The sequence below is a fragment of the Bactrocera tryoni genome, unplaced genomic scaffold (assembly GCF_016617805.1).
Source record: "Bactrocera tryoni isolate S06 unplaced genomic scaffold, CSIRO_BtryS06_freeze2 scaffold_25, whole genome shotgun sequence".
In the NCBI taxonomy this organism is placed as follows: domain Eukaryota; kingdom Metazoa; phylum Arthropoda; class Insecta; order Diptera; family Tephritidae; genus Bactrocera; species Bactrocera tryoni.
In genome coordinates this window covers 9,620,145-9,764,323 of record NW_024395977.1, presented here as the reverse complement: position 1 = coordinate 9,764,323, position 144,179 = coordinate 9,620,145, and the positions used below count along the sequence as shown (strand labels likewise).

The 144,179-nt window shown below is 37.7% G+C and overlaps 2 protein-coding genes across 3 annotated transcripts; one reads left to right on the top strand and one right to left on the bottom strand.

Annotated features, from left to right (window-relative positions):
* The first annotated feature begins 26,680 nt into the window (after positions 1 to 26,680).
* Positions 26,681 to 116,580, top strand: LOC120780329 (tubulin polyglutamylase TTLL5). 2 transcript variants are annotated; one of them, XM_040112623.1, is made up of 5 exons: positions 26,681 to 26,747; positions 39,937 to 39,983; positions 112,634 to 113,302; positions 113,875 to 114,088; positions 114,531 to 116,580. In XM_040112623.1, exons 2-5 carry the CDS (start codon positions 39,943 to 39,945, stop codon positions 116,265 to 116,267), a joined length of 2,661 nt encoding a protein of 886 aa, XP_039968557.1. In that variant the 5' UTR covers positions 26,681 to 26,747; positions 39,937 to 39,942; the 3' UTR covers positions 116,268 to 116,580. The 2 variants fall into 2 exon arrangements, with proteins under 2 accessions (XP_039968557.1, XP_039968556.1); XM_040112622.1 differs by having other exon boundaries at positions 26,682 to 26,779; positions 114,531 to 116,579.
* A 26,817-nt stretch (positions 116,581 to 143,397) lies between these two features.
* Positions 143,398 to 144,173, bottom strand: LOC120780693. Its single transcript, XM_040112958.1, has 4 exons — positions 144,118 to 144,173; positions 143,836 to 144,049; positions 143,519 to 143,775; positions 143,398 to 143,433 (listed from the first exon to the last, which is right to left on the bottom strand). The coding sequence occupies exons 1-4, from the start codon at positions 144,142 to 144,144 to the stop codon at positions 143,398 to 143,400; spliced, it is 534 nt and encodes a 177-aa protein (XP_039968892.1). The 5' UTR covers positions 144,145 to 144,173.
* Between the last annotated feature and the right edge of the window lie 6 nt (positions 144,174 to 144,179).

Below are 144,179 nucleotides of genomic sequence, written 5' to 3'. Positions count from 1 at the left end.
GGACTGAGTAGGCAATTGAGAAGCAAAGTCCTCTCTCGACGAACAAAAACCAAACTCTATAAGTCGCTCATAATTCCCGTCCTGCTATATGGTGCAAAGGCTTGGGCGATGACAACAACCGATGAGTCGACGTTACGAGTTTTCGAGAGAAAAATTCTGCGAAAGATTTATGGTCCTTTGCGTATTGGCCACGGCGAATATCGCATTCGATGGAACGATGAGCTGTACGAGATATACGACGACATTGACATAGTTCAGGGAATTAAAACACAGCGGCTACCCTGGCTAGGTCATGTTGTCCGGATGGATGAAAACACTCCAGCTCTGAAAGTATTCGATGCAGTACCCGCCGGGGGAAGCAGAGGAAGAGGAAGACCTCCACTCCGTTGGAAGGACCAAGTAGAGAAGGACCTGGCTTCGCTTGGAATATCCAATTGGCGCCATGTAGCGAAAAGAAGAAACGACTGGCGCGCTGTTGTTAACTCGGCTATAATCGCGTAAGCGGTGTCTACGCCAATTAAGAAGAAGAAGAAGAAGAATGTCATATCGTCACTGTACACGATTATCTGTATCTCTTTAAGTAGTGGAAGACGTAACACTCCTAGTATTGACGACGACTGTTTGTTTGATGGCAGGAGATATTTCGTCTTGCTCTCCTTCAATACCATACCCATTTGCTTCATTCATGCATTATCCCTTCTAGAGAAAGTATAACTAACGCGCGGTTGTTGAGGCCAATGATATCGAGCAGCGGTTGTACACTCTTATAAAATATTGTACCTTCCCTATTTAGTTCTGCAGCTCCGAATATTTTCTCCGAGAAGTCGCGCGAAAGAGAGTCACTTTGTCCTTCCCGATGCTGACGAAGCTTTTGGGATTGCTCAACGTTAGTTTACAGAGCCGTATTAGTTTTGCGGGGATACCAAATTGAGACATCGCGGCATAAAGGCAGCTCCTTTTCGTGCTGTCAAAAGCAGCTTCGAAATCGACGAAGAGGTGGTGAGGCTTTTTCCAAGATTTGGCGCATGGTGAATGGTGAATATCTGCTCAGTTTGTTGACGGTGGGCTTTAGTATTTCACACAATACGCTCGATAGATCCTTATATGCCATTTAGAAGAAAATTATCCCAGGGTAGTTGGCGCAGCTAGTGCGGTCTCCCTTTTTGTGGATTAGGCAGAGCACACTTCAATTCGAACCGTTGGGCAAGCTTTCGTACGACCATATTCTACAGTTCGTCTCCGCCGTGTTTGGATATCTTCCTTAGGATATCACTGTATATAATTTTCCTGGTCCGTGCAATGAGTATTGCATCAGGCCTAGGTCGATACCTGAATGCTGCCTTTTTTTCTTTTAATTTCTGTTCAGTCATCTTGTTATTTTTCACTTGTTAACAGAGGTCAACCTATCAACTTATTTTTAACTTCTTTGGTTCCCCCCCATTGGTAGTTATGTTCTTTTTTGGAGGAGTCTGCCTTTTCGACTGTTTTTCTTTGCGAGGTCTTTTAGGCCTTATTCAGTTGTCGCGGTCATGTTTAATATATTCCATCTTATTTCTTTGTTCTTTTGGTGTTCTTCTAAGGCCTTATCGTACTTCTTTATTATATTGCCAACGAGGTCTCTAAAATTATTGTTGATAGTTCGCTGTGATAGACGTATACTTTCTATCAGCGTCTTGATTTCATCGCCAAGCTCAATCATGATCTTGTTCGCGTTGGGTTTTCTATGCTTTATATGGTGAATAGAAGTTGACCGCCGCCCAATATGGGTGTGACGCGTCTGGATTTTGTACACACACATTTTTATGAGACAGTGTCTTTATGCCACAGTCACAGCAACATCAACGGATCTGTTTGCTTTTATACCGCATCCTTCGTTTCTGCCGCTCATCGTCCGCGTTGAATCATATTTAAAGAGGATATTCTGCTTCTTCTGAACATTTGCCCTTAATCGTTTTGTGACTCTTTTAGGTAATGTTCAATATATTTACCTATGTATATTCTACATACATTCATAATACCTGTATCTAATTACAACGTGTGACCGAACATGTTTTTTTCATATTTTTTTGATTTCATTAAGATTTCTTACATACTGATGAATGCTGTATAAAGTCAAACGAACGTTCGAAAATATAGTTATAACGTAAATGGGGGTTGAGGGAAGTGTTCCTCCGATTTAAACCATTTTTGACACAAAAGCATGGTGTCATTGTCCCCAAATTTTAATACCAGACGACACGGATTGACCATTATTTTCGGTTTGGTTCGATATGTTTGTGTTCCTTGAAAAGTTAGGCTCCGATTTCGACAATTTTTGGGCGTGAGCTGAAATACTTTGAGTGCATTATTTGTGCAAAGTTTTATAACAAGATGTTTAATTTAAAGTGTAGTTGTAACGTAGTTCGGACATTTCCCCCCAACACCCCTTGGGTGCCAGGGAATACGTATTCCAAGTTTCATCCAGATTCCTCAATTTTTACCTCAAGTTAACACTTGCACGGACAGCTATAAATAATCGTTATGGTCCTTGGACTATTAAGACACTGAGTTTGAACACTTCTCCTCGATGTTCGATAGAGACGACTGCTGTGGGTAGTAGTACCCTATTTTGAATTTCGCTATGTAGCGTTTAAGATTTTTGTGCCTCTACATGCATGGTCTTGGGAATTTTTATGATCTTGTGTTTGGGAGTGGCCGGTGGCTCGTTTTGTATAAACGGTGAAATGCGATATGTGGTGTAAATAAGGCACTAAGTGTTGTTTTGTTTTTACAATATAAGCAATGGAATTTGCTTTTTCAATTTTTATATACTATATATGCGCATACTCGTATGACAAGCAATTTGTAAAAAGTCTTTGTAATCTGACAAAACATATGTTTTCTCCGTTCGGATATGAACGATTGTGTTTTGTAAAAGTTTCTGATTAATTGTTTTTTGGAAGGTCAAAAAATCTTCATAACAGCTATTAAGTATTTCTGTGTCTCATGCGGGCACCTCGGGTTAGGTACCTGAATTCCTCTTGACTTATTTATGTATGTGCTTGTGACAACTTTGTTGTTGCTGTCTTGAATCGGTGAAGATAAAAATCGAGCGCAGTATCTATCGCTCTCAGAAATGAATTTATTTGGTGGCAAAAGAATCTTTGCCTTTCATTTGCTTTGTAGCGACCTGTCTTACGCGTGTAGCTTTAGCTGGGGTATATTGGGTTAAAATATACATATGTTAAAAATAATTTAATTTTTCTCAGTGTAAACTGATTTATATGCATCGATAAATGGTAATTAATACCGTATACTCTTTATAGTAAATAAGGGTTTTTAATGTATCGGATTTCTCGATAAATCATTAACCCTTTAACTCACTCTTGAGTTTGATCACTGGATGGTTAACTAAAAGTCCCAATTTAATGGCTATACACTTATCTGTATTTATTATTCTATCAACTTAACGTTTATTACTCGTTATTGAAGTTTACAACTTCTTACTAATGGTTCCTAAATAAGCAATACTTTAATTAAAACTGCGTCTGCTGCACTATCCTAACCCTCTGTCAACTGCGAATTTCGGAGTCTGGTTGATTTCGGCAATTTATCATCAATTCTCTTTTGTTCTATGTCCTCCGTATTGCTTTCCACATTAGTCTAATTGTCCCGATTACACATTCCATATGAACTGCCTTCATTTTATTCAAAGGTCTTCCAATGGTCTGTATACGATACATTACATCGTTGGGTCGTTTAATAACCTGGTATGGCCTTTCCCAACTACGCTGTAATTTGGGAGACAGCCCTTTTTTTCATTGTGCGTTATATAACAATTCTCTAAACCTCTCAGAGTTTATTACCTTGCCATACTTTGCTTTCGCTGATAATTTTATAAATGATATCCCTCATATCGTCTTTTAGGATGCTGTTGACTTCGTTAGCATTCCTTCTTGTGGTGGAGTTAATTCTAAACTTCAAATCAATCAAACTTCAAATCAATCGAAGAGCATTGCCAAAAATTACGGGTCCAAAAAAATAGGGATATCCCAATCATTTTGAAACTTGTCAAGAACTTCCCTTCATCTTCACCTGAATTAAGACTGATTCAAAATTCCTCCCTTGGTGAGAATGTAATTCTAATGGAACACCATATCTCGATACCCAATTGTTGACGACAACATCTGCTACTATTTTGCCTCATGGCCATTTGATGTAATAGTCATAACTGCCAAAAAATATTTGTTTCTTAATTTACTGGTGGAAAATGGGCCAGCTATGTCCATGTTAATTCACTCAAACGGCGCACCCGAATTTTACTACTTCATCTGACCATGACTTGGCACAATTGGTGCTACACTCAGTAACTGATTGACGACAACCAACCAAAAAAAATCTTAGTTTTAAGTTCTCCAAGGTTTTGGAGACTCCTATGTGTACTCTACATGGACCCTTGTGTTGCTCGTTGAGAATTCTTTCGTAGCAGTCACCAGATCTCTGGAGCTTTCCCCATCTTCTCCCATACGCGATGCAAGCATCCAGACACCAAGTTTAAACTATTCCATTTCACCCAATATGACATATTGCTCACCTCACATATTGCTCACCTATCACATATGTATTTAAAATCTGGATCTTCTTGCTGACATTGTATGTCAACATTGCAATGCATTGTACAAACTACAAGGTTACGCTACTACAAGGTACATGACTACTACCATTGCGATGTTCTATAGAGAAGTCGCAACTTTGCAGTTTCTCAATTCACCGTAACAACTGTCCTTCATGGTACTTGAGTTGTAGAAGCCATGTCCTTACTTGAAAACGATGGCCATATGCCACCACTTTCTCGTAGCCGGCAATGACTTGTATACCCACTACTATTCGTATAGTATAAAATTAAAAAAGAAAATTGGCAATAACTCCCAAAACACTGCACATTTTATGTAAATTTTTAGCTATGCAAATACCCTACCCTGTGTCCTTCGGCCGCGGCTTTAAAAAATAACCCTGGTCGAGCGAATACCCGAAGTGACTGAAGTACTAATAGTACTCCTTTCTGCGTTAAAATAAAAAAATATATTGAGCTTCGTTATGAAGTGGTTATATTTTTTGGTTATCTTGCACTGATATTGAAACAAAATTTTAGTTTTCGTTATAAAATGGTTAAATTTTGGTTATTATATCTGTCAGCGCTTTCCATTTATTTTTGATAATACGTTGTTTTGTATGTATATTATTATTATAATATTACTTGTTTGTTTATTAAAATAAATAAAGAACATATTCATATGATTGGATAGAGAATTTTTGGGAACAAAGGAATTTCAGCGAATTTCCGTATTATCACATGGCAGCGCTCCATTTCATCGTAATTTTTAACACACACACATGATGTTCACTACGAGTGCAAAATGTAATTTTTAAATAAAGATTTCTTCGGTAAAAAAAACTGTTAAAAGTGTAAAATGTGGATTTATTTAAAAGTTTATAGTTTAATTTAATTAATTTGAAATGAAAAATGTGAGTAAAGTGTATTTAATGTGGTAAAATAGCTTGTTGAAATGTTCGAATTTTGGAAATTTTTGACCTTTAAGGTCGAATATATATTTTTTAATCAGGAGGACTTCCTCTTTTCAACGGTACATTCAAATCGCGGTGCCAAAGAAATCGGAATTTTGGATAAATCGATTACCTTATATACGTATATCACACTTGAATTCGATCTCTGAATTGTTAAATAAAAGTCCCAATTTAATGGCTGTACATTTATCTTTATTTATTATTCTAACAACGAACGTAACGTGAACTCGAATTATTCGAATCAACGGTAAATTGCAAGACTAATCCAGGCAGCCAAATTCATAGTTGCCAGAATGTTGGAGTGGCGAAGTTTTGTTAAAGAGCAGTCCTAATTAGAATGCTGCCGTGTAAAAAGCAATGAAGATATAAGAAAGAAGTTGTAAACTAAGATAATGAGTAATAAAGCGTGAAGTTTTGAAACTTTAAATAAAGATAAGTGTATAACCATTAAATTGAAAGTTTTATTTAACAATCCAGTGATCGAACTCAAGACTGAGTTACAAGGTAGACAATATATTAAGAAATCCGTTTCAATATAGATTATTTGGACTTGTATTGTTAATGAATACAACTGAATTGTACCAATTTTCAACTGTGTTTTGACTAATATTGTTAATTTTGTTAATACGTATACTCATTTTGTTTAAATTAACATATTGAAAGTAGATTGACTTCGGACTGTATATGTTATATAAGTGAGAATAGCCCAACAAATATCGGGCAGCTGTATAAAATTCGTGGAATTCATCTGATTCGTTTGTTACTTGTAGATTTATAACAGGTGGCGCAAAAATTACCTTCCGATGTTTTTTGGAAAATGAAAAACTTTTTTAAAAAATGAAAAATTTTGATTCTGCTTGTGGATTATTTTTATTTGGTCTTTTAACTTTTTTTACATCAAGTCAAGAATATGATATCATATAAATGGCCGTCGCCAGAGTTGATTGTCATTTGAGCCCTTTTTATGGCATTTTCGATCACTTTGGTCAGAACTTCCGGCGATAGGTCCTCACATTCTTGACGGATATTGTCTTTAAGAGCTGCAAGAGTCTGAGGCTTGTTGACATAAACCTGCGACTTCAAAACGCCCCTCAATAAGAAGTCTGGAACGGTCAAATCAGGCGATCTTGCTGGCCAGTGCAAATCGCCAAAACGGGAGATTAGGCGCCCGGGAAATGCATCCTTCAGCATATCAGTTGTGGCACGCAATGTATTATTGTTTATTTACATGTATTTAGCATGTGTTGACTACACAAATGTCAAAATAGAACTGACATTAGAGGTCAATTGCAAAATTTGTAGCATCTTCCGATCATCTTCTGAATTTTGCGCCACCCTGTACAATGGTGTAGAATCAGCGGTTGACTGAACGGGTTAGAGCTTCATATTTTGCGTATGTAAAATAATTTCAACATGCTGAAATATAATATATATTCTTTTTTAAATCTCAAATTCTCGATTTATAATCTAATTGTCACTCAACCAGAAATTTAGATACATTCGCTTGCACGTGTTAGCAATGTTCTTCTGTATGCATTTGATTTCCTGAAACAATCATTCTCTAAATAACGTCGGGTAGGTAGGTTCGAGCTGATATAGCGAATTTTTGAGACTTTGACTCGTTTAAAATTTTATGAGGATGACAACGTTGATGCGACTCTAGGAATGTACTTTTTTCTACAAATAACTATTTTGGAAACAAATATTTAATATTTTAAGACTTAAATAATTGTTGTATAATGTTTATTAAAGTTATTTATTAAATATGAGCAATGATATTTGCATATGCTAACAAATATCATTTAAATATTAACCATTCATATGTATGTATTTAATTACTATTAACATTTAAATATTTTGCTAAATTGCAGTTTAAGCAACTTAACTAAAAAACTGTGGTATTGGTATTTCATGTTGATGTTGTTGTTGTTTGCTAAATTACAATTTCCTCAACTTAACAAAAAACCTGGGGAATTGGCATTTTTTGCTGTTGTTGTTATCTAGCTCCAGTAGGGTGGTACGGTTCAGATAAGTTCGAGGTCGAGGTCATCAAACGGTTGGCCCAGGAAACGTGCTGTTTCGTCGGAGTCGACCCTACCGAGAGGGGGGTCAGATGTGTAGGGTTAGCTGGAGATGCAAGAGGTAGTTTCTACGAAACATCCTAACAGAAATTTGTTGGAGAGGTGTTCGTTATGCTCCTTGCCTCATTGTGTATAATCTATCGGATATATCAAGAGGCATCCCGTTATAGCCCGAACGACAGTGTTTAAACATGTCTCACCATATTGGTGGGACGTAGTTAAGTACCGGCCGATTGCCTTTAATGTTGCCAACAACATTTCTTGTCGAGTGTCACACCTAAAATCTTAAGGTTATTAACAGTTTTAACGCAATCGAGTACAATATTATAGTAAAGTCTATACTCCTTCGTCCAGTCTTTGAATATGGTGCCTGTGAATTTGGTGGGGGAGAGTGCTAGGTTTCGTGCAGCCAGGAAACGAGAAAGGTCGTAGAGATAGCCATTTACTTTTGAGCACATGTAATCGATTCCATTGCCCGACATCATTATCGTGCGAACATCAGTGTACAAGGCGATAGAAATTCTCTCTGGTGGTTGAGGAAGTTAAACGAAAAATGGAAGAAAAACCCACGCTGCGGAACCCCTCTTTTAATTTTTCTTACTTTAGAGTTTTTACCTTGAAACAGTAGAATGATTGTCGACCGCTCAGGTAGTTCATAGTCCACCTCGTCAACTCTAGATTTTTCGATGATCTCAAGTAGCGTTGTGTGGTTGACTGTTTCAAGGCTTTTGACAAGTCCAATGCTACGAGGAGAGTAGATTTTGGTTGAGGCCATAAACTAGAAGAGCTATCGAACGATAGTCATCGGTGGAAGTAAGTAAAAGTACGCAATATTTTGGCATTTTGCGCAGCAGGCGGGTAAAACATCGTTTTGTTTCCTTTACCGAAGGGTGTAAATCGTCGACTAAAAAAGCTCGCGCATTTCTTCGGGTGCAAAGAGGTTGGCAGTTGAACTGAATTTCAACTCGATGTTATGCTAATTAGCTAAAACATTTGCTACCGTTCGCTTCATACCGGCTGGGAAATCGGGGCGGAGTTCCGCGATCACCTTGCGGAATTGACGTTCGTAAACGACTACGTACGTAAAAATGGGTTAACGAAGGTACGGTTGCCCACAGAAATAAAGTTAGGAGTGTTTTCGATCAAAATAATTATGAGCTGGTCGTTTGATACGAGAGTTAGCATAGGTCTCCAGGTTATGTAATTTATCACACCACCACACTATGGTCGGAAATTTCATTTCGTTGGCTAAAATATTTGCAGTCCCGAAATATGTTGTTGTTTCTGAAATCTAGTTGTCAACGCTCCAAAATAACCAAAAATGAATTTTGTTGTTGTAATATGCAATACACCATTATTCGGCGAGTCATCGAAGTTGAATTTGTTTGCTTCATTTGTAAACATAATTGCGTTCGCTGTTTTATAGTGCTTACTTCAATTGCTTGTTAAAGCTGAAAACAAAGCGTGTTAAATAAAAGTTTAAATGGAACACGAAGGTGATGGTAAGTTTATTAATTTTGTAAAATATAATACTCAAAAGTTGGATACTCTAAAAAATAAAATAACTTTTTCCAAAAGTCTTTAACATTTTGGAATTTATTTTATTTTTTAAGTTTGAGTAAGCTTAACAATTTTGTTTAGGAGTGTTAAGCATAAGATTAAAAACCAAATTACTTTGAAATGTTTAGTTTTTGAAAATGTTTATCTCGATTTGCGGTTTTTTACGGTTTTTGAGTAAATTTTTTTTCAGTCGTCATTTGTTTACAGAATTCAGCAGTTTTTGATATTTGGTTGACCAAGCAGAAGAAAGGAAAAAATAAGGACGCACTAATAAATTATTTTATACAAAAATGTGGAGCCGATAACATTTCAGATGAATGCTATAAGTATTTAACAAAAAAAACACGCATGCTTAACAATAATTTGTCTGCAAAGTGGGAAAAGTGTCATAGAAGATTAGATGATTTTAACATTAAATATTCTGGCTGGCTTTGTTCAGAAACTGTAATAAACAGCCAAATAAATTTAGAAAACACTTCCACAGAGACTCAATGCACAGTAGGACTAAACCCAGATGAAAAAATTGTATCACTAACTGGACGCCCGCAACTTAAGTACTCTGAGAAATCTAAACGAAGTAAGAGAAGACAAGCAGCAAACCTCTCGATGTCAGAACACAACGAAACAAATCTGTTAGTTCAAGCAGCATCAATTTCGGCTCGAAAAGAAGGACAAGTAGATTTGGCAGTTGTTTTAAAAGAAACCATCGAAAGTCCATCAAGACCATCCAAGATTAGGAAGCTATATGTCGATGATGTAAAAGCACCTATTGTAATGTCTGATGAGGAAGCGTTAGCATTTCTTCTCGAAAACAATTTTTCGAAGAGGCAATACTGTTCCATCCGTACTTCTAGCAAGGAACGTTACGCTAATATTTATCCACCCTATGATAATATATTAGCAATAAAAAGTAAGTGCAGACCCGATGGTGTACTTGTAGATGACAAATGTGCAAAGGTTCCTTTACAAATGCTTTTAAACCATACGGCTAAAAGAATTATAGAGATGTAAAAGGAAGTATTTGCGACAATTACGTGTAACTTCATATCAACGGAAATGATATTTAGCTCCGGTTTTGACACAGCTCTGGTCAATATCAATATAAGCAATCTTTCCTTGATCAAAGTACATCACGAAATGCTGATTCATGTCTTTTGGCCACAACAGTGATTCCCTTGAGACTCTTGAGTAGCGCGGGAGCCCCGATTTGGAATAATTGTTTTTCGCAGTCCAAAATTAGAATACACGATTGAAACTAAGGAAGTGATAACAAGAGAAGCTTTCTTAAACTTACCTGTTGAAATCGAAGCTAGTAAGGTAATCGAAATAACGTTCAGAGTTTTTTTAACTGTTATAGATGGAAAAGTTTTGAATGTTTTAACCGATAAAAAATCAAATCAAAAATGTTCAATATGCCATGGAACCCAAACTGACTTTTTTAAAGTCACAGATTATAACAGCGTAAAATTCCATCCTATCGATGGAAATCTAAAGTACGGAATTAGTCCACTGCACTCCTGGATTAGATTTTTTGAGTTCGTACTACATTTAGGATACAAGATGGATGTAAAGAAATGGCAAATTAGATCGGAGGAAGATAAAGATGCAATTAAGATAAGAAAAGAGTATATCCGTAATGAGTTGTGGAAAGAACTAAGTCTTCATGTTGATGTTCCGAAAGCAGGTGGTTGTGGTTCCACAAATGACGGCAACACATCGCGAAGAGCATTTACGGAATATGATAAATTTTCGAAAATTTTAGGAGTAGACACTGAATTAATATTTCGAATGAGAATAATATTAATATGTTTATCTTTTCAATTTTCCCTAAATTTGGATAAATTTGAAGAGTATTGCTTTCAAACTGGTCAATTATATCAAAGCAAATACCCCTGGTTGCCAATGACTCCCACAGTACATAAAGTTATAGTTCACTCAAAGCAAATAATGCAGAATACACCACTTCCTGTTGGTTACTTCGGAGAGGATGCAGCTGAGTCACGAAACAAAATATATAAAAGCGACAGACTGCACCATGCACGTAAGACTAGTCGCATTGATAATCTCTTCTTGCAAGACTACCCACAGCAAACGTAAAGCAGCAGTTTACTGGTGGACTGAAAACATCGCCGAACTCAGACGCACGTGCCTCCGCCTTCGCAGATCTTACACGAGATCCAGGCGCAGAGGAGCCGCACCCCAAAAAGCCGAGCAATACAAAGCAGCAAAAAAGGAGCTGAAGCACGCCATCGACGACAGTAAAAAGAAAAAATAGGAGGAACTACGGGAGGGTATAAACAGAAACCCCTGGGGGCTAGGGTACAAAATAGTGATGAAAAAACTCGGCGCTCGGGCAAAGCCACCTGACGTAACCGCTGCCAAAATGGAACACATCGTGAACGCACTATTCCCCACACACGAAACAAGAGCCAGTGATCCAGAACAAACTCTAAGCACTGCGGAAATACCTCAGTTCACCCTTGAAGAGCTGCAAGTAGCCACCGGCAAGCTCAAGGCGAACAAATCACCCGGCCCGGACGGGATCCCAGCAGAAATCCTCAAAATAATCGCTGCAGAGCGCCCGGGAGTACTACTGAATATGTACAACGCCTGCCTTGAAGCCGGAATATTCCCTGAACCCTGGAAAAAGCAACGGCTGGTGCTAATCAGTAAGGGAACAGGAGACCCCAATTCGCCATCAGCATACCGGCCATTATGCATGCTTGACACAGCGGGAAAGCTGTACGAAAGCCTACTTAAACCCAGACTCGAAGCGGCTATCAGCGAAGCTGGAGGACTGTCGCCTAGACAACACGGCTTTAGACCCGGCAGATCAACCATAGGAGCCATAAAATGCGTCATAGAAAGCGTAGTAGTGTTGCTGGCGACCCTAGATGTACGAAACGCCTTCAACAGCGCTAGGTGGGTAGATATGATCGACGCCCTCGAAAATAGCTTCAATATACCTGACTACCTAAGGGCTGTGGTGCGGAGCTACCTAAGTAACAGGAAACTGCTGTACGAAACTAAAGAGGGATCACGACAAAAAGCAGTGACGTCAGGGGCAACACAAGGATCCATTCTAGGCCCAGACCTGTGGAACATCAGTTATGACGAAATATTAAAACTAGAAATGCCAGATGAATCGTATCTAATTGGCTATGCGGACGACATTGCAGCAGTAATCACAGCGAGGGATACAGAAGAAGCGAGAAGAAAACTGAACCAGGTCATGATACGGACGCAAGCATGGCTCGACACACACAGCCTCCAGCTCGCTACGGAGAAAACTGAGCTACTGCTGCTAACAAACAAGCACATACCTCTGGAGATAAGCATGCACACGACTGCGGATATTCTTAGGACAAAAAGGCAGTTAACTACCTAGGCGTAAGACTGGACCCCAGACTAACCTTCTGGGCACAAATCCAGCACGCCGCAGGTAAGGCAGCGAAGATCACGTCCCAACTGAGCCGATTAATGGCTAACATAGGAGGCCCCAGCCAAGGAAAGAGAAAGCTCCTAATGTCGACGACAATCAGCGTCCTATTATACGGAGCCGAAATCTGGGCAGACGCGCTTAAAAGGAAAACCGGCGTAAGGCAGTGGCCAGAGTGTACCGCACCGCAGCCTCAGAGTTGCATCAGCCTACAGAACAGTATCAGGCGACGCAATATTAGTTATAAGCGGCAATGCTCCAATCGACCTACTGGCATATGAAAGGAAAAAAGCTGTGGGAGCTAAAGAAATCACCCGGCAATAACATGGGCGTAATTCAACAAATAAGGAAAGATACGATAACATCATGGCAACAAAGATGGGAGAATGAAAGTCGCGGCAGATGGACGGCCAGGCTGATAAAAGACCTAGATTTATGGACAAGTCGTAAATTCGGAGAAGTAGACTTTACACAACTCAGCTGTTATCCGGCCACGGATACTTCAAAAGTACCTCTACAGAATGGGAAAAGTCGAAGAGCCGTCATGCCCATACAACGACGCGACAGAGGACGACGCTGAACACACATTCTTTGAATGTGAGCGCTGGCAAGGGAACGCACCGTCGTAGAAGGCCTGGTCGGCCAATAAACGCTGACAATGTAATCAGCGTCATGTTGGAGAGCGAAACAAACTGGGGATTATCCAGAAATACGCAGCAACCGTGCTACGCATCAAAAAGCGGGACCTGGCCGCAGGTGCGCCGATGCACATCTCTCAATGAGAAAAATGGAACGCCACCCTGAAGTAATGCAAACGCGGTCCCAGGGTGGGCGACGGTTCCTTAGAGGGGGGGTTTTTAGTGACCTGCAAGTGGCACATACCGCTGCTGTGACGATAGCACCGATGATGCGGAAGGCATTTTCCACCCCCTCGCCCGCAAAAAAAAAAAAAAAAAAAAAAAAAAACTGCTATGAGCAAAAAATAATAAGACTTTGTTCATAATTTTGAAATACATAATTTATTCTTCAAAATCCGTGTCGTCCCCCTCAAAGATATTCTCCATGGCCCCAATTCACCTTTAATGTCTTCGAGTGATTCAAAAAGTTTCCCGGACATTTCGTTTGAGTGTGTTGAATAGCCAAAAGTCATATAGTGCTGAATCAGATGATTACGGTGGTTACGGCACGAAAATGGTTGAAAATTTGGGGAAAATCTCACGAAAAGACTCAACACCAGTAATGATACGATTCTTGACATCCTAATAGTCGGAAAACATTGTTTCATAGACGTTAACTTCTCGCTGTTTTTGGAAAAAAGTTTGTGATTTTGGAACTTCTTTCTTGCATAATTTTACTCAACGTAAAAATCCCCGAATGCACTTTATGAACATCAGAAAGACACGCGTATACTAAACACTAATTATTATTTTGTTGTAACATTTAGCACAGATGTCACTGACAGTCATACCGATCTAGATAAAAATATTTCGACGAAAAATTCCAAAATATGTATACTTTTTGCTTATATTAAGTAAGAAATCTATATTTTAAAAATTACTTTTTACACTCGTAATGGACATCATTTAAGTGCTAACAATTATGAGGAAATGGAACGCTGCCATATGATAATAAGGCAATCTTTTTCGCCAAAATTTCTCTTTCTTTATTAAGCTATCGACAGGCAAAAATTTATTGTGTACTAACTGTATTACTGTACGCATTGCAATATATGACATACTAATTGCATGTAATGTACTGTCACTTTAGCAGTGTGACAGATAAGTTTTCCTTTCTATGAAAATTTCAAGGAGGCAACAAAGCTAATTTACATACATATGTATATACCGACGGCAGTTTCATTTCGGTAGTTTTAAATTTAGTAGCGCGAGACGGTTGTGTTAAATAATAAAAAATATAAAGTACGAAATAATAAGTACATTTTCTAAATAATTCAATATATTTTTCCAAAGAACTAATATTTAGTTTAATATTATTAATTTGCAGAAAAAGTATAAATTTAGTCTTAAATTTAATAAAATTATACAAGCTTAAATCAAAATATGATACAATTATTATAGACCGAATATATGAAACCTTGAAAAAATTATATTTCTACTTTTTTTATTTTCCACAAACATTTTGTTCATCCATATAAAAATTTAAACGGCTCAAGAGCTCAAAACATGTGATATATCAGCTCGAACCTATCTACCCGACGCCATTTCGCAAATGATTATGTTATACTTGTAGAATAGATAGGCAATAGATTTGACAGTTAACCTGTCGAGATGTGGGGTTAAAACAGCAAATTAAGCTACACTTGTTTATTTGCGTATGTTTACGAATTACATATATGTACACTGTAATATTTTAAAGAAACCTTTGCTAAATATTGTTTTTTAATTTTTATTAAAAATTTAAAACGTATGGTATTCAGTAGTTTAAGTTTATAAAAATTCTCGGCACGATTCCGATTACTTCGGCGGAGGGGTAAAAAAACCGAATTTCCATATAAATGGGGTATGTGTGGATAGGGGAGCTTCTCCAGAGAAGAAATATCCAAAAATGATATAGAAATAACTTTTATTTTTTAAAATATTCACGATTAAAAGTTCAAAAATTTGCACTAATAACACATGGTATTTCTCTATGTTTTACTAAATTTTTTCACGTTTTTCACTCTGTATATTTAAATATACACTCTAAACATTAAAATAAGTTCACATTTCACTATTATTTTGGTATATTTTACCTAAATTTATTAATTTAAAAATCACTTAGCCCACTCATCGTTGAAAAGGTTAGATTGTTTACAATTATGAGGAAAACAAGCCTTGCAACATCTTAAACAGCAAATATGTAGGATTTTTAACAATTTTTCTTTGTTTGTTTTTTCGCGTGATTCTTTTTTTTATATTAACTATAATTCTACATATGTATATGTGTAATATGTGATTTATGTATGTGACTGAAGTACTTTCGCGTAGTACTCTTTCGGCGTTGGCGGCCTTCGGCCGCGCTTAAAAAAAATAACCCTGGTCGAGCGAATACCAGGGGTGACTGTAGAACTTTCGCGTCGTACTCCTTTCTGCGTTAAAATAAAAAAAAACATATTGAGTTTCGTTATAAAGTGGTTATATTTTTTGGTTATCTTGCACTGATATTGAAACAAAATTTGAGATTTCGTTATAAAATGGTTAAATTTTGGTTATTATATCTGTCAGCGGTTTCCATTTATTTTTGATAATACGTTATTTTCTATATTAGGTGACAATATATATAATATTATTATATAATATAATTTTATAATATTATTATATAATATTACCATAAAATATTACTTATTTCTTAATTAAATTAAGTAAAGAACATGAATGAATAGAGGAATTTTTGGGAACAAAGGATTTTCAGCGAATTTTCGTATTATCACATGGCAGCGCTCCATTTCGTCGTAATTTTTAGCACACACATGATGTTCACTGCGAGTGTAAAATGTAATTTTTAAAATAAAGATTTCTTCGGTAAAAAGACTGTTAAAAGTGTAAAATGTGGATTTTTTTAAAAGTTTATAGTTTAATTTAATTAATTTGAAATGAAAAATGTCTCGCAATTAAGCGTTTGCGGTACCTATAGCCCTATATATTTTTTAATCAGGAGGACTTCCTCTTTCCAACGGTACTTTCAAATCGCGGCGCCAAAGAAATCGGAATTGTGCCAAATTCTCTAATACAAAGTAAAACAAAATGTTTTCTAGTTAAATTTTAGTAAAACAGAACTTATACTATATCAATTTTAGTTAGTTTTTAAAAAACGCAATATTATTTTTCTAGGCTTTGTAAATTTTATTCAAGCTGTTAGGTTTTATTCTGTTTCTTTGCTTGCTCATTGTCTGACTAGCTTTCCAAAATGAACGTTCGGATGGAACTGATGTAGCAACAGTTGTTAAGTATTTGAAAGCTAATTTATAGTATATAATGAAGAAAATTGCCATCAGAACTATAAGAACTATCTGAAGAGTCCATGTTTAAACCTTCGGCTTCTGCAATTGCATTGACTAGGATCTAAAAAGGTGGCTATGGCAAGTACTACACTCAAAGTACATTGCTTGTATTTTGCAGTTGAGACAATGAATTAAAGGAATGATGTACTACTTGAGGTCCAGAGACCTCCATTGTAGCAGCTTCTAATGGACGGATAACGGAAATAATGTCACCAACTGTACTTAAATCATATGCGGTAGGAATATCTGGAGCAGTTACGTGTTTATTTACTATTGTAGGAATCAAAGTACGCATTTCCATAAATCTTTCTTGCATTTATTTTTAATTCTTGGTCTCTGCCCGCAATTCATCACTTGTCACACAACTTTGTTTGAACTATCTAACAAGGGCTTTATTTTAAAAAGTCTTTATAATTGTTGGAATTATGCTGATTTTGTCACTAAATGCAACGTGTGTGCAAAATATGGTATGTGTTATTTGTTTCCAAAAGCTAATTAATATCACTGCTTTTTTCACAGTGGCAGCATTATCAGTCACAACTGCTGATATTTTAGTTTCATTATTAACCCAATCTTCGCATGTCTTCAACATTTGCTCTCTTATATGTATATTCAGATGTATGCCTTTGAACAAATTTAAATACACCTGGGTAAAAATTGCAGTTTTATACCCTCACCAAAATGAACAGAGATTCCTAGAAAACTCTGCTGTTGAGTATCGGACCATATAACCGTTATTAATGTGAATTGCTCTTTTTTGAACTTTCCTCTTTAACAATGTTGGATAAGCCATCATATTTCTGATCCAACCATCGAGTGAAAGTCTGACATATAAAACCTATCAAATAGAACAATAACAATAGAGTTCAAAATGGAAGTAATATAATATAGTATTACCTCCGTATTCCACGATACTCATGGGTTGATTGTCTTTGCAAATCATATGCAGAATAAAATTGCCAATTTTGTTTTTATAGAAGGTAACTTGTAAAGCGGTGGGAGTTCTATATGTAGACATTTAAAACCTATTAAATAGAACAATTAACAATAAAGTACAAAATGGTAACATTATAGTATTACCTTTGTCTTCCACGATACACATGGGTGGATTGTCATGAAAATTATATGCAGAATACAATTGCTATTTTATTATTTTCTACCTGTAGAATCGTATTTGTATTGATCGCATTGTCGTTTCGGTGGAACGACGTCATCGATATCATCGCTATTTGGTTTTTTGGAAACATTCTCACCAGGACTGCGTTGAGCTGCGTTCTTTTATGTAGATGGCGCGAAATCTAACTCTCTTTGGCTAGAGTCAGTCAATTCGCCACTGTTTGCAATCAATTGCGCCTTATACAAGTTGCGCAAATATCCCATCAAATTTGTCGTATTATCAGTGTTTTTATATAATACTTTAACGTATGTTACACGTTGCACTTTTTTCATCGTGTTTTGTAAATAAACTCTAAACAAAACTTTTCTTTTTTGGTCCCATTTTCATAAAATTCTCACACAAAATCTTTTTTAACTTACTACTAACTTTCGCAAACGCATAAATAATAATTACCGATATCAAGGATAACGGATTCTTAGCTTTTTCCAGTGTGAGAGCGCCTCAAAATGACTGTTTTTCAAACCATTTTCCTTTGTTGCCAGATCGGACAAAATGATAATTTTTGGGCATTTAAATGAAAACACTCAATATTTATTATGAATAAAAATTACTACATATTGGAATTTTAGTTTATGGAGGAAGTATTTAAATCGTTTATTATGATTTTATGGTATATTAAAACAATTCATTTTTTTCTCTACTTAATGAAGTGAACTAAGCCTGTAAGCTCTCAACTAATAAATGCTTTTAACCATTTTGAATTGAAAATTAATACAATGTTAACATTGTTTTGATTTTATCAGAAGGGAATCTGCAGAATTACAACTTTGGTAACATTATCAAATATAAGTAGATATGTTTAGAGTTCCGCATATCTTGATTTCTTTGACTTGTTTGGCCCAATTAACAAGTTTCGACAGTTACGAAAATATCAAAAAAGTTGGTAATATTAAAATATAATATAAAAAATATAATAAAAGAAAAATATAATATAAAATTTTTTTAAATTCTTTTTCAACTCCTACCCGATCAATGTTAGTGATTGACAAAACAAACTCCTCCCTCAAGCCAGGCGCTGTAGCTTAACCCTAAGGGGTTACTTTTTTTTTAGTTTCCTATTCATTTAAAGTTTTTTCATTCAATCTAAAATTTCACCAATTAATTTTCGTTTCTCAAAAATAACCATCATTTATTCAGAAAGAGGGACGATTTTTTTGTTTTGTCCATCACTAACATTTGAGGGGTTAAGAGTTGAAAAAAAAAATTTAAAAATTTTTTTGAAGCACCCTATTACACACATAAGTTTATTTTCTTTGTTTGTTTTTTCTTGCTCTTCTAATAAGGTTAATTCACAATGCGTACCCAGCTGTCAAAATTATTTGACTTCAGCTCAAGACTTGTTAGGAGGATTGTCTTGCTCTTGCAAGATTGCACGATGACGCAAAATGCAAAAATCCTATACCGAAATATGCAATGCCTAAAGAGCACCCATTGCAGAATCCAGTGATATATGAACGGCTGATTCGGTCAATTTATTGAGAATGACTATTGTGCATGACTATCGCGAATTGGCGCACATTCTGTATTCATTCTTAACAAAAAAAACTGTAACTTATCGTTTTAATTTAAGTTGAATTTATAAAATCTATTAAAAACTTACCATCCTCAACAATATATCGGCGTAATACATATGTCTTGATATGAAATGACAGCTAAAACCGGGTTGCAATTATATTTTTACATGTCATTGCACGAAAATAAACATGGGTTTTGGTCTGACATATTTCACAGCCATTGAAAATATTTTTCTGCGTGTGTTTGTTGTTGTGCCGTTGCATTAGGTGGAAAAATCAGCAATTCGTGCACCGTGCAAGGGTTTTGCAAGAGCAAGAGAAGACCCTTATTGACTTGTGATGATTATGCTATCTGAGACGATTGTTGTTTTTCGTAGAACAATGTTTACATTTTTTGTTGGTGACATATTCACAGGTGTACGCATATGAATGTTTGTATGCTTATGCATTATTTGTTTGGCAATATAAACAAATATACATATGTATAAGTATATATGAATGTATGAACAAGCGGATCAATGCGCGAGTTATGGAACGTATTCCTTATTATAGTAACAAACTTCAAAACAACCATTTGTTTCAGTAAACAGAATGCATCAAAACAACAATTAAAATGCAATATCACTACAACAAACAATCCTAATTGAATAAGTATCAAAACAACATTGAGTTTGATTACCACAACAACCTTATTTTAATACAAAGTAAATTTATCTAAGCAAACAATATATACAAGGTCTGTCGCAAAAGAAACAGAACTTTTTAAATATAACTGTTTCTGGTTGCGCCACCTATTGGTGGGTATATGAAATAAAAAGTTTGATTTCTTGTTGACATTTCGTAAAAATTTTAAGACAATTGGATAACACCATCGATGTTATCGATCAAAAAGTGACAGCAGCTTTTGGTCATCGGTCGTAAAATGCAAAGAGCAAACATTAAATTTTGTTTTAAACTTGGGAAAAAGTTTACTGAAACAATTCAAATGATGAAAAAAGTTTATGGTGATCAGTGCCTATCCCGTAGTAATGTGCATGAGTGGTTTAAGCGATTCCAATAAGGTCGTGAGGACCTCTGTGATGATCAGAAGTCGGTCGTCTTCAGAAGTCAAAAATAAAGACAATGCTGATTGTTTTTACGATTCCGAGGGTATTGTACACAGAGAGTTCGTCCCACCTGGCTAAACGATTAATGCTGTGTATTACCTTGGTGTTATGAAGTGTCTTTTGTCATGCATTCGTCGTGCTCGACAACAATACCGTGGGGCAGGGTCCTGGCGCCCATTAATCACTCACCCTACTCATCTGATCTGGCACCCTGTGATTTTTACCTATTTGGAAAACTTCATTTGTCCATGAAAGGACACTGGTTTCAGGACAATTCAGCTATCCAAAAGGCGACGACCGATACTCTCAAAAGCATTCCGAAAAATGACCTTAAACACTCATTTGAAATGCAAATTGACCGGGCTAAACGCTGTCTCGAAGCACAAGGAAACTACTACTACTTAATTTTTTTTTTTTTTTAACAGTCCTGTTTCTTTTGCGACAGACCTTGTATGTAAACAAACCTAAACAAATCTGTATCTAAATAAACCATCAACTAGTAATAAGTAAACATACTAGTTAGTATAAATAGAAGTAAGAACCATGTAATAAGTCAGTCTTAAGAGTACATATTAATAAAGAGTACACAATTCGGTCAGCTCAAAAGTATATTCTTTTGACTAATTTTTACTTCTGGTAACAATTAACTCGCGCATATGTTCTATATTGATATCCAAAATGACTATAAATATTACGTTGCATATATGCATACTAGGGTGTCCGTTATTTCCCTAATTTATTTTTGAGTCTGCAGTGCCCTAAAAAAATTTTTAGTAAATGCCCTAAAAAAATTATGAAACCCATATGAGCTCTTAATATTGATAATAACCCGTGCCGCAACGACGATTTATTTCCCATTTAAATAACATGGATTTTTAGTACTTTTTGCAATTAATTTTTTCTTTGCGAAACCAATTGATACATTGATGCGGCACCGAATTATTTTTGTAGGAAATTGAAAGTTATACAAAGTTTCTCTGAAATTTTTCAAGATATGTCCGATCTCTTCCATTGTTCTAATTTATGCCAATTGCTTTAGAGATATCAGAAGATACTTAGCGTAAATTGAGAAAAACTTTCAAACGGCAAGAATACAGAACGACGACCGGCTACTTACGTTATACACTAGACACTAGACTTTGATCCCCGTGACGAATAGACAAAGGACGATGTCGAAATAAATGTCTCTGACGGTGACAAAACATGACTCGGATGGACCTGGTTTTGGTGGTACCACAGCAAAAAACGTTGTCGACATGCTGTTAGTAGACGCTAATCAACGACCGCAGCGAACACCGGGAAAAGTCGAGAAGAAGAAACATCTACGAGTGTATTACATGCAAAAGGAAATAATTATAATTAAATCTGTAAGAGCTAAGGTTAAAAAAACTTATCATACATCTACAGTTCACTAATTCAATTTTTTTCCCTTGTTCAAATATCTTATTTTCTACATATAAATGTAAACATACATATTTTTGTCTAATCTAGAAGTAAACAATACAGGATTTGACCGGAGAGTAATAGGACTGTGTCGATTTAAATAAATTTATTGAACCAATCGTTACAATTCACTGTAGCCGGTTTTCCTGAAAAACTGGTCAAAACCCAACAATTTTTTTTTTTGAAATTATCAAATTAAAGCTTTAAAGCTTCAAGGGGGTACCGCTGTGAACTGTCAAGAAAACTGAATGAGTTTTCATGTGTATTTTTCTGTCAAATCATTTGACTGTCAAAATCATACGACAAACAAGAGCATGTACAACCAAATTTTATCGTTGGTATTTTACCTTTACCGACGTTAAAAATTATGAGATTAATTGAGATGGCTGGTCAACCAATGTTTTTCGTGGCGGCTACAGTAGCATTTATTGATATTTCGCAAAACCTCGTGCCACGAGGTACCACTGCATTTTTAATGTCCGTTTTCATTTCGAGTTGCGTTGGAGCTGAGAGCAAGCTGCAGTCGCATCGAGTTTTTGGTCTCTTAAAGACTTTCTATCAAATACATAGGAAGTTTCTTAAGAAAATGACTTTGATAGTATATTAAATGTCTATATAATATATTAGATGCTAAATAAGTAGGGAAGTGCTTTTTCTGGACCCGGGCGAAAATAAAATTGTAGATTGCCTTAAAAAAACTATTGAAAAGTTTAATGTTTCATCTGATTCTTATAATAGGTACTTAAATTTGATTATATTCTTCTTCATTCTAAATTACATTCGTGTAAATCTTGAAAGTAAAAATTGATGTGTGCAATTGAATTGTATATGAAAGAATCTTCCTGTTCTTTGTAAATGATTTGATTAAACTACTAAATTCTACGACGGGTTTGAGTGCAGAGTCGATTAACCGCAGCTAAAAAGGTCATGAACAATTTGTTCCTTTGCATAATCGTGGTTGATTTATATTTCGAAGCATAATAATGGGAGCACCCACTTTCAATTGTAAACGATGAGGTGGAAATCCGGGTAAATCCAATGAATTCAAAAATTCTGTCGGATAATTAACATCGTCGTCTTGATTCGTAACCGTGTCAACTGATTGATATGTTACAACCTCGCCAGGAACATGGGTTAAAATGTCTGCTTTCATTTGACCAACGCCTTTATTTTTAGCGGCCAGTATAGCTCTTTCAGCTAACCAATTATGATTGCTATAATTTTCTGCAATATTTGGAAAAACACTTGACACCAATTCTTCTTTTATCGGTGCAATATTACAAAAGTTATCTGGTAAAGTGATTAAGCCAGCTTCACGATCAACAGCCAGTTGACCATTGCCTATTGCCAACAGTTGCCTTGAAAATGTGTCGGCCGATGGATCGTTTTGAATTTGTACACGCACATTTTTAGTTAAATTGAGTATTTGTACATGTCTCCATAAATAAGCAGACTTTAAACATGCTTTTAATTCATCTGTTGGTGTTGAGTGGGGAATCGCAAGCAACGTCTGACGAAAATCACCAGCCAACAGAATTAAAGCGCCACCAAATATCTGTTGATCATTACTACGCAAGTCTTGTATTGTGTTATTTCATCATTTCGGTTCTCTGCAAGACCAAACACAGCCATGTCGCTGCCTTTATTTACATACTTGCTGATACATTTAATCGATTTAACAGAATTGCAATATTCTTCATTGGTATGAGCTTTGAATGCTTTTGATAGTATTGGCGAATAGGGGACAACCCACTTATTATCAACCGTAATATCTTGTTTATTGACTCGTAGATTGATTGATTTGCCATTATCATCTGTTGAGCGTCGGCGATACAATGGGTAACCATCATTTCCATTAATTGTCTCGGAAATCAAATCTATGGGATACCGCTTCCTGCATTTCCCATCTTTCATACATGGCGAATTAATATTTAGAACACCACATGGTCCATGAATCATATTTTTTGTAACAACATCAAATAAACCTGGATCGATTTCCTGATCAGGAATTTCTGCTGAGATGATGTCATCTATTTGATCGCTTATTATTTTGTTGACTAACCATACCAAAATATGGGCATGTGGTAATCCTCTCTTTTTCCATTCCACCGAATACATCCAACATCGAACTTCGCCGAAAACCTGATGTTTAATAATAAAATCCATCAATGACTTCAGCTTCTGTCTAAATACTCGTGCAGTTATGTCGTGATGGTCTGTAGAAGATTGCCCTTCATATAAATATTGCTTGATTTCGGCCCATTGTGGATTACATGTAAATGTAATAAACAAATCTGGTCGACCATACAAACGAACAGAGCAAATGGCATCTTGTGCATATTCATGCATATGCCTTCGACTGCCTGTGCTTGCTGGTAAAATAACAACTTGTCCAACATTGTCAACATTTCCATCATTATGTAGATGTATATACCCTTCTGATCGCAACTTCCGTTGATTGAATCGAATAAAGTTCAAACGCTCTGTTGCTATCTTTGCATACATGTCTACGACATATTGATGAAAGAGTCTTCGACATTTCAAAATATGATTTTCCTGATTTTGTCGTATCATAATCCTATGTGCATAATAGTTCATAGCGCTGACATTTTTATTGACTTCACGTTCTGAAGAGAAAAAAAAACAAATGGAAATTTAAATCAGTTCATACTAATTCTTGTTAAACAAAATTGGAAGAGTATATTAAACACAACAAACACTCACGTTGGTTTGCGGGATCTACCATTTTTAAATTAATAGAGTATCCATCTTCACCCCGACAAAACAAAATTTTGTACTGTAGGGCATCGTAAGAGCGATGTGTTTCACAAATACGTTGTAATTGATTATTTCTTCTACGCAATACAATGTCACATGATTGAAACTCATCGCCGACAATCACCACAGCAACTTCATTATTTATAGGTGCATTAAATCTTCGTTCGTGTTCTCCGATTGGTCTTCTATCAGCACGAATCACGATTTTATGATCATCAGACGGCATCTGATCAAGTGCTGTCCGAAAAGTAATAATCAAATCATTATATTCATGAAGCTCTTGCTCTTCGTGGCATTTTTAGAAGAAACTAAACTAAAGATAATAAAGAACTTCAGTAATAAATTGGTGAAATCCAGTAAATTCTGGACTCGAAAAGCACCAAAAAGTCACGAAAAGATACGAAAATTGTTAAAAATATGCTGAAAATGTGTCAAAATTCAATTAAAAATTGGCCAAAAAATCGAAATAATTTTTGTCTTACCGTTCGGAAGCGCAAATGAAACGTTCGAGATCGTCTGCACTCGAAAAGCACCAAAAAGTGACGAAAAGACACGAAAATCTGCTGGAAATGTGACAAAATTCAATTAAAAATTGGCCAAAAAATCCAAGTAATTTTTAGCTCACTAATATAAAACAAAAAAAAAATCACTCAATTTTTTAATTTTTTTCACAAAATCCAATCCATTTTTGGCCAAAAAATCCAAGTAATTTTTAGCTCACTATATATAAAACAAAAACAAATCACTCAATTTTTTAATTTTTTTCACAAAATATCGAATTTGAGATTATGTCACAAAATCATATGATGCACTTCTAACTATCAGAACACTTGTTTGGCAAAACAATCGATTTTTATCTCATTAATCATTGTTTTTTTTTAATTTTTTTTTAACAAAATATTCAAATTAAAACGATGATTAGAACGAAAATTAATTTCTTTTTATCAAAATACTCACCAAAAAATGCGAAGAAATTAATATTTTCAAAAATCGATTATGATAAGATCAATCACTAATGACGTCCAAAGAGAAAAGAAAAATGATAACAAATTGCTATTTGCATCACTCCGTGCAATGCACTCCAATACACAAACGAACAAAATGTATTCAGTACTAATGAATGCTGTGTGCGGTACAAAAAATGCCTGCAACAAAAACACACTCACTTCACATAAGCACCGCACACACATGCGTTATCGGATTTCAACCAAACTTCATATAAACCATATAAGTAAATGCTGCCCACCAATAATATCAACACGCACCTTTGCTGCTGGCAAAAATTGAACTCTCTTTATTCAAAAAATTTGCTTAGTTTTTATAATCAAATTTTGCTTACTTACTAAAAACTTACATATGTACGAGTTCTTACTTGCTAGAACTTATTTCTATACATCAAATAATCATAACGTAAGCTAAAACCAGTGCGAACCTCAGTTTGGTTGTGAAACGGCTCACATTGCGGCGGCACGGTTTCCGCTTCGGTTTCCGCTTGTTATAGTGCCGACAAAATGTGTTTTTGTTATTGTAATTTTTGGAAATTAATTTTATTTGATTTAATTTTACTTGAGCAATGCAAAATATTGCTGAACTAGATTTACTTACAAAATTGTCTTTATATTTTGTATATGTGCTAACTTTAATTTTATTTGATTTAATTCTACTTGAGCAATTCAAAATATTGCTGAATTAGATTTTACTTACAAAATTGTCTGTATATTTTGTATATGTGCTAACTCCCCCTTTCTTAAGCATCAGCGTCTCGCTGATAAAATTTCATTTGCTACTGAAATCTGTGGATAATCTACTATTGGTGGAATAAAAAACGAATTCCTATTTTTTGGTTTTAGTATGATATACAAAGCTAATGATAGTGTTATTGCAACAAGAATTTCTACGAAGCTTGAGCTAACTGAAAGAATGTTTTTGCTGTTATGAGTTCTAGCTTATTTACATTATTTAAATGAAGTTGATGTAAATAGTTTGATCTAATTTAATTTCATTTTCTGGTAGGTTATTCTGAAATATTGCGGGTAAGACCTGGTAGGAACTTGTTTGATCGTTACGAGCGGGCTGTTATATTCGTAAGTGTCTACCGTCGCAGTCGTCCAGTACGGTAAGAGTCTAAAAGATAAATGCCTGTTAGTTTCTTAAATGCGATTTATGAATGTTTCTATTATTTTTAGTAGTTATTGTTACGGTATTGTCTTTAGCGACAGTTTCTTTTATAAAAATAGGTTTAGTTTTACCGTTAATCTGTTTGTTCTTTTTAAATACAGTATCACCTGGTTCGTAATTCTTTATTTTTGATCTCTTTTTGTTATGATAACTTAACATATTTTTTTGGTTTCTGGCTATTTCATTTCGGAGGTCAGAATTAACTATTTCTTTAAAGTTTGTTAGATCTTGGAAATTAATTATCTGCGTTCTTCCAAAGAAAATGTCGGCTGGCTTTTTTTCGTAACTGAGTGTATAGTGTTATTGTATCTGTCAACTGCAATGTTGATGATTTCTTTAATAGAGCATTCAGAGTATTCCACTTGGAGGCATCTGGTTATTTCAACAATAGTGGAATGCACACGTTCTATTGCACCATTAACCTCACTCTTTTGGGGTGGTGCTAAATAGATCTCTATTCCTAATCCTTCTAAATAATTCAATGTTATTGGGCTTATAAAGCTGCCCTCGTTATCCATGACTAATGTCTTTGGTACAGTAAAATAGTGAAGAAGCTTTATCAGCTTATCCCTGATATGCAATACTGATTTATTCTTGATTCTAAAAAATTTCGCAAATTTAGAGAATTTGTCAACGCACGTAATAAACTTTTCACCGGATATTTCTATAATGTCTATATGCAGTATTTCTGTTGGGTATGAAGGTATGGGAGTTGCTTGTAACTTGGGTTTTTGTGGATGTCGGTCGTATTTATTACATCCACAAATTTCACATGACTTAGTATATTTTTAATAAGTTTAGTCATCTGCGGGAAGTAATATCTTTCCAATATCTGGTCTTTATTTTCCTTACCGTTTCGATGAGCTCTTTTGTGTTCCTGTTCTATTATTTTAAAATTAACTTCCTCATCAGGGACATCAGTAACCACTTTCTGTGTTATCCTGATACGAAATTGTGAGAAATATTCTTGGTATACCTGCTGTAATAATGAAATATATTTTTCGTGGATTTTAATACCATTGATTATATGGGTTGAGAACGCTTTTTAAGATTTCAATTAGTTTTTCCTTATTGTAAGCTTCACATGTAATGCGGTGCCTGTGGTACCTTGGATGAGGTTCTTCGTGAATTATCTCCTCCTTTCCTTCTAAGAATACAATTTGATTTTTGAAAACATTTAATGGCGCTTCACAGTGAGGAATGAGTTTTGAGCTATCCTCTTCTGCGCTATGTTGTGAATTTTCATCTGTGGATGTGAGCGTATTTATTTCTATTGGTAACCGTGATAACGCATCAGCGACTACGTTAGTTTTTCCCGGTTTATAAATGAGTTTATAATTATACTCTTCTATCCTTGCTTTCCACCTTTTGAGCTTGGCGTTGTTGTTACTGTTACTTAGTGCAAACGTCAGCGGCTGGTGGTCGGTAAGGATTTTTATTTCCTTAGCTCCATATAAGTAGGTCCTTAACTTGTCGAGGGACCATACTATGGCGAGCATTTCTGTTTCAATTGTGGAGTAATTCTCCTCGGTTTTATTGAGTGATCTAGATATGTAAGTTATGGGTCTATCTTTACCGATTTCCCCAAGCATCTATCGTCAAAATAAATGGTTTATTGAAGTCTGGGAATACCAGGATTTCGGAAGACATAAGCAGATATTTTATATCATGAAATGATTTTAAGCATTCCTCTGTTAGCGAAATTTGTATTCTTTCAGATTGACTTGCTTTCACTTGCGCATTTTCGCCTCTAGTTAAATTTGTAAGTGGCTTGACAATTTTCGCAAAGTCTTTTATAAATCTCCTGTAATGTGACACTAAACCTAGGAAACCTTTTAATTCCTTAAGGTTAGAAGGTGCAGGAATCTTTTTAATAGCGGATATCTTTTCAGGATCTGGCAAAATACCTTCTCCTGTAACGATATGCCCTAAAAATTCCACTTTCGTCTTGAAAACTTTGGATTTTTCTAGATTGACCTTTAGATTTGCTTTACACAAGAGCGCGAATACATCTTTAATATTGTTTAGATGTTCTTCTTTAGTTTTCCCTGTTATTATAATATCATCAATATAGACGTAGCAGGACTTCCCTATAAGAGATTTGAGAACGTCATTGATCATTCTCTGAAAAATGGAAGGGGCATTTTTTAAGCCGAACGGCAACCTAGTAAATTCGTATTTACCATTGGCTGTTGAAAAGGCTGTCTTTTCTATGTCCTTTTCTTTCATCCTGATTTGGTGGAATCCGGATGTAAGGTCGAGTGTGGTAAAATAACTTCACTCGCCTAAGCTAGCAAGAGTGTTGTTTATATCAGGTATTGGGTAGGAGTCAGGTGTCGTTACTGCATTTAGTCGTTTAAAATCGACGACAACTCTGTACTTCTTTTCCCCTGTCGGTCCTGATTTTTTTGGTACAATCCACAATGGTGAGTTATATGGGCTCTTTGAAGGCCTTATTACACCATTGTCCAGAAGTTCTGCTATCTGTCTTTCTACCTCACTCCGGAGGTTGGTTGGGTAAGGGTATGATTTTGTATAGATCGGCTCTTCACTTGTTGTTCTTATTTCTGCTAACACGGTTGTATTGATTGTCCCACTGTCAGAGACTGGTCCGAAAAGTTCCGAGTACTTATTTATTATTTCCCTAACCTCCTGTTCATGGGTCGTTTCTTGAATATTATTTATTTGTTTTGATACTTTTTGTTTTAGTGGCAGTACCACATCCCCGAGGGTTAGCGTGTCATTTTTTCTGTTTACAATCGCTCCCAATTCTTTGAGGGTATCATCACCTATGATGCCATCAAAGGACTTTAAATTAGGTAATATAAAGAAATCAATCCTATTTGTTATACCTATACTTTTAAAAAATGATCCACACAGTTTATGGGTTATTTTACTGGACCCATGGCTGATTGAACTTCAAAAGGACATCTAAGTTTACTGGAATTCCTTGAAAGTTTTTCACACACAAAATTTTTATTAGCTCCTGTATCTATAAGGAACTTTAAGGTACCCCATTTTTAAGGTGAGTTCTAGATGGGGTAAACTAGAGAGGCGTCTGTCATAAAATTTATTTCTTCGCACTCTCCACCTTCAGTAAATTCTTGGTCCTCTGTTTGAATATTAAATAATTTTGGGTGTTTCCTAGGAATATTTGAAGAACTGTTGGATGGCCTTACTAAAGGTATATTTACCGGTCGGTTCATATAATTTATTTTTTGTGAATGTATTGAAGGGTCTACCTCCATCGGGACCCCAGGCTTGGGTTGGGTTGGCCTAGGTGGAGGTAGCGCTTGAGTTTGAATATTTTTATTATAGATTTGATTTTTTTCGAACGAGTTTAATTCCCTTGGTACAAATACCTGTTTTTGGTTCATTTGGTTCATTTGGTTTCTTTGCGTTTGGCTTAAGCTACCTATATTCCTTGGGTTGATTGAATAGTTAAGTTTAGGTTAATGTTTTGTATTTCAAGACAGGAAGCGTATGCTTCGGGTAAGTTCTTGGGTCGTTGGATGACTAGCATCCTGGATAGTTCACCGTTTAGGCCTCTGATAAATACGTCAAGGGCTCGGTTCCTATAAGTTTCTAGTAGCACGCTACTAGTTTCTCTGGAATAGTCCTGTCCCTTTATTTTATTGATTATCAAAGATAATTGGTGATTAATTCGAGCATAGAACTGCTCTACGCTAAAGTGCTTTTGAGATAAGGATCCTAGTTCGTGTTCTAGGATCCTTTGGTCGCGTTGTCTGCGTAGTGCAGTGACAAACAACTCCTGATTGTCCCCAGTCGTCATCAAATATATTATATGATATTAAGGCCGTATCCGCAGGACCTTTCAATTTTGCCTAATGTGCCGTAAGATGGCTCTATAGAGTGGCTTCGTCCTTATCACCTCATAGTCCTGTAAAATAGATTCTACATTGTGGATCCAGGAGATAAATTGGATCGGGTCTCCTTCGAATGTCGGTAGGTTCTTTACACTATCAGGCAATCTGCTAATTTCGGCTAGGTCTGCCTCTGTTAAGTGAATAAGGTTATTTGGGTTAGCGCTTTCGCTGTGTGGGTTGATTCTAGCTTCTAATTGATTTATTCTATTGTTTAATATCTTAGCTTGCTCTATTTGCGCGTTTATAGCGCCTGTCAAGTGTGTGATGGCTTCTTGTACTTGCTCCATACTGAGGCTCACCAGTTTTTACAATTTTTTCTATTGCTAATTGTTATAATCTTGCTCTTATTACAATTTATTTTAAATTGCTCAATACATAAATTTGATTACAAAAAGGTGAATAACTTAATTTTAATTCTTACAACAGTATCGGGAGTATCAGCTTCTGCATCCTGATTTCGGGCGGTCCACTTGTTCCTTTTTGAGGTGTTTTACTTCGCTACTTGGGAGTGGATGACGTCACAGTTCAGGCTTTGATTGTTGTCTTGGTGGTTTTGCACTTTTGTCTACACAGTTGAATATGCTGCGAGAATAATTTTCTCAGTTGCACAGTTATTATTGTCGTATTAGAGTCACTTTGAGCACTTGGTGTTATGGCAGCTTTTCTACGTTGATTCCTTCTTGTTTAGGGGCAACGATAGTTTTTATTAATGCACAGTTTTGAGTCTCTTTGAGCACGTTTTTAGATAACAGCAGTTTTGTTAAGCTGCTTAGTTACTTACACGCGGATAACAGAAGTTTTATCAATGTGCGATTAGAGTTACTTTAAACACTTTGTTTAGATAACAGCAGTTTCCTAACGCTGTTTTTTTTCTGCTCGCGGGAAACAACAATTTTATCAATGCGCGATTTAGAGTTTTCTAACGCTGCTTTTTTCAACCGATATAGACAATTTAAATTTGAAGTCTCGGGCGCCAGTTAATGCTGCCCACCAATAATATCAGCACGCACCTTTGCTGCTGGCAAAAATTGAACTCTCTTTATTCAACAAATTTACTTAGTTTTTATAATCAAATTTTGCTTACTTACTAAAAACTTACATATGTACGAGTTCTTACTTGCTAGAACTTATTTCTATACATCAAATAATCATAACGTAAGCTAAAACCAGTGCGAACCTCAGTTTGGTTGTGAAACGGCTCACATTGCGGCGGCACGGTTTCCGCTTCGGTTTCCGCTTGTTATAGTGCCGACGAAATGTGTTTTGTTATTGCAATTTTGGAAATTAATTTTATTTGATTTAATTTTACTTGAGCAATGCAAAATATTGCTGAATTAGATTTTACTTACAAAATTGTCTGTATATTTTGTATATGTGCTAACTTTAATTTTATTTGATTTAATTTTACTTGAGCAATGCAAAATATTGCTGAATTAGATTTTACTTACAAAATTGTCTGTATATTTTGTATATGTGCTAACTTATATGAGCCACTGCCTATGTAGTGTATAAGTTTGGTTGAAATCGCACTACGCGTTTATGATTAGTTCGGCGACGTACATATACGGACTTATTTTTATATACATATATAGATATTGTTTGCTTAGAAACATTTGCTTTGTTTTAAGATAAGGTTGTTGTGGTATTCAAACTTAATGTTGTTTTGATACTTGTTTGTTTAGGATTGTTTGTTGTAGTGATAGTGCATTTCAATTGTTCCAACTCAAGGTTGTTTCTGCATTCTGTTTACTGAAACAAAAGGTTGATTTGATGTTTGTTGCTATTATAAGGAATACATTCCGTAACTCTCCCCTCTGTTAAAATGAAATGTCCTCATTTCAAAACATCTAGGCTTGAAGTCGGCTTATAATAATTCATTATTTTCTGTGTTTGAATAATTTTTTGTGTTTACCTTTTTATACATATTATTAAATAATTATTTTTGCATGTTTCTTATGATGCTTTCTTTTCTCTTATAATTTAGTTTTTAATTAGCGTCAATTTTCTAAAATTCAACAACCATTTTCCTTTTTTGCTTGCCTTGTTTTCGGTGCCTTTTTTTGGAATTATTGGCTGTGGTTGTGGAAATTTTTACTTTTCGTATGTGTTTGATTAATTTTTTATGTTTACAATTATTACCATTCTATAGTATATACTTAAATATTTTTTCGTGTTTCTATTGATCTCTTCTTTTAGTTCGTTTTGAATTAGCGTTAATTTTCCAGAATTCAACAACCATTTTCCTTTTTGGCTTGCCTTGTTTTCGGTGCCTTTTTTTTGGGTAATTGGTGTTGCTTGTGGAAATTTTCACTTTTCGATTGAGGATAAATTTGTATAAATTCCTCTTGTTGCTTGTTTATAATTACCATCAATGCAGTTGCTTGTGCTTGGAGTTGGGCCATCTTTGCTTCTTTCTAACTGATAATTAACTGTCTAATGCTTCAGGATTTTTCATGATTCTAGGTTGTCCGCTTTTTCAGGGTCTATTGCGAATCTTGGTTAAAGTATTATCCATTATTTCAGGACCTATACTTTTTTACCTTGTTCCACTTTTTTAGGAATTGTCGCTGTCTGTATGTATTTATTGCCCATTTTTGACCTACAACTAAAAAATTTCTTGGGTAACACGTTAATTTAATTTGTTAGAAAAATCTTATATACCAGATGTAGTATAAAAACAAGTAAGGAAGGGCTAAGTTCGGGTGTCACCGAACATTTTATACTATCGCATGATAAAGTGATAATCAAGATTTCATTATCCGTCATTTACATATTTTTAAAATACCGTATTTGTGTAAAGTTTTATTCCGCTATCATCATTGGTTCCTAATGTATATATTATACAGAGAAGGCATCAGATGGAATTCAAAATAGCGTTATATTGGAAGAAGGCGTGGTTGTGAACCGATTTCACCCATATTTCGTACATGTCATCAGGGTGTTAAGAAAATATTATATACCGAATTTCATTGAAATCGGTCTAGTAGTTCCTGAGATATCGTTTTTGGTCCATAAGTGGGCGACGCCACGCCCATTTTCAATTTTTAAAAAAAGCCTGGGTGCAGCTTCCTTCTGCCATTTCTTCAGTAAAATTTAGTGTTTCTGACGTTTTTTGTTAGTCGGTTAACGCACTTTTAGTGATTTTCATCATAACCTTTGTATGGGAGGTGGGCGTGGTTATTATCTGATTTCTGTTTCCATTTTTGAACTGTATATGAAAATGCCTGAAAAAAACGACTCTGTAGACTTTGGTTGACATAGCTATAGTAGTTTCCGAGATATGTACAAAAAACTTAGTAGGGAGCGGAGCCACGCCCACTTTTCCAAAAAAATTACGTCCAAATATGCCCCTCTCTAATGCGATCCTTTGTGCCAAATTTCACTTTAATATCTTTATTTATGGCTTAGTTATGACACTTTATAGGTTTTCGGTTTTCGCCATTTTGTGGGCGTGGCAGTAGGCCGATTTTGCCCATCTTCGAACTTAACCTTCCTATGGAGCCAAGAAATACGTGTACCAAGTTTCATCATGATATCTCAATTTTTACTCAAGTTACAGCTTGCACGGACGGACAGACGTACATCCGGATTTCTACTCTACCCGTCACCTTGATCACTTTGGTATATATAACCCTATATCTAACTCTTTTAGTTTTAGGACTTACAAACAACCGTTATGTGAACAAAACTATAATACTCTCCTTAGCAACTTTCTTGCGAGAGTATAATAACTTTTAGTTCAAACATATTTTAATAACGTCGCCTGTACAAATTTAAGTTGCATACTATGATTTATTATTGAGTTATAGCACTTCACTGCAATTATTATTTTTTGATTATTGGCATTTTGTGGGCTTGACAATATAACATTTGCAATATCTTCTCAGAGTACCATGGATCAGGTATGATGGTAAAAATAATATATTATATGTATGAACTAAATGAACAAAAAAAAGTAACTTTGCTTTTAATTTTAAAATTCTTAATTTATTCTTCAAAATCTTTGTAGCTGCAATACACTTATGCCAACGTTTTTTTGCAATCCTCGAAATAGTCGTTAAAGTCAATTTCCGGAATCGCTCTCAATGCGCGTAGCGATTCACGTCTTCAATTGGCTCAAAAGCTTGGAGTTTTCTGAATAGCTAGAGCTCAAAATTCCAAATTAGGCTTATTTCAAACATCACTATTATTTGGTGTGTAAATAACTAATAAAGTAAAAATGTGACCATAATCTACCTTGAGCTACTGTGAATATCTAAATGTCAAAAACAGATCTTTTATAAATCGTATACGGCACTGAGGACACTTGTTTTTTTTGTCGGAACATGGTATAATTAACCTTGACCACTTAATCACAACTTGACCAACCTAAACAGCTTAAAGTCCGATGGAAAGTTTGAAATCAGTATACACCATATATTTATGGCAAAAGGTCTGGATGTCTAATTTCAGACATTGCTCAGAACACAAATAAAAAATCATACACTGATCGGTATATTCGGCAAAACGTCTGTTAGAATTACGAAAATCATTTACGAACCTAGTAAAAAATAGTTGTATTAATTCGTAGATCAATGTCACATATTTTAGGTATTAAATCATAGTGTATAATATTTTTGCTAAGGTATCTTACATATTAGCCGAAATATATAATATAGGTCAACCAGTTGAGAATCTTCCAAGTATATTAGGTGTTGGGGAGATAGGGGTATGTTAACCCGATGTTATCCCTTTTTGACAGTAATACACATTGTAATTGATTTCTCGATTAAGCTTCTACCTTATAACTTAATCTTGAGTTCGATAACTGGATTGTTAAATAAAAGTCCCAAATTAATGGTTATGCACCCATCCTTATTTTACTTCCAAAAACTTAATCTTGAAAATGTCTTAATTACTCGTACTAGAACTGTGTCTACCTTAAAGGCACTATTTGCACAAATGCTCCTAGAGGTGGATGAAAGGAAACAGAGTTTTCTTTCCAAGAATAGCGATCTAAAATTGCTCATCTGCACGAACAAAAATTTCATCAGATAATATTTAGAATTACGTTCTAATAATTTGCTTTGATTTTATTTATTAACAGAAACCAATATACAGGGTTGCTGATGAATTTTGCTACATTAAGAAACTCAAATAATTTTTTTTTCAGTCTATGGAATTCATTTTTCATGTTAAAGCCCATTAAATTTTATTAAATATAGCTTAATTAGTTTTAAAAATAATGGAATTTAAATGCCCCCCCCTGCTCGTTGATGCATGTGCGGCATCTTACCAAAAAGTTGTTCATTACTGCTTGTAGAGTTGAGACAGGAATAGCCGCAATTGTTTCTCGAATGGATTGCCTTAGTTCATTCAAATTTGTTGGTTTTGCTTTGTAGACTTCCTGTTTGCAATAACCCCACAAGAAAAAGTCAGGTGCAATAAGGTCAGGCGACCTGGATGGCCAACGGAATGTGGAGTTTCTGGATATCAGCTTATTGAGAAATTTTCGTCGCAATTCTGTCATAACAGGTTGGGCTATGTGAGGAGCTGCACCATCTTGCTGAAACCACACAGAGTTAAAAGAAATTCTCATTCGGCGTAATTCTGGATAGAAAAACTCTCTCAACATGCTCAAGTAACGGTCTCCAGTAACCGTAACGGTGTGACCGTTTTCTTCGAAGAAGTAGGGCCCGACAAAGCAGCGTGATGAAACTGCACACCACACTGTGACACGAAGTGGATGCAATTCCGTTTCATGGAGTATCTGTGGGTTGGAAGCACTCCATATTCGACAATTTTGTTTGTGTATGTTGCCGTTTAAATCGAAATGGGCCTCGTCAGACATGAAAAGACAGTTTAACATGTTTTCATCCTCTTCCACCATTTGAAGCATCTTCTGGAAAAATTCCAAGCGAATCGGCAAGTCTGCAGCGCTCAATTGGTTGGCCATTTGAATTTTATATGGGAATAAATGCAAATCTTTGTGCATAATTGACTGTAATGACTGTCTGCTTACACCTATTTGAGCAGATAAGCTTCTTGTCGAAACGCGTGGATTGTTTTGTATGGCAGCAGCTACAGCAGCGATTGTTTCCTCCGTTCGAACTGAAGGGTTTCGATGGTAAGGTCTTCTGTTGACTGTCCCATGCTCGGCAAAATTGTTTACAAGTCTTATTATGGTCCATCTGCTCGGAGGATTGCCGCCAAACGTGCGGCTATACTCTCTTTGAACCGAAACTACGGACTCCAGTGCATGATAGCGGCGGACAATCCAAATTCTTGTTTCAGTGTCCCAGTTATCCATTTTTGTTAAATATAAAAGTCAATCTGCAAAATAAAAAAAATTAACCAGATTCATTAAATAGAAAAAAAGTTATTTAATTTTTTTTGGTAGCGGCTTTCATCAGCCACCCTGTACTACTTTTCATTTTAAAAGTGATTAAGATAAATCAAACGGCAAGAATGAGAATTAAAACCACGGCATAAGCGGCGGAAGGGTTCGTTTAATACAAATTTTGATCTATAAGATATTAATAGTAAGGGTTTAAACTGAGCACCTTGTGGGCTCAAAACCATGCTAAAATTGAACCAATGGGCTATAAAAACCTCAAAATCAAAAAAGTTATGTAGTTAAAAAGTTATAGTAATGTTAATTTCGCTACAACGTTCTCCTGAAGCAAACAAAAATTTTGTATCTTAATTTTAAGCTTATTTATCCTCTTTTATAGGTTTTGAATTAAAGGCAGCGATTCCAGTCACCTGGAAAGCTACTCGTCTCATCATACCTGACATTTATACATTATATAAGGTGTTGTGGAATCTGATAGTTGTCGGAATCAAAATTGAAACCGATAAAAAAAAGTAGTAGGTGTCATGAATTTAGATATTATTGGTTGATGTTCGAAATAGAATTTGTATTGGTTTTGGGTGTCACAGAAACCAATTTTATCGGTTTTGCTACCAGAAACAAAGCAAAAATATAGTCGCTGACAGATTTGAAATGTAAGTTAAGAAATCAAGTTATTTTATTTTTATGAATTAATTCATCTTTATTACTATAGGGGAAATCATAAAAATAAAACACTAAAGGTCTTAATTATTGACTTTTTTGGAAAAAAAATCCGGATATTTAAAGAAGATTTACAAAACGTAAGAAACGTGATATAACACCCAAATGCGTCTTTATTCATTCGATAAATGCTATCTCTTAAAATCTTCCATAAAAGCGGAACTCATTAAAAACTTTAATAGGATTGCTTCCAAATCTATTCATTTGCAAGTTTTGTCACATTAGTAAACAGCTGATTCAAATATTGGTTTTGCGTATGTCCGAAAAGACGAAAATTCAAACAGATTCTGTGACACCATTGAAAATCAGAATTGGTTTGCAATTCTGACAGCTAAGAAATTCTATCTTAGATCCACAACAACCCTGCATATCTTTCTTGATTAGTTTTAAGTCTTACAACAACCGTTAGATGAGCAAAACTATTATACTCTGTAGCCACACATGGCGGGAGTGTGAACATTTTGTTGGTAAAATTTAAAGTCTTTGGTGTATTTATTTGTTGATTTATCGCGGGTTTACTAATTTTGGCATATGCGTTTTTTCTCGATATGCGCCTGATTCGCAAAATATGTAAACGGGGGATTTGTTGCATCGTTCATTTAAAGGCATTTGATGAAACCTTTTGTAATTTGAAGCATCATAGTATTATTTTCAATGGAAAATGATTAAAAACAATTAATGATTGAGAGCTAAAAAGCTTAAATCCTATTATTGGGTATTGAAAGGACAAAAGTCAGTTGTTATAATATTCTTTAAAATATTCAAATAGTTTCTCCATATAATAAATAACCACTATTTGGTAATTTTTATTCGTACTAAATGTTGGGTATTGGGTTGATAAATGCCCAAAAATTGTTATTTTGTTCAATCTGGCCATAATGGAAAATGTTATAAAAAACGCTAATTTTGAAGCGCTCTCACACTGGAATAAGTTGGACATCCCTTTATTCCTGCTGAAAAGCGAAAGAATCAGTTAGAATTTAAAATCGTGTTATATGGAGTGTAGGCGTTTCATCTCATTTCGTCCATTTTCACAGAGCGAGTAAGATGTCAAAATTTAGTTAGTTATTTGTACGAAAATTTTCAATTCGCTATACCAAACAACAGCCTTGTAACTTATTGTAAAGCTTTGTTATGACACTTTATAGGTTTCCGATTAATAGCGTATTGTGGCTGTGGTTTGTGGTTCGATTAAGTAACATCGATAGGGTTTTTCGAAAATTAAAATTTTTAGTGGAGGCGGCAAATTTCAACAGCAGCGACGTTTTGAAGTTATGAGAGGAACCAATCTATTAGAAGTAGCACAATATTCTTAAAATATTATACATTCAACTAAAAATTACATAAACAAAAAAAAAAATACAATTTAAAAAATTTAAAACTAAAATTGGATTTTTGTGAATATCTTTTTTTAATTCAAAAATATTTTTTTTAAATAATTAAAAATAATAATTTTATTATATATACTTATTTATACAGTAATTACTTAAGTGAGCAAGTTGTTTAAAAAAAAAAAATTGGTCTGATGCTTAAATAAAAGAAATGAGTCTAGATGTAGGAACGATTCGTCAGGCATTAAGCTGTAGCGAATCATACAACTTTGGATGGAATGCGGAAAAGTTTTGAGCTTATTTTTTAGGTGGAGAATCAAAAATACAGATGTTTCATTTTCATATTCAACAATAATAATACTAAATGTGTCTAAAACAGTATTAAAACGCGTAAAACAAAAATTGATAGAGTTGAAGAATGTGGTTATGCCAGTTCAGCGTACTTTGTTTATACTTTTTGGGCAAACTAATTTTGATTTAATGTTATAATAACACAAAATCTTAATCATACAATATTCGATTAGACGTATATATGTATAAGTGGATTTTTAATGTATCATACATACAATGACAGTTGTAATTTTTTTCAAGTGGTCATATTCAATTTTATAATATTGTACTGTTATAATTCAACAAATGATTGATATTCTCATTATCCGCACAAAGTTTTAGATCGTAATTTCACTTGGTTTTCTGGAGTGCAAAAATTAGAGATATTGGGTATACAAACTTTTAAGGCTTAGACAAGCTAATTTAAAAGAATTATCAACTGTCAAAATTAATATATTTATTATTAATTTATTTTTATTTTCTTTCTCTTTAGACTACAATGCCTACAAAAGACGAATGTGCTTTTTCCACCTATAAAACGTGAGTTTTTTGAATATTTTACTTTTCTTAAACAGTGCTTTCAATTATTAATTCGTTGTAAGTTTTTAATAAATAACTACCAAAATTTCATAAGTTTTACAGCTTTCCGTTTGTTGTTACATCTTATGTACATACTTAATTGAAAACAATTTATGTTAAACAGTCTTTCATTTTTTGTTTAACAATTTCATCGCATTAATAGAATCTCCTATTTATGTTTGCATTATTTCTACAGACTTGCACTTTTGGTTGCATTTCTACCAAAACAAACAACTTTGCATACTTATGCGCCACGAAACTAAAAAAAGCACAGAGGAACGTACCATGAGTGTCCGAGTTCGTGGTCGAAATTAAAAAGAAGCTGGTGCCTTCTCCGTCGGTCCCTTTTGTTCTTTTTTTATGGTGTCCTCATGTATGTTGAATTCGTGATGTTGTGGTATTTGTGTGAGTGTGATGTTGAATGTGATGAAGATGTGGTGTGGAATAATGATATACCACATCATTAATGTGTGTGACGTGGGAGTGTAATATTGTGAGGGGGGCTGAGACTCATTTAGCCACTTGTCTTGAATCCCTCATATACCAAGCTTCCCTAAGTCTGATAGCAGCTTTTGCCGCAAAATACCTGCCAGATATGTCTACGTGGAACGTGTTTAATAACATTGTGGTCCATTGTTGCTGTTCTTCTTAATGCACCAAAAATGCAGATGAGAACCGCTTTTTGAACAAGCTCCAGCTGCTTAGCTTGTGGTTTTTGTTAGAGTTGCAATATATTTTTTCACAGTGGAATAAAACAATCTGCTTAGCGCGAAATGCAAACCAGAAGAGAGAGAACATATTTATTTATTAATTCAGCTTAAACATATGTGGGGTACTCACAACCTTCTTAAAGCATCGTAAAGTCGTAAAATTTAAAATTTTTACACTTGTTTAAAAAAATTTTTGTTGGATTACATACAAAAATGAGTTTACACAATTACAATTTTCAATGCTATGTTTTCGAATCGTTGTAACTTATAACTTTATGAGACTATATGAAACCACTAATAATATTACAGAATTGTATTTAGAAGAAGACATATCATTTAGTTTACAATGCTATTTTTATTTATTATTGTTGAATACATGCGCATTTTAGGGTTGTTTTCTCAAAGTCTGGTTAGCAGCCATCTGTCAATTAAGTTCTGGTTAACTTAAGGGGGTAGTAAGGTTATTTTTTTTATTTTATATTAATATACAATATCTTAAGATTATTCTGTGAAAATTTGAGAGCATTTAAAGCAAAATTGACGGAGACATACAGTTGTAAGTCTCCGCCCTCCGATTTGATTGTGAGCGGCCGCGACCGTAACGACCAGCTATCTGATAACTTTAAACGTCTTTTTCTCACACTTCACTTTTTCGAAGGCGGTGAACTCTGTAACGAGGTAACGCTGTCGATTTTTTTTTAATTTTAACTTATTTTTAAACAACAAAATTTCTGATTTTTTTGATGAAAAATCAGTATTTTGAGTTCCGAGCGTTGTAAAAAATTGAAAAATCATAAAAAAAACTCGACAGCGTTACCTGAGGAAACTTATCAGTTAATCATATCAATTTGGGTTTTTAATTTCAGATGATCCAGTCATGAGTTATGCGGTTCACCGCGAATCAATTTTTTTTTTTGGAACGTCTGAGAAGATTCTCTGTCACCGGCTCATTTTTTAATATTTTTCCATGAAACTTTCACAGAATATTCTTTAAATATCACATAATTATCCTATAATTATACAAATAAATAAATATTGATTGTATCTTAAAAAAATTATTGAAAATATGCTTTTTTTTTGCTTGAATTAACCTTACTACCCCCTTAACAAGGACTTCCTATTTCTTTAAAGAACCTTTTTTTAACCACAACTTAACTAACAGGTGTCTGCTAAACAGACACTGAGAATCCAGCAAAGTGAGTGTATCGTTATATAATATAAAATCGGGAACTAAAAATGCACAAACCGGTTACCATATGAACAGAATTTTTAGAAAAAACCCAAAAACAGTTACCTGTGCGATATACTCTACGGAAGTATATTCACGGATATATTTATATAATATATATGAAAAGATAACAGTAAAAACATTAACAACAATTAATTTAATTGCCCTTATATGTTTATCTTCGTATACTCAGAACACACACTTCCCTCCAACACAACAAAACATTTAATTTTATTCAATATTTTCAAATTTGTTAGGTAATATCCCTTATGCTTAATAAAACAGTAAGTAAGATTACCTAAATTAAGTCTAAGGCCTAAGTATGGGAGTTGGGGTACTGTCGACCAGATTTTATCTACTTCTGCCAATAGTTAATACATCTTCTTCTTCACTGGCGTGGAAACCGCTTACGCGGTTATAGCCGAGTTAGCAGCAGCGCGCCAGTCGTTTCTTGTTTTCCGCAAGGTGGAGCCAATTGGAAATTCCACGCGAAGCCAGGTCCTTTTCCATAAATCTTTCGCAAAACTTTACTCTCGAAAAGTCGTAACGTCGGCTCATCAGATGTTGTCATTGTCCATGCCTCTGCACCATATCTTCTTCTTCTTAATTGGCGTAGAAACCGCTTAAGCGATTACAGCCGAGTTAACAACAGCGCGCCAGTCGTTTCTTCTTTTCGCTACGTGGCGTCAATTGGATATTCCAAGCGAAGCCAGGTCCTTCTCCACTTGGTCCTTCCAACGGAGTGGAGGTCTTCCTCTTCCTCTGCTTCCCCCGGCGGGTACTGCGTCGAATACTTTCAGAGCTGGAGTGTTTACATCCATTCGGACAACATGACCTAGCCAGCGTAGCCGCTGTCTTTTAATTCGCTGAACTATATCGATGTCGTCGTATATCTCGTACAGCTCATCGTTCCATCGAATGCGGTATTCGCCGTGGCCAATACGCAAAGGACCATAAATCTCTCGCAGAACTTTTACCCTGACAGCTCGCAACGTCGACTCATCCGTTGTTGACATCGTCCAAGCCTCCTCACCATACAGCAGGACGGGAATTATGAGTGACTTTATAGAGTTTGGTTTTTGTTTGTCGAGAGAGGACTTTGCTTCTCAATTGCCTACTCAGTCCGAAAGTAGCACCTGTTGGCAAGAGTTATCCTGCGTTGGATTTCTAGGCTGACATTGTTGGTGGTGTTTACGCTGGTTCCAAGATAGACGAAATTATCTACGACTTCAAAGTTATGACTGTCAACAGTGACGTGAGTGCCAAGTCGCGAGTGCGACGACTGTTTGTTTGATGACAGGAGATATTTCGTCTTGCCCTCGTTCACTGCCAGACCCATTTTCTGTGCTTCCTTGTCCAGCCTGGAGAAAGCAGAACTAACGGCGCGGGTGTTGAGGCCGATGATATCAATATCGTCGGCATACGCCAGCAGCTGTACACTATTATAGAAGATGGTACCTTCTCTATTTAGTTCTGCGGCTCGAACTATTTTCTCCAAAAGCAGGTTGAAAAAGTCACACGATAGGGAATCGCCTTGTCTGAAACCTCGTTTGGTATCGAACGGCTCGGAGAGGTCCTTCCCGATCCTGACGGAGCTTTTCGTGTTACTCAACGTCAGTTTACACAGCCGTATTAGTTTTGCGCGGATACCAAATTTAGACATCGCGGCAAAAAGGCAGCTCCTTTTCGTGCTGTCGAAAGCAGCTTTGAAATCGACGAAGAGGTGGTGTGTGTCGATTCTCCTTTCACGGGTCTTTTCCAAGATTTGGCGCAAGGTGAATATCTGGTTGGGTGTAGATTTGCCAGGCCTAAAGCCACACTGATAAGGTCCAATCAGTTTGTTGACGGTGGGCTTTAATCTTTCACACAATACGCTCCATAGAACCTTATATGCGATGTTGAGGAGGCTAATCCCACGGTAGTTGGCGCAGATTGTGGGGTCTCCTTTTTTATGGATTATGGATATGGCATAGCACACTTAAATTCCAATCGTTGAGAAGATACTTGGTCAAAGACCAGAAGTCGTGAGCTGCTTGAGCCATATGTAAAAGAATCGTTTCTGGCCTGTCCCACGTGAGTAACGATCAGAGAACTTTCCTCACCTGCGTGAGCTTCTACACATGACCTCATCCTCCAATATTTATTACTAGGCGTGTTTTATTTTACCATCACAAGCTAATAGCTAAATAATGGGCAAATAAAATGCACTTAGCTTCTTTCATATTTTCGCTTAAAAATGAAGTGTGTTGGCAATGCGGGCGAAAACAGTCAGAAGAAATTCAATTTGTTTCAAAATGTCTGATGTGGAGAAAAGGTTAGTTTTGAATTTTTCAATTTGTAAAAGGGGTATTAAATTACTATATAAATATATTTATTTTGTTCATTTGATGATATTAATACGAAAGAATTAAAACAAATGTTCTATTGCCAACTACTTTTTTTGGAAAAATCATAGCTATTGTGAATGAAAAGAAGCGAAGAACAGACAATGCCTCTAGTTCAATATTCAAGCTTATGAAAAGCCAACATAATTATGTTGGCTAAGTTTTCCATACTGGTAATATTAATATCTTTGGCCTTAACCGCGCCGTAAGTTCTGCTTTCTCCAGACTGGATGAAGCAAATCAAATGGGTCTGGCAGTGCACGAGGGCAAGGCGTAATATCTGACGTAACAACAACATCGTCAGCCTTGAAATCCAACGCAGGATATCTCTTGCCAACATGTGCTACTTCGGACTAAGTAGGCAAGTGAGAAATAAATTTCTCTCTCGACAAACAAAAACAGCCAAACTTATAAGTCACTCATTATTCCCGTCCTGCTATATGGTGCAGAGGTTTGGACGATGACAACATCTGATGAGTCGACGTTACGAGTTTTCGAGAGAAAAGTTCTGTGAAAGATTTATGGTCCTTTGCGCGTAATCGGTCAGACGGGTTCCGAGATAAGTGATTTCACTTAAAAGTAGGTGGTGCCATGCCCGCCGCGCAATGTTAACCTTGGCCCCTATAAAGCCCTCGCATACCATATCTGCTGTTAAATTGTAGGTCTCTGTCGTATTTAGTTATGGATTTATCGCACTTTTAGTAGCTTTTAACAATGCCATTATATGGAGGTGTCGGTAGAGATGCTTAAGGGATTTGTCCTCTGTAAATTTGGTTATTGTAGCTTAACTAGTTTAGGATATTTGTACATATATTAAACCAAATATATTGCGTGATCACGTCCATTCTTTTTATCCCAAAGGAGCGATTTTCTGTACCAAATTATTATATCTTAATTTAGTGCTCAGTTATGACACTTTATAGGTTTTCGGTTAATAAGATTTTGTGGGTGCTCATTTAAACCCGTCTAAATTGTGACAAAAAAGCACCCAGAAATGAAAAAATAGACGCAAAATATTTAATTAATTATTAATTTGTAATTTGTCCCCTTCATATGTAATCCCCACCAGATGTAACACACTTATGCCAGCGATTTTTACAGTCCTCTAAACACTTTTCATAAGAAATTTTGGGATGGCCTTCAGCTCCTTCATCGAATTTTGTTTTATCGCTTTGATCGACTGTAAAGGGGTTCCATGGAACGGCAATTTTAGTTTGGGTAACAAGAAAAAATCACACGGAGCCAAATCTGGTGAATACGGTGGTTGATCGATGGTATTTATTACATTTTTGGCTTTAAATGTGGTTTCGGCTATTTTTTTCTTTTTATGATGGTTGACTTGTTTGAATGTCTCATATCCTTCATTTTTTTAATATTTTCATCAATTGAAGATGTCAAAGGTCGTCCAGAACGAGGCATGTCTTCAACGACCTCTCGACCGTCTTTCTAGGCTTTGTACTACGCGCAAGCTTGTGTTTTTAATAAAACTTTCGAAACATAGACAGCCCTTTCCGACATGAATTCCGCACATGCAATTTGGTTAAAAATACAAAAATTTGAGACAAATTTGAGACAAATTCTTTGTATTTTTATCTATTGTAAATATAGAAATGGCACTACTGAGGTGTACCGACTTTATCAGCTGTTGTAAACAAACCGGTTGACAGAACGCACCCATATTTGGCACAGTAATTCCTGGTTCTTTTTTATCCCAATGGACATAATCCTTTTTCTATCTCGATTAGTTTTAGGTTATACAAACAACCATTAGGTGAAGAAAACTATTATATTCTGTAGCAACATGTTACAAGAGTTTAAAAATGAATTAATAAATTTATGCATATTTACGTAGCGCAAACAGATCCCGTTCTAATACCTACATTATATACCATATGGCATATACAGTGAGCCACATTCAAAAATGAACACTTTACACTGGAAACTTTTAATTTAAATAAAAAGGTGTAAATGAGTTAATAACATTTTTGCGTCTAACAACTATTGAAGAACGGGAGATTATCATAAAAAAGTGGAAGGATAAAAATCCATCTGTAATCAGTAAAATTTTTGGAAAAAATTTCGACAGTCCATAACATTATGAAAAAGTATAAAAAAAGAGGCAACGTGTGTGATAAAATGCGTAATTTGAAGAACATAATAAAAATAGATGACCGCAATTGTATATTTATACTTCGCTTAATAAAACAAAACCATAGGTTATCTGCAACAGACTTAAAAACAAAAACAAATTAAAGAGAACGTCGACGTTTGTACGGAAACGATTCGTCGTTCGAAAAAAAATTAAAAGTTGGAGTTTGCCAAAAAGTATGAATTTTTGGTCTAGGGTTTGATTGAACAAAAACGATAATGAACTAAATATAATCAAAATTGATCTGAATTCTAGGTTTTATTTACGGATGAAACCAAATTAAAATTGTTTGGATCAGACGGCAAGAGTTTGTTTGTTTGTGTGTACCTTTCCAGGTAGGAACTGCAGGACAAGAATATTAAAACGACGGAGAATCTCGGTTGCAAGTCGGGATCTGGCGTCGGAAAAGTACACGAGTTGATGGTATTGTTAGCACGATTCCGATTACTTTGGTGGTCGGGAAAAAACACGAATTTCAGTATAAATGGGCTATGTACAGATAGGGGAGCTTTTCCAGAGGAGGAATATTTTAAAATATTCCCTATTAAAAATTCAAAAATATGTATTAATAACACTTAGTATTTCACAATGTTTTACTAAATTTTTTCACATTTTTCACTTTGTATATTTAAATATACATTCTACTCAACAAAATAAGTTCATATTTCACTTTTATTTTATTGTATTTAAGAAAAATGTATTAATTTAAAAATCACTTAGCACACTCAACTTTGAAAAGGTTAGATTGTTTACAATTATGAGGAAAACGAGCGTTGCCACATCTTAAACACCAAACATGTAGGATTTTTAACAATTTTTCTTTGTTTGTATTATATTTTCGAGTAATTCTTTTTTCTATATTGACTATAATAAAAAATACTTTCCAATACTTTTCAAGCTATAATTGGGGTGTGAACACTTTTTCCTTATACATATGTATATGTATAATATGTGATTTATAGTTAATATACACAACTAAGCAAAACTCTATAATAATATTATAAAATTTATATCATATCGAGGTGACTGAAGTACTTTCGCGTAGTACTCTTTTCCGCGTTGGCGGCCTTCGGCCCTGGTCGATCCAATACCCAGGGTGACTGAAGTACTTTTACGTAGTACTCCTTTAAAAATCTAAGTACTATTTAATTTTAAATAAGAACATATCCATATGCATGGCAAGATTGTTTCTACTTATTTTAATTTGAAATATAATTTATAGAAGCTTGTTTTTATTAGAATTAAGACTGCTAAATAAAGAAAGAGCAATTATTGCTAAAAAGAGAAATTTCAGCGAATTGCTCATATTTGCTTATTATCATATGGCAGCGCTCCATTTTCTCATAATTGTTAGCACATAAATGATGCTCACTACGAGTGTAAAAAGTAATTTTTAAAATAAAAATTTGTTAGGTAAAAAACCACTAAAAAGTGTAAAATGTGGATTCATTGAAATGTTTATAGTTTAATTCATTTAATTTGAAGCACAAAATGTGCGTAAAGTGTGTTTAATGTGGTGAAATAGCGTGTAGAAATGTCAAAATTTGCGGAATTTTTGAACTTTGAAGTCGAATATCTCGTAAACTAAGCGTTTGCGGTACCTATATATATATTATCAGGAGGAGTTCCTCTTTCCAACGGTATATTCAGATCGCGGCGCCAAAGAAATCGGAATTGTGCCATATTTATATTTAAAAACGTTCACAGCAGTGCAAAAAACTTAGCATTCGCAATAAATTTATGTTCTATCGAGTCAGTGACCCCAAGCACACGTCGTAGAATTGGATCGAAGAACTGATCAGCAGCATGCATCAGCTTCTTTGTAGAATATGGTTGAACGAAAGCATGCCCCGCGATTGGAATTTGCGACTTGGCTTCTGCGTCACTGTGGACAGTAATAACTTCGAAGTTGTAGATAATTTCGTCTATTTTGGAACCAGTTTTAACAGCAACAACAATGTCAGCCTTGAAATCCAACGCAGGATATCTCTTGCCAACAGGTGCTACTTCGGACTAAGTAGGCAATTGAGAAGTAAATTTCTCTTTCGACGAACAAAAACAACCAAACTCTATAAGTCACTCATTATTCTCGTCCTGCTACATGGTGCAGAGGCATGGACGATGACAACATCAATGATGAGTCGACGTTACGAGTTTTCGAGAGAAAGGTTCTGCGAAAGATTTATGGTCCTTTGCGCGTGGGTCAAGGCGAATATCGCATTAAATGGAACGATGTGCTGTATGAGTATACGACGACATTGACATAGTCGAACTAATTAAGAGACAGCGGCTGCGCTGGCTAGGTCATGTCGTACGTATGGAAGAAAACACTACAGCTCTGAAAGTATTTGACGCAATACCCGCCGGTAGAAGCAGAGGAAGAGGAAAACCTCTACTCCGTTGGAAGGACCAGGTAGAGAAGGACCTGGCTTCGTTTGGAATTTCCAATTGGCACCACGTAGCGAAAAGAAGAAACTACTGGCGCGCTGATGTTAACTCGGCTATAATCGCGTAAGCGGTGTCTACGCCAGTAATGAAGAAGAAGATATGCGGGCTATGCGAGGTTTTTACTTGATCACAGTAATTCGCTTCGTAAGTAATATTTAGTTTTTACGGGAAAATATACTTATTTACATGACCAAATCTGACTTAACACATTTCGCGAACGCTCTTAAAATATTTCGATTTTTAAACTACTAAATACTCAATAAATCAATAACTAATTACAGCACTAGTCACTGGGTAAAAAGGGGTGAAATTCGACAACAACCACGTCTACTTCCCGTATAACACAATTTTAAATTCCATTTGATTCTTTCAATTTTCAGTAAACAAATCTGGAAGAAATTTATATAACGGGCTAAAACTTTGCACTAATGATAATGTCCTTTAAAATTTGCCACCTTATGACCAAAAATGGTCTAAATCCAAACAAAACTGTTCAAACCCTAGCTAGCGAATATGTGGACCACAGTATCTGTAGTTGGCTTTTGGCCGAAAATAGCCTGTTTTTGTTGACTTCTTGCTCATGACTACATAATTTTATTCTTATTTTTCAGTGAAATTTGGGATTTGGATCTTCTTCTTTCTTTTCATATAATGACAATACTAATCTCATTGAACGTTTCCTCAAGATGACGACTGTTTGTTTGATGACAGGAGATATTTCGTACATATATAATACATTATTTCTTCAAGTAATTTTGACAGTAGTTTCACAATGTGAATGATGCACATTAGAAGAGCAAGAGAAAATAAACAAAGAAATTATACTTATGTGTGTAAGTATATAAACATTTTCCTTGCGATTTAAGGAATGTGGTTGAAGATTGAAAAGTTTTATACAACATTTCAAAATGAGCTACATTTCATAATAATGATTTTAAATAATTTAGAATGAATTTAACGATTACTTTGAATTTCCTTTAAGAAACAATTGTTGATTAATTGTTTCTTCGCAAAACCAGGATTGCCAAATACGCATTTCATTGAAAAAATGTATTAAAAATTAGTAGTCGATTTCTTCAGAGCTGCATACTAGCACAAGAAAATTTACCGCAGGAAGCATTGGGCCATTTCTACGCTTTTTTGAATTATATGAAAAGAGAACAAGTGCAGTTATAGAATACTTAAATAATGTTCGCTTAGTATTGATGAATACTTATAGAACAATAAAAACTTATATGGACAAAACTGTCCGTCTACTTTTCCATATTACCAACTCTTGAAGTCAATTCTTGTAGTTGGGTGGAAAGAGTTTTTAATATGTTAAAAATATCTGAAAAAGATATAAACATAATAAAGAATAAATTTTTAGGAAATACATTTTAGAAATGTATTGGTTTAACGTTTCCATCAACAGGCAATTGTTTACCGTTGCTTTGAGAAGCTTGCCTCTGAGTTCTAGCAACCAGAAATATTAAGCTTCTTTCGTTTTAATGTCAGGTCTTCTACAATAACAAATGCGTAAAAATAAATTGAAAACGACAGTTTTACATGTACCTTTTGCGGGAGTCGAAGACGTTGTTAGGCATTCCTCCAAATAAATTTCATCGAATAGTGCTGGTAAATCCATCTGATTAAGAAATACAAATTTGACAGCATCAAAATTCATTTTAAATAATTTAACAAAATAGAATAAAATTCCGTCGGGAAAATACAATAGTTACATATTTATAACAGTGAAAAATACTAATTTGAGAATTTTGAAATATATGATGTAAAATGGGAATAAAAAGAAACTTGCTGTCCTATGGAATAGAAAAATATTTATAAACTATATCATCTTTTTCTGTTTTAAACGAATGTTGATTTAATTTATTTGCCAACAAAATACCTAAACCAGATGATGATTCCACTGGTTCTTGAGAGTAGTTTTCCACATCTAAGAAACAATGTGCTGATATGGGGCCTTATTTTTGACTAAAACAAAAAGAGTATTTTTATTTTTTTTTTAATTCTATATCTATTCATCTTATAGGCCACTCACACTTTTTGTTAAAAAGAAAAATGCGTTGAGGATGATGCCATATCCACGTCCATATTGCTCTCTGAGAGAAATGGTGATATTAGTAATATATTGTGAAATTTACAATACTATGTAATTTTTTATCAGACATTTATGTTAGATCTTTTGTGGGGTTTTATGTTATTCGAGGTTTCGATTTTGTAAACGGTTTCTATGTTTTAGCGATTTATTGATTTATTAACATTGCGGTTTAGGTTTTACGTTTCTTTATCTTCGGCGGTTGGTAGAAAACATATTTTGACGAGCGGTCTGGTTAGCGTTCCGGTTTGGATGCGGAGATCAACTACTCGAACATAACCGTCGGAACCGTAATGAAGTTGTTTTATGCGGCCGAGTCGCCGTTCCGTAGGGGGGAGACAATCGTCTTGTATAAGGACGCAGTCTCCAAGCTTTGGTGCCTTTTCTTGAGTTTTCCACCGGTATCTCTTGTCTTTTATATAGTCTTCCTTCCATCGGCGACTGAAATCATGAAGGAAATCCGCGTCGTCCGACAAAGCGGGCAAATGCTGCAAGAAAAGCCGCAGTAGTCAGATCCGAACATAGTTCGAGGTGTACTGCCTTTGTCGTAAATCATGAAAAGACAGCCACATACCCTTTTTTAAATGAGGAAGACCTTAGCATTGAGGCCTTTATCTGGAAAGGTCCAGCAAAATTAAACCCAGTGATGGTGAAGGGTAAAACATAGTTGCAGCGTTCAGGTGGTAAGGCTGCCATGATCTGCGTACGCATCTTGTACTTGTACATAGTACACTGTTTACACATGAAAATCGTATTTTTAATTTGTGACTTTAGTCGTGGTATATAAAACTCTTGTCGGACCATTTGTTGCATCAAGCGATGCTCACCATGCAGTGTAAGCTGGTGGAGATTTATAAAAAATAAGTAGGTAAAATGGGATTTCTCTGGGATAATGATGGGACGTCGTTCGTTGTAACTAAGGCTGGAGTTGGCTAGTCTTCCATTTGCCCGCATTAATCCCTTAGCGTCCAGGAATGGGTTTAAGAGGAGAAGTGAGCTTCCCTTTTCGAGAGGTCGTTTTTCAAGCAACTTTGATTTATCTTTGCTGAAATAGCGAGTTTGTGTATACAAGATTAGATTGACCTTGGCATGTTGCAATTCATACTCCTTTCATTTTTTGTTTAAGTATTTGAATGAATTGTGCATATAAGCGACTACCCTTAGTGCTCTAGGAAATGATGAAACTCTGTGGAGAATATCATCCCCTTCTATTAATTTGAGATGGGTGTGAACTATTGAATTTAATTTAGCTAACAGAAGAGCACCATTTAGTTCAAGCCGTGGTGGGCTTAGTGTCTTCAAAGGTGCAACTTTGGCTTTGGCTACCAAAAGATGTGAAGCTCTTTTGCCGTCGTACTGAGTACGTAAGTAGACTGTTGCGCAATTAGCCTTTTCAGAGGCATCAGAGAAACCGTGTACTTCTGCTTTAATGTTAGGGTTGAAATGTACCCACTGAGGAATTCGAATCTCTGATATAGTACAGATTTTACCTGTTCATCCCATTCAGTGCCATCTTGCCACAATTCTTGAATTAGAATTTTAGCTTGAATCATTATTGGCGAAAGGCATCCTGTATGGTCGAAAAGTTTTGCCACCGAGGAAAGTATTTTTCGTTTGGTTATGGCGGACATGCAGATATTGACTCAATTGTATATGAGAATTGATCTGATATCGCATTCTATTGAATCCCTAGTGTTTTTGTTGTACTAACCTTTTAAAATTAAGGAAGTCTGTATCTAATAGATGTTCCTTTCTTATACCTTTGATTTTTTCGGGATGATTTGATGTTATTTGCTTTAGGAGAAAACTTGCTGAATTTAGTGCTTTGATTACTTGAGATAGTGATTCACACGCTAATGATATACTGTGGCTCCCTGATAGAATGTCGTCCACGTATGCTTGAGTATGCACAACAGAAGTTGCTAAAGGTAAATGTGTTTCACAGGTTTTTGCAACTTCATGTAATGTCCTAATAGCTAAATAGGGTGCGAAGTTGATGCCAATGGTAACTGTTTTAAGTTTGTAGTCGCTAATTGGAAATCTTGGTAATCTTCATGTACCAGAATTTGCCTATAAATTTTCAACATCCCCGTTAAAAACGTATTTAAACATGCTCCAATTTAGTATTATCAACATGAGATCAGGTTGTATTGTTGGCCCTGTTTATAGTACATCATTAAGTGATTTGCATGAGCTCGTACACTTTGAGGCATTGAAAACCATTAGTACTTTCGTTGTGATTTTATCTGGTCTTATTACCTTTTTATGTGGAAGGTAAAAAGATAAATATCTGCCTTTTGATATGGTACAGTTCCTTCCATATGATTGAGGTCAAGATATTCGTCCATCACATTACCATATGCTGATTTAAGCTCATTTTTCCTTTTCAGGCGTTTTTCCATGCTTAGGAATTGCTTGACTGCTGACATTCTAGAGTGGCCCAGAGCTATAGTTTCTGGAAAGGTGGGTTTGAATGGGAGTCGCACAGAATAACGTCCATGTTGGTTTCTGGTTGTTGCAGACTTGTAATAGGCTGCGCATGCCTCGTCTTCTTCTGAAAGTTGGGTAATCTGAGGTATTTCTTCTACTTCCCAGAACTTTTTAAGTTGATTATATAAATATTGGTTTGTGATATTTTCCGCTTCTGTTGTGAAAAAATTTATTTTTTCAGTGACTTGGCCACTTATAATCCACAATTTATTGGAGATTTTCTCTATACCTTCAAGAATTATTTGAGGTATGAAGTGACTGCCTAATAAAATGTCGATTTGTGATGGGGTATGCCAGTTGGGATCTGCTAAGTTAAGGTGTGAGCATTTTTCCCAGTGTATTTTATTTACTTCATAGCTTGGAAGCAAATTTGTAAGTTGCGGTAGAACGATGGCTTGTGCATCTATTTGTATATCCGCATTTGGGGAAACTATGGTGATTGGGCATATTTTATTAGAATTTTGAATAATTCTTCCGCCCATTCCCGAAATTTGAAAATTGGAATGTTTTATTGGCAATTTTAGCCGATTTTGAACCTTTGATGATATGAAGGATCTTTGAGAGCCTTGATCTATAAACGCTCTTAGTTTGAATAAATCACCTTTATGTTCAATGGTCATGACCGCAGTTTTGCTTTCATTTTCTGAATGAAGCGCTTGAATTTTTTCTGCTTTAGAGCAACATGGTTGTTCCTCCCTTTTTTCGGGATTTGAGGTTTCGTGATTACTTGATGTAGTTGTAGCGACTAACCCCGTGGTTTTTTTAAATGGATTTTTCTTCACATTTTGAAAATTGGTAACATGAAGCAATGAGTGATGTCTTCGTTGACAGTATACACAATTGAATTTGCTTTCACAGTCTTTTGTCATATGAGAATTCGACAGACAGTTTATGCAAAGTTTGTGTTGACGGACCAGATTGTTTCTATCTGAAACGGATAATTTTTTGAATCTCTCGCAGGATCTTAATTTATGACCTCCCTTACAGAGTTCACACAATGATTGCCATTGACTACTTTGATTTGACACGAATGTGTGACTTTTATTAACGTGTCTATTATATTGTATGCTTTACTGGCTTGGGGTTTGAACAAGTTTTTACTTGAGACATTGTGATGACTTTTTGGCTTTATAGTTTTTTTGTCTATTCGCTCAGCTATCTCGTGTTGAGCAGTGAGAAATGTTTTCATCTGTTGCCAGGTGGGCATTATTTTTCTTTCCACTAGAGATTGTTGCATTGTAGTAACGCAGCATCAGGCAGTGTTTCTGCGCAAATGGTTACTATCATAGGGTCCCACGATTCTGTGGAGATATTTTGTGTTTTTAACACTGATAAACAATTAGTCACTGTGGAGTGTAAGTTTTGAAATTCCTGGCTAGTTTCTTGTTGGATTTTTGGCAAATGCAATAAAGTTTTTATTGGGTTTTCTATCAAAACCCTTTCATTTTCGTACCTTTCGACAAGTGCTTCCCAAGCCAGTTTAAAATTTTCGTCATTTAAAGCGAATTGCTTGACGATACTACCTGCTTCCCCTTTTGTTTTATACCTGAGATGGTATAACTTTTGTGCTTGTGAAAGTTTAGGATGGTTTATATAAACGACAGTGAACATGTCCCGCAAGGACGGCCACTGGTCATAACATCCATTGAAAACTTCAGTATCACAAGCTGGTACTTTTAGATACATGCCTTTATCTAGGTCTTCTTTTTGTGTTGTAACCACTCTGGGAGGGGGAGTAGTGGCTCTACTTGTCCTTACTAACCTTATTTGTTCAGTTATCATTCCCTTTGTTAACTCGTACTGATCACGGCAGTTATCACACTTGGCTGTCGCCGAAGCTTTTGTGTTTTCTGGGAGTTCCGCGTCGTCAGTATCTAGTTCTGTATCGTACGCTGCCAGAAGGCGTGCCCATAGATTGTTAACACTTTCTAATTTTATATTTAAAACTGATTCCGTAATGTCAGTAATAGAGGAAGCTTGAAACCGTGTGCAATATCTTATAAAGCTATCACTTTCAGTGATAAATCTCGATATTATATGATCTTTTGATCTTCTGCAGGTGTGCTTTGTTTATCGTCGTCAGCCATTTTTGGAATTGTAAGAAACTGACCTGATTTTGATTCTTTTGAATCTGTGCTCATTTAGAATTAATAAGAATTTAGAATTAAAATTTGATGAGATATGTCTGATAAATACCGAAAACCGAAAACTCTTTGAAGTAAATAAGAGTTGTTATTCCCGTAAATTTACTAATATAAGTACGTGTTAATCGTTTTTGTTTACCGCACTGTTGTATTTAGTTGCGATTTTATATTTATTTTTATATATTTTCTATTACGGATTTTTCCGTATGTCCTTGTATATCTTCTTCTTCTTAATTGGCGTAGACACCGCTTACGCGATTACAGCCGAGTTAACAACAGCCCGCCAGTCGTTTCTTTTTTTCGCTACGTGGCGCCAATTGGATATTCCAAGCGAAACCTGGTCCTTCTACACTTGGTCCTTCCAACGGAGTGGAGGTCTTCCTCTTCCTCTGCTTCCCCCGGCGGGTACTGCGACGAATACTTTCAGAGCTGGAGTGTATCAATATCATCGGCATACCCCAGCAGCTGTACACTCTTATAGAAGATGGTACCTTCTCTATTTAGTTCTGCAGCACGAACTATTTTCTCCAGAAGCAGGTTGAAGAAGTCGCACGATAGCGAATCGCCTTGTCTGAAACCTCGTTTGGTATCGAACGGCTCGGAGAGGTCCTTCCTGATCCTGATGGAGCTTTTCGTGTTGCTCAACGTCAGTTTACACAGCCGTATAAGTTTTGCGGGAATACCAAATTCAGACATCGCGACCATCTGGTCGGTTGTTGATTTTCCAGGTCTAAAGCCACACTGATAAGGTCCAATCAGTTTGTTGACGGTGGGCTTTAATCTTTCACACAATACGCTCAATAGAACCTTATATGCGATGTTGAGGAGGCTAATCCCACGGTAGTTGGCGCAGATTGTGGGGTGTCCTTTTTTATGGATTGGGCATAGCACACTTAAATTCCAATCTTTGGGCATGCTTTCGGCCGACCATATTTTACAAAGAAGCTGATGCATGCTCCTTATCAGTTCTTCGCCGCCGTGTTTGAATAGCTCGGCCGGCAATCCGTCGGCCCATGCCGCTTTGTTGATCTTCAGGCGGGCAATTGCTATTCGAACTTCTTCATGGTCGGGCAATGGAACGTCTGCTCCATCGTCATCTATTGGGGAATCGGGTTCGCCTTCTCCTGGCGTTGTACTTTCACTGCCATTCAGCAGGGTGGAGAAGTGTTCCCTCCATAATTTAAGTATGCTCTGGGCATCGGTGACTAGATCACCTTTGGGGGTTCTACAAGAGTATGCTCCGGTTTTGAAACCTTCTGTAAGCCGCCGGATTTTTTCCTAGGATTTTCGAGCATTACCCCAGTCAGCCAGCTTATCAAGCTCTTCGTACTCACGCATTTCGGCCTATTTCTTTTTCTGTCTGCAAATGCGTCTCGCTTCCCTCTTCAACTCTAGGTATCTATCCCATCCCGCACGTGTTGTGGTCGATCGTAACGTTGCGAGGTAGGCAGTCTGTTTTCTCTCCCCTGCGACACTTCACTCCTCGTCGTAGCAGTTGTTTTTTTGCACTTTCCGAAAACCAATGGTTTCGGTTGCAGCTCTACGTAAGAAGTTTCAAATGTCGTCCCACAGTTCCCTTATACCGAGTTGTGTACGAGTGCTCTCAGAGTGCAGGAGTGCAAGCCGAGTAGTAAATCGTTCGGCTGTCTGTTGTGATTGCAGCTTCTCGACGTCGAACCTTCCTTGTGTTTGTCGACGTGCGTTTTTTGCTGCACAGAGGCGGGTGCGAATCCTGGCTGCAACAAGATAGTGGTCCGAGTCGATGTTAGGACTTCGGAGCGTACGCACGTCTAGAACACTGGAGACGTGTCTTCTGTCTATCACAACATGATCGATCTGGTTGGTGGCTTTTCGATCTGGAGATAGCCAGGTAGCTTGATGTATCTTCTTGTGCTGGAATCTAGTACTACAGATAACCATATTTCGGGCCCCGGCGAAGTTAATCAGCCTCAACCCATTTGGGGATGTTTCGTCGTGGAGGCTGAATTTACCGACCGTAGTGCCAAAGATACCTTCTTTGCCCACCCTAGCGTTAATGTCGCCAAGCACGATTTTGACATCGTGGCGGGGGCAGCTCTCATAAGCGCGTTCCAAGCGCTCATAAAAGGCATCTTTGGTCACATCGTCCTTCTCTTCCGTCGGGGCGTGGGCGCAAATCAGCGATCTGTTGAAGAACCTCGCTTTGATGCGGTTCCTTGTATATCAGCACTCGTAAAAGAGGTATACGAAGTCAATAACCTTTGTACATATATGTGCACGCTGTATGCGTATTTATGTGCATATGATATGCTAAATTATACAATCCTGCTTGTTTTTTATAATACAAAGAACAAGAAATTATTGTTGAATAATATTTGCCTATATGAGCTTAGAGTATGTATATAAGTATTTACTAATATACTGATCGTTAATAAAATGTTATTATTTATTTTTTTTTTGGTTTTTTGTTCTAATTTCGCACCGCTTATTGTTTATAATTAAGCTATTATCGCAGCTTCTAATAATTTAAGATTTATTATTGTTCTTATGCTTTGGATATACCCCCTGTGTGGGGCATGCCTGCTGTGGCTGAGTTGAATTGAATTGAAGGATTTGAAAAACAAAATTTAACACAAATTAACATAACATTTTTATAACATATTTAACAAATACTTTAAATATTTTTATTTCATATACATATATACTATAAATGTCTTTAATCGTAATAAATCACAGTTAATGTTCAATGAAGCGCCAATCGATGTACAATATTTTTGGTCAATCGGTCCTTTGTTAATACAAATAAACTTGATAGTCTTTCTACTCGTGAACACCCCACGTATAATTGCCCATGGGAGAAACATGGATTTTCCAAGTCTAATCCGCAAATAGACATTGTTTGGCCCTGAAATTTAGATATAGTCATCGCGAAAGCTAAACGAATGGGAAACTGTAGTCTTTTAAATGGTAAGGGAGAATCGGATGGTATCATCGTAATACGGGGTAACAAAACAATTTCTCCTATAAACTTTCCTGTCAAAATAGTTGCTTCACGAACGTTTCCAGTAATTCTTTTGATCACCAAACGTGTGCCGTTGCATAGTTTAGAAGGATTTAAATTATGCAGTAGAATAATCGGTGATCCAATTTTCAATCGTAGATTGTGTGGTGGCATTCCTGATATGTCTAAAGAATTTAAAAATTCAATTGGGAAATTCACTGTCTCGTTTTCTTCTACAGTAGCATCGATAGACTTAAATGACATTAAATCAACTGGTAATAATTGTTGTATCTGGTAGTTAATCAGATCAACATAAACATTTTTCGCTGCTAAAATTTTTATTATTGTATTTGCACTATTTTTCAACACACTATTATTTAATATAATTACACAAATTTCTATAAAAATTAAATTTAATTGAAAATTTCCACCTGTGTATTCCGGCACCAGTTAGCAAATAAACTAGAATTTCAGTTAAACGAAAAGGTCTCCACACTATTATTTAATATAATTACACAAATTTCTATAAAAATTAAATTTAATTGAAAATTTCCACCTGTGTATTCCGGCACCAGTTAGCAAATAAAGTAGAATTTCAGTTAAACGAAAAGGTCTCCACTTGTTGTAGTTGGTGCTTTTGTTGTGGGTTGTTTTCCAATTGGATAAATCAGGGTTCTCATTTACTACTCCGTAGCAGCAAAATTTCTAAAATTATTGCTATGCTATCGCTACCGCTCTCACATTGTCGGGAGCCACAGCATAGCCTTAGCATAAAACTGTAAAGTATGTACTCTACTCTGCTCCGAGTTTTGTTAGGTAAAAAACTAAAGCTGGAGCGGGAGCAAAAAATTAAATTCTGCGCTATGCTCTGGCGTAGCGGTAGCAAAAAATTGGGAGCGGTAGCACAGCAGAGCTAATGCAAATTTTCATGTGCTACAGCTCCCGCATGTGTTTGTTGTTTTTTTTCTTTTTTGCCATTTTCTGTCATTTACAGGTAGGTAGGTAGGGAGGAGTGCCGCCCTATCGGGCTCAATTAACACTTGATGTGCCATTTTGATGCACTGTTCGTTGAACTTCCTGTATCTGCTATTACGTTTCACATTCTCTTTCAAACCATTTTGAGGTTTCGATGAAACTACTTATGTCCGATATGCTTTTAGTGGAAATCCATTCAAGGTTTGGTGCTAGATGGATTCCAAGTGTTTTGTGTCGGATCTGTGCTAGAGCTGGGCATTCGCAGAGAAAGTGGAAGATTGTTTCCTTGTTCCCTGCTACTCCGCAGCCACGGCAGATGTCGTTGTAGGGCATACCCATTTTGGATTCGTGTTCCCCAAATGGCCAGTGCCCTGTTGTGGTAGCTGTTACTGTGTAAATATTTTTTCTTGACCTATTTAGTAAGTCGTTGGTTCTTTTCCTGTCATATGTTGGCCATAATTGTTTAGTTATGACGCATTTTGTAATGTTTTTCCACCTGTTGTTTGCAATTTGCTGAAATTGTCTATTGATCTCTCCTTTTATCGATCCTAGCGGGCTTGGTATTAGCTCCGCCATGGATTCATTGAGGAAAGCTCCTGCCTTTGCCAACTCGTCTGCTTTTTCGTTACCGAAAATGTTCCTGTGGCCGGGAACACAGATCAAGTTTAGCTGGAGCTTGTCTTTTATTGAGCTTAGTGCTCTCTTGCAGTTGTGAACTGTACTGGAATTTGTCATGGGTGAAGACAATGCCAGGAGGGCCGCCTGGCTGTCCGTAAATATAGTTGCTTTATGTATATTCCCGTGGTTTTCTAATAGAGCTTCGCAGGCTTTTTCTATGTCTAGTACTTCTGTTTGGAAGGTGCTAGCCGAGTTCGGTAGACGTATAGAGAGAGATATGCCAAGATCAGAGGAGAATACCCCCGTGCCTACTCCACAGTCCATTTTGGACCGTCGGTATAGACTGAGATGGTATCCTCCTCTTCTATTGCGCCTCTTCTTCATTCTCGTCTAGATGGTATCCTTACCTGGAAGTGTCTATTGAAATCCAGCTGTGGGAGAATGTAGTCTGATTTATTAATGGTGAGCTTGTTTAGGATTACACTATGTCCATAGTTCTGCTGGTTCCAACCTCCCAACTCTTTTATTCTTGTCGCCGCAATAGCTGCTGATTTTTGAATAAAAATGTCCATTGGTAGTTGATGCAGGATCACGTTGAACGCATCAGTCGGACATGACCTGATTGCCCCAGTAACACCCGCATATGCTGCTCTTGTATACCATTTAATTTTTTAATGTTGTATTGCTTGTTTAGCGCTGGCCACCATACCAGAGCTCCATATGTAAGTATAGGTCTTATGACCGCCGTATACATCCACATGACTATACTTGGTTTGAGACCCCACTTTTTTCTATATTTATTTTCCAGGACAATTTGGTGTCAATCTCCACCCCCAAGTATTTAGCTGTGTTTAGTACCGGAAGTTGAAACTGAGGTATTTTGGTTCTGCTTGTGAATAGCATCAGTTCTGTTTTGTTCGGGTTAACTCCTAGTCCATTGTTTTTAGCCCATAGGTTTAACCTTCGAAGTGCTCTTTCCATAATCTCGCTGACTGTTGAAGGAAACATGCCTGATACCAACAACACTATATCGTCTGCATGCGCCACTGCTTTCACTCCTCCACCGTTTAGTTGGAGTAGTATTTCGTTCAGCGCTACAACCCATAGGAGCGGAGAGAGGATCCCTCCTTGAGGCGTCCCTCTACTCACATAGCTTGTTTGTGTTGCAGCGCCGTTTGAAGCTATAATCTTCCTATTCTCAAGCATCGATAGTATCCATCTGCACACAGTGTCATCTATGCCACCATGTGCCAGAGAGTTAATTATCGCATTTACTTCTATGTTATTGAAGGCGCCCTCTATGTCTAGAAAAGCAACCATGGTGTATTGTTTGTGGTGTAGTGATTTTTCAATTACACTTATCACCTCGTGAAGGGCAGTTTCGGTTGATCGGCCCTTTATGTACGCATGTTGGGACTTCGATAACTTCTCCGCCATTATTGTTCTTACGTGTAGATCTATTAGTCTTTCCAGTACCTTCAGCATAAAGGAGGTAAGGCTTATAGGTCTAAAGTCCTTGGCATTTTCGTGTGTTCTTCTGCCGGGTTTTGGAAGGAACACAACTTTACTTCTTGTCCAACTTCTTGGGATGTAGGATAATAGAATGCTAGCTTCGTATATATTTTCAAGCTTTTGAACCATTGGTTCTGCAAGTTTTTGCAGCGTTATGAGCATAATCCCGTCAGGTCCTGCCGCTTTAAGTCTTGCAAAACTGTTTATGGCATACTTGATTTTGCTTTTGTCTATTATTTGGCCTTGATAATCAGCTGCGTTCAACGGTGGTTCTGGTTGAACCCTCGTTGAAGGTGTTTGCTGACTCCCGGGGAAGTGTGTTGTAATTAGTACCTCCAGAGACTCTTTTGCCGAGGAGGTCCAATCACTTCCCTCCGTCCTAATGTAGGCAGTGTTAATATGATCTTTGGATAGCATTTTGCTCAGCCTAGCGGTTTCTCTGCAACTTTCTATCGATGTGCAGAAAGATCGCCAAGAGTCGTTTTTGCTTTCCTGACTGCTTTTTTGTATCTTTCATAATATCTTTATATGGCTGCCATATTTTGGTTCTAAAACTCTCATTGAAAGCTTTCCTTAATTGTGTTCTCAAATTCTTGAGTTCACTGTTCCACCAAGGGGAGACTTTCTCTTTTCAAAACTGTTAGCCGAGTAGATTTATTGAAAGTTGTGGTTAAGATTTTTTCCAACTTCTCTACTTCTGAATCTAGTTCTTGAGGATTTCTGATACTCTTATTGCCTCCTTTTTCGAGGCATTTTGTTGTTATTCTGATATATTTTTCCCAAGCTGTTCTTCTAGGGTTTCGGTATGTGAGAGGAGCACTGTACCTCCCGCGGATGCTGAAGAGTATCCAGGAGTGATCCGACATGGAAGGCTCATCGGATACCCTCCAGTTATCCACAACGAGACTGTCTGTGTCTGTTGATAACGTGAGGTCAAGCACTTCCTCCCACCCCGAAAACCTATCAGAGCTTGGAAAAATAAAAGTTGGCTTATCGCCCTTGTTGCATATACTTAGATTACTATTTTGAATATACTGCAAGAGTGACTCACCTCTGGTGTTTATGCTGGAGCTACCCCATACGGTGTGCCTTGCGTTTGCATCACACCCTATTAGAACATCTTCTTTCCTGTTCTCCTCTACTAGTCTGGTGTGCGGGGTCGGTGGTATATCTTCGTCATGGGCCAAGTAGGCCGAGACTAAGAAGAAGGGCTTTTCCTTCTGTTCCACCTTTACGACTATGATATCTGCTGTGCTGTAATTAGGACAAAGAAATGCATTTATACTTTTATTGATAAGAATGCATGCCCTAGGTTTACCTTTGTTCCGTGTGTAAAGCAGGTTATAGTTGCTGCTGTTTAGCCCTTTAATGGTATCTTCTTTGACCCAGGGCTCCTGTATTAGGCTGATGTCGATGCTCCCCTCATTCATAAGGGTTATCAGATTCGCTGTAGCACTCTTCGAGTGCTGCAGGTTTATCTGTACGCATCTAAGGTTGTTATTGGGCATCTCGGGTTTCTTCGATGCCCACTTTCCTTAGCAACTGGCTGGCGTCGTCGACCTCTTCCTTGTCGTCTTCGTCAGCCTCTTTGTCGCCTTGGAAGATTTTCAACCTGGCCTTGCGAATTCCGAAGCTGATTTTGTAGTCAGTCTTCTTGAGAGCCTCAATGGACTCTTCGCAAATGGCCACTAGTATTGGTCTGCTGGCTTTATTTGGTTTTTCCTCCTTTATCAGCTGCCACTCATCTATACCAGGTATAGATTTGTTCTGCAGCTTGATACACCGCAGGAGTTTTTCGCCTGGCTCCTCTAGTGGGGGTAACCAAATGCGAGCACGAGGACTCTTTGGAATGTCCCTGGCGGGTATAAGCCTCAATTGGAGGCCTAAAAAGGCGTTGCTGATTTTAGCAACACTACCCGTCAGGAAATCCAGGGAGGCCTGGTCCGCGCACTTGATGACCCTGTAGCCCCTGAGGGTCTCAGATGAGTCAAACTTCGGGTGAGGACCCGCCGGATTGTCGAGTACATAGCTTAGCACCATACTCGACAATCTGACGTCGACCTCCACCCATCTTTCCTGTACCGTGCTCGGTGAGGATTAGTTCCCGTCTATGATGGCCACTTACAGGCTATCTCTGGCTACATCGCAGAAATGCCTTGCCGCTGTTGCGCTGTTCTGTTCGCCTTCACTCCGCCTCGGCTTTTTAGGCAGAGTTTCGGGTGTTTCTGTCGTAGAGCGATTCCTTTTTTGTGAAGTGCTCTCCTGTATGTTCTCTACTAGAGGTTCTGATTGCTTCCTTTTCAGGTAGCTTTCATATTCCTCCACTATTGCTTTGAGGCGCTTTGTTTCTGCCTCATCAACTGGGGTACCGGCTGCCTGGTCTTTGGCTATCTTCCCTAGAATGAAGACTGCCCTCTGGTACCGGTTTTTTCTCAGCTGATTCTGGGATTTTTTGCGCTTCTTTTTGATTTCCCCTTTGGCCGCCAGTACACTTTGCTTGGTGCTCATGGCAGCTTTGGAGGTGGACGCTTCCTCCCTTATGTTTGCTGTTATCACTGCTGTATCTGCCGGTATACTTAGGTTGGTATGTCCGGCAGTACCTTTACCCGTCTCCTGGCTGGAGGCGAGTAATTCGTCTTCGTCGGATTCCGTAATGGGAATCCTGTAATTCATGTCCTTAGTCGTCGCTGTTGTCGTCAAATTGGTTGTTGTAGTTGTTGTTGTTTTGTTGTTTCCGTTCATTTGTTGGTCCCACGAGTAAGCCGGAAAGGGTTGGTCACTCGTCCGCAGAGCCGGTATGCGGAGAGAAGGCTTTTATACCTCCGACCTCGCCCGGACATCGGAGGGGACCGTTCGCGATCAGCTATTTATTACCCCCCGCTGACCATTCAGCCCTCGGCACGGGTACCTCGACACCTTGGCTTAGGGTGGTGTTGGTGCGGGTATCCTCATACTTCCAACAATAGGAGATGGGCGTAAAACCTAGGGTTTATTCATCCATTTCACTATTGTGGGAATTATGAGGTGTCCCTCTTAGTTCGTAAGATTAGAGTGCGTTTCCTTTGGGATGCACACTTTACTCTTACTTAAGCCCCTTCGCCACGACAAGGCGACCAACTTCAAAGAGGCTTTACAAGTATGGTACAAGTTTGTATATAAAAGAAAGTCGTTTATAACTCAAGAACGGCTGAACCGATTTGGCTTAAAATTGGTGGGGAGGTAGCTTAGAAGCAGGGTAAGGACATAGGATACATTTTATCTCTTTATGCTAAAATTCAATACATCTCATAAATAGAAAAATTATATTTCGAATCATAAGCATTTGTTCAAAATTTATGTAAGAATCATTTGAAAATTTTAGTAATTCAAAAATAGAAAGAAATAAGTAAAAATTTTCATATCCAAACATGCTTAGTATATGGGTTATACTGATTTTGCTCCTTAACCAGGTAGTTTTTTTTAAGACTAACCCGTCCGATATATTTAATATCACAACAAAAAATGGCATTGAAATTTTCATCGTCAAGGCACTGTGGATACTTTGCTAGATTATTGGTCAAGGACACAAATGCATTCATAAGCAACCAAACGGGATATCTAACATAAAGATGTAGCGGAATAATTGGTGTGTTGATAAAAAGGTTTATTATAATTTTAGATATACAGAAATCTTTTCGATTCTTTGCAATATACATTGAAGTATGTATATGCGTACAATTTCAAACTGATTCTTCCTAAAAATGATAAAATTACTTAATATTGGGAATGGTAGAATAGAATAGAAAATTTTATACTTTATTCAATTATTATCTAATTCACTTTATTAATATATTTCTTAAAATATTTGATTTTAGATTTATAAAGTCACTTGACGCAACAAGTGCCAAAATGATTTGCATAACATTTTTTTGTTTGAATTATTCAATTAATTCAAATATTATGAGAGAAAATAGCAAAAAAGAAAAAAAACAACAAACACATGCGGGAGCTGTAGCACATGAAAATTTGCATTAGCTCTGCTGTGCTACTGCTCCCAATTTTTTGCTACCGCTACGCCAGAGCATAGCGGAGAATTTAATTTTTTGCTCCCGCTCCAGCTATAGTTTTTTACCTAACAAAACTCGAAGCAGAGTAGAGCACATATGTTGTTATGCTATGCTGTGGCTCCTGACAAAGTGAGTGCGGTAGCAAGAGTAAAATGAAATGCTACGAGAGTAGCGTAGTATTTCAAACGCTGGGATAAATAATACCCAGCTGTTCGCATAGGGTTGCAAAGTCTTTAATGTTTTGTGTTTGTTGTTTCAATGATGAGTCAGCAATAAAAAAATAATTGTAAAACAGTATAGTCAAAACCAGTATTTTTATAAATCAGCTACAATATATTGCTTTTTTAACTTACAATGTTTTACGTTTAATTTAAGTTAACATTCATAATTTGTAATTTAATTAAACTCATTTGAGCTGGTAACCCTTGTCTTTATGTGCTGATACGCTGTGCATAACACTTTTCCAATTGGAAAATAACCGTAGGTTCACGTCGTTGCTAAATTTTGCATGTACATACATAGTATATTGTAGTAAACTACCTGCTGCTGTTGGTATTTTATTTTGGTAGGCGTTCAGTGTTGTCGGTGTTGTCAGTGTTGTTTTTGTGACAGCTGAAAATTATAAACTTTTAATTTAATGTGACTGAATTTCACTGTTCTCTGATTTTGTAGATTATGTATTTGGCTGTATTTATGTAACTGTAAATTAGAAGTAAAACAAAATGTTAATTATTAATTGTAGAGACGATAAAAATGTAGCTTATATAAAACGTTTGTATTTTTAACATATCTGTTGAATACTTACTCAATCCAATCAATAATTAGCGACATCTGTTAGAATCTTTTTGAGCTAACAAATAATACAAATAATTTGCAATAATATAATATTGCGAGTATAAATTGAGATGTAATCTATCCTATCATCTAAGTTGGACCAAATTATATATATGTATATGCCAACTTTCATGAATATCAGTTGACTCGTTTTTGAGTTCATTCGAAACATACACACGCACACTGGATTTTTATATATTAAGATTGTACAACTGAGCATCCTCCCCCGGGCATCCACACACACACCACACGATCACACCACATCAACTTCACAACATTGACACGCACCTTCATCATACCCACGTCACAAACCACCAAAGCTTACATTCCACCTTACATACCAACCAACCACATCACACCAGCTGATTCCACACACAAAAGAAAAGAAAGGGGGACCAAAAGGACAACTGCAACTCACTTCGCTTTCGTTATTAGCAGCAACCAGTACGCGTGTGCGAATTTTTGAACGGCGTTTTTTTCCATCCTCCAATTTCAACATTTTTCATATCAAGTCGACGTTACGCGTGTGCGAACATTTTTGAACGGCGTTTTGTCCATCCTCCAGTTTCTACACTTTTTCATAAAGTCGGAGTTACGCGTGTGCGAACACTTTTGAACGGCGTTTTGTCCATCCTCCAATTTCAACATTTTTCATATCAAGTCGACGTTACGCGTGTGCGAACATTTTTGAACGGCGTTTTGTCCATCCTCCAGTTTCAACACTTTTTCATCAAGTCGGAGTTACGCGTGTGCGAACATCTTTTGAACGGCGTTTTTACCATCCTCCAGTTTCAACATTTTTTCATCCTGAGTCGGAATTATCAACCGCTACAAGCATTTTTTTAAAATTTTTATAAAACCAAACTTGGTGGTCATCGAGAAGGTGAGTGTGAAAATTAAGAATTCGAAGTGCGCCGCAAAGGGTGAGGTAGTGAAAAATACATGGTCCTTCGAGGCAAAAGGAACGGCACATTGGTGAAACGTTAGAAAAAAAAAAATATATATATGTATGTAAAACAACAACAAAAAAGCAAAAAGATTTTACATATGAAAGTGCAGGGACACCGTGAATAAAATATATAAAGAACGAAGTGGTACACAAATCTACATGCATACATGCGTACTTGTATGTGACGAAACAAAAAGAGTGGTGAAAAAGTAACAAAAAAAATAGTGCAGTTAAATAATATACATACATACTAAAGCTACATATCATATACGTATGCACAAAATTGTGATAATTAACAAAAAAAACATTAACCAAAAGTGGGTGCAAACTAACACTAAATAAAATACGGGCGCGAACTTAAAAACAAATAATTAAAATACGGGCGCGAACTTATAATAAACAAATAAATAAAAAAGCCAAAATACAAATTGAACAAAAAAATCAAGAACCATCAACGCAACAAAGCGGAACGCCAGCGTTTGGAAGGAATTCCCACCTAGAGAAGCTAGGAAAGGAAGCACACCTCTTTTATACACATATATATTCTCTACCCAAAGTCCCTGAGGAAAAACCGAGTGAGTGCATCAATTCCACTTTTGATTTCATTTATTATATGTATATATGTATGTAGCGCTGCACAAACGGTCAATATAAAAGAACCGAAAGAAATTAAACCCGTTTAATAAAAACGGTTTGTAAAAATTCTAAATTGGCGGCAAATTTAAGTACCGGTAGAAACCAATACGGTACATAATATATATGTATATATGTATCCATAGTATATATATATATATATATATTTTAATAAATTTAACTAAACTAATTATTATTCCTTGCTTTTTTTAAACTTACCTTCGTGTATACAATACACACAAACCACAAAGAAAAAAAATTCAAGACAAAAGTTATTTTCAAATTATTCTGGCAATACCGCTCCAGTTCATTAACTGTGAAGAGGGATACTTGCAAGTTATACGAACAATTCAGCTTATTAAGCTGTGAGAGAAATTGCTGCTAAAAAGTAAGCAAAAAATAGCAAGAAGAATATAGCATAAAAGAGAATAAGTACAAACATACATATATACATATCCTCAAGCGGAGGGAACATAAAGGAAATTTATTTATACATATACATATATATGTACGTGTCCGTCTAAATACGTACATACTTTCATACAAGTATATACATATATACATACATTAGCGCTTTAGCGCATATTTCCAAACGCGAATACATAAACGCGAATTATATAGATTGCCGTATAATTTCAAACGTTTGTATGCCTAAAAACATAGGATACAACACAAATTAAGAATATACGAGTCCATAAACGGTGCGGTGAACCAAAACAATTTTGGGTAAACAAAGTAAATATTTTACACGCAAATTAAGTTTTTGCATACATACTTATATCGAAAGTCCAATTTGGCGAATTCCTAGCATTTATCTTGTTCCTTGTCACACAAGAACAAGCATAATTGCACATATTTTATTTAACGCATACTATATGCACATAAAATCAACACGTATGTACAAAGGATATTGACCTAGTTTCAGTGCGCACTGATACAAGGGCATACAAATAAATCCGTAAAAACAAAAAAAAAAACAAAACAAACAAGGCTCGACAAACGAGATAAATACAAGCGATAAACGCATTATTATATTCGTTTGCGCAAATAAAAGCTCTTATTTTTTGAAAAGAGCGTTCGGTAACATATATATTTGACTCATCCAATTTTACGGAAATAGCAACTCTTATTGATTAAAAAGAGTTTTCGGTAATATCTCTATTAAAAGAAGTTTTCTGAATGAGCACTGATTCAAAAGAATCTAAAGCAGAATTCTTAAGAATTCCAAAAATGAATACTGATGACAAAAGTCCGAGTACACCTGCAGAAGCTACACGCTCTAAGCAAGGTGCTACAAAGCAAAAAAGGGGGAGGGACATTTCTTATATTAAATTCATTTCTGAGAGTGACAGCTTGATTAAATACTGCACTCGATTTGCATCCTCACCGATTTAGGACAACTCTGAATCGGTACTAGAAATAAAAAATAAATCTATTGACAATTTTTGGACACGCCTCCAAGCTGCATACGACGCAATAGTAGAAACTGATGATTCAGATCTACCTGAAAATTTTAAATCTTCGGCTTACGCCAAATACGAAAATTGCTTAGACCGCTATGAAGACACAAAAGCAATGATCTCAGATCAATTAAAACTTATGAAGGCAATTGCACCTACTCCCCACAGTAGAGTAGAGTTACCACAATTGCAAGCCCAAGAGGCAAGTTCAGGCATTCATCTCAAAGTGCCAGCGTGTGATAGGGAAATATTTCATGGAGGTTATGAACAATGGCCGTCCTTCCGGGACATGTTTACAGCCGTGTACATAAACCATCCAAAATTATCACAAGCGCAAAAATTGTATCACCTCCGATACAAAACTAAAGGTCAAGCAGGCGTAATAGTCAAGCAGTTCGCATTGAATGACGATAATTTTAATTTAGCTTGGGAAGCTTTAAGACAAAGATACGAAAATGAAAGAATGTTAGTTGACAAGCAAGTAACGATACTTATGAACTTGCCTAAAATTCAAAGAGAAACCAGTGAAGAATTCATGAAACTAGAATCCACTGTTTCAAATTGTTTGTCGATTCTATCGACACAAAATATTCCCACTCACAATTGGGATCCTATTCTGGTAAACATATGTACCGCCGCATTACCAGAAAAATCATTACTTTTGTGGGAGCAATCGCTCTCATCAAGAAGAAAATGCCCAACGTGGCAGCAGATGAAAGATTTCTTAACTACCCAATACGAAATTGCGGAAAGGGTAGACAAAAAAGTAGTCAGAACTAAAAACGTTCAACAAGACTTAAATCGAAGCTTCAACAAACCCCAAGCCGGAAGCAACAATCATTTAAACAGAAGCTTTTTCAAAACACAATCGTTCACATCTGAACAAAATAAATTCACGTCATGCGAACTATGTTCTGGAGGGCATAATTTAAAAGCTTGCGAGAAATTAAAAAAAATGAATGTCACTGAAAGGAACAACTTTGTCAGGTCAAAAAGACTCTATACAAACTGCTATGTTACATCTCAATAACTTTCCCAACACATCTCATAGCAGCGCTTTTTCAAAAAAAGCCACGGGCTTAGTTGCAACAGCAACTCCCGAAACAAAAACTCAAGAAAATTGCCAAGAGACACCATGTTGTTCAAAGGCATTAAAAACTCAAACGCTACACAGCGAAAATCATAGTAGAGTACTACTACCCACAGCAGTTGTCTCCATCGAACATCGAGGAGAGCTGTTCAAACTAAGAGCCCTAATAGACCAAGGATCGCAACGATCATTCATAGCGTCTAGGGCACAAAATAGGCTAAAGCTGCCAACAAAACATGCCAACTATGAAATTACGGAAGTGGGCGGACGAGTAGGACAAAACTCAAATAGAATCTGCTCCATTACCCTAATTTCCCCCCAAGCGGATAAGCGCATTCAAGCAAATGCTATTGTCTTACCGCAACTAACAAACATGCTCCCAAGCTATCAAATAAATAGCAAGCATTGGGACAAAATTTCACACCTGACTCTAGCAGATCCCAACTGCAATACGCCAGCTCAAATAGACATCCTAATAGGCAGCGACCTAATACCGCAGATCATATTAGAAGGTGTTGAAAAAATTTCGAAAACACTACTGGCGCAAAATACCATTTTCGGATGGGTCCTAAGTGGACTAGTTGCGGAACCAGTCACAGCAATGACAACTCAAGTTGAGGAAGTCTCAAATGAGTACCTCAATTCACAATTGAGAAAATTTTGGGATTTAGAAGAACTCCCCCCCATTTCAATTACAACACCTGAAGATCAGTATTGTGAAGACTTTTACAAAGCCACAACTACTAGATCAGGAAATGGTCGGTATGTCGTACGACTACCACTAAAACAACAATTTCCAGACACACTCGCCTTAGGTCACTCTCGCACCTCTGCAATACAGCAGTTTCTAAGTATGGAAAAAAACCTACTTAGAAAAGGTGAGCTTAAACAAGATTATGATGGTGTCTTAGAAGAATACCTCCATTTAGATCACATGGAGGAAGTAAGCCCATGTGAAAAAATCATAAAAGGCAAATATTACTCATTCTACTTGCCACATCATGCAGTAGTAAAGCCTGAGAAAAAAACAACAAAAGTTCGAGTTGTATTCAATGCCTCACGATCCACGAGCTCGGGTAATTCCCTAAATGATATTCTATTTACGGGACCCACGCTCCAACCAGATTTAAAGCTCCTCATATTAAATTGGCGTATATACAAATACGTATTCAATGGGGATGTCGAAAAGATGTATCGACAAATACTGGTACATAAAGAGGATTAAGATTTTCAGCGGATTATTTTCCGAAAATCTGCCAATAGTCCACTATGCGACTTTAAATTGAAAGCAGTTACCTTTGGCGTAAACTGTTCCCCATATTTAGCCAATCGTACACTATACGTACTGGCAGAAGATACAAAGCCAGAATTTCCACTGGCAACACAAGTCTTAAAAACGCAAACGTATGTAGACGAGATCCTGTCTGGAAGCCACAGTCTTCCACAAGCATACGAGACCTTAACACAGGTAATAAATGCCCTCAATACCGCAGGGTTTCCTTTAAAAAAGATTACAGCCAATCACCCCAATATTTTAAAAAATATTCCTAAAGACCATTTGTTGGATACTAATTTCCTTATATTTGAAAAGGAAAGTACAACAAAAACACTAGGCATCCAATGGAATGCGATATCGGACCAGTTTTCATACACGACTGAGTCCATATCCGCATTATCCGCTGTTACAAAACGCCAAATCCTCTCCTCGGTGGCAAAACTTTTTGACCCCGCAGGATGGCTTTCGCCAATTATGATACAAGCGAAAATCCTGACCCAAGAATTATGGCTAGACGGAACCGACTGGGACGAACAAGTGAAACCTCTTCGCTTAGAAAAATGGTCCCAGTTCGCTAATAATTTGAATGACATCTCGAAGATACAAATTTTACGGTGGGTAAACTATTCCCCCGAATACAAAGTGGAACTACACGGCTTCTGCGACGCCTCTGAAAAGGCATATTGTGCCGCTATATATGTGCGTACACAAAGCGATGTCGCAACTACAAGCCACTTATTAGCAGCAAAAGCAAAAGTTGCGCCTCTAAAAACGCTAAGTCTCCCACGACTTGAACTCTGTGGCGCTCTGCTACTAGCAAAGCTAGCTTCAATGGTGCAGACCCACTTAAATATGGCGAAATACAGATTATATTTATGATCCGATTCCGAGATAGTTCTAGCCTGGTTAGAAAAGCCACCACATGCGTGGAAAACTTACATTTCTAACCGTATATCTGAAGTACTTGACCTAGTGGGATCAGTCACTTGGCGTCACGTAGCCAGTGCTGACAATCCTGCTGATCTAGGTACAAGAGGATGCAAACCTCTGCATCTTGCCACCTCCACCCTCTGGTGGAATGGCCCCCGATGGTTAACAGAATCTCCCGATTCTTGGCCACAATCGCCCATGCGCAACATACTTGCCCCAGAAAGTCGTAAAATCGACACTTATCATGCAACACTGACATCCTTGAAAGATTTTCAACGTTCCCCCGAGCGCTCTGGATAGTTGCCTATATTGTCAAGTTTTTAGAGCGGCTCAAACTTAAAGTTAAAGGAGCAACTTATCTCCATGATAAACTGACGCACCAAGACTTACAAAAAGCAAAGGTCGCTCTTATCGCATCAACCCAAACGCGCTACTTCAGCCGCGATATAGAATTACTAAGAGAATCGAAGCCTATTAATAAAAAGAGCTCACTCTTAGTTCTAAACCCATTTCTAGATACGAAGGGTTTACTTCGTGCGAATGGTCGGCTTGCTAATTCAAGCCTAACGTACAATGAACCCCACCCTATAATCATACCAGAGAGGTGTCCGTTCGCCACTTTATTTATTAGATATATCCACATACTAATGCTCCACGCCGAACATCGCCTCATGCAACATATGGTCCGCCAGGAGCTGTATATACCCCGACTGAAGCCCCAAATAAAAAAGTGCATTTTCATGTGCAAAATCTGCACTATGCATAAGCAGAAAATGCGATCGCAGATTATGGCAGCACTTCCACCTGAACGCTGCAATTTTGCTCTGCCTTTCACCACTACAGGTGTAGATTTTGCTGGGCCTTTTATGATAAAGGCATCCATGCTAAGGTCTCCTACCCTCATGAAAGGCTATGTGGCTGTTTTTGTCTGTTTCACAACAAAAGCAGTACACCTTGAGCTATGTACGAATCTAACGACGGAGGCTTTTCTGGCGGCTTTTGCCCGTTTTGTCGGACGACGAGGCTTTCCATCAAAAGTCATGAGCGATAATGGTAAAACATTTATCGGAGCCCAAAGAGCCACAGAAAAACAATTTGTGGATTTCATGAAACAAGTCACACCGGACATTGTACAAAAATATGCTCCCCAAGGTTTCAATTGGCAGTTTATCCCCCCAAGCGCCCCTCACATGGGCGGCTTATGGGAGTCAGCTGTAAAAAGCTTCAAATCTCATTTCAAGAAGCTAACTGGCAACTATAAATTCAATTATGAAGAGTTCACGACACTCTTGACTAGAATTGAAGCCGTTCTTAACTCACGGCCTCTCGCTGCACTCTCGCAAGATTCCTTAGACTTGACTGCCCTCACCTCAGGGCATTTTCTTAAAGGAGCGTCTATTCTCGCCACGCCTGAGCCAGGCGTGGAGTCGCTTTCCTTATTAAACCGTTGGGAAAGAATTAAAATTCTCCATCACGACTTCAGTCGCCGATGGAAAGATGATTATTTAAAGGACCTCCATAGAAGGTACCGATGGAAAATCACAGAAAATGCGCCTAAGCTTGGAGATTGTGTCTTAATCAGTGACGATTGTCTCCCCCCTACCGAGTGGCGGCTTGGCCGCATAGGGAAGCTCTACTACGGCTCCGACGGTCATATTCGCGTAGTCGATCTCCGTACACAATCGGGAACGCTAACTAGACCGCTCGTTAAATTATCCTTTTTGCCAACCGCAGATAAACTCGAAACGTAACCGCAATTAATAAACAAAGAAAAAAAATTTATGTATATGTATATATAATAGTAAACGCACCCGCTATAAATAAATAGCCACCAAAAACCCAAACCAAAAGGGAAATGTCGATCCGTACGACGACTCACTCCTGCCACATTACGTGCCACCACCGGCCATATGATTATATACACATATATATATGATAATTACAATAAAAACCTATTTCTTACCAGGTCAATATGGAAGCCGAGATGCCCACTACTCCAACGCCCACTGTACGTTCGGCCGTGACTGTTCCGCGCCCTAAAGCTACCCCTGTAGCAGCGCCGCGAACAACCATCGTTACCGCAGCCCACCGAGAGGTTTAAACAGCTCCGCGTAGTGACGAGCAAGCACGGGCTCCGGAACCAGCACCACTTCAGTGCGCGCTATGTCGCCGCCGACATCGATTGCCACATTGTGGCATATTCAAAGGGATGACACCTCAGCAACGCCAGCAAGTCGCCCAGGCCCACGGGCATTGCTTAAATTGTCTGGCGCCTACCCATCTAACACGCGAATGCTCCACCGGGTATCAGTGCCAGTGTTGCAACACTGCAACAACTTCCAGGAGGCTACTAGGCTGAATACGCGCCTAGGGGGCCAGGATGTACAAATGAGCATCCTCCCACAGGCATCCACACACACACCACACGATCACATCACATCAACTTCACAACATTGACACGCACCTTCATCATACCCACGTCATAAACCACCAAAGCACATTCCACCCTACACACCAACCAACCACATCACACCAGCTGATTCCACACACAAAAGAAAAGAAAAGGGGGACCAAAAGGACAACTGCAAGCTCACTTCGCTTCCGATATTAGCAGCAACCAGTACGCGTGTGCGAACCATTTTTGAACGGCGTTTTTTCCATCCTCCAATTTCAACATTTTTCATATCGAGTCGACGTTACGCGTGTGCGAACATTTTTGAACGGCGTTTTGTCCATCCTCCAGTTTCAACACTTTTTCATAAAGTCGGAGTTACGCGTGTGCCAACACTTTTGAACGGCGTTTTTTCCATCCTCCAATTTCAACATTTTTCATATCAAGTCGACGTTACGCGTGTGCGAACATTTTTGAACGGCGTTTTGTCCATCCTCCAGTTTCAACACTTTTTCATCAAGTCGGAGTTACGCGTGTGCGAACCCTTTTGAACGGCGTTTTGTCCATCCTCCAATTTCAACATTTTTCATATCAAGTCGACGTTACGCGTGTGCGAACATTTTTGAACGGCGTTTTGTCCATCCTCCAGTTTCAACACTTTTTCATCAAGTCGGAGTTACGCGTGTGCGAACACTTTTGAACGGCGTTTTGTCCATCCTCCAGTTTCAACACTTTTTCATCAAGTCGGAGTTACGCGTGTGCGAAAATCTTTTGAACGGCGTTTTTACCATCCTCCAGTTTCAACATTTTTTCACCCTGAGTCGGAATTATCAACCGCTACAAGCATTTCTTTAAAATTTTTATAAAACCAAACTTGGTGGTCATCGAGAAGGTGAGTGTGAAGATTAAGAATTCGAAGTGCGCCGCAAAGGGTGAGGTAGTGAAAAATACAAAGATGTATTTATATTTGCGCGATCAGAATAGAGCGAGAATAGAAAATGAACAATGTGCAGGTCATGCGCCTCTGCACTCTGCGGATTAGCAAGTACATGTATGCTTCAATATATTAATATTAATTTTAATGTTTGTTTGTATGTGTTAGTAAGTACTAATTTATGTTTGTTGCATTTATGTATTTTATAAGTATGATTTGGGTAAGTGCATATGTAAATATGTATGTTCGTATTTATTCTCGCTTATACATTGGCATTTTTGTTTTTATGCCTTTTGCTTACCTATTTTATGCAAAATACTAGAATATAATGTGTTGGTTTCCTGTTGTAGTGGGTGTGTTTGTATACACAACGGTAAGCTTATAAGGCAGTAAATGATTTGCTTTTGTATTTATAAAAATATATGGATGATATATTTTGTCAAACTGTTTTTTTGTTCCCGTTTAGAAATCGATCAAACGGATTTTATAGGTTTTATATTTGATAAAACCGTATGGTATCAAACATATTTGCATACGTTAATAAAAAATGGAAACGACTTACTTTGTCTCGCCTCAAGAGAGTTTTGGGAGAAAAAAGTACATAGTATATATTTAGATAATTTTGGGGATATTATCCTCTGCTTTCGTTTCGGGATCCTCCTGTGTATAGTGTTCTTTTACTCCTATTTCCTCCTGTTTTTAATGTTCCTTTCCTAATTTCCTCCTTTGTGTAGTGTCCTCTTGCTCCCGTTTCTACCTTTGTAGAGTATGTATGTATGGAGGTATGCATTAGTACTGTACGTTTCTAATTATATCGCGCCCATTCTGGCCACACCTGAGCCAGGCGTGGAGTCGCTTTCCTTATTAAACCGTTGGGAAAGAATTAAGTTTCTCCATCACGACTTCAGTCGCCGATGGAAAGATGATTATTTAAAGGACCTCCACAGAAGGTACCGATGGAAAATCACAGAAAATGCGCCTAAGCTTGGAGATTGTGTCTTAATCAGTGACGATTGTCTCCCCCCTACCGAGTGGCGGCTTGACCGCATAGAGAAGCTCTACTACGGCTCCGACGGTCATATTCGCGTAGTCGATCTCCGTACACAATCGGGAACGCTAACTAGACCGCTCGTTAAATTATGCTTTTTGCCAATCGCAGATAAACTCGAAACGTAACCGCAATTAATAAACAAAGAAAAAAAATGTATGTATATGTATATATAATAGTAAACGCACCCGCTATAAATAAATAGCCACCAAAAACCCAAACCAAAAGGGAAATGTCGATCCGTACGACGACTCACTCCTGCCACATTACGTGCCACCACCGGCCATATGATTATATACACATATATATATGATAATTACAATAAAACCTATTTCTTACCAGGTCAATATGGAAGCCGAGATGCCCTCTGCTCCAACGCCCACTGTACGTTCGGCCGTGACTGTTCCGCGCCCTAAAGCTACCCTGTAGCAGCGCCGCGAACAACCATCGTTACCGCAGCCCACCGAGAGGTTCAAACAGCTCCGCGTAGTGACGAGCAAGCACGGGCTCCGGAACCAGCACCACTTCAGTGCGCGCTATGTCGCCGCCGACATCGATTGCCACATTGTGGCATATTCAAAGGATGACACCTCAGCAACGCCAGCAAGTCGCCCAGGCCACGGGCATTGCTTAAATTGTCTGGCGCCTACCCATCTAACACGCGAATGCTCCACCGGGTATCAGTGCCAGTGTTGCAACACTGCAACAACTTCAGAGGCTACTAGGCTGAATACGCGCCTAGGGGGGCCAGGATGTACAAATGAGCATCCTCCCCCAGGCATCCACACACACACCACACGATCACATCACATCAACTTCACAACATTGACACGCACCTTCATCATACCCACGTCATAAACCACCAAAGCTTACATTCCACCCTACACACCAACCAACCACATCACACATCACACCAGCTGATTCCACACAAAAGAAAAGAAAAGGGGACCAAAAGGACAACTGCAACTCACTTCGCTTCCGATATTGGCAGCAACCAGTACGCGTGTTGCGAACCGGTTTTTGAACGGCGTTTTTTCCATCCGCCTCAATTTCAACATTTTTCATATCGAGTCGACGTTACGCGTGTGCGGTATTTTTGAACGACGTTTTGTCCATCCTCCAGTTTCAACACTTTTTTGCGCCAAAGTCAGTTACGCGTGTGCCAACGCACTTTTGAACGGCGTTTTTTCCATCCTCAATTTCAACATTTTTTCATATCAAATCGACGTTACGCGTGTGCGTTTTTTATTTTTGAACGGCGTTTTGTCCATCCTCAGTTTCAACACTTTTTTTCATCGGGAAGTGGGAGTTACGCGTGTGCGAACCCTTTTGAACGGCGTTTTTGTCCATCCTCCAATTTCAACATTTTTCATATCAAGTCGACGTTACGCATGTGCGAACATTTTTGAACGGCGGTTTGTCCATCGTCTAGTTTCAACACTTTTTCATCAAGTCGGAGTTACGCGTGTGCGAACACTTTTGAACGGCGTTTTGTCCATCCTCCAGTTTCAACTCTTTTTCATCAAGTCGGAGTTACGCGTGTGCGAACATCTTTTGAACGGCGTTTTTACCATCCTCCAGTTTCAACATTTTTTCTTCCTGAGTCGGAATTATCAACCGCTACAAGCATTTCTTTAAAATTTTTATGAAAACCAAACTTGGTGATAAATCAGAGAAGGTATGTTGATTAAAAATTCGAAGTGCGCCGCAAAAGGGTGAAGGGTAATTGAAAACTACAAAGATATGTATTTATATTTTGCGCGATCAGAATATAGAGCGAGAATTAGAAAATTGATGTGCAGAATCATGCGCCTCTGCATCTGCGGATTAACAAGTACATGTATGCTTCAATATATTAATATTAATTTTAATGTTTTGTTTGTATGTGTTAGTATACTAATATGTTTGTTGCATATGTATTTTATATAAGTATGATATGTAAATATGTATGTTCGTATTTATTCTCGCTTATACATTGGCATTTTGTTTTATGCCTTTTTTTTATACCTATATTTATAATGTGTTGGTTTCCTGTTGAGTGGGTGTGTTTGTATATACTAACGGTAAGCTTATAAGGCAGTAAATGATTTGCTTTTGTATTTATAAAAATATATCAAACGGTTTGTTCCCGTTAAGAAATCGATCAAACGGCTTATATAGGTTTTATATTTGATAAGACCGTATGATATCATACATATTTACATATTTTAATAAAAAATGGAAACGACTTACTCTGTCTCGCCTAAAGGGAGATTCGGGAGAGAAAAGTACATAGTATATATTTAGATAATTTTGGGGATATTATCCTATGCTTTCGTTTCGGTTTCCTCCTGTGTTTAGTGTTCTTTTACTACTATTTCTTCCTGTTTTAATGTTCCTTTCCTAATTTCCTCCTTTGTGTAGTGTCCTCTTGCTCCCGTTTCTTCCTTTGTAGAGTATGTATGTATGTAGGTATGCATTAGTACTGCACGTTTCTAATTACATCGCGCCCATTCTGGCCACACCTGAGCCAGGCGTGGAGTCGCTTTCCTTATTAAACCGTTGGGAAAAATTAAGATTTCTCCATCACGACTTCAGTCGCCGATGGAAAGATGATTATTTAAAGGACCTCCACAGAAGGTACCGATGGAAAATCACAGAAAATGCGCCTAAGCTTGGAGATTGTGTCTTAATAAGTGACGATTGTCTCCCCCCTACCGAGTGGCGGCTTGGCCGCATAGAGAAGCTCTACTACGGCTCCGACGGTCATATTCGCGTAGTCGATCTCCGTACACAATCGGGAACGCTAACTAGACCGCTCGTTAAATTATGCTTTTTGCCAACCGCAGATAAACTCGAAACGTAACCGCAATTAATAAACAAAGAAAAAAAATTTATGTATATGTATATAGATATAATAGTAAACGCACCCGCTATAAATAAATAGCCACCAAAAACCCAAACCAAAAGGGAAATGTCGATCCGTACGACGACTCACTCCTGCCACATTACGTGCCACCACCGGCCATATGATTATATACACATATATATATGATAATTACAATAAAAACCTATTTCTTACCAGGTCAATATGGAAGCCGAGATGCCCTCTACTCCAACGCCCACTGTACGTTCGGCCGTGACTGTTCCGCGCCCTAAAGCTACCCCTGTAGCAGCGCCGCGAACAACCATCGTTACCGCAGCCCACCGAGAGGTTCAAACAGCTCCGCGTAGTGACGAGCAAGCACGGGCTCCGGAACCAGCACCACTTCAGTGCGCGCTATGTCGCCGCCGACATCGATTGCCACATTGTGGCATATTCAAAGGGATAACACCTCAGCAACGCCAGCAAGTCGCCCAGGCCCACGGGCATTGCTTAAATTGTCTGGCGCCTACCCATCTAACACGCGAATGCTCCACCGGGTATCAGTGCCAGTGTTGCAACACTGCAACAACTTCAGAGGCTACTAGGCTGAATACGCGCCTAGGGGGGCCAGGATGTACAAATGAGCATCCTCCCACAGGCATCCACACACACACCACACGATCACATCACATCAACTTCACAACATTGACACGCACCTTCATCATACCCACGTCATAAACCACCAAAGCTTACATTCCACCCTACACACCAACCAACCACATCACACCAGCTGATTCCACACACAAAAGAAAAGAAAAGGGGACCAAAAGGACAACTGCAACTCACTTCGCTTCCGATATTAGCAGCAACCAGTACGCGTGTGCGAACCATTTTTGAACGGCGTTTTTTCCATCCTCCAATTTCAACATTTTTCATATCGAGTCGACGTTACGCGTGTGCGAACATTTTTGAACGGCGTTTTGTCCATCCTCCAGTTTCAACACTTTTTCATAAAGTCGGAGTTACGCGTGTGCCAACACTTTTGAACGGCGTTTTTCCATCCTCCAATTTCAACATTTTTCATATCAAGTCGACGTTACGCGTGTGCGAACATTTTTGAACGGCGTTTTGTCCATCCTCCAGTTTCAACACTTTTTCATCAAGTCGGAGTTACGCGTGTGCGAACACTTTTGAACGGCGTTTTGTCCATCCTCCAATTTCAACATTTTTCATATCAAGTCGACGTTACGCGTGTGCGAACATTTTTGAACGGCGTTTTGTCCATCCTCCAGTTTCAACACTTTTTCATCAAGTCGGAGTTACGCGTGTGCGAACACTTTTGAACGGCGTTTTGTCCATCCTCCAGTTTCAACACTTTTTCATCAAGTCGGAGTTACGCGTGTGCGAAAATCTTTTGAACGGCGTTTTTACCATCCTCCAGTTTCAACATTTTTTCACCCTGAGTCGGAATTATCAACCGCTACAAGCATTTCTTTAAAATTTTTATAAAACCAAACTTGGTGGTCATCGAGAAGGTGAGTGTGAAGATTAAGAATTCGAAGTGCGCCGCAAAGGGTGAGGTAGTGAAAAATACAAAGATGTATTTATATTTGCGCGATCAGAATAGAGCGAGAATAGAAAATGAACAATGTGCAGGTCTTGCGCCTCTGCACTCTGCGGATTAGCAAGTACATGTATGCTTCAATATATTAATATTAATTTTAATGTTTGTTTGTATATGTTAGTAAGTACTAATTTATGTTTGTTGCATTTATGTATTTTATAAGTATGATTTGGGTAAGTGCATATGTAAATATGTATGTTCGTATTTATTCTCGCTTATACATTGGCATTTTGTTTTTATGCCTTTTGCTTACCTATTTTATGCAAAATACTTGAATATAATTTGTTGGTTTCCTGTTGTAGTGGGTGTGTTTGTATACACAACGGTAAGCTTATAAGGCAGTAAATGATTTGCTTTTGTATTTATAAAAATATATGGATGATATATTTTGTCAAACTGTTTTTTGTTCCCGTTTAGAAATCGATCAAACGGATTTTATAGGTTTTATATTTGATAAAACCGTATGATATCAAACATATTTGCATACGTTAATAAAAAATGGAAACGACTTACTTTGTCTCGCCTCAAGAGAGTTTTGGGAGAAAAAAGTACATAGTATATATTTAGATAATTTTGGGGATATTATCCTCTGCTTTCGTTTCGGTTTCCTCCTGTGTATAGTGTTCTTTTACTCCTATTTCCTCCTGTTTTTAATGTTCCTTTCCTAATTTCCTCCTTTGTGTAGTGTCCTCTTGCTCCCGTTTCTACCTTTGTAGAGTATGTATGTATGGAGGTATGCATTAGTACTGTACGTTTCTAATTATATCGCGCCCGATTTATGTGTTAATTTTTGGTATTTTTATGGTTAGAGCGACCGATTTATTTTCTATTCTTCTTAACTGGCGTAGACACCGTTTACGCTATTAGAGCCGAGTTAACAACAGCGCGCCAGTCGTTTCTTCTTTTCGCCACGTGCCGCCAATTGGATATTCCAAGCGAAGCCAGGTTCTTCTCCACTTGGTCCTTCCAATGGAGTGGAGGTCTTCCTCTTCCTCTGCTTACCCCGGCGGGTACTGCGTCGAATACTTTCAGAGCTGGAGTGTTTTCGTCCATTCGGACAACATGACCTAGCCAGCGTAGCCGCTGTCTTTTAATTCGCTGAACTATATCAATGTCGTCATATATCTCGTACAGCTCTTCGTTCCATCGAATGCGATATTCGCCGTGACCAACGCGCAAAGGACCATTAATCTTTCGCAAAACTTTTCTCTTGAAAACTCGCAACGTCGACTCATCAGTTGTTGTCATCGTCCAAGCCTCTGCACCATATAGCAGGACGGGAATTATGAGTGACTTATAGAATTTGGTTTTTGTTCGTCGAGAGAGGACTTTGCTTCTCAATTGCCTACTCAGTCCGAAGTAGCACCTGTTGGCAAGAGTTATCCTGCGTTGGATTTCCAGGCTGACATTGTTGGTGGTGTTTACACTGGTTTACGAAATTATCTACGACTTCAAAGTTATGAGTGTCAACAGTGACGTGAGAGGCAAGTCGCGAGTGCGACGAATGTTTGTTTGATGACAGGAGATATTTCGTCTTGCCATCGTTCACTGCCAGACCCATCTGCTTTGCTTCCTTTTCCAGTCTGGAGAAAGCAGAACTAACGGCGCGGGTGTTGAGGCTGATGATATTTATATCATCGGCATACGCCAGCAGCTGTACACTCTTGTAGAAGATGGTACCTTTTCTATTTAGTTCTGCAGCTCAAATTATTTTCTCCAGAAGCAGGTTGAAGAAGTCGCACGATAGGGAGTCGCCTTGTCTGAAGTCTCGGTTGGTATCGAACGACTCCGAGAGGTTCTTCCCGATTCTGACGGAGCTTTTGGTGTTGCTCAACGTCAGTTGGCGCATGGTGAATATCTGGTCGGTTGTTGATTTGCCAGGTCTAAAGCCACACTGATAAGGTCCAATCAGTTTGTTGACGGTGGGCTTTAATCTTTCACACAATACGCTCGATAGAACCTTATACACGATGTTGAGGAGGCTTATCCCACGGTATTTGACGCAGATTGTGGGGTCTCCTTTTTTGTGGATTGGGCATAGCACACTTAAATTCCAATCGTTGGGCATGCTTTCGTCCCACCATATTTTACAAAGAAGCTGATGCATGCTCCTTATCAGTTCTTCGCCACCGTGTTTGAATAGCTCGGCCAGCAATCCATCGGTCCCCGCCGCTTTGTTGTTCTTCTGTTGCTATTCGAACTTCTTCATGGTCGGGTAATGGAACGTCTGCTTCATCGTCGTCGATTGGGGAATCGGGTTCGCCTTCTCCTGGCGTTGTGCGTTCACTGCCATTCAGCAGGCTGGAGAAGTGTTCCCTCCATAATTTAAATATGCTCTGTGCATCGGTGACTAGATCACCTTTGGGGGTTCTTCAAGAGTCAGCTCCGGTCTTGAAACCTTATGTATGCCGCCGCATTTTTTCGTAGAATTTTCGAGCATTACCCCTGTCGGCCAGCTTATTAAGCTTTTCGTACTCACGAATTTCGGCCTCTTTCTTCTTCTGTCTACAAATGCGTCTCGCTTCCCTCTTCAACTCTCGGTATCTATCCCATCCCGCACGTGTTGTGGTCGATCTTTACGTTGCGAGGTAGACAGTCTGTTTTCTCTCCGCTGCGAGACGACGCTCCTCGTCATACCAGCTGTTCTTTTGCACTTTCCGAAAACCAATGGTTTCGGTTGCAGCTGTACGTAAGGAGTTTGAAATGCTGTCCCACCGTTCCCTTATACCGAGTTGTTGACGAGTGCTCTCAGAAAGCAGGAGTGCAAGCCGAGTAGAGAATCGTTCGGCTGTCTGTTGTGATTGCAGCTTCTCGACGTCGAACCTTCCTTGTGTTTGTTGGCGTGCGTTTTTTGCTGCACAGAGGCGGGTGCGAATCTTAGCTGCAACAAGATAGTGGTCTAAGTCGATACTAAGACCTCTGAGCGCACGCACATCTAAAACACTGGAGACGTGTCTTCCGTCTATCACAACATGATCGATCTGGTTGGTGGTTTTTCGATCCGGAGACAGCCAAGTGGCTTGATGAATCTTTTTATGCTGGAATCTAGTACTACAGATAACCATATTTCGGGCCCCGGCGAAGTCAACCCATTTGGGGATGTTTCGTCGTGGAGGCTGAATTTACCGACCGTAGTGTCAAAGATACCTTCTTTGCCCACCCTGGCGTTAAAGTCGCCAAGCACGATTTTGACCATAGCGCTCATAGAAGGCATCTTTGGTCACATCGTCCTTCTCTTCCGTCGGGGCGTGGGCGCAAATCAGCGATATGTTGAAGAACCTCGCTTTGATGCGGATTGTGGCCAGACGTTCATTCACCGGAGTGAATGATAGTATTCGGCGACGGAGTCTCTCTCCCACCTCGAATCCCACACCAACTTGCGCTCCTTTATATGGCCACTGTAGTAAATGCCACAAGGACCTACTCGTCTCTGTCCTTGTCCCGTCCATCGCATTTCTTGAACGGCGGTGATGTCAGCCTTTATTTTCACGAGGACATCAACCAGCTGGGCAGCGGCACCTTCCCAATTAAGGGACCGGACATTCCAGGCGCATGCCCTATAATGTCCTTATTTCGTTTACCATGATCGTCATCAAAAGGTGGGTCTTTCATCCGAGGCTGTCGTTTACTGTTTTTTACTGGTACTGTTTTTTACTGGCGGGTCCCAAACCCAGCGCACAACCCTATGTAGGGGATATTTCGCCTTCTCACTTTAGCTCGCTTTCAAACGGATGTTCTTAGGCTACCCAGGAGATACTTGGTCAAAGACCGGAAGTCGTGAGCTGCTTGAGTCATATGTAAAAGAATCGTTTCTGGCTACTCCCAAGTGAATGGCGTTCAGAGAACTTTCCTCACTTGCGTAAACTTCTACGCATGACTCCATCCTCCGATTTATGTTTTACTTTTTGGTATTTTTATGGTTAGAGCGCGCCCGATTTTTGTTTTATGCTTAACTTTTTGGTATTTTTAGGGTTATTATTATTATTTTTTTTTTTTCACAGCACTGTATTCTTCTTGTTTCTTTTTTTTTATATTTCTATTGTTTTATATGTGTGAACTACTCGCACTGGATAACTCTTATAAATTGTTTGTAAAATTTTGTTTCTTTATTTTTTCACTAAACTAAGTAATGATCATTTTTATTATATTTGTTTTGTTTTATATGGGGTGGCCTAGACGCAGCAATTTATGTTTGTGAATTTTTTATTTTTTAATTATATTATAATGTATATACGTAGTTTTTTGCTTTTTGCACTGCACTTTTATTTATTTGTTTAATATTTGTATCTTTTTAATATTGTCCACAAAAAAAGAGAAGTGACCACATGAGAAAAACGAATTATTAATTTTCATTAACAAAAATGTGTTTTTTTTTAAGTTTTGCACAATGTATTTCAATTAAACATAAGAAAAATTTTATATCGCAGTTTATATCAAGTAAACTGAAAAACTAGTTCCACAAAAAAATAGGAGTACTTTATGTAGTACGGGACCGTTCTATAATTTTAATATGTAATGGTTCCAAAGTCTCACAAAATATTAAAATAATTAATATTTCGTTGAATAACCTCAATTTTTTTAACACAGCATTAAATCTCCGAGGCGTGGAGTCTATGAGATCCTGGCAACGTTTTATTGGTATTCCTTTGTAAGCCTCTTTCACTACTTGCCATAATCTTGGTTGGTTTCTCTTCAGCTACTTTCTTCTTGATATCTGTTTAGGTTCAGGTTTTCAATGGGGTTGAGGGTAGGAGACTAAGCAGGTCACCACATAACCTCAACTCCGTTGGCCCTATGGCATTTTTTTGTGCACTTGTTGGTATGTTTAGGGTCATTATCCCGTTGATTTACCCATATATCAATGGCATATTCCATGAGGCATGTGTCCACTTACCTCATAATATATAATACTTTGACATGTGCCCTTTGGTCCATGATGCCTTCAATTAAGTGAATTGGAGCAACACCACAATGTGAAAAACGACAGCGTACCATCATTTGGCATCATTATGTATAACGGTTTTTGTGCTAAACCGGGGATTATATTCTGAGTTAGGAGGACGTCGGATAAAGTTCCTAGAGCCTGTACTACCAAATAACTCAACTTTGGATTCGTCTGACCACAATATGTTTCGCCATTTAGACGCGGGTCAGGAGCCATGCTCTTTTGCAAATTGTATGCGGGCTTCCTTGTGCTTCTTTTTTAATGGGGGTCCTTTTCGTGGACTTCTAGCAAATAATTGGTTCTGCTCCAAATGCCTACGAACAGTTTCGGTATTAACTTTAGTCCGTCTTGGAGTCTTCTGACTGAAGCAAAAGGATTAGTTTTGCAGTAACGTACTATATTGCGATCGTTTGCAATGGATGTTTTGCGATTTTGCCTACGAGTTTCATTTTTGTTTCTATAATTTAAGGCATTTGCTATCATTTGAGGAGAGCATTTTACGATTTCTTGGATCTCTTTATAAGTTTTCCTAGTTTTCTCAATTTTTTTATCGTTAATGCTTAAATAAAATAATAACTAATTTAAATTGCTGCTAGATATACTTACTTTTCTAATTTTGTAAAAAATTTTTATATTAAGGACTAAAACGAAATATCTGACACTCCTATTATTTTGTGGAAAGCATTAACAAGTGTCTCCGAGAACAAGCAAAGCAGTAGTAGAATAGCAATCATCACAACAAAAATTTGTTTTGTATTTTAATGCTAGTATCCTGTTATGTGTACCGTTATTGTTTCACGTCATTTACATGAGATTTAAAAAAGTTATGCAGCCAAACCCATTTTTCATATTGGCACTCCCATTATTTTGTGGACAACTGTATATGCACTTTTTGTTGCACAGTATGTTATATATAGTATGTGTATATGTATGTATGTACTATATTTTCCTTTTTGGTCACTGCACTTGCTGCTATCCAAAACCGGTTTTTGGCACATATTTTCTTTGTTGTTTGCTTTTTTATTGGGTTTTGTCACTCGTTATTAACTTTTCGGTTTTAATCACTTTCTCACAAGTTAATTTTTTTTTACTTTATTTAGCCACAGTGCCTTTCTTTATGGTTCGAAGGACCATGTACAAAAAAACTCACCCTATAGGCCACTCACACTTTTTGTTAAAAAGAAATAAGCACTAGATTCCAAAAGAATCGTTATAAACTTTTTATTTTATGTGAAATGCACTTAAAAGTTGTTGTTACAAAATTAGTTTTAAACAGTAGTTTTAAAACGTTAAATATATACAGGCGGGTAACTAGCGGAAAGGAACTGGCACGCTGCGAAAGCGGAGATGTTGGTCGATCGACGTCGTAACGAAAAAAGGTGCGCGAGATCCTTTCTCGTTCCCTTTTGTTCTAATTGGTATGCTGGATGGTGTCATCGTGTTTTGGTGCATGTGCGTGTGTGTGTGTTAATGTGTAGTGCTCTCTCGCGTGCTGAGGTGAATGCGTGCTTTTGGTTATGTGGTGATTGGTGTATTTTGGTGTGGTGAAGTAATGTGAATGTGATGTGACTTTCAAACTTTTATGCGGAAAAGATATCTAGACGACCATATTGCTTGGTACAGTCAGTTAAATGGAGTAAACCATGTATATTGTAACAATTTTAAACAAATGTCAAATTCACGCTTTCACATCCATCGTTTTTAATAAGCGATGACACCTAAAAAATTACAGTTTGTCTTCTTTTTTATTTTTGCTTACAATCTGTTGAGTGAAGAGCTTATAATATAAAACAAACAAAAGTCACAATGGATTGACTTCTTACTCATTTCAAAATTTGTTGAGGGATTGTGTAAAAATATTGGAGTTTCGGGCACGCAGGTTTTGCTGAGAGCTTGTTTTTAAGTAAATAACTCAATAAATGCGTGTATATGTTATCCATTTTATGTGATATGTAAAATGGCTTTCTTTTTAAATGTACAAATTGATGACTAAATATATTTCAGAGTTTACCCATACTTACTGTTCTAATTTTATTTTCTAATTTTTATTATCGTATGCGTATTGCATGAAAATGCTTTGTGAAGCAATCAGTGACCTATGTATTATATTAACAGTGTTTTTATTTATTTCTATTTTTGCGGGTGAAGGGGTGGAAAATGCCTTCCGCATCATCGGTGCTATCGTCACAGCAGCGGTATGTGCCACTTGCAGGTCACTAAAAACCCCCCCTCTAAGGAACCGTCGCCCTCCCTGGGACCGCGTTTGCATTACCTCAGGGTGGCGTTCCATTTTTCTCATTGAGAGATTTATATCTGCGCATCTGCGTACAGGTCCCGCTTTTTTCTGCGTAGCAAGAGTGCAGCGAATTTCTTGATAATCCCCCAGTTTTCTTCACTCTCCAATATGACGCTGACTAAATTGTCCACGTTTATTGAGCCAACAAGATCCTCTACGGCGGTGTGTTCTCCTTGCCAGCGCGCACATTCGAAGAATGTGTGTTCAGCGTCGTCTTCTGTCGCGTCGTTGTATAGGCATGACGGCTCTTCGACTTTTCCCATTCTGTGGAGGTACTTTTTGAAGTACCCATGACCGGATAACAGCTGGATTGTGTAAAAATCTACTTCTCAGAATTTTCAGCCTGTCCATGAGTCTAGATCTTTTATAAGCCTGGCCGTCCATCTGCCGTGGCTTTCGGTGTCCCATCTTTGCCATGTTATTATTGCTTCTTTTTTTATTTGTTCTATTGCGTTCTTGTTGTTATCGGATGACTGCTTTATCTCCCACAGCTTTTTCCTTTCGTATGTTAGAAGGTCAATTGGGACATTTCCGCTTATAACTAATATTGCCTCGCCGGACACTGTTCGGTAGGCTGATGCAACTCTGAGGGCTGCAGTGCGGTGCACTCTGGCCGCTGCCTTACGCCGGTTTTCCTTTTTAAGCACATCTGCCCATGTCTAAGCTCCGTATAATAAAACGCTGATTTTTGTCGACATTAGGAGCTTTCTTTTTTTCTTGACTGGGGCCTCCTATGTTGGCCATTAGTCGGCTCAGTTGAGAGGTGATCTTTGCTGCCTTTCCTGCGGCGTGCTGGATTTGTACGCAGAAGGTTAGTCTGGGGTCCAGTCTTACGCCTAGGTAGTTAACTGCTTTTTTGACCTAACTATGTCCGTCGTCGTGTGCATGCTTATCTCGAGAGGCATGCTTGTTTGTTAGCAGCAGTAGCTCTGTTTTCTCATGCTGGCATCCGTATCATGACCTGGTTCAGCTTTCTTCGCGCTTCTTCTGTATCCCTTGCTGTGATTACTGCAGCAATGTCGTCCGCGTTGCCTATTAAATACGATTCATTTGGCATTTCTAGTTTTAATATAGCGTCATAGCTAATGTTCCATAAGTCTGGACCGAGGATGGATCCTTGTGCTGCTCCTGACGTGACCGCTATCTGTCGTGATCCCTCTTTAGTTTCGTACACCAGTTTCCTGTTGCTAAGGTAGCTCCGCACCACGGCCGTGAGGTAGTCGGGTACCTTAAGGCTTTTCTCGAGAGCGTAGTGTGTGGGGAATAATGCGTTCACAATGTTATCCATTTTGGCAGCGGTTAGGTCAGGTGGCTTTGCTCGAGCGCCGAGTTTCTTCTTCACTATTTTATATCCGAGTCCCCAGGGGTTTCTGTTTATATCCTCGCGTAGTTCCTCCCATTTTTTCTTTTTGCTGTCGTCGATGGCATGCTTCAGTTCCTTTTTGTTAATTTGTATTGATTGGCTTCTTGAGTTGCGGCTTCTCTACGCCTGGGTCTCGTATAGATCTGCGAATGCGGAGGCATGTCCGTCTGAGTTGGGCTATATTTTCAGTTCACCAGTAAACTGCTGTTTTATATTTGCTGTGGGAGAACTTGGGCATTACTTTTTGACAGGCTCTTCTTATATTAAGCCTTGTGTGCTCGATTCTTGCAATTATGGGGGAGTTGCTATATGGATTTTGGTCGTCGATTGCGGAAATTAATTTCGAAGTATCTAGTGTCACAATGTTCCACTTTCGTGTTCCAGTTGTTTTTCTGTGTTGGTTAACGTTTGTTCCCGTGTCGATCATAAATGAAATGTAGTGATGAGCGCCGCCAGTGTAATCCTTCAGGACTTTCCAGTTCTTTATTGAGCCTGCCATGCGTTCTGTTGATTGGGTAACGTCTGGTGTGGTTTCCTCGCATCCCGGTCTTCTAAACGTGGTTGCATTTCCCGTATTGTGCACTACTAGCCCTAGCCGCGCAGCCATTTCTAGAATGCGCTTTCCTCTCGAGTCCGTGTTTGACAAACCCCACTCTACAGCTCTGGAATTTAGGTCTCCGGCGATAATCAATTGACCTTCTATAGACCTGGCTGTGTCCTCTATATTGTCGAGCTTTGCTTGGAATTCCTGTATACTATCGCATGGCGTCAAGTAGCAGCTAATTACTGTAAAAAGGTCGCATTTGGCCCAGACGAAGCCGTTGCCGTTCTCATTGTTTACAGTGCTGATATTACTCCCTGGTGGTATCCATATAGCGGCGGTTGAGCTGCTATCTTCTATCCAGGTACCTCTCTCTTTCTTGTTGTATTGCTCGCTTATGATGATCATCTCGTAGTCGCTCTCCGTCACCATTTGCGAGAGTAGTGCGTCGGCAGCCTTGCATCTATGCATGATGGCCTGTAGGATATTTATTTGTCTCGGTAATTCCTATATACCGTGCATTTTGCGGAGCTCGGGATGTGATCGATTTTTTCATGTTTGGCCTCTTTGCAAAGACATCATGAATGAGGCTTGTCGCATTTTTTCAATTTATGACCTGGTTGGCCGCATTTTATGCAAGCACCTTGCATAAGTGGTTGATATCATTTGCAGCAATGTAAATAGTAAACTTGAATAGCAAGTAGCAAAAGACACAAACAAACATGACCTGTTCGCTTCTCTCTACAAATTACGCAATATAAGTACAGTGCAATGTAAAACATTGTATTTATTGTCTAGCTAAAAAGCTACACCGTGCATCATGAATTTACTATTAAAAGCGAATGCTGTATGTATGTACAATCGAAGTGCACTTTCCTATTTAAAACTCTAATATGTAATAATAGTATAATTAAAATACGTTTACATATTTATAATTTTATGAATAGTGGAAATAAAAAACGTAACTTGCATTTTAAAATACTTAGTACTTTTTTTAATAATTTAATACATATTTACGTTAAATGAACTGTAAGCTAGCTACATAGTCCTTTCACACAAAGAAACATTTTTGAACTTCTGGCTGACTTTGTCCCGCATATATCGACAATTATGTGACTTATTTTCGTACAAATGAAAAAACGTGATTTTCTAATAATAGTATATCTCTCTGTCAAACCTGGATATATTTTCAAACTTCCGGTTTAATGAGACAAATTTCTGTTGAATTGAACAGAATTAATCGATTTATTCGCTTATTTTGTACAATGAAGGAATATTGTGATAGAGTATGCAATGTACAGAAAGAAATATGTATGGCAATACCCGTGAATCGTGATACAGATATACGCAGATATAATGATACAATTCGAACTGATGTTGCCGTTATATTTACGACTGTGAATGGTGAATCACCATTTTAGAGAAATATGATAGTTTTAAATTTTAATTTGTCTTTTTTCTTCTCTTTTTTATTTTGATTAACATTGTTTATAAATTATATTTTCTATCGGTCGAATTTCGACGAGTTTCGGCGAGACGAGTTGAATTCAGGGCGTCTATCTATCCGTGCAAGCAATTGCTTTAATAAAAATTGAGATATTTCCATCAAACTTGGTACACATATTTCTTGGCACTTAAAGAGGTTAGTATTGCAAATGGATTGAATCTACAAGCCGCCATTAATCCAAAACTTATAAAGGGCCGTAGCTATGAGATACAAAACGGTAATTGAGTACAGGAGACCGTAGTAGCTAGGGAGACCTATGGGTTACTTTTTTTTGTTTCTAGGGCTGGAAAAATGTTTGGCATAAGTGTATTACATCTGTTAGGGATTACTTTGAAGGCTTCAGTTGTGAGTAATTAAATATTGTTCGTTTTATGTACACTTTCCGAGTCCCTTTATTTTTCACAATGTATATCAATGATGTACTCAGATCAACTATACCTTCTCAGAGGACTTGAAAAATAACCGAGCATAATCGAAAAAAACTGTCAACATAATCTTGATTCTTGACATGCTTTGACGTGGCATTTTCGGCTTCGGCTTCCTTTGCATAAAAAAATATCTCGACGAATGAGTTTTGAAGCGAAATTTAAATAAAAAATTCTTACTTTTTTCCATAATAGTTATGTACATGTATCTTATTTGAAGATGATTTCAATATAATTTTAGTTGACGCGAAATAAAATATAGCAATAAAACCAAGCGAGTGATTGACCTATAATATAACTTAATAAAATACCAAATTTGATTGGAATTCATTCACGATTTGATCGAATATTGACTCTTGAATTTTTGAAAATTTTAACTGTAGAAAACACCTTAATCAATCCACGCTCCTCATCTGAAAATACAGTTCCATGTGCCATTTTCCAAGAAATTAAAAAAATTAAATTTATTTTTGTTGTCTTAAACCTTTATTCATGTAAAGTACTTACTTTAAATTTTTTATCTCCGCTTTTTCTATTGACATGTTTGCTTGTTTTTTATATGCTAAACAATAAAATAATTACAAGAAAAATATATATATATATCAAATATGTTTGCAGTGCCGTTAGCAGAACGCAAGTAATAGAAAAAACCAATTTTGCACATATGTATAATTATTTGACTAAGATATTTTTTGTCATTCAATTAGATTTAGAAAAAATTATTAGTAGTGATAATATTTAAGCTACAAGTTCTATAGCTATTTTGATAAATTTATATTTCATACATGCAATTTCTAGGTCTAGGCTACTTTTGACATTTTAATTATGACTATAAATCAAATATTTCACATATGTAGCTCACTAGGGGCTCGAGTAATGAAAATTGCTAGACAGCAAGAATCTACTTATCATGCTGAACAACGAAGACGTGAGCAATCAGTAAATCATCCAGAAGGCAAAGTTAAAGAACATCTGCACAAGCTGATGCTCGGCGTCAGAAAAATGCTATCCGCATAGCTTCTCAGCGTGCATCAGAGACACTTAAACAGACAGCTTTTCGGCGTCAAGAAAAAGCACGGCGTATGGTCACTCAGCGGTTTACTCAAACAGCTAATGGCTAATCAGCGTGCTTCTGAAACCGACTGTTCATAAAATTCAACAGGTCCTGTAAACCATAATATCTTGGTTTACCTATGATTCCCCAGTGCCGAGAGATATCTTGTTACGAACGCCAATAAAAAGTAATATACATGGATTTTTACTCATTCCTCATATAATGATCCCTGAAAACAATTTTAATTTGTTGCTACGCTGTAGGTCTCTACCATCGCAATTCTTGGTAGATATGTATGTAAAAATGAAGAGGGGTGCCTGCGCTACATAGCTCTGAATCAGAGCAAGTCACGTGCCGAGAGCAACATACAACTGCAAAACACCATTGCAAAAGGCAATATCAACCCGAATGACTTGGATTACATGGTGATTCTTCCGTCGTCGTTCGTAAACAGTCCCCGCTATTTGCATTAATATACTGAAGACGCATTTTCATATGTACGTAATTACGGACGACCGGACTTATTCATTACGATAACATGTAACCCAGCCTGGCTTGAAATAAATAAGTAATTGATGACCGGTAAAAAACCAAAGTACCGACAAAAGCTGGTAGGTCTTCTTTTTAAAGGTCAGGTAATTGGTGACATAATGGATAAAACGTGAACTATTGCATGTCCATTTATTAGTCTGGCTAAAAGAGAAATTGCGTCCCAGCAAAATTGACGAAGTTGTTTTTGTATAGTTGCCCGACCCAAATGGAGATAAAATAGATATGACACCCGCGGAAAGTGTGTCCGTGGACTATAGCTTGCTGGTCTCATATTCTTCGCTGGTAAAGGAAATTTTTCAATTTAATAACAAACCACCTAGTTAACAGACAAAAGATCTTTTTTTCTTGGATGCACCATGCGGCATCGGCAAAACTTTATACAAACACAGTTGCGCAAAGACAAAGTGGTTGCGCTGGTTGTGCATCCTCCGAAATAGCGCAACCTTGCAAAGTGGTGACAGAACCGCACAACAAGTATTCAAGTTCCCGCTGAACCTTGCAAGTGAATAAAAGTCTATTTGCAACATCAGCAAAAGTAGTAGTCGCTGTGCTCTATTGCAAAGCTGCAAATTGATCATGTGGGAGAAAGACACAATGTCCCACAAGCGAGCTATTGAAGCACTGGATGCCAGGTGGAGTGGTCGTCTTACTGAATGTGATTTTCCCGAGGTACCACGCAGACGAGATAAACGTACGTCTCAAAGCTTCGCCGTTGTTGTCTAAGGTAATGCGATACAATGATCAGGAGTCCGGACAACTCTCACAAACGAATCTCGAGGCCGGCAAAGGTCGCATGCCGATAAATACTAACGTCCAAATAACCTTTGACATCCTATTGGCACTGTTGTTAGCTGGAAAGATAACATTATTAATCAGGTATTTCCGAGTTTAGGAGAAAACCTGGCTAACGAGTAATAGTTGCGTGAAAGAGCTGTCATGACGTCCAAAAACGAATTGGTAGAAAAAAGTAATAAAAGAATATTAAAGCTGGTTCGAGCTGAGGTGCTGACCTACATCTCAATAGTCACTATGATGACAACAGACAACGCAACCATATACCTTATCGAGTTCTTAAACTCTCTCGAACTGTAAGGAGGCCCTTCCGCAAGTTGACGCTTTACGTTTGTGTGCATTTCATACTGGTTCGTAACCTGAACGCGCCCAGAATGTCCAGTGTTACTGGCTTGTGTGAAGTGTAAGAAATCTTTTTATTTACGCAAAAACCAATAAGTCCCGCAATGTTGTTTACCGGGATGTGCTGCGTAAATTGATTTCTAGCTCTCTACGACCCGAGAGCATAATTATAATAAACTCTCCCGTGTATCAGTCATCGAATTTTGTAAATTGATCTTTCCGATGCTCAAATTTAAATTATTTTGCTATTGAAAATGTGATTATTACTTACTGTTAATATACAATTTATTTTCCTTAATAAATGTGTGGTAACACCGTGGCGCAAAGATAGTTACTGATAAGAGATAATATCGTGATTCGAATGTGTGAAGGCGTACATATGTATGTAGTTAAGTCCGTATGTGCATTAGACCTGGCGTTATTTTATTTTTTGGAATTTTGAGTACGGGGATTGGTCAAATATGCGATTCGATGTAATAATTCATGTGGTAAATTTTTAACTCAATCAGAGTGTGCCAACCTGTGCCATAATGAGGTCAAAGTTCAAAATATAGAAAAACACTTGGTTTTTTTTTACTGTTATCTGTTTATTTATTAAAGAAAAAATAAAATGACGCAATTTTTCCACAATTTGCATTTCAATCATTAATATATGTCTCGAGAATATTACAAAGGCGAAGTTTTAGTATATGAAGGGAACTTTTGCCTGTAGTTCTCGACAATATGAAGCAAGTATTGTTTATCTTCTTCGATATGAGTTAAAGACCGGTTAAAATATGTTATTAGTTTAACTTTCCTCTCAGCAGAATCATTAACAGGAGTGACGTTTTTGAGGATTTGAACACCTTTTAAATATTCTGCAGTTTCGCATAGGCGAAAAATTTTACGCCTATTTCCAATCGTGAAAAGATATTTCTAGTTCTTTGCATTACAAAACAACTTAAATCTTTACTTATGAATGCTTTCATTTCTTCAATGCTGGCATTTACATTTTTATGCAGATAAACGCCATTGTCGTCATTGCTTTCAAACTCTTTTTCTAATGCTAGTGCTTCAACCATCTTTCTTTTCACATTTAAGTCCACGTTAGAATCGAAAAAGGCGAGGCCAACGGCTTCCTCGGACAGATACCATAACTGGTTTTTCATTTTATCTAATAAGGCTAGAGATATTTTTGGGTCGTAATAACCGGCAATGTTTTTTACCAGCTGCAAATCCAAATTTGGTGCTTCGACTGCATTAGTAGTTCAAAACCAATACGGAATATAAAGACGCACCAGGAAAATACACACATTGCGGAATCCATTCAAATGGCTGGAAGACATTTTAAATTGTTTTTGCAAAGCAAACATTTTTAAGTCATATATCGCTTTTGACATAAACCTGGCATGTGACGTCGCGCCAGGTGCACGAAAGGAAAAGTTCGGGATACTGCCACCTAAGAAAATAAACATGAGTTGCAATAGCTCTTTGTAATCATGGCGAATGTGGTCTTTTGCTATATTTTTGATGCAAAATTCTTTATTGGCTTCACATTCCTCTGCATTTATAGCACGTCGCACTTCTTCATCCATGATTCCAATTGAAAGATCTTTTAAATTGAAAGTGTTCCATTCCCGCGAAAAACGTTCAAATATGGCAACTTCCGGGCCACAAGATTTTCCAAAATATATTTCAAATACAGCTCGTAGTATGATTTCTGCAATATGATGCCAGCATGGCAACCACAACAAGCTACGTTTCAATTTTTGTTCCAGCAACATTCCAGCACCGTTACGTTTACCAGTGTTTGTAGCTGTCGTGTCAAAGCATACCATTTCCACCGAATTTATCATATTAATTTTGTCTAAGTAATTATATATGGACTGGGCGATTGCTTCACCAGTTCCACATTCAATAATTGGAATGGAAATTAATTTTTCTATATTATCTGCCAGCAATAGCTAGGCGTTCTACTTTTTCCTTTCCAGTCATTGCAGGAAGTAGTTTACCGTCCCAGTGTAACACAAATGTATCAGGGATATGAAAAATTTTCGCTCTGAGAAGTATTCATAACAAATCCAAAATTAACTTTTATACCTTGAAATTCTCAATAATTTCTGTACCATGACGCCGACGATATTCCTTGCGCTGTTTTCTCAAACTTGTACAATTAATAACCAGATCTTCAATATTGTGACCCAAAGCTTTAGCTGTTGCAATAATAAAATGATTTGCAAGTGGGGTTGACATATTGCCAGCATCCATGCAAGCAAGCATTCTATCATTTATGAAGCTTTTTTTACCACGTTTTTTTTTTCAGCTCGTTGGTGTTTGATACGATCATCAACTGCTCTACAGATTTTTCAGACTCACATTTACTTTCATCACTTACATCATAGTCTACACTCAACTCTAAAAAAAATTAGTTGAAAGAGAAACTTACATCTTATTTGTTTCAGCAGAATTAAATAAATACCTTGAGTGCTTTCCAATCTTTGATACTTTGCTCTGCGTCGATTTTCTTCTTCTAACCTTTGCGCCTTCCGTTTTTCATTATTTGCGAGACATTGATCTATGATCGAATAAATTGTTCAACTTATCATTGAAATCATTTTCTTTTTTACGAGAACTAGGAAACGAAGATGTACAAAATTTCTGTACTGTTTTCCACTCATCATATAATTTCACCAGTTTATCGTCACATGTTCTTTTGTTTAACGTTGGAATATGTGCTCTTTCCCAAAAAGGCAATATTTCCTTCGAAGCCAATTTAGCACTTTCCTTAATTGTTTTCTTTTCACACCGCACATAGTAAAAAAAACTTTTCAGCACTTGTAGTTTTGACGGTAACTTGCTTCCAAGTATATTTTTTTCACATTTTCCTATCAAATATACGTTTTTGTCAGCAGATCTAAGTGTAACAAAATTATTTACAGCCATCATGATATTGCAGTATAACTTTTACTATTTTTAATTATTTTAATAAAGACCCTTTCTTAACCACAGTCAATTTCGCAATGACAAAATATTAAAAGCTCTTTTTGCACGTCTCAGTCTGTATAATAATCAACATTGGCGTATGTGAACCGTAATGTATGAATTTACCGTTAGGCGGGCCACTGACTACATTATCTGCGCAATTTCACTCACGCAATTCCACTCAATTCCAACAACAGTCTTGTGCAGATAATTTGTGTAGTCAGTGGCCCGGCTTAGTTCAATGGAATTTTTACTAATTTACTCTTTTCTAATATTTATAAATTTTCTTATCATTATTGGACATATCGAAAAAATCACTATGCAAAATATTGAGGAAAAATGAGGTCATTACATTCTATATATAATAAATAAACAGATAACAGTAAAAAAAACAAGTGTTTTTCTATATTTTGACCTTTGACCTCATTATGGCACAGGTTGGCACACTCTGATCGAGTTAAAAATTTACCACATGAATTATTACATCGAATTGCATATTTGACCAATCCCCGTACTCAAAATTCCAAAAAAAAAAAAAATCTCATATAAGCTGCGTCAGGTCTAATGTGCATGATATTTGCAAGTTTTATATTATGAAAGTTACGACTATTGTAATATATTTAGCGTTTTGGGATATTATTATAAAATGTTGTATAGGTATATCAGTGGCGTAGCTGGGCCCTGGGGCAAATTAAATAATGGGGCCCAACTACTGTGTAAACTGTAGGTATTATTATCAAATAAAAATATGAAATACACAAATACTTTAAAAATTCAGTGCAGGCCATAAAAATATTAAACAGTATAAATTACAATTAATACTTGTTGTATGTTAGGCTAATAAAACGAAATAGAGAAGATTCAAGGGTTTATTATATAAAGGTCGGACTTGTCAACTGACTAAATAACAATTATATTCACAATTTTTTTTTTAGCTTTAGTTTTCGGGAAAAAAGACGCGCCCGCGTTGGCAGGATAAATTCTTACAGAATCATTTAAAGTGAAAAATATGTGTTTTAGTTAAAACCTTACCTTAGAACTTGAACGAAGGAAAAAGAAACTAAAAAATAAATTTTTGTAGTGAAAAATTCGCAACATTTTTGTTGTTGTACAATCGTGCAACGTTGCGAAAAAAATCTGTATTTCTACACAACTAAAATTTAAATTATGAGTGGCACAATGTTCGTACTCTGCGTTAGGCTGGATATCCTTAATATGTTTTGGTACACCATTATACCACTCATCACACTGATTCCATCATAGCCTTGCCCCACGCATTTTTTAAATCAGTATTCTTGAAAGTTTCCGTAGTATCCTTCCTGACGTAAGTCTTGTTGATGTCCTCTCAAAGTCAAAAAACTCTTTGCTAGTGTCAGTATGATATCGAATAACCTTTGAAGAAACGTTTTCCAAAATTATGCTTTTTTGCGAATTTCAATTTCAAGTCCCTTATCGATAGTATTAGTATCGTTTTTTTCAAAATTCATACAGAGCACAGGCTTACGAATGGCCAGCGAACAACTGTGTTATTTAATTCTTTCTGATAAATGCTTCTGTCAAGAATGTCCAAGTTGTTTATTTGATATCAAGAATGTCCAAAATTGTTTATTTTAAATCGTTATCAAACGAATACAAAAAGTATTTTAAAATAATTATTGTACGAATACAAAAATATTGAAAAGAAAAATTAAATTTATTTTCCAGCGCTTGCTTGCGACTGCTCCGTTTGCTTGTTAACGAGCGAATGCCTTTCACTTCTTAAAACTGTCTGTGACAGCTCGGCCTCTCCTGACCTTTCGTCCTGCAAGGACGATTCGTCGTCTCCTTCGTCGCCATCTAATTCAAGCATCTCGTCCATTTACTTCTGCATAGCATACATTTCACTTGCCGTCGTTTCCGTGCTGTTTGAACTTTAAAATTCTCAAACATTTTGAAATTTATTCGTCGACTTCTAAAAATTGAAAAAATATGCTGCTAACAATTCTGTCTACAGTTTTTTTGAGAATTCTCAAACGTTTGAGTTTTATTCGTCGACTTCCAAAAATTGAAAAATATGCTGCTGATAATTCTGTCTACAGTTTTTTTTTCAAAATTCTCAACCGTTGTTCTTCGATTACTCGTTCTATTCGTGTTGTTCCCTTTTATTCGTTGAAACTTTTTCCGTTGCCATGGACAACTCTCTGCTGCCTCTCTTTGGGATATTGATATAAAACCGTTTGCACTGACTTACGTTCACTCTTTGCCCGTTGGCGATTTACGTTTCTCGCTGGCATTGAAGTGCTTACAATACTCGTTACATTTGATAATTTCTCATTGCCAAATAATTCCTTCCTCTCTTCTTCGTTTGTTCGATAGTTACGCCGGCGCTCTCATCGTTTGCAAAATCATTTCCCAAAACGTATTTTTTTCAAAAATTCGTATAATTCGGATTTTGGTATCCCACTTCTGAGAAGTCAAGAATGTCCAAGTTTTTTATTTGATATCAAGAATGTCCAAAATTACTTTTTTTTAAATCGTTATCAAACGAATACAAAAAGTATTTTAAAATAATTATTGTACGAAAACAAAAATATTGAAAAGAAAAATTAAATTCCTGCTTGCGACTGCTCCGTTTGCTTGTTAACGAACGAATGCCTTTCACTTGTTAAAACTGTCTGTGACACTTCCAATCTCTGAAGGAAAGAGAAATACAATGATACCCTACAAGTGTCATTGGGGAATCCCCGAAAACAATATTATCACCGTTGGTGTTACCACTTTGAACCAATATATTGACCAGAACGAAAAAGATTATTGACATCAGCTTACTTACTCCTGATACAGCAAAAAAATATTTTAACTTGAGTTCACAATAAAACGCACATATCGACGCAGAAGGAGCCTAGTTTAAAAGTTTTTAAATAATTGTAACGATTGATTCTACTAAGTATTGACAATTGTTAATATCTTGATTTGAATTTTAATTGTATGTAATATTAATATTATGAAAGGTACTATCTACTATCTACTATTTATGAAGTATTAGTTTTTTTTATACCTTGAACAGGGTATATTAAGTTTGTCACGATGTTTGTAACACCCAGAAAGAAGCATCAGAGACCCTATAAAGTATATATACAGATGATCAGTATTTTGAGCTGAGTCGATTTAACCATGTCCGTCTGTCTGTCTGTCCGTCCGTCCGCATATATACGAACTAGTCCCTCAGTTTTTAAGATATCCTTTTGAAATTTTGCAAACGTCATTTTCTCTTCAAGAAGCTGCTCATTTGTCGGAACGGCCGATATCGGACCACTATAACATATAGCTGCCATATAAACTGAACGATCGGAATCAAGTTCTTGTATGGAAAACTTTCACATTTGACAAGATATATTCACGAAATTTGGTATATATTATTTTCTAAGGCAACAGTGTAATCTCCCAAGAAATTGTTCAGATCGGTTAACTATAGCATATAGCTGCCATACAAACTGAACGATCGGAATCAAGTTCTTGGAGGGAAAACTTTCACATTTGACAATGTATCTTCACCAAATTCGGTATAGATTATTTTCTAAGGCAGCAATGAAATCTCCGAAGAAATGGTTCAGATCGGTTAACTATAGCATGTAGCTACCATACAAACTGAACGATCGGAATCAAATTCTTGTATGGACAACTTTCACATTTGACAAGATATATTCACCAAATTTGGTATAGATTATATTCTAAGGCAACAATGTAATTTTCGAAGAAATTGATCAGATCGGTTAACTATAGCATAGCTACCATACAAACTGAACGATCGGAATCAAGTTCTTGGAGGGACTTTCACATTTGACAATGTATCTTCCCCAAATTTGGTATAGATTGTTTTCTAAGGCAACAATGTAATTTCCGAAAAAATTGTTCAGATCGGATTACTATAGCATATAGCTTCTATACAAACTGAACACATAGTTTCTAAAAGAAATGCACCTGTGAAGGATATATTAGCTTCGGTGCAGCCGAAGTTAACGTTTTTTCTTGTTTTATTTTGAATTATTCGTTTTTTTTTTCAATCCCCTCATGAAATTTCCTTGGAAAAACTCTAAAAAGATTTCCTGAAAATTTGAGCTCTTAATATTAACACTAAGTACTCGACCAAGGCATGTAAGAATTTTTCATTGACAATACACGAAAATCATTATTCCGAACGCAAAATCGCTATCATTAATACTTCCCGAGATACTAGGCTTTGCTTGTATAAGTAAGACTGTATGGAATTTTCATAAATTTTTAAGCTCAATTTATAGCTAAATGGAATTTCATCTTAAAAAAAAGTTACTTATTTTATTGTTATTTTAATAGATTATAAAGATAATTAAGGCATAAGAAATTACGAAATTGAACCACAGTAAATATAATAGGTTGTCAAAAAAGTCTTGCGGTATTTTCGTTATTTGGCGCTGAAGCGCGTAGTTCTAGTTTTATTCGTCGCATCGGGTCATGCTATACCTTTTTGGAAAGCTCATTTTACGCGCTAACACGTGTTTGATTGAGTTATAGCGTCGCAAACATGGAGCAAAATAAAGAGAAAATACGGCATATTTTACAGTACTACTACGATAAAGGCAAAAATGCATCTCAAGCCGCCAATAAAATTTGTGCTGTTTATGGACCCGATACAGTTTCCATTTCCACCGCAAAACGATGGTTTCAACGTTTTCGTTCTGGTGTAGAGGTGGTCGAAGATGCGCCACGCTCCGGAAGGCCTGAATTTGTCGAAAGAGACCGGCATAGTAGCAGCCGTAGCATCGGTCAAGAGCTGAGCATGAGTCATCAAAAATTCATTTCAATTTCAATAAAAATACCGCTAGACTTTAGTTATTATATTAACTAAACATACAATTAATCATATTTTAAGAAATTTTCTTCTTTGAGTACGTTGATTTTGTACATAATGAATACTGTGTGCGATGATTATGTACTGTTTGAAAATTTTTTTGCCTTTCATCTTCATTATGAGTTAAAGCTTCATTAAATTTCTGCGTAACAGCGAATCCTCTTTCAGCGATATTATATACCACTATCAATTTGCTAATTGTCTCAAGACATTTTTGGTAATCAGGATTTGATTCCCATGTGTATACTTTAGTATTCAAAAAATCATAAGGAAGGTCAGACTATTTGAAGATGAATAATGAATTAGGAGTCATTTTGCTATAAGGCAAAGAGTATTATGAGTAATTTTTTTTTTATCAAAAAATGCAAGTTTCGTGGAAAAATTAGGTTTAGAGCCCCGTATTACTTCATCGGTGTGAATTTCGACTTTCTCGCAATGGGCACTTTTGTAGAGTGTTGAATTCTGAGGAATATGTGTCTACAATTGTCAATAGAACATTTTTACATGCCTTGGTCGAGTACTTAATGCTAATATTATTGGCTAAAATTTTCAGGGAATTTTTTTTAGAGTAATTCCAAGGAAATTTCATGAGGGGATTGAAGAAAATGAATAGTTCAAAATAAAAAAACACCCTAATTTAGTATACACATAGCATATATACATATGTATATGAAATTAAATTATATTGCCAAACATAATTATTTAAAAAGTAGGTGTGATTTACACTTTGTTGTAAATATTACTTTGAAAATTGCATAATTTAATTAGAATGTTATCAGTTTTGTATGCATTCATAAAATCTGTATAACGCTATTTATATTAATAAATATGATTGTGTATAAATGTTTAAAAATATAAGTCAAAAATGTAAATTTCTGAGAATAGTTTTGATTTAATTCTCAGTTCTGTTCACGCGCCAATGTTAAAATTTCGCCTTCCCTAAGCCTTTTGACTCATAACCGGTGATCTAAGTAGAGGTACTTTTTTCAGCCTTTGTCGCGTGAGTCGTGTCAAGCTGTCATGTTATCGTTTGGTATTTCATCAATTATATTACGAAAACTCGCGCGCTTCGTTTAAATAATGCACAACTTATTCGCTACTGAGTGTGTTTTCCGCCACACCATCACCTTGAGACCCAGCATTCATTATTGAATAATATTCGACCGAAAAGGCCACGACCAGCACGCGGTGAAGAAAATATACCAGCCGTAGCTGAAAGTGTACACGAAGACCGTGGAGAGTCGATTCGACGTCGTTCGCAGCATCTCGAACTGACGTATGGAACGACTTTGCGTATTTTACGTCGGGATCTTAAATTGAAAGCGTATGAAATACAATTTGTGCAAGAACTAAAACCACTCGACCTTCCGAAGCCACATCGTTTCACTCTTGAAAAGTTTCAACAAGGTCCGAAATTTCCGAGCCAAATTTTGTTCAAACTTTGTTGAGGCCTATTTCTGGCTCAATGGGTATATTAGTTTTCCTGATTACATGTAAAACTGCCAAACAAATCGTTCTATTCGACTCAGAATTTAGTACGTTTTCTGAGTTGTTTCAGTGGTCTAGTTTTTTTCCAATAATAGAGGCAACCATTTGCTTTGAAATGCTTCCGGGAACAACCCACACAGTCTACTGCTGTCTACTATTCGGTTCATACGTGTAAACCCAAAATTCTTCTTGGAGTGATCTACGACCTTGGTTGAATTCACCCTATCATCGATAAACATTGGTCTTTGATGGAGCTTCATAGTTAAAAATTTAATTAAGTTCATCTATACACACTTTCAAAATGTTTAATTCGAGAATAAAACAAATTCAATACATGCTGGGTTTTCCTTCACTCGTCGAAGTGAGTTGGAATATCCACTCAGCATTTGATTAGTTTGAACATATTTTACGGTCTGAAATTAGAGCATGATGTAAATCTCTTTGTTTAAAGCGTCTGGTATACGTAACTCGCGTATTGCATGAAAACAAGTCGAATAAGTTCGAACATTTATGTTTTCACAATATGTAGAAGTCAAAATCGGAGTAATTTTTTACGTAACGGCAACACTAATGGACTAGAATAACAAATATTCTTTATATGTAGTATATAAAAGGTGATACATTTCGAGGTTCCAAATTTAATGGGGAATCTTTATTCAAAAGAACATTATGTTGACATTTATTTTTTGAAGATTATCTCTTTCAAATGTTGGCCGCGGCTACGTCTCAGATGATACATCCAATGATTGATTTTCAATAACTCGTTCGAGCATTTCGACAGGTAACTAGGGAATGACTTGGGTTATGTTTTCCTCCAAGGCCTGAGTCGAAGTGGGATGGTGACTGGCCAGAACCGCGAAATTATCTGTTCTCTCAATAAATTTATCGTTTGATGCGATCTGTAGGAAGTGGCACCGTCTTATTGAAACCAAATGTCGCCGGCATGACACGCTTTAATTTCAAGCATCAAATAGTCGGTTATCATGGCGCGATAATGGTCGCTATTGACGGTTTTGTTCTCATCGTCATCCTTTTTGAAGGAATATGTACCTAGGATGCAGTCATGTGTAGCAGTTCACGAATGCGAGGTAAGTTCTTTGATTCTCATTTACTTGGGTGTGGCCAGAAACGATTCTTTTACATATGGCTCAAGCAGCTCACGACTTTCGGTCTTAGATCAAGTATCCTCTGGGTAGCCAAAAAACATCCCTTTGAAGGCGAGCTAAAGTGTGAAGGCGAACCATCCCTCTCCAGGTTTAATAAAAAACGCCCCCAATGGAAATGAAACAAGATAAACCCCCTTTTGATGACGACCATGGAAAGCGCATTAAGGATGAAGATTTAAGGGCACGTACCTGGTCGTACCGATCTCTTAATTGGGAAATTTCCGTTGCCCAGCTGTTTGATGTCTTCGTAAAAATAAAGGCTGACATCACCGGCGTCCAAGAAGTGCGAGTAGGTCCTTGTGGCATTTGCTACAGTGGCCATATAAAAAAGTGAAAATTCGGTGTAAGTATAGGGAAAGAAGATATCTTTAGCACAACGATCAGTAAATTCAGCCTCCACGATGAAACATTCCTAATTTGGCCGACTTCGCCGGGGCTTGAAATATGGTACTAGATTCCAGCACAAGAAAATTTATCAAGCTACCTGGCTGTCTCCGGATCCAAAAGCCACCAACAAGATCGATCATGTTGAGATAGACGGAAGACGCGTTTTCATTGTTTTAGACGAGCGTACGCTCCGAGGTCGTACCATTGAATCGCAATACTATCTTGTTGTACCCCAGACACGCCCTCGCCCATAAACAAAGACAAGAAAGATTCGACATCCGTAAGCTGCTATCACAACAGACAGTCGAACGATTTTCTACTCGACTTGCAATCGTGCCCTCTGAGAGCTCTCATTAGCAACTCGGTATAAGTGAACTGTGGGACGGCATTTCAAGCTTCCTTCGAACAGCTGTAAAAAAAAAACATTGGTTTTCCGAAAATGCAAAAGAACAGCTGGTACGAAGACAAGTACCGTGCCGCAGCGGCGAGAAAACAGACTGTCTACCTCGCAACGTTAATCGACCACAACACGAGCGGAATGGAATATATACTGAGAGCAGAAGAGGGAAGCGAGACGCGTTTGCTCATAAAAAAAAGAGAGGCCGAAATGCGTGAGTATGAAAAGATTGACAAGCTGGCCGACAGGGTAATGCTCGAAAATTCTACGAAAAATTGCGGCGACTAACAAAAGGTTTTAAGACCGGAGCATACTCCTGTTGAACCCCCCCGGCCGAGCTATTCAAATACGGCGGCGAAGAACTCATAAGGAGCATGCATCAGCTTATTTGTAGAATAAGGATAGACGAAAGCTTGCCCGGCGAGTGGAATTTAAGTATGCTCTGCCCAATCCACAAAAAGAGAGGCCACACAATCTGTGCCAATTATCGTGTGCTAAGCTTCCTCAACATACGCATATAAGGTTCTATCGAGCGTACTGTTTGAAAGATTAAAGCCCACGGTCAACAAACTGATTGGACCTTATCGGTGCGGCTTTAGGCCTGGAAAATCAACAACTGCCCAGATGGTCACCATGCGGAAAATCTTGGAAAAGACCCCAGAAAGAGAATCACCACCTCTTCATCAATTTCAAGGCTGCTTTTGACAGCATTGCTAAACGTCACTTTACACGCCGTATTAGTGTTGCGGGGATACCAAATTCAGACATCGAGGTAAAAAACAGCACTTTTAGCCTTTTACCTCGATGTCTGAATTTGGTATCCCCGCAACACTAATACGGCGTGTAAAGTGACGTTTGGCAATGCCAAATGATCGGGAAGGGCCTCTCTGAGCCGCACGCTACCAAACGCGGTTTCCGACAAGGCGACTCCCTTTCGGGCGACTTCTTCAGTCTACTCTTGGGTAAAATAGTTCGAGCTGCAGAACTAAATGGAAAAAGTACAATCTTAAATAAGAGTGTACAGCCGCTGGCATACACCGATGGATAAGGAAGCGAAGCAAACCATACTGCTAAGTACTGGTGACCAGGGGTTGGATCCATACGCACAGCACTCACCATTTACGCAAGAAGATAACCCTAATTCTCAGTTAAATGCCTTTGCCGCTTAAACAATTTACCCGCAAACGACCCTAACTGTTCGGCATACCGACTAGTGGAGATTACACCCCTTGCATCTAAACGTCCATCAGTCCAGCTAATCCCGGGCATTCTGCAGTTAAATTTACATTCCCTTAATATTGCTTAATAATTTTAAGTATTGACCGATATGCTCAATGCAAAGCAATCTGAAATTTTGAAAATCTTCTTATTTAAGGTACATACTGTATACAAGTATGGTGGATGAAGAAATTATTAAATCGATATCACCTCTTTTGGCAACAAGAGGCATTAATTGGAATATATGTTATTTAGATATCATTATAATACCTCGCAGATTGTCTGATATTTTGGGTAGAAACTTAGCTCAACGGTCTGAGCCCCACATATTCGGTATCTAAGGACGCTTTCCGCCATATTTGACAAGAGGATATTAGTTGTGCAAAGTGGAGGACGGAGTCATGTGCAGAAGTTCACGCAAGTGAGGAAAGTTCTCTGACCGCCATTCACTTGGGAGCCAGAAACGATTCTTTTACACATGGCTCAAGCAGCTCACAACTTCCGGTCTTTGACCAAGTATCCTCTGGGTAGCCTGAGAACATCCGTTCGAAGGCGCGTTAAAGTGAGAAGGCGAAACATCCCCTACATAGGGTTGTGCGCTGGGTTTGGGACCCGCCACGTAAAAAGCCCTCCCCCCACCATGGCAAACGAAATAAGGACTACGATATTAGGGCATGCACCTGGAATGTCCGGACCCTTAATTGGAAGGTGCCGCTGCCCAGCTGGTTGATGTCCTCATAAAAATAAAGACTGACATCACCGCCGTCCAAGAGATGCGATGGACGGGACAAGGACAGAAACGAGTAGGTCCTTGTGACATTTACTACAGTGGCCATATAAAGGAGCGCAAGTTTGGTGTGGGATTCGAGGTGGGAGAGAGACTCCGTCGCCGAGTACTGTCATTCACTCCGGTGAATGAACGTCTAGCCACAATCCGCATCAAAGCAAGGTTCTTCAACATATCGCTGATTTGCGCCCACGCCCCGACGGAAGAGAAGGACAGTGTGACGAAAGATGGCTTCTATGAGCGCTTGGACCGCGCTTAGGAAAGCTGCCCCTGCCACGATGTCAAAATCGTGCTTGGTGATTTTATCGCCAGGGTGGGCAAAGAAGGTTTATTTGGCACTACGGTCGGTAAATTCAGCCTCCACGACGAATCCCCAAAGGGGTTGAGGCTGATCGACTTCGCCGGGGCCCGAAATATGGTTATCTGTAGTACTAGATTCCAGCATAAGAAGACTCATCAAGCTACCTGGCTGTCTCCGGATCGAAAAACTACCAACCAGACCAGATCGATCATGTTGTGATAGACGGAAGACATGTCTCCAGTGTTTTAGATGTGCGTACGCTCCGAGGTCCTAACATCGACTCGGACCACTGTCTTGTTGCAGCCAAAATACGCACCCGCCTCTGTGTAGCAAAAAACGCGCGTTAACAAACACAGGGAAGGTTCGACGAGAAGCTGCAATCACAACAGACATCCGAACGATTTGCTACTCGGCTTGCACTCCTGCTTTCTGAGAGCACTCGTCAACAACTCGGTATAAGGGAACTGTGGTACAGAATTTCAAACTCCTTACGTACAGCTGCAACAGAAGACATTGGTTTTCGGAAAGTGCAAAAGAACAGCTGGTACGACGAGGAGTACCGTGTCGCAGCGGAGAGAAACCAGACTGCCTACCTCGCAACGTTACGATCGACCACAACACGTGCCGGATCGGATAGATACCGAGAGTTGAAGAGGGAAGCGAGACGCATTTGCAGACAGAAAAAGAAAGATGCCGAAATGCGTGAGTACGAAGAGCTTGATAAGCTGGCCGACAGGGGTAATGCTCGAAAATTCTACGAAAAAATGCGGCGGCTTACAGAAGGTTTCAAGACCGGAGCATACTTTTGTAGAACCCCCAAAGGTGATATAGTGACCGATGCCCAGAGCATACTTAAATTATGGAGGGAACACATCTCCAGCTTGCTGAATGGCAGTAAACGCACAACGCCAGGGGAAGGCGAACCCGATTCCCCAATCGATGACCATGGAGCAGACGTTCCATTGCCCGACCATGAAGAAGTTCGAATAGCAATTGCCCGCCTGAAGAACAACAAAGCGGCAGGGGCAGACGGATTGCCGGCCGAGCTATTCAAACACGGCGGCGAAGAACTGATATGGAGCATGCATCAGCTTCTTTGTAAAATATGTCGATTTCAAAGCTGCTTTCGACAGCACGAAAAGGAGCTGCCTTTATGCCGCGATGTCTGAATTTGGTATCCCCGCAAAACTAATACGGCTGTGTATACTGACGTTGAGCAACACGAAAAGCTCCGTCAGGATCGGGAAGGACCTCTCCGAGCCGTTCGATACCAAACTCGGTTTCAGACAAGGCGACTCCCTATCGTGCGACTTCTTCAAGCTGCTGCGGGAGAAAATTATTCGAGCTGCAGAATTTAATCGAGCAGGTACAATCTTTTATAAGAGTGTACAGCTGCAGTCGTATGCCGATGATATAGATATCATCGGCCTCAACACTCGCGCCGTTAGTTCTGCTTTCTCCAGGCTGGACAAAGAAGCACAGAAAATGGGTCAGGCAGTGAACGAGGGCAAAACGAAATATCTCCTGTCATCAAACAAACAGTCGTCACACTCGCGACTTGGCTCTCACGTCACTGTTGACAGTCATAACTTTGAAGTTGTAGATAATTTCGTCTATTTAGGAACCAGCATTAACACCACCAACAATGTCAGCCTGGAAATCCAACGCAGGACTGCTCTTGCCAACAGGTGCTACTTCGGACTGAGTAGGCAATTGAAAAGTAAAGTCCTCTCTCGACGAACAAAAGCCAAACTCTATAAGTCGCTCATAATTCCCGTCATGCTATATGGTGCAGAGGCTTGGACGATGACAGCAACCGATGAGTCGACGTTTCGAGTTTTCGAGAGAAAGGTGCTGCGAAAGATTTATGGTCCTTTGCGCGTTGGCCACGGCGAATATCGCATTCGATGGAACAAAGAGCTGTACGAGATATATATGACGGTCAATGTCGTCAGTCATAGTTCAGCGAATTAAAAGACAGCGGCTACGCTGGCTAGGTCATGTTGTCCGAATGGATGAAAACACTCCAGCTCTGAAAGTATTCGACGCAGTACCCGCCGGGGGAAGCAGAGGAAGAGGAAGACCTCCACTCAGTTGGAAGAACCTGGCTACGCTTGGAATATCCAATTGGCGCCACGTAGCGAAAAGAAGAAACGACTGGCGCGCTGCAGTTAACTCGGCTATAATCGCGTAAGCGGTGTCTACGCCAATTAAGAAGAAGAAGATGAGTTGTGCAAAGCTTTATTACGATATCTTCATTTGCATTTAAGTTATATACTGGGGTACGAATAGATTGAGTATAAAATTGTAACCTGAAGATGTCAAAATATTGTTGTGTATCAAATTTGATGAAACTGGTGTAGTCGTTCCAGAGATATGGGTTTTAACATTAAAGTAGGAAGTACAATTTTTACACCGATTCATATTCATATCTTCTGTACCATCTTTTCTGGAAAATTAAATCTCGTTTTGTAACTTTTATACCCTCAACAGGATATATTAAGTTTGTCACGAAGTTTGTAACACTCAGAGTTAAGCGTCGGAGACCCTATAAAGTATATATATAAATGATCAGTATGTTGAGCTGACTCGATTTAGCCATGTCCGTCTGTCTGTCTGTCCGTCTATCTTTATATATACGAACTAGTCCCTCTGTTTTTAAGATATTGTTTTAAAATTTTGCAAACGTCATTTTCTCTTCAAAAAGCTGCTCATTTGTCTTAACTGCCGATATCGGACCACTATAACATATAGCTGCCATACAAAATGAACGATCGGAAACAAGTTCTTGTATGGAAAACTTTCACATTTGACAATGTATCTTCACAAAATTTGCCACAGGTTATTTTCTAAGATAATTATGTAATCTACGAAGAAATCGTTTAGATCGGCTTACTGTAGCATATAGCTGCTATACAAACTGCATTTGACAAGATATATTCACGAAATTTGGTATAGATTATTTTCTAAGGCAACAATGTAATCTCCGAAGAAATTGTTCAGATCGGTTAACTATAGCATATAGCTGCCATACAAACTGAATGATCGGAATCAAATGCTTGCATGAGAAACTTCCTCATTTAACGATATATCTTTACGAAATTTGACATGGATTATTGCTTAAGGTAATAACATAATCTCCGAAAAAATTGTTCATATCGGACTACTATAGCATATAGCTTCCATACAAACTGGACACTTGTGAAGGGTATATTAGCTTCGGTGCAGCCGAAGTTAACGTTTTTTCTTGTTTTGCTTAGTTTTAGCTGACAGAAACAACTAATTATCCTCTGTGCAACATGTTGAGAGAATATAAAAATATAAATATATTTTCTTTCTCTCATTAGCTGTTTTCTGTAAAGAGAAACATAAACCTTATTCGCGTTGTAACTAAGTAATAATTCCAAATATGTATACTTTTTCAGAAATAACTTTGGTGATAAATTTTTGGAAGAAAAATGGATTACTAGTGGAAGCTTAGGATCACGGGATACTGTACTTGTTTTTCGACATAAGAGTTTAGAAAAGAAATCGAAGGACATTATATTGTCTTCGAAAAATGAAATTTCAGATACCAATACGAAGAACGCTGTTTTTAACGATTTCGTTGCAAAGGACGTTTCTGGGCTTAAACTTTATAACAAGGGTTTACCTTCTATAGATGTTATTCGAAAAGACAACGTAGCGCTGCCAAAACATTTTACTAACTTTTTGGAAACGGATATTTCAAAATTTCACAGCGAGGCTTGTGAAGTAGATCCTGGCGAAAAAGTTGTATTAGCTAGAAAAGAGTTTTCTCAATCTAATATGGAGCGAAGTAATTCCTACGAAACTTGTCAAGACACAAATAAAGTTTATGAGGAGGATGACGACGAAGTTATTATGCAATTCTCGAATATGCCAGCTTATAAAATGAAAATTAAGTATAAGTTTATGCAAACTGAAACCAAGCTTTTGAGAAAAATTTTTGCTTGTCATGGTTTGTCGGAAGTCGGGGAAAATGAGAGTTTCAGCATTCTTTGGACAGGAGTACATATCAAACCTGATATTCTAAGAAATCTTGCGCCTTATCAACGTGTTAATCACTTTCCAAGGTAAATAAGCTTAATAATAGGTTGTCAAAAAAGTTTTGCGGTATTTTTGTAGTTGGCGCTGAAAGCGCGTAGTTCTAGTTTTATTCGTCGCATTGAGTCATGCTATACCTTTTTGGAAAGCTCATTTCACGTGCTAACACGTGTGTGATTGATTGTCGTTTCTTTTAAGTCGTTCGTGAGTTATAGCGTCGCAAACATGGAGCACAATAAAGAGAAAATACGGCATATTTTACAGTACTACTACGATAAAGGCAAAAATGCATCTAAAAAAAATTTGTGCAGTTTATGGACCCGCTACAGTTTCCATTTCCACCGCACAACGATGGTTTCAACGTTTTCGTTCTGGTGTAGAGGTGGTCGAAGATGCGCCACGCTCCGGAAGGCCTGTCGTCGAAAATTGCGATAAAATCGCTGAATTTGTCGAAAGAGACCGGCATAGTAGCAGCCGTAGCATCGATATATCAATAAAAAAAAAAATTCAATAGAAATACCGCAAGACTTTTTTGACAACGCATTACTTCATTTTCAAAACAAAATACACAAGCGTATTAAACTAACATACTTATTTATAGGTCTTATGAATTAACACGTAAAGATCGTTTGTACAAAAATATTGAGAAAATGCAACATTTGCGTGGTATAAAAAATTTTGATATCGTACCACAGTCTTTCGTTTTGCCAATTGAATATAAGGAACTAGTTTCAGCGCATAATAAAAATCGCGGTCCGTGGATTGTAAAACCAGCTGCTTCTAGTCGTGGACGTGGTATTTTTATTGTTAATACAGTAAGTTTATTTAAATTTACATTATTTTACAGAACTTTAATTTAAACTTTAATGGCTGTTATTGTAAAATACATTTTTTTCAAAATTGAGTGAATTTGTCTTAATCAAATCACTTCTTAAATAATTAAAAAATTCTTCACAAAACTAATTCTCATGCCCCATCATGCAACCGAAATTCGATGTAATCGAGCCATTATTGCGCTCTTTTGTTTTATGCAATGATATATTTTATATTAAAATTATGTAAACAAAAAATAATATAAATAAGAACGATTGAAAAAAATGTGTGGTTCAGAGAGTAAAACCGTGTTAATATGAGATATTTATTTATCAGATCAAAAACAAAAAATAAAATCTATAACTAAACACAGCTCATTATTAATATGCATCCATATATTACACTTATAGCCTATAATGTTATTTTAATTATCTTCTTTTATAGCCAGATCAAATACCGCAAGATGAGCAAGTTCTAGTTTGCAAATACATTACCGATCCCTTATGCATCGATGGTCATAAATGCGATTTACGTGTTTACGTACTTGTTACGTCATTTGATCCACTAATTATTTATATTTATGAAGAAGGTCTTGTTAGACTAGCTACAGTAAAATATGACCGTGCTGCTGAAAACCTATGGAATCCTTGTATGCATCTTTGTAACTACAGCATTAATAAATATCACTCAGATTATATTAAATCTAGTGATGCCGAAACTGAAGATGTTGGTCATAAGTGGACTCTCTCCGCTTTATTACGACATTTAAAATCACAAGGTTGTAATACTAATGAATTAATGGGGAACATTGAAGATTTGATAATTAAATCCATATTTGCTTGTGCTCAAACTATTATATCAGCTTGTCGCATGTTTGTTCCAAGTGGTAGCAATTGTTTTGAATTGTACGGATTTGATATCTTAATAGATAGTAGTCTTAAACCTTGGCTTTTGGAAGTTAATTTATCTCCCTCAATGGGCGTTGATAGTCCGTTAGACTCTAAAGTAAAAGCATGTCTTATTACGGATCTCTTAACCTGTATTGGTATTCCAGCATATTCTACTGAGATGCGAGCCCAATACGACAACAAATGGACGCGTTTTCGTAATATAAACTCCACTCGACGAATTACATTAGCGGATCAATACATGAGCGGCAATTGTAACGGCACACGTCGTTTGACAGCGAGCTCCATCCCTATACAACAAACACTTACGCTAGAAGAGCAAAGAATTATTAAAAATGCGAGATTACAATATGATAGGCGAGGTGGATTTGTTCGTATTTTCCCGACAGATGATAGCATGCAACGCTACGGTAGCTTTCTTGACAATTCTACAGGAATACCAATATCAACTCCAATGGCACATGGGCAAATGCCGTACTCTATGATCCTACCCCATAATTATAACCAAGTTTTATTTAACTGCTTATATGCGAGTGCAAATGATAAAAAAGAAAGTAATGAACTTTTACAAAGAATGTGTCAATATGAACGTGCACTAGCCGTTGGATCATTAGTGTCATTTAGTAGTAAAAATCTTAAATTAAAATCTGAGGAAGAAGGAAAACGTTTACGCAATGAAATTATAAAATTGATTGATAATGGCTCTGAACTAACTCAATTGCAAGCTAGGCAGGCATTCGCATTATACTTAGAAGCAATTTTACATCGAATCACTCATGAACCGAGAGATTTTCATGAAAAGATAATTTTAAAATTCTTGAATAGGTTAGGGGGCAATATTAAAACACCGACAGTACTTTTTCATAACCCACAGAACTCTCGTGGTAATAGCAAAGCCAGAACAGCTATGGTCGCAAAACAGTTGGGCGATTTTCTTGAGCAATACAATCGAGATACGGAAGCTTACGTGGATTCGTTTGATCATTTCGGTATGATACCTAGTGGATTATTCGGTGACTTTTTGGCTCAATCTCAAGAGGCAGATTTGGAAGCTGTCCTAGCACTTCATACGAATGTTACTGGTAACATGCCGTACCTTTATAACAGATTTGGATTATCAGTGCCTCAAACCCCTCCTATACCATCTGGATTACATGGGTTTCTAAGGGCTTTGCCAGCTATGGTGTTAACTGGTTCTGTCGCCAGAGACTTTAATAAATTTGACGGATATTATAAAAACAACGAAAAGAATTTTAATATCTTAAGAAATTGAAATTTGATTAAAACGTCCAACAATCAAATAAATAATAAATTAAATGCTTTAAACAATTAAGTAAACAGTATTGGTTGAATCTACCAATAGATATAATCATCCTATCTTTCACCTATTTCACATCAAAATTCGCAAATTTTTAGCTTAAATTTTAAATAGTAAAACTTTAAATTAACCACCGCTTGTGATTATAAAAATTGTCTGTAGCTTCTCGGAATTTATTATGTAATACGTTTCAAGTATATCTTAATTTATATATTTATAACTAAATTAAATACCTCCCAATGTAAAGTTTAAATTACACTTTTTTAATGAAATACACTTAATCTTCACTTTTAATACTTAAAGTTTTTTATTCGTTTACTCATTTTTGCAGCGTAAGTAGTTTTATATGAATGATTCTTTGCGAAATTGTGTTATGACTACAAGCCTATGCATTTAGTTTGAATAAAATATCTAAAAATCCGTCAATATCCGGACAAGTACATATGTATTTGGAGGATAAAATGAAAAATAAAACAAATGCCGAGTTCACTTCATGCAAATATACTTCTGTTACCTACCAATGTAATTGGTTATATGGCAATCAATTAAGTAAAAGAGCCAAAATCATTATACATTATTTGTTCAAGAGAGCTTTTAACAAAAGGAGTTTTAAATGACTTTTATTCTCATATCCCAATTGGTGGCTTATGTATTACTACGTCCATAAAGTAATATTATTTGAAACAACATAATACATATGCTATAACTAAATTACGAAACCTAAATTGGGACACCGTTTAGACAATTTACAGTTTATTTATTTCATTGGAGTGGCTTACAATTTAGTGGAAATTTTGCTCACGGTGTATAAAAATATTAGTTTAATTAAAACCCGATAACTTCTTGAAGGATAATGAAAATTCAAAACATTTTGAAAATAAATTAATTTTATTTAGATTTCATTGTTCTTTAATTTATATTTTTCAAAGAAAATAATGGATCTTTAAATTTTATTATTTTGATTGGGGATGATTGTGGTCTCGTTTCTGCAATATAAGGTAGTCAAATATCTCCCTTCCGCTTTTTTGTTCACATATGCGTCGCTTCTTTCGATAATCTGTTTTTATCTAGGCGGCAACTTCATAATACCCCCCTCGTAGAAGCCCCCTCCTTTTTTGCGAAGAACTCGGACAGCCACTATTAACAAGCCTCTTTTGAGTTCAACTTTACAGCAACAAGGGTGTTCGCCATGGATAGGAACAATAAAATTTCCCATCCGAGCTCCCATAGCTTCTGAAGAGTCATCAACGAAGTGTGTGGTCTGGCGTTGTCCTAGTGGAACACTACACTCTTCCTGTTCGTCAATTCTGGACGCTTCTGGTCGATCGCCTGCTTCAAGCGGTCCACTTGTTCGCAGTAGATGGTAGAATTAAGCGTCTGGCCATATGGGACCAGCTCATAATTATGAATGATTCCCTTCCAATCCCACCAAACACACAGAAAAACCTTCCGTCAATCCCGGCTTGGCCATTGTTTGGGACAATTCACCGGCCTTCGACCATGACCGTTTTCACTTAATATTATCGTATGTGATCCATTTTTCGTCGCCAGTCACCATCCGCTTGAAAAATGGTTCGAGTTCGTTCCGTTTCAGTAGCATATCGCAGGTGTTGATTCGGTCCAGAAGACCTTTTTGCGTCAAATCATGCGGCACACACATCAAGCTTTTTTGAGAATCCAGCCTTCTGCAAAAGGTTTAAAATGGTTTGATGACTACCTCGAATCTTCTAGGCGATGTAAGGAGATGCCACATGCCGGTTTAACTCGATGTTTTCCTTGATTTGATCGGTAGTCGTCGTCAAAGGTTTTCCGCCGGCTGACTTATCCATGGTGTCGTTTTCACTCGCTCTGAATCGTCGAAACCATTCATCCGCAGTTCGAAGTGATAGAGTACCATCCACCAAAACACCATTAATCTCACGGAACGTTTCTCTAGCGGACTTGCCTTTAACGAAGTAAAATTTTAAATTACCGCGAATTTCGGCGTTAGAGAACTCCATGTTTACACGTCTATAACTGTTAAGCGCAATATCCAAACTAATCATGCATAGCGTCGTTTTTTAGGTTATGTATAGTTATGCTATGTTATGTTAAGACGTATAGTATTGCCAGATACGAGCTCTGCAGCGCTTTATACACAGCCGCGAAATTCAAAAGACAAAAAGGCGGAAGGGAGATATTTGATAACCTAATACTATGTTTGTTAAGAAAATGCTGATGAAGAAGTACCGCTCACTATATTGCCCAATTTACTAACTAATTTCAAAACCAGCTCTTCGCACATTTAGTGGCTTTCAACATAATCGTTATATGAAAGTAGGTTTGACTATTATTCGAAATCCCATATCTTCACACTGTTTTGCAAAATGCGGGAGAATTGTTTCCTCAAGTTCGATATAGCTTAAGTAATTATTGAAAAAGGTAAGACCTGTTATCAGCTGGGGTAAAGAAAGGTTGCGCTGCGCTTATCCTATTCCATACAAAATTTAAGTAAAATAAGAGTTGCTTATGGAGGATGAAATTATATGTAGAATTTCAGGCAAGTCAGGAAATTTTCCTGATCGCCATTCACTTGTGCGTGGTTAGAAACGTTTTTTTTACATACGGCTCAAGCAGCTCACGACTTCCGGTATTAGACCAAGTATCCTCTGGGTAGCCAAAGAACATCGATTTGGAGGCGAGCTAAAGTGAAAAGTCGAACCATCACTCACCAGGTTTGGGCGCTGTGTTTGGAGCCCGCCACGTAAAAAACGCCCTCTTGTTGCAGCCAAGATATGCACCCGTTTCTGTGCAACAAAAAACGCACGTCAACAAACCCAAAGAAAATTCGACGTCGAGAAGCTGCAATCAGATAAGTCAAATTGAATATGTCTAACAGAACCTCAACCGAAGAAGTCAAATTTAATATATTGAGTTTATGTGAATATCAACCAGATGATCGTAATAAGGGATATTAAATTAAGGCTAATAGCATTGGCAGACGGCAGCGTTAAACCAGATTAATTGCATTTTTCGGGATTAATTCAGGAGTTACCGCAGCTAACTCCGTTGCTGAATCCAAAAATAACTCTCAAAATTTTAGGGAGTTTGTGAGATTTTCGTTGGCAACATTGTTAAAAATGGCCAATTTTCATCTATTGTGAATGAAATACAAGCAACCCTGACAGCTGTTTATCAAATTCTCAATATAATATCAATAAAACTTCTATGTTATGATGCAGTTTTAAAAATAATGTGTTGATATGTTTTTGTAATAAAAAATGATTTGGTAAAAATTGGTCGGCTAACAACCGTAATGTTTATCTTCTATCAATTTTGATTGAAAATATTATAAAAAGGACAATGAGCTGTTTATGAGAGTTTCAAACTCGCATAGCTGCCGTCTGTCACCTACAAATTTGGATCTGATTAAGTGCGCAGTTAATCCGGATTAACGCTGCCGTCTGTCAAGGCTATAAGGTCTAAACCATTAATGTTTAGCGCTAAACAATTTAACAAGTTTTGTTAGAATAACGGAAATTATAATATGTATGATTTCACATACATTCGGTATTAAAGTATATCCAATATTATATGTTCAGTTAATTTTGCCAAGATATCTTACACATTGACCGACATATCTGGTATAAGGCCAACTGGAAGCTTGAAAATCTTTGAATAGTTACATGAAAGATAGATATAGTATTGACCCGTTTTTTCTATTTTCGACATTACTGCTTATTATTAACAGAAACAGATGCTCCCTGAGTTTCATGACGCTAGCTCACATACCAACAACAATATATAAGGGCCATTTCATCAATTGGCGACATGGTTTTGTACCCGTGGTGGAAAAGCACAAAAAACGGGATTTTTGGAAAAAAAATGTTTTCTTGGGATTTTGAAATTTTTTTTGGATTTTGAAAATATTTTTATCAGAAAGCTGAGATTTTTTTACATAAAATTGGATAACTGCAAAATTTTTTTCACTCAATTTTGAGGTCGTTAAAAAATAAAAGAAATAGTAATTTTTTTGTTTGATCTCAATTTGAATTGCGCGCCAAAAAACAATGGAGCAACTTTGACCTCTAAAAAGTCTACTGATATTCTTATTTTGGTCTATATTATGATATTCTAAAGTTTCGTCAAAATCGGAGAACCACGAGTACAAAACCATGTCGCCAATTGATGGAATGGCCCATATATAAATGATCAGGGAGACGAGAGAAGTTGAAATCCGGTTGACTGTCTGTCTGTCCGTCCCTTTGTCCATGCAAGCTGTAACTTGAGCAAAAATGGAGATATCTAAATCTTGGTGTGCAGGTTTCTTAGTAAAAGTAAACAAACTTCGTGATCATAAATGGAGGTAATCGGACAACTGCCACGCCCTTAAATCGCCATTAACCGAAAACATATAAAGTGCCACAACTAAGCACTAAATTAAGATATTTGGCACACGGAATCACAATTCGTTTCTTCTTTTCGCTACATCGCGCCAATTTGATATTTCAAGCGAAGCCAGGTCTTTCTCCACTTGGTCCCTCCAACGAAGTGGAGGTCTTCCTCCATCGATGAAGAGGTGGTGTGTGTCGATTCTCCTTTCACGGGTCTTTTCCAAGATTTGGCGCATGGTGAATATCTGGTCGGTTGTTGATTTGCCAGGTCTAAGGCCACATTAATAAGGTCCATCAGTCTGTTGACGATAAGCTTTAATTTTTTGTAGAATTTTTGAGCATTACCCCTGTCGGCCAGCTTATCATGCTCTTCATACTCACGCATTTCGGTTTCTTTCTGTTTCAGACTCCAAATGCGTCTCGCTTCCCTCTTCAACTCTCGGTATCTATCCCATCCCGCACGTGTTGTGGTCGATCGTAACGTTGCGAGGTAGGCAGTCTGTTTTCTCTCCGCGGCGACACGGCACTCCTCGTCGTACTAGCTGTTCTTTTGCATTTTCCGAAAACCAATGGTTTCGGTTGCAGCTGTACGTAAGGAGTTCGAAATGCCGTCCCACAGTTCCCTTATACCGAGTTGTTGACGAGACCTCTCAGAGAGCAGGAGTGCAAGCCTAGTAGAAAATCGCTCGGCTGTCTGTTGTGATTGCAGCTTCTCGACGTCGAACCTTCCTTGTGTTTGTTGACGTGCGTTTTTTGGTGCACAGAGGCGGGTGCGAATCGTGGCTGCAACAAGACAGTGGTCCGAGTCGATGTTAGGACCTCGGAGCGTACGCATGTCTAGAACACTGGAGACGTGTCTCGATGACCGATCTGGTTGGTGGTTTTTCGATCCGGGGACAGCCAGGTAGCTTGATGTATCTTCTTGTGCTGGAATCTTGTACTACAGATAACTATATTTCGGGAACCGGCGAAGTCGATCAGCCTAAACCCATTTGTGGATGTTTCGTTGTGGATGCTGAATTTACCGATCGTAGTGCCAAAGATACCTTCTTTGCCCACCCTGGCGTTAAAGTCGCCAAGCACGATTTTGACATCGTGGCGGGGACAGCTCTCATAAGTGCGCTCCAAGCGCTCATAGAAGGCACCTTTGGTCACATCTTCCTTCAGCGATATGTTGAAAAACCTAGCTAACGAAGTCGTGAGTTGCTTAAGTCATATGTAAAAGAATCTTTTCTGGCTAGTCCCATGTGAATGGCGATCAGAGAACTTTCCTCACTTGCGTGAACTTCTACACATGACCCTCCCCCGTTCAATCCCCATATAACGGTACTGTTCAAAACTGCAAAAAGCGTGATAAATAATTAACAAAATGCACCAGACGCGCATTTGCCGCCGGAATGGTATGATAATGCTTTATAGGCACCGCCTCCTTTTTGCTGAGATATCATATTTCGGGACCCGACTCACCGATTTCAAAATTCAGTATGTGGTATTTTTCCATATTCCTAAGCTGTGAAAATGAACGAAATCGGACAATAACAATGCCTTCTTCGCATATAGCACAATTTTAAATTCCTCTTGATTCTTTTACTTCTCAGTACACAAATCAAGAAGCAATTAATAGAGTGGGATTAAACTTTGCACGAATAATGCATTTAGTGTATGCCACCTTATGATCAAATATTGTTCAAATCCAACAAAAAACGTTCAAGCTCCTAGGTACCGAATATTTGGATCCCAGTAGCTATAGTTGACCTTTGATCGAAAATATCGGTGTTGAATCGGAAAAATACTTCCTTGGGCCCTCATATACCTAATATAAAGATTTTGGAACTTTCAGGTGACTGGATATATCAGCCAATATTTGTGTTATCTCAATGAAAATAAGCTAGCTTGTTTTACTCATAACAGTGTATCTTTGTGCCTAAAATTGTTAAATTTGTGCGAAAATTTGACTTATCCAGCTGACTTTTCTGTATATGATTAGTTTTTTAGTATGTGGCATGTTAATGGTATGTGGTATTGGGAAAAATAGATAAAATCTGGATACTACCCCAACTGCCATATACTAAGTATAATGGTTTTCGTTTTCCTAACAAATATTCTGTGTCTGTCAGTATACAACGTCCGGTGTGTTTTACGTGGGCACCTGCTGACGACAGCCTTACTTCACGGCGCACAGTGGTGCCGCTTCATACAAGCCGCGGCAAAAAATAGAAGGAATCGAGGTAGGGCTTTGAAATTTGGCACACATCTCTCATATTGCCAAATTAGATGAAAAAAAAAAATTGTTAATATCCGCCCACCACCACGCCCACCTCCCATATAACACAAAAATCAAAAATCATCCTACAGTAACAAAATTTTCTACAGTGTAATATTTTGTAAATATAAGCTTGTCCAGAAAAAATAAAGCAAATCCGCCCACAATTACGCCCATCTCCCATATAATATAATCACAAAAGTTGCAATATTTTCGCTGTTATCACAGCTAGACTGTTAAAAATTGTCAAACGGATTTGAATCAATAAAAATTATTATTTCTCTAAAAATGAAACAAGTCCGCCCACAACTACGCCCACCTCCCATATAACATAACCAATAAATATTCAAAAATGATCATATATTATTAATTATTTATTCAACAAGTAATTTTTTAACATCATCGTCCAATTCTAAAGTTTTATTTTTGGGATTTGTTCTGAGACCATCTTTCATTTTGATTTAAAAATAATTGTTTGGTACGACTTGACTTTTGCCATTTTTGTTTAAAACGCGGGATAAAAGTTTTGTTGATAAATTTTTTAAACACTTCTAAATCATTGCTCGATAAATCACTATAATTTGTTGATATGATTTCGAAGTAAATTTTCATCATTATTGCAGTCAATATAAATTTCTGCAATATCACAATATTTTATTTCTTTTGCCATTTCAAAAATTCGTGTTTTGTTAATTTTTTTTACACCCGTTTGCACTTCTCTCGGTATCACATACGACACATACGAACGCCCAACCCTTTGAGGGTTTTACTATACTGATCTAGTACCATCACCCTGACTTGGAATTTCTCACCCCCCAGATTAGCTGTTGTACTGTGTAATTAGTTCAAATAATATAATGCATCTAAACTAGTATTTTGTTGTTGTTGTTGTATAACGAGGGACAACTCCAAAAAATAACAACAAAGCAACAAACCGAACAATCAAAAAAACAAATAAAACAACGAAGCAGGCAAAAAAACAAAGCAGCGAAGCAGGCAAAAAAAAAACAAAGCAACGAATCAAGCAAACAAACAACGCAGTTGCAGTTGCAGTAGATTAAAATGCTAATTACTCATGAATTGGCAGCTAATTGCAGCTGATTTTTTTTTCTATCGATAAAGGAGATTTTAAAGTTTATTTTGTGTAAGTGGCTAACCTGCGCGCTCCTGCGCACAATAGTTATATTCTGTTGAAGTTGTGAAATATATGATTTTTTTGGACCATGAAAAAACATGATATTAAAAAAATCTTGAAAAAGAAAGTACACATTTGATGATGTAAATCACATCTATATAATTGGTTTTAATAAATAAAAACTTTACAATTGATATTTTATGGTTAACTTTTGAGTTTTAACCTTTGCAATATTCATCACATTTTTCTGAGTAACTTTGCGTTGATACTTTGTTAGACTTTGAAGCTCTCCCAACAAAAAACCATTGAATATATCAAGCCCAAGTATTCGGATAATGTTATTTGATTAGTTCTTAGCTTAAATTGAAAAGATGGTACAAATTTGGAATGATAAAAAAAATCCTTTTTCCGCTCTGGCACCACTGTGCGGCGCTCAAAAGCACAGCGGATCAAATCAAGGCGTTGATCAGCGCCCTGAGAATGCTAAGCATTTTCAGTACCAATTGACAGAGTGAAATGGACACACTAACCACCTTGGTAGGGTTCGAGACCCATCTAAAACCTCTGCCGTACTTTGGGTCCGGCACCCGGTTGTAATGCAACTCCACATTCAACTGACAAAGTCAGTTATTCCCGCTTTTGGGTTTCAACCACAACCACCACGATACTCCCCGAGGGACCAGTCCGCATGAGCAGGTTGGAGTTACCTCCAAGGGATCCTGCTCCTCGTGGTACCAGAATTAAGTCTCCGGTCAGACCTCGTAGCCGAAACTACTACCAGTTGAGCTTCCATACGGCTCTGGACTAAACCCTAATTCCAGCTAACCACCTTCGCCGCTTAAATAACTCACGCGCAAACGACCCTAACTGTTGGGTATTCCGACTAGCGGAGATCACACCACCAACACCTAATCGTCCATCAGTCCAGCTAATCCCCATACCACCCAGATCCCTAATGTCCGAGTACATCGGGCACTCCGAAATAAATGCGACCAATTTTCTAACCCCGCACCATAAAAACACCCTGACGTATCCGAAAGCAGGAAACCCAGACTCAGACAAAATTTGCCCCGAATGTACTCGTACGTCACTCGGCCGTTAGGACTATTTTCCCAACGTTCTTGCCACCTACACCTAACCCTATCATCTAGGATCCTCTTGCTCCCTAGATATCCCTCCCTCTCCACATCATCGTCGGAAATTCAGTCATTCCGCAGCAATGACACACTCAAGCCCCTTCTTAACCTGAATGCAACAGCACGCTGTATGACAATCAGGTCAAGAGGGGGTGCACCTAACAAGACCTGCATCGCATCCGTTGAGACGGTGCGACATACAGGCAAACAAGCAAGCATCATGCAACGCTGGATTGATAGGAGTTTTTGAGACCCTCAGACAGTCGTGGCTGCCTCCCACCATACAGGGGCTCCATAAGAGGCACAGGCCACAAACAAGCCATGATATATGGTGCGGACAGCACGACGTCCGAGACCCCAATCGCTCCTCAAATCCGTCGTATTTTGTCTACAGTTGCCGTATTTTGCCTACAGGTGGGAGTTTTATACAGTATATCTTATTCTTCTTAATTGGCGTAGACACCGCTTAAGCGATTATAGCCGAGTTAACAACAGAGCGCCAGTCGTTTCTTCTTTTCGCTACGTGGAGCCAATTGGATATTCCAAGCGTAGCCAGTTCCTTCTCCATTTAGTCCTTCCAACGGAGTGAAGGTCTTCCTCTTCCACTGCTTCCCCGGCGGGTACTGCTTCGAATACTTTCAGAGCTGGAGTGTTTTCGTCCATTCGGACAACATGACCTAGCCAGCATAGCCGCTGTCTTTTTATTCGCTGAACTATGACTGACGACATTGACCGTCATATATCTCGTACAGCTCTTTGTTCCATCGAATGCGATATTCGCCGTGGCCAACGCGCAAAGGACCATAAATCTTTCGCAGCACCTTTCTCTCGAAAACTCGAAACGTCGACTCATCGGTTGCTGTCATCGTCCAAGCCTCTGCACCATATAGCATGACGGGAATTATGAGCGACTTATAGAGTTTGGCTTTTGTTCATCGAGAGAGGACTGTACTTTTCAATTGCCTACTTAGTCCGAAGTAGCACCTGTTGGCAACAGCAATCCTGCGTTGGATTTCCAGGCTGACTTTTTGGTGGTGTTAATACTGGTTCCTAACTAGACGAAACTATCTACAACTTCAAAGTTATGACTGTCAACAGTGACGTGAGAGCCAAGACGCGAGTGGACGACTGTTTGTTTGATGACGGGATAGTCTTGACCTCGTTCACCACCAAACCCATTTTTTTTGCTTCCTTGTCCAGTCTGGAGAAAGCAGAACTAACGGCGCGGGTGTTGGGGCCGATGATATCAATATCATCGGCATACGACAGCAGCTGTATACTCTTATAAAAGATTGTACCTGCTCGATTAAGTTCTGCAGCTGGAATAATTTTCTCCCGCAGCAGCTTGAAGAAGTCGCACGATAGGGAGTCGCCTTGTCTGAAACCGAGTTTGGTATCGAACGGCTCGGAGAGGTCCTTCCCGATCCTGACGGAGCTTTTCGTGTTGCTCAATGACAGTTTACACAGCCGTATTAGTTTTGCGGAGACACCGAATTCAGACATCGCGGCATAAAGGCAGCTCCTTTTCGTGCTGTCGAAAGCAGCTTTGAAATCGACATATTTTACAAAGAAGCTGATGCATGCTCCTTATCAGTTCTTCGCCGTCGTGTTTGAATAGCTCGGCTGGAAATCCGTCGGCCCCTGCCGCTTTGTTGTTCTTCAGGCGGGCAATTGCTATTCGAACTTCTTCATGGTCGGGCAATGGAACGTCTGCTCCATCGTCATCGATTGGGGAATCGGGTTCGCCTTCTCCTGGTATTGTACTTTCACTGCCATTCAGCAGGCTGGAGAAGTGTTCCCTTCATAATTTAAGTATGCTCTGGGCATCCGTGACTAGATCACCTTTGGGGGTTCTACAAGAGTATGCTCCAGTTTTGAAACCTTCTGTAAGCCGCCGCATTTTTTCGTAGAATTTTCAAGTATTACTCCTGTCGGCCAGCTTATCAAGCTCTTCGTACTCACGCATTTCAGCCTCTTTCTTCTTCTGTCTACAAATGCGTCTCGCTTCCCTCTTCAACTCTCGGTATCTATCCCATCCCGCACGTGTAGTGGTCGATCGTAACGTTGCGAGGTAGGCAGTCTGTTTTCTCTCCGCTGCGACACGGTACTCCTCGTCGTACCAGCTGTTCTTTTGCACTTTCCGAAAACCAATGGCTTCTGTTACAGCTGTACGTAAGGTGTTTGAAATTCTGTACCACAGTTCCCTTATACCGAGTTGTTGACGAGTGCAGAAAGCAGGAGTGCAAGCCGAGTAGCAAATCGTTCGGATGTCTGTTGTGATTGCAGCTTCTCGTCGAACCTTCCCTGTGTTTGTTAACGCGCGTTTTTTGCTACACAGAGGCAGGTGCGTATCTTGGCTGCAACAAGACAGTGGTCCGAGTCGATGTTAGGACCTCGGAGCGGACGCACGTTTAGAACACTGGAGACGTGTCTTCCGTCTATCACAACATGATCGATCTGGTCTGGTTGGTAGTTTTTCGATCCGGAGACAGCCAGGTAGCTTGATGAATCTTCTTATGCTGGAATCTAGTACTACAGATAACCATATTTCGGGCCCCGGCGAAGTCGATCAGCCTCAACCCCTTTGGGGATTCGTCGTGGAGGCTGAATTTACCGACCGTAGTGCCAAATAAACCTTCTTTGCCCACCCTGGCGATAAAATCACCAAGCACGATTTTGACATCGTGGCGGGGGCAGCTTTCCTAAGCGCGGTTCAAGCGCTCATAGAAGGCATCTTTCGTCACACTGTCCTTCTCTTCCGTCGGGGCGTGGGCGCAAATCAGCGATATATTGAAGAACCTTGCTTTGATGCGGATTGTGGCTAGACGTTCATTCACCGGAGTGAATGACAGTACTCGGCGACGGAGTCTCTCTCCCACCTCGAATCCCACACCAAACTTGCGCTCCTTTATATGGCCACTGTAGTAAATGTCACAAGGACCTACTCGTATCTGTCCTTGTCCCGTCCATCGCATTTCTTGGACGGCGGTGATGTCAGTCTTTATTTTCACGAGGACATCAACCAGCTGGGCAGCGGCACCTTCCCAATTAAGGGTCAGGAATTTCGAGGTGCATGCCCTAATATCGTAGTCCTTATTTCGTTTGCCATGGTCGTCATCAAAAGCGGGGTCTCTCATCCGAGGCAGTTGGTTATCTTTCATTGGGGTGGGCTTTTTACTGGCGGGTCCCAAACCCAGCGCACAACCCTATGTAGGGGATGTTTCGCCTTCTCACTTTAACGCGCCTTCGAACGGATGTCCTTAGGCTACCCAGAGGATACTTGGTCAAAGACCGGAAGTTGTGAGCTGCTTGAGCCATGTGTAAAAGAATCGTTTCTGGCTCCCAAGTGAATGGCGATCAGAGAACTTTCCTCACTTGCGTGAACTTCTACACATGACTCCGTCCTCCACTTTGCATAACTAATATCCTCTTGTCAAATATGACGGAAAGCGTCCTTAGATACCGAATATGTGGGGCTCAGACTGTTGAGCTAAGTTTCTACCCAATATATCAGACAAACTGCGAGGTATTATAATGATATCTAAATAACATATATTCCAATTAATGCATCTTGTTGCCAAAAAAGATGATATCGATTTAATAATTTCTTCATCCACCATACTTGTATATAGTATGTTCCTTAAATAAGAAGATTTTCAAAATTTCAGATAGCTTTGCATTGAGAATATCGGTCAATACTTAAAATTATTAAGCAATATTAAGGGAATGTAAATTTAATTGCAGAATGTCCGGGACTTGCTGGACTGATGGACGTTTAGATGCAAGGGGTGTAATCTCCACTAGTCGGTATGCCGAACAGATAGGGTCGTTTGCGGGTAAATTGTTTAAGCGGCAAAGGCATTTAACTGAGAATTAGGGTTATCTTCTTGCGTAAATGGTGAGTGCTGTGCGTATGGGGTCCAACCCCTGGTCACTGGGCAGCTTGAAGAAGTTGCACGATAGGGAGTCGCCTTGTCTGAAACCGAGTTTGGTATCGAACGGCTCGGAGAGGTCCTTTCCGATCCTGACGGAGCTTTTCGTGTTGCTCAACGTCAGTTACACAGCTGTATTAGTTTTGCGGGGATACCAAATTCAGACATCGCGGCATAAAGGCAGCTCCTTTTCGTGCTGTCGAAAGCAGCTTTGAAATCGACATATTTTACAAAGAAGCTGATGCATGCTCCTTATCAGTTCTTCGCCGCCGTGCTTGAATTGCTCGGCCGGTAATCCATCGGCCCCCGCCGCTTTGTTCTTCTTCAGGCGGGTAATTGCTATTCGAACTTCTTCATGGTTCGGCAATGGAACGTCTGCTCCATCGTCATCGATTGGGGAATCGGGTTCGCCTTCTCCTAGCGTTGTGCGTTCAGTGCCATTCAGCAGGCTGGAGAAGTGTTCCCTCCATAATTTAAGTATGCTCTGGGCATCTGTGACTAGATCACCTTTGAGGGTTCTACAAGAGTACGCTCCGGTTTTGACACCTTCTGTAAGCCGCCGCATTTTTTCGAATTTTCGAGCATTACGCCTGTCGGCCAGCTTATCACGCTCTTCGTACTCACGCATTTCGGCCTCTTTCTTTTTTTGTCTGCAAATGCGTCTCGCTTCCCCCTTCAACTCTCGGTATCTATCCGATCCCGCACGTGTTGTGGTCGATCGTAACGTTGCGAGTGCAAGCCGAGTAGCAAATCGTTCGGCTGTATGTTGTGATTACAGCTTCTCGACGTCGAACCTTCCTTGTGTTTGTTGACTTGCGTTTTTTGCTGCACAGAGGTGGGTGCGGATCTTGGCTGCAACAAGACAGTGGTCCGAGTCGATGTTAGGACCTCGGAGCGTACGCACGTCTAGAACACTGGAGACGTGTCTTCCGTCTATCACAACATGATCGATCTGGTTGGTGGTTTTTCGATCCGGAGACAGCCAAGTGGCTTGATGAATCTTTTTATGCTGGAATCTAGTACTACAAATAACCATATTTCGGGCCCCGGCGAAGACAACCCATTTGGGGATGTTTCGTCGTGGAGGCTGAATTTACCGACCGTGGTGCCAAAGATACCTTCTTTGCCCACCCTGGCGTCGCCAAGCACGATTTTGACATCGTGGCGGGGGCAGCTCTCATATGTGCGCTCCAAGCGCTCATAGAAGGCATCTTTGGTCACATCGTCCTTCTCTTCCGTCGGGGCGTGGGCGCAAATCGGCGATATGTTGAAGAACCTCGCTTTGATGCGGATTGTGGCCAGACGTTCATTCACCGGAGTGAATGATAGTACTCGGCGAGGGAGTCTCTCTCCCACCTCGAATCCCACACCAACTTGCGCTCCTTTATATGGCCACTGTAGTAAATGCCACAAGGACCTACTCGTCTCTGTCCTTGTCCCGTCCATCGCATTTCTTGGACGGCGGTGATGTCAGCCTTTATTTTCTCGAGGACATCAACCAGCTGGGCAGCGGCACCTTCCCAATTAAGGGTCCGGACATTCGAGGTGCATGCCCTAATATCGTAGTCCTTATTTCGTCTGCCATGGTCGTCATCAAAAGCGGGGTCTCTCATCCAAGACAGTTGGTTATCTTTCATTGGGGTGGGCTTTTTACTGGCGGGTCCCAAACCCAGCGCACAACCCTATGTAGGGGATGTTTCGCCTTCTCACTTTAGTTCGCCTTCGAACGGATGTTCTTAGGCTACCCAGAGGATACTTGGTCAAAGACCGGAAGTTGTGAGCTGCTTGAGTCATGTGTAAAAGAATCGCTTCTGGCCACTCCCAAGTGAATGGCGATCAGAGAACTTTCCTCACTTGCGTGAACTTCTATACATGACTCCATCCTCCATATATAGTATATGTGTATATAAAATTGCTTCGATTTCGATCCTCAAGTTGACGTTTAACACCATAAAGTATTTCCCTGGCTTTGCTAAGTTGCAAGAGTATAATATGTTCGGTTGCAACCGAACTTAGCCCTTTCTTACTTGTTGATATTATTTATATAGGGTTATATCAAGTTTTCATAAAGTTTAGGCACAAAGTTACACTATTAAAAAAACATGCTCTTTTATTTTCATGCAGATAACTCACATATTGGGCGATATATGCGGCATAAATCCACCGTGGATTTACGAACCTTGAAAAGTTTTGGTTTGATTTGGACAATTTTTGATCATAAAGTGAAACACTACAAAAGCACTAATCGGGAAAAGTTTTATCCCCCTACATTAATTGGTGTTTTGTATACATATATACTGAAATATTAAAGTTAAAATTCTGTTATATAGGAAGTGGGCGTGGTTGTAGTAAGTATGACAGTAGAGGATTTATAGAGAAGGTTCAATTGCGAACCAGAGCGTGAATTGTCAAAATCTATGAAAACACGATAATAGGATTTCACTACTGCTAACTCGGAAAAAGAAATTTTGACAGTGGCGCGAGTTATGTTATTTAGCTATGTATATGCTCTCAAAAATGACTTCCCTCAATGATGTTAGTTCAGCAACTCTTTATTCAATTAAAAACTTAAGACTTCATATTAAATTCTATACATTACTAAAAAATGCTGATTCATCGTTTCGTTATTTTTAGGATTCTCCTGCATCCTTGTATTTAAAATTTTAATTTTTACATTATTTCTTTTGATCCATATGACTAACAATACTACTGCTATTATTAAAATGACTATTCAAATATTATTTACTTCATATGAAACCTTTTTGTGATATTTTAATTCTTTAATTTCATTTAAATTTTCGATATGGTTTAATACATTTACAGGATATATTTATTTGTTAAGAAATTCAATTTTCACTTAATTTTAATTTTCTTAACAATGTATTAGCTTTATATTGGTAATGTTTGGAATTCATTATCTGCTGTTCTCTTTTGAATTCATTATCCATAACGACTTTTTTAGGTTTACCGAATTTTGAAAATTGTTCCATTAAAATTGTTTTCTTTGCGGGCCAGTTACTATCTGTTATTTTATAGACTACCGAAAATTTTGAAAGTTTATCTAATGCTGTTACAAAGGATTGTTTTTTGAAATGAAAAATATCAATGTGTACTATTTCATTTTTATTTTCAGGGGTTTATGTTAATTGAAATTTTGGTTTTATTGGATTCCTATCGTATTTGACTTGTTGGCATTTTTGGTAGTTGTTTATTAGTAGTTGAATATGTTCCTTAAATTTAGGGTAATATATTTTATCTTTTAGTGAATTATACGTTTCGTTGAGACCACTATGCATAGATTCTTTTGAATGGTAAAGTGATATTTGCTTATGTAATTCTCTCTCTCTCTCTTCTTTCTCTCTTTTTTTATTTCTGAGGCTCTTTTTGTGCATTTTACACATTTTAAATTTATATCTTGAGCAAACATTTCCATTAGTAATTTCTGCATTTTATGGTAATCCGCTTCGGATACTTCGGAAAATATTCCCACTATTCCGTTTTTTTTATATATCTTTTTAATATTTCCTTGTTCTCTTCTTCTTCTTATACTGGGTTTATTTCAATAACTTTTCTTCCATGGAGTCTTTGCATCTGAGCTTAAGGGCTAGATAGATAGATAGATAAATGTTATGAGGTAATGCACCGCGAACTAAGGTCTATTGTGCCCTCTACGATATCACATGTCTTCCCAGAGTCCCAGTAGCATGAATAGCTCTAGGAGTTTGCCGGGCGCTACTGAGGTGATGTGATCCCTGCTGATATAGATGGAATCCAGGGCCTTAAGCCTTTTTCCACAGATTGCTGTGCAATCCAGGATTAGGTGTGCTGGTGTTTCCTGTTCCAGGTCGCAGAACCGGCAGTTAGCACAGGAGACTATGCCCATGTTGGACAGGTGCCTCCTGAGCCTGCAGTGCCCTGTGTAAATTGCGACGAGGAGACGGAATTTCTCACGGGGGAGGTGAATAAGTCCCTTGAACCTGGAGAGACTGTACCCCCCTAGTAGCAGTTTGGCGTGGCAAATGCTTGATGATTGCTGCCAATGCCGTTCTCCCTCCGTTCTTTCCTCCGTGCGGAGCAGCTCCTTAAAAGTGTGGGATCCTACCGCTATGTATGGTTCTGGTCCCATCACCTTGGGCGCTGCCGCAGCGCGGGCCAGTTCGTCGGCCTTCTCGTTTCCTTCTATTCCTTTGTGTCCTGGCACCCAAATTAGGTGCACTCGGTTGCACAAGGACAGGCGGTTTAGCCTTTCTATGCATTCCTCAACTAAAAGCGATTTGATCTCATATGATGAAATCGCCTTTAGTGCCGCTTGGCTATCACTGAGGATAGCTATACGCTGGTTGCGATAGTTGCGGCTGAGGTTGACTTCAGCGCACTGACATATGGCAAAAACTTCAGCCTGGAAGATGCTTGGGAAGCAGCCCATTGGTATTGACAGCTTAGTACGCGGTCCCGCAATACTTGCCCCAATACCCTCCGGTGTTTTTGAGCCATCAGTGTACCACTGAATGGTACTGTCTTCCAGCAGTCTTTCCAGCGTGGAATCGCTCCTCTCCGTCTTGCGGCCGAGAGTAACTTTGAAATTTCTTTTGAAGTTTATTTTCTTCGTTGTGCCGTCCTTTGGGAGGAGGACTACCGGTGTGATTTCCGCCAGTATGTCCATCTGTCTGGAGGACATTAACTTTCCTCTACCGCAACCTTCTGCTGACATTAGCTGCATGGTGTGGTTTGCTACTTGTTTTATCACCTGGTGCAGCGGTGTGAGCTCCAATATAACTTCCAGTGCCACAGTGGGGCATGTGCGCATTGCCCCCGAAGCACAGACACAGGCAAGTTTTTGCAGCCTTGATAGTCTGCGGATCACCGAAGACTGAGCTGCTTTGGTGGCCCAAGCCACCGCTCCATAGGTGATAATAGGCCTTACTATCATGGTATACAGCCATCTAATGATTCCTGGCTTACAGCCCCATGATCTGCCGGCCAGGCGTCTGCATACCATTAGTGCTCTGGTTGCTTTGGACAGCGTTAAGTCCAAATGCCTACTCCACCGTAGTGATGAGTCTAAAGTGAGGCCAAGGAATTTGACCTCTTTCGACATTTCTACCTCTGTGCCTCCTAGTGTTAGGGACCTCAGGCCCGGAAGAGATCTCCACCTAGTGAATGGGTCTACGGTAGTTTTTGCTGGGTTGATGTTTAGCCCTACCGTGTTGCACCATCCTTTTGCCAGGTTTAAGTCGCTTAAGGGCTATATGTCAATATGATTTGATGTTTGTATTTATTTACAACTTCTCCTTTAATTGGAAAATGATCAAGCAATTCTTCTTCTGCGGAATGAATTGTGTCTGACAATTCCAGGTTGGATTCATTGTCGTTACGTTCTTTTATTTCTTGTGATTTCTAAATTCGACTCAAGAAATCAGCTGCAACATTATTTTTTCCATTTAAGTATTCTATTTCAAAATTTTATTCCTGTAATTTCAATAACCACCTCTGATGGCGTTGAGAAAAATCCTTTCCTTTATATTTATAAACTAGATATTTATTGGACTATGATCGGCAATAATTTTAAATTTTCTGCCATATACATATGTACGGCCTGAAATATGTTATTGAATATATAATGGCTAGAAATTCTTTATCTGTTGTAGTATATTTCTGTTCATATGCGGATATCTTGGATTTATTTTATAACCTTTTTTAAGTACTTTATCATGGGATATGCTAATTTCGAATAGTATTTAGTAAATTTCCTATAATACCCTGTAGCTCCCAAAAATCTTTTAAGCTGTATCTCTGTTTTCGGAAGTTCTAACTCTTTTATGGTCATAATTTTTTCTGTATTAGGTTTAATTCTATCTTTTGGTAATGTATGCCCTAAAAATTTCGTTTCTTTCTTTAGAAAGCTACCTTTTCTTGCTTGAATATTTAAATTGTGATTCGCCAAAACCGCGAAAAATTGTTCAAGTGATAGAGTATGCTCTTCCAAGGACGTGGAAAAGACTAAAATGTCATCCAAATAGACAACACAAAATTTGTTTATGAATTCTCTTAGAATATCATTCATCATTCTTTGGAAAGTGGCTAGGGCATTATTAAGCCCAAAAGGCATACGGACGTACTCATACAGTCCTGCCAGAGTAACGAAAGCTGTTTCTTCGATGTCCCTTTCTGCCATTAATATTTGGTGATAATCTTTGGCTAAATCAATGGTGCTAATGTACTGCGCTTTGCCAGAGGGTCGACAGTCAGTTGGTTAAGTCTCCTATAGTCAACCACTAATCTGTATTTTTGAATGTTTGAACCCTGACTTTGTAACTCATAAATTTGCTTTTTTACCTCTACTTCGTGTTTTGGAGGTAGTCTATAGATTCTTGAATTTATTTGCTGGTTGGTTGTGTCTTAATCTCATGTTCCACAGTTTTTGTGTTGATGAGATTATCCCCCTATTTTTAAAATAATTTGTAGAATCGGTTTAATTGAATTTCAATCTTGCTTCTTTCATCTGATTTTAAATAATTAAGTGCAATATTTTTTTGTTCACTCACTTCCAATAAGTAAACCTGTTCCTGAACAGTTTTCATATGGAAATGAATCATTGTTCCATTTTTCAAAGTTATATTAATATATGTAATTAATTTTTTCTATATCAACAATTTTATAATTTTTGAAAATAAAATCATTTCTTAATAACAAATCATATGGCTTGGCGAAATCTAACAATTGCCATCTAATCATAGCATTTTCTTCGTAATTAAACTCCGCAGGGCAAGAACTTTTTACTTTAATGTTCGGTTTATCAATATTGCCATTTAATGTACTTATGACCGTACTCTCTCACTCTCCAATAGGTAAATTAAACATTTCAAATGGGAGTAGGCCTATTGAAATTCTTAGGCCTATAATATCTGCCGTTATTGTTAGTCCAAGTATTCCTAGAGTACTGTCTAGAAAAATTATTTGTATTTTGTAGTCTGCTATTATGTTGACCCGATCCATTTGTTTGACCTCGAAAATTGTATGTTATTAGTTCTATTATTTTGTTGCTGACTTTCAGAATTATTTGTACGTGTTGGCCTACCATTTTTTTGATAGTTAAACCTATAATTGTGATTTTTTCTTTGGATCCTATTGGTATCTAAATTATTGGATTTTTTAAATGAATGATTTAAATTACCTTTGTCTAGCCCTATGAAGTTATATATAATTCCTGATAACTGAGTCAATGAAATTGAGTTCCTTATTGTATAAGCACAAGTCCCTGATGTGATTTGCTTAATACGTTGAATAAGCATTCGTAAAAAAATTTCCTTCATTGCCCCCCCGTTTTCGTCGAGAGCTCCAAATTCAGTTATAGCATCAATTATTTCATTAATTCTGCTGCTTAACTCGCTAATGCTACCTTTTAGTAATGTATTTATTTCCCTAGTTATGGTCATTTGATCTTTCCTATTCTTAAAATGTTGTTTTAGTTTTATTTTGGAATCGTCCCAACTAGCTGGTGGGGCAAGAAGCAAATAATTTTTTGCTTTCCCACTTACTTTTAAATCGTACACTACTCTAAAAACTTTTGTTCCTGGTTAAGATATTCCCTCAGAATCCTATCTACATATTGCTTCAATGAATGCTGGTAATTGTCCAGTATCACCCTCAAAAGAATTTACATATTTTATATCTGTTTGAATATGTTGCCTTATTGATTATATATTGAATTTAATTCAAATTCTTGTGTAATTGCTTCTACACAATTTTCTAAATTCCTATTATTAGAAGCCATTTTATTTAAATTGGTTTATCTTTCTCATCCGATAACTTCTGTTTTATTAAAGTATAATTATTTTCACTTATTTTCACGTTTTTGTTTTGTGTTTTCGTGTTTTTTTTAATACTTTCTTTTTATATTTAGACCACCCTTTTAGTTTCTTTTTGGAAATTTCAGTAATGTACAGAGAACGTATATTTATAGAGAAGGTCCAACAACGGACAAGCGTGTAAACTCTCAAAAGCTTACAAAATGCGATAAGCGTGTTTCAACACAGCTAGCTCAGAAGGAGAAATGTTAACAGTGGCGCGTGAACAGAGCTGAGCATTTAATGCAAATTATGCTCAGAGAAATACATTGCTATTACAGATGTATGTATGTTGGCATTTTGCTTCTATTTTTATACGTTTACATGCCATCATATTAATTGATGATTATCATTTTGCATATTTTTATGAATACATACATGCAAAACTGATAATATTCTAATTAAATTATGCTATTTACAAAACTATAATTGAAGTTAATGTACGAAAAAGAGCTATTAAATATTTTAAATATTTCTTTTGTTTGATACTATAATATAATTTCATATGTGAATATGTTTGTATATATGCTATATATGTATGTATATTATGACATACTATCATAATTTTCTAAAAAACTTAATATATTACTATAATATTGTATGTAAATTACATTTCTTCACTTAAATTTTCATACGCATCTAGATATTAGCACATAGTTACAAATGTATACTAGAAGTAGAATTCAAATTCAAATCGTGATATTATCATTTATCAGTAAAAAGTGTGCGCGCACTGCTCTATATGTACATATATATGTACATATATGGGTACGACATTGCCGAACAAATAATGTATACACAACCCAACATACAAATATGCGTACACATGTAAATATGTGCGTATGACATTGCCACATAAATAATGCATACACAGCATACATACATACATATTTATATGCGTTCACATGTAGATATGTCACCCGCAAAAATTACAAATATTGTTCTACAAAAACAACAATGGTTTCATATAGCGTCATCAGCGTCACAGGTCGATGCCCAAATTTGTAGAAAAACACCTAACAACAATATTTTCATTCATGAACGCAAGCGCACTTTCAGCAGGAAACTAGCTTCATTCATAAAAGCAGACACCATCACATCTCCCCGAGCATGTCTTTTCGCGACGATGGCAAAAGCTAAAAATCATAAGTTGAACAATTTCTGATATTTGTATGAGAAGGAAAAAGTGACAACCCCGCAAATATAAGTATTCAAATATATTAGAATAAAATTGACAACATAGTTTATTTGTCGATTTTCAAGTCAAGAAATGTGTCAAAGAAAATATTCAATATTCCTCTGATTATGTGTACAGTGGATCTCGGTTAAGTAGTACTCCGCTTAAATTAAATCACCCCTCTTAACTGCCTATATCTTGCTGCATCTCACGGTTTGTTTTTTGAAATACATCGAAATTATTGTTTTAAGTACCACTCGCTTCAGTATCCGCACTCGTTAATGTGCCATATTATATTTTTATTTTTAACAAACCACAAAAATCTGTATCTTTGATTGTGGCACTAACAAAGATTGACTCTATTTGTCAAGGAATGTAAAAAATATTGTTAGGCGGCTTGCAAAAATCTGCGTCGCTATGTATGCAAGCTCACACACAAACATACATATCTACGATAGTTTTTGGGCGAAGCTGGTACAGCGGCAAGGGAAGCAGTGACAATTGGCGATCGTTCGTTTGTGTTTTCGGCACAGCTCGGATTTTCTACCAACAACACAATGTTGTGACGCGTCAGTATTTCGACACATTGACTTTTTGACATGAAAGCAAAAAATATGAGCTACGCCATTGGTTGTCCGCGTCAACGGAAATTTCGCATGAAGCATGAAGCATTGAATGTACATTGGTTGCATGTAGACAAATTTGCAAACATTATGCGTATGGTTGTTGTATTTTTTTACATGCACACATGATTATATATGGGCAAATGTGCGACCGCTTGGTCTTTTAACATGATATCGAAAAGTTTAATGACCAAAGCAAATATTTATTTAAGTATATACATACATATGAATACATACATATGAATGTCGTACCAAACCTATATAAAATGCATAATTAGGTAGTAATACAAATCTTATTGAATTATATATTTGCAAAGATTTTATGGAATTCATCATAAAATAGTTCAATTTTAAAATATATACTTACATATGTACATACTTATGTGCTTTCATAAGAAATATATGTACATATACCGATCTATAAATTATATGCAGCATCGTTTGCGCATAGTAAAAAAGGGAATCTGTAAGCGTACATTCCTTAACATCGGAATTATCATTATTTTTCTCATTTAACACTGAAAATGTTCAATTCTGCTATTTTTGTGTGCCCTCATGTTAAATGTGGTGAAACACGCTCATCCAAAACAGGTAATATCCCAAACGTGAAATATCCCTAATCGTGAACCTTCTCTATAAATATACGTTCTCTGGTATTAATCTTATTCCCACAGTTTTACTTTCACTCGGAGCAGAGAACGCGTATTATAGAAAAGGTTCATGGTGTGCCGATTGTCATCACGTTACTCTTTTTGGAGGGGCTGAGTTTTCTATTAGTGGATTTCACCACAAAAAATTATTAGCGGATTTCACCAATATTTACATGAGGGCTTCGAAAATAGCAGAATTGAGCATTTTCAATGTGAAATGAGAAAAGTAATGCTAATTTCAATGCTTAGAAATGTTCAATGTTTACAGATTCGCAGTTTTACAATGCGCAAACGACTATTTGCTCTATGTATGTATGTATTTTATAGATATTCTCAATATATTTTATATCAAAGCATATAAGTACATATAAATGTATATGTGCAATTTAACTTATATTTTGATGAATTCTATAAAATCTATTGAAATATATAATAATGTCATGTATTATTGCCTAAATATTTAATTTATATACATATGTATGTACATAGGTTTGGTAAGTTATATCTTTATATAATTATTTGCTTTGGGCATTAGAAGTTTTGATAACATCTCAAAAGACAAAACCGTCGCATAGATGCATGTAATTATGTGTACATCAGAGAACTGAAAAACTCACTTTTTCCTTGAATCAGCTCACACGCAAAAGTTTCTATTCAAGTCCAATCACTGAGCGAAACACAGCGTTGAGTAAAAATCAGCTCATGTTGCCGAACCGCTCATTTGCGTACAATGCGAGCCTTCGGTCCGAAATGCCTTCCTCACGTTTGCTCACTTCGCGAAATATTAAGCTCATGCTCGCTCACTTCACGAAATGTTTAGCTCACTTTCGCTCAGTGATTGGAATTGAATAGAAACTTTTGCGTATGAGCTGATTTAAGGAAAAAGTGAGTTTTGCAGTTCTCTGGTATGTATATTGTTTTTGTATGCTTTGTTCGCGATCAGCTTATGTGTCACATGCATTGCACTAAGATTTTGATACACAACTTATATTTGAATATGTATTTGTCACCCCGTCGATATGGAGCAAGAAGATATTTTAGAAAAAATACGTACAAACGCCTACATATTGTCAGCCCGACATAAGGGAAGGAGCCATGTTTGGAATATATTATCTGAAATTATTAAAGAGGATGGCACTATTTGGAATGGATTTACATATATACTACTGCCAATCCTGTAACAATATTTTAAAATATTTGCCAAAAAATTCTTCAAATTTAAACAGACATAAGTGCTGCAAATCGCTTAAGGAGGCGGCGCTTTTATTCAAGCACAGTGAGTTTATTCATATGCGTTGAGTTTGCTCATACCCATTGAGTTTGCTCTTTTGTGTTTTTGTTTTCATTCAACACGATCATTGTTGAGCCGAATGAGCGAACGCCTGAGTAGAGCTGTTTCAAAACGAGCGTGAATAAACTCAGCAAGCAAACGAATTTACCGCAATTGAGCTGAATTTAGCTCAGTAGCGAAAACATTCACGAATGCCATTTTGAGCGCTTGAGCCGAATGGGCTGATAGTTCGGGTATTGATCGTGCATGAATATTTTTGCGCTCAACGGAAGCCGTTCTCTGGTGTACATGTAAAAAGATTAAAAAAAAACCATACGCATAATGTTCACATATTCACATATGTATGTAATTTTGTGTGCACGTAAACAAATTTGAAAGAATCATTCGCATAATGTTTGTAAATTTGTCTACACACAGCTTTGTATGTGAATATGCACACCCATTGTTTCATACAATGCGTCACAACATTGTGTTGTTGGTAGAAAATCCAAGCTGCGCTGAAAAGAAAAAACGAGTGGTCGCCGATTATCACCGCTTCCCTTGCCGCTGTACAGCTTCGCCGACAAACCAGCGTAAATATGTACATATGTTTATGTGTGAGCTTGCATACATATCAACGCAGATTTTTGCGAGCCGCGTAAAAATATTTCATAATTACAAAATATTTTTTAGATTCCTTGACAAATACAGTCAATCCCGGTTATGTGCCACATTCAAAGATACATATTTTTGTGGTTTGTTAAAAATAAAAATATAATATGGCACATAAGCGAGTGCGGATACTTAGCGAGTGGTGCTTAAACAATAATTTCTATGTACACTCAGTCCTTTTTTTACGCGATCTCTTTTTACGCTATTTCATTTTAACGCGGTTATTTTTGCAGCGCAAATTCCTGTTTTTACGCGAATTTCTCACTTTAACGCGATTGCTTTTTTTCGTTTTTTGCTTGGTCTTAAACTTGCAGCGGAATTGGAAAACTATTTTGTAGAAAATGATACTGATGCCGAACGTGCACGAATTTTTCAAAAAGAATTGAGTCTCTGCATGTTAAGATATAAAGAACTACATCGGAATTTATTGGATCCAAAAAGAAGCATTCAAACAAAATTAACTGAATTTATGGTGCAAACTCGGTCGGAGATGCTAAGTCAATGAGAACATCAATCCATAGTTCTTACTATTGATTCTGATACAAATTCTAGTGATATCAGTGCAGGCCATCAAAATAAGCGGCTAAGAATAATTTCTACTACGGATAATGACAGTGATTAAACAGCATTCAACGGTTTTTTCAACAAATCTACCTATTTTCTATTTTTTTCTCTTTTATATATGGTTTTTGTTTTGTATTTTTTATTTTGTTATGAATGAATAAATCATAAGTCAGAAATTTGAAACTTATTGTATTGTTTTTGAATATTTTTTTGCGCGTATATTTTGTTATACACGATATTTTTTATATTCGGAACCAATTCGTCAGTTAATATTGGAAAACTAACCATTTTTACGCGATTTTTTTTTACGCGATTAGTGGCAGAACCAAAAATCGCGTAAAAAAAGGACTGAGTGTATTTCAAAAAACAAACCGTGAGATGCAGCAAGATATAGACAGTTAAGAGGGATGATTTTCATTTAAGTGGAGTACTACTTAACCGGGATCCACTGTACACATAAATCAGAGGAATATTGAATATTTTCTTTGGTACATTTCTTGACTTGAAAATTGACAAATAAACTATGTGGCCAATTTTATTCTATACTTATATTTGCGGGGTTGTCGCTTTTTCCTTCACATACATATTTTGCCATCGTCGCGAAAAGACGCTTGTAGGCAAGGCATGCTCGGGGAGATGTAATGGCGTCTGCATTTATGAATGAATCGAATACGCTCTTTGAAAGTACGTTGCGTTAATGAATGAATATGTTGTTGTTCTGTAATTTACTATAAATTTTGACGTCGGCCATATTGATTTCTGATGCTTTTTGAGACGATTGTTATTTTTGTAGAACAATATTTGTAATTTTTGCGGGTGACATATCTACATGCGTATGTTGTGTATGCATTGTTTGTGTGGGAATGTCATACGCACATATTTACATGTGTACGCATATATGTAAGTATGTGTGATGATATTTTAGACGATTGTTGTTTTTGCAGAAAAATGTTTGCAGTTTTTACGAACGACATATTTACATTTGATACAAATATGTACATATGTATATGACCACCTTTTCAAGATCTCATTTACGTACACAAAATTTTTTTTCTTGTCTCTTTCTATAATGATAGTTAGATTACTATAAGTTTATATTATGTACAGTTTTTAATTAATGAAAAACGGTGCTTGCAAATGCAATTTAATTTAATTTGATTTCAATTTATGGTCAAGTTATGGAGAAAGCAGTTTATTTTTCGATATCCAAACTCGTTTTTTGCATACAAATTTCAGCATACTTATTTTTGTTTCCGTCGATCTGATTGGCATTTTTGAATGCGTATTTTTCATTTGATGCAATTTCCTTCAACATTTTAGGTTGCATTTTTAAAAATTCAAAAAATTCCTTACAAGTCGTTTTAATGTTGTATCGCACATATAAAAGATCTCGCAATATTTCAATCTTTATTTGTGATTTTTCATCGTTCCAAATCTGATTGATCAGAGAAAATACTCGTTCAACGGTGGCTGATGTGCCTGGCAAGGAGAGAATATACGATATGATTCTGACCATGTGGTTGTATGGAACCTTCTTTTTGACGAAATGTTGAAAAATTTCAACCCAGCGTTGATCGGTGGCAGTACCATTTTCTTCCCACGATTGGATTTTCTCTTCGGTTACGTATCTTTCCAAATACGTGAACTGATCGAATAAATCAGTATCGGATGATTCCAGATCAAAATGGTTATTGGTTGCACTGTACTTCGCGGTGGTTTCGATAAACTTCCATTTCGGTGGTTGATCAAGAGCACACCAGGCGAAAATCATAATATGGTCAAATTGTTCTTTCCACTTTTCAATATATTTTATACATGATTCTAAGAAAGAAATGAATAAAATCTTTTAAATTGAAAATAAATCTAAATTAATATTCGAACCATAGAATTGACGTGAGAGATCTTGCATCTCTTCTTTTGACACTCTTTCGTCAACAGCAGAATATGTTCCATTTCCTTTTGCACTGTAGCGGACAAAAATGCTTTTTTTCCGAGATTCGAACGATTGGACAAAAGAATTGAGTGCATGCCCAACTTCCATTGCATTAATATTGTCGCTTTCCACTGCTTTAACTGTTCTGTTGAAAATAGATGCCTACATAAGAAATTAAAAAGAAAGTTATTGGTGCCTGACACATTTCATTCCCATTAACCGATACTTACTTGATCACGAAGGAAAAGCAGCCACATCTTGGCCCTTGGATCTTCAAAAAATAGCAGCAAAG

Excerpts from the sequence above, each read along its gene's own strand:
- LOC120780329 (XM_040112623.1), top strand. The coding sequence starts at position 39,943 with ATGCCTACAAAAGACGAATGTGCTTTTTCCACCTATAAAAC. Across the intron at positions 39,984-112,633 it reads GCTTTTTCCACCTATAAAAC|AAATAACTTTGGTGATAAAT; the intron begins GTGAGTTTTTTG and ends ATACTTTTTCAG. Across the intron at positions 113,303-113,874 it reads CGTGTTAATCACTTTCCAAG|GTCTTATGAATTAACACGTA; the intron begins GTAAATAAGCTT and ends ACTTATTTATAG.
- LOC120780693 (XM_040112958.1), bottom strand. The coding sequence starts at position 144,144 with ATGTGGCTGCTTTTCCTTCGTGATCAA. Across the intron at positions 143,776-143,835 it reads TCTCTCACGTCAATTCTATG|AATCATGTATAAAATATATT; the intron begins GTTCGAATATTA and ends TTTCTTTCTTAG. Across the intron at positions 143,434-143,518 it reads CTGCCACCGATCAACGCTGG|GCACATCAGCCACCGTTGAA; the intron begins GTTGAAATTTTT and ends TCTCCTTGCCAG.